Genomic DNA, 143582 nt, shown 5'->3' on the forward strand with positions numbered 1-143582 from the left:
GTTTTTAAAAGAAGTGGAAAATTGTCTCTCGATGATTACCGTTCCGGAAACGATGAAATCAAAAATGATTTTTACTGAAGATTCGGAAATCGGGAGGGAAAATTTAATTTTGTTTGCCACCCGCCAGTTAAAAAAGGCTGGGCTCAAAAGAAAGCGTAATCAAAACAAGACCCATTCTAATTTTCATGTCAGGGATTTAGTCTTGTTAAGGACACCTAAGGTGTCTGATACCCAGCTTGGGTTGTTTCATAAGTTTTTTCATTTGCTCTCGGGTCTATTTAGAATCTCAAGTTTAGTTTTAGTTTGTTGCTCGTTCATCTGGCTTATTCTTTCCGCGATATGCATGGATTCATCTCTTTCGTTTGGACACATCTTTTTCATTCACCCCTTAGGAAAGAGATTCATCCATGCAGGGGGGCGATGTGACGAAAAGCCTCGTCACGGCGCATTCTGCGTCCAGCTCTTCTCCCCGATTCATATTGGCGCGCGGCAACAGCGAGTGATGAGCGACCTTCTTTTCTTTTTCCCGTGTTGTCTGCTAGAATTTAGCATGTCTTTTGTTTTGTAATGGGTATATAAGGCCCGGTATTGTGGGATGTGGGGTCGGATTCCTGAGAAAGCGGCAGTTGATCCGCTAGAGAAGACGGAGGTCAGCTGTGACAGTGCCAAGGTGGGGCGACAAGACGGGGCTGCGGCAGACGAGGGCTACGGCAATTTCGGAGGTCGGGCAACGCGACCAGGGGAAGGGCGTGCGGAGAGAGAAGCGTGGAGTACAGCGAGACACGAGAAAAGTGTCCTTGCTTTTTCGTCAGGACATCACGACATCGTCCAAGGATTTGCGGGAGGTGGTTCCCCGCGATCGACGCATCGTGACCCGGCGGCCAGGATTCGGACCCGCCGTCTTTGACACTTAAGTACTCTAAACCCTCTCCCGGGACGGGGAAATAATCCCGATCCCTCCCCCGCTCCAGCCAGCCCACGCGCCCTGTACGAAGAAAGTCCCCCAGTGTGCACGTGTGTCATCCTAATACTCATGTGGCTTCTGACACAAACTCACGTCTCTCTTTCTCGGTCTGAAGACCATTTTTAATTGTATCACGATTCTCCCGTTCTCGTCATCCCTTCTGGTTGACGTCAGACTCATTTTTGATTGAACAGAACGTGGAGCATGTAACATTTGAAAGTAGAACGACGAACATTACTCATAATTGCCTTTGAAGTGCAGCAAGATTTCGAGTGCCCGTGTCATAGCAATCTCTGAGAGTATACAGTGTTATTTTTGTCCATTTTTGTTCATTTACCCCAACAATCCTCTCATCCCTCATTTATTAGATATAAGATTTCTTTTTTCTTTTGTGTATGGCATATTTGCTTCATTTTTATTTTTGCAAGTGTATCATTGATGTCTCGCCCAATTCATCATCACTATTCCATCCCTCATTAGCGTTTAAGGACAGAAGTGTTCGTTTATTTTTCTCTAATAAATTTTTGTATGACAGTTATTCGCTGTGTACGAGGTCATTCATCCCCTTGCTGTGCCATTGCGTTTAATGCCGCGAGTTCCCATCTTGACCGCGAGCCCCAGAACCTACGAAAAATTAAGAACTCGGATAATAATCTCAGTTCGACGGTGCATGGCTCACGGGAGCGTTCCGTCACAATATACATTAAAAAAGGTGATAAAATTGGGGCGCTCAGCAATGGGACGACCCCGAAAAGGTTACAGGAGGAGTTGCTGATGAGGCTAATAGGGAGGGAGTACATGAGATGCCACTCTGCTAAGGGCCAGAGAGTATCCAAAGGAGGAAATCCTGGGAACACGGATGTTCGATATTTGCTTTTGCAAGGTGTTTGTCATTAAAAATACTTGGGTTGACAGGGCATACACCGGTTGAACTAAACGTAGAAATAATATTATTACATTTAAATTCTTTTTTATATGCTGTAACCATTAACTCTGCCATGTTGCAATTAGTAATTCTCTCTACTGAGTTGTTTATAGGCCATACGCAGTCATTTTTACATTTTTTTAAAGGGCCGGACACACCGTTATCTAATGGCTGTGGCTTGTGACTACAGTGAGGTGGCAAAGTAAACATTACCACTCCATTCATTTTTACTAACTCAATATCATGAACAGAAATACGCGATTCATGGTTGTGTAAAATTAGCAATGGATTATTATCTTGAGAACACTTTGCATGATCAATGGAATGCTTTAAAACCAGTGAAATTAACTTGATAGTCATCCATCCAGATAGGTATGCTGTACGTACTGATCTCATAAGTTAAACAGTATTTTTGGGAGGAATTTCACTCCAGATAACACAAAAAATGGAGGAATTGTATTAACCTGAGAATTTATAATATAGCACAATGTCATAGAGCCCCTTTCAAAGGAGGTAACTTTACTTGTTTTTCTCCTTTGTGGGCTATCACTTTTCCTTGGAGTTGAACGATAGTGGAACCACTTTCATCATGATTGTATACACTTCCAGCAGAAAATACGTGTTTCACATAAAGACCTTACAGATCGGAAAAAAATGCACACATGACCCTCCTGTAGAGGACCATGGCTTTTGCCAGTGAAGTTTCCGGTGGCTAATCGAAGGATTCCGCTTCATAAAACCATAAAGCAAATCATCATCAGCGATTTATTTCTAATCGCAAAATGACGGGTATTTCTTTCCATTGTTCTGAGCAAACTCATATGCTAATTATTTCATGTGCAGCGGAAAATGTCTGTGGTGAATTAGTGCTGCAGTTGTCATCCACAGTTTCCTATGGTGGTTTTTAATTTTATAAGCTATGAATCTCAAAAATTCAGTTTACAAATAATTTCAATTAAATAGATCATAATACGTAACAGACATTCTTTCCTCAAAATTCTCTTTAAAAATAAATTGTAATTGCCAGTTATTCTTCCTTTCACGCAAATCACTGTAGAAAGGAGAAATGTAGCAGCAAGTAATATTTATGAGACTCTCTCCTCACTACCTAAAGCTCGGTTATGGCCAAGACTGAACTGTTCCGTATTAAGAACATTAGCTATATAACAGTTTTGGGATTCAACATTTTTAGAAAAATTGTCGCATACGATCGGGGTTCACACAAATTAATCACTTCGGCTTTAATTTTCTTACGCGCATTGCTGTTGCCATTCTTTACATTTGTCCTCACTTTTTTCGTATTGAAATGTACTGCTTCACATCCTAAAGCACCAATATGGAGCCAAAACACTATAAAGTCACCATGCCATGAAAGTAGAGTGATTTTAGGTTGCGGAGATTGATGGTTCGAAGCACTTGGGCTGTATGTCGGCGTCCAACTGTGACCCAATCCGAGTTGTCCCACTGTGCCCCAATTCAAGTTGTCCCAATGTGCCCCAATTTGAGGTGTCCCACTGTGCCCCGCATGTCCTGAAGTCTTATATTTGTCAGCAAAAATTTTAAACATGTTAATTACGGAAAATATGTTCTTTAAAATATTATACTGTCTCCAAATTATGTATTTGTCATTTTTTATGAAGCTTGTTACAATTAGGAAAATTGCATAAATATTCACAACATAAAAGTTACGAAAATAATACCAAAAAACACATTTTATTACATTTATGCGAAGCTACATAACATAATGAAATAAGATTTTTGTGCATTATTTCCCGTGACATGACTTCCTTTATTTTATTACATTCGCTCTTTGACCGAGTAAATTGTTTAAATAAATCAATTGTCCCACTGTGCCCCGTGTCCCACTGTGCCCCAGTCTCCCCTACATAACTTGACTCAGCACAATTTACCATGGAGCATAGCAAGATTATACTAATTCGGAATTTTGATATTTCGTTACAGCTTATGTGAAGACGAAACTGAAAGGGGAGGTGGTGCCCAGGCTGTCAAAGACATTTAACAATTTGGCAAAAAATCTGAGGGTGAGCAGTGGTTACCAGGCAGGAAAATACCGATACATCTCACAGAAAAGGTAAAGTTTGTATCAATTATTTGATATGTATTACTGAAAGTATAAATGTACTAAAATAAATTTTCATTCAGTAAACTCTTCCATTAAGAAGTGTTTATCAGTTTGTATCCCCTTCAATGGAACATGACATATTATTTGTGTCAATTGAATTTCCAATGCACTGCTGACTAACTATATCTCGTGTCTGTCATTTTAGGAAGCCTGTATTGGAAGGGTGTGATGAGAGCCACAGTGGAGGCACAAGGCGGGCGAACCGTTGACGGCAGTTTGGCAAAGTGGTAGGGGAGGGTGCCACTTTACGGAAAACCTCCGCGAAATGTAACACCATGAATTTATGTTAAATGAAACACCATGTAAAATTCACCAAGTATTATTGAATTTCATTGTAAGATATTACATTTTATAATAAATGATTTTATATCTGAATTGGCTTTCATGTCATTTGTATCCAATATCAAAACAGGGTTTAGATCATTCCCTTTTCCTGCTAGTTTTTTGGGTCTTCTTCAGAGTTAATCCATGGCTTTGGATGAAATTTAGTCGGACTTCCAGTCAGCTTCTTTGGGTTCATTAAAGTGTCAAAGAGGATTCGGTTGGACATAAATATCAGTCTGGCCAAATCTGCATCGCTGCTTCAGTGGATCTGATGAAGCCAGCTGGAATGTTGGTGATTTTTCATAGAGCCATGGATAAAACGGAAGAAGACCCAAAGAAATCACTTAGACTGTACCGTGGTGACTGCACTCTGACTGTGCTGAGGCGACTGCACTCTGACTGTGCTGTGGTAACTGTATTTTACTGTACTATGGCAACTGTGCTGTATTGTTTCAATTAAGTGCAGTCTTAAGTGCATTCCCAGTCCAGATATTAAGTGCAGTTAGAGTATAGGTTTAGCTTATTTAGAGTACAGATTTTTTTGCCTGAGTTAATCATAATTTTTTTTTCAATGAAGTTCTTATCCTACTAATTTAATGTCTGCAATTTTGAGATTTTATAAATAACTTGACAACAAAAAAAAATCATAATTAATACTTTTTCTGATTCTCATTTTATGTCTGATGTAGAATATAAGAGATATTTAAAGCTGAGGTCAGATTATCATTTATATCTAATATCATTTTACCGTTATAATTCAATGAGGGGTTAGTTTTTTGATCATGTATAATATAAAAAAATCAAGTCTTCTTGAAATATGTATGATGTTCACAGCTTGGTCTATTTACTTCTTACATTCAAGCAAAAGGGAAGTTGGACGATGACAAAATTGATGAAGTACTTTAGGCAACATCAAATATGTATAAGATAAAATAATTGTAACTCAAATTGAACATAAAAATTTTCCCTAACCTAAATCACTTTGGATTTGCGTTTCCATACAATTCGAATAAACTAAGTGATTCCAATGTAGTCCTGAGAATGCCATTCTTAGAAATAGAATATCCTATCCTGCTCGGTTATTGAGCAGTTCACTGCAATACTGAATTTTAAGGAAAAAAGTATTTCTATCAGATATCAAAGTATATAAAAATTTACTCTCAATCTACTTAGGTAAACTATAAAGAATTTTTCCTTGCAATGACGGAAGAAGAATATCCCGTGATTCATAGCACACAAAGCCAATGGTTAGTTGGAGTGAATCAGAGCTGGACGAGAGATATTGGTCACATTTCACTATATAGTCAACTGCCCAAATGACTATGCGAGGTGGGAGTTGAATTTCAACAAATAAATAAGCACATTAAGAATTAAAACAATCATGGGCCATTCTCTAGATTTCCCGTTCCATTCTGTGAAGTATTACCGATCAGAAAACTGCCCATATAGTGTGTGCAGCAACAAGTTACCCGTCACTGAGACTTGATCCGAAGACCTGGTCTTCTTCTGCTGAATGATACTTTATCCACTACTCCACCGAAAAGATTGGCCTATTGCATTTTAATTGCCAATATTTCTGCTGTGTCACACCGGATGAGAAGAAACTCCAACTGAGGTGAGACTTCCCAGGAAAGAAAAACTGATTTCCAGCAGTTTTGAACCTCATTTGAATCTGATCTGAATCCTTAAAATCTCATTTGACTCTGTCTTGACACTGATTTCCACTGGTTTCCAGCGGACAGGAAATGGAAGGAAGTGATTTGAATCTCATTTCCATTGTAACTGGTTTCCAGCCGTCTTCCACATGGACTGTATTGACACTGAATTGAATGTCATTTGAAACTCTTTTCCTTATTTATTGGCTTGAAAGTGTTTTCCACAAGTGCTTTCCAACAGAGTTGAATAGTAGAATGAATTTGAAATTCTCTTGAAATGAGGGTCTTATAAAAACCTATCTCACACAGGCTTTATGACTGCGTTGATTGGAAAGTCACTTCTTCTGAGGTGTCAATGAGTATATTTAGTTCAAAATCATGGTCAGAAATAATGACGTAAATGAAATATGTACTTTGCCGTCTTGCAAAAATTCACGGGTGATGAAAAAAATTTACTGTACATCATCCACATTTTGCATTGTGCATCATTTCACCTGCTGGAACTCACCGGGCATGCAATTTAAGTGGCTAATACGGCTTAAGCACAAGATCACCTCACTTTGCGACTTCGCTTTTAAAAAAAATATAGCGGGCATAGTGCTGCCACCTAACTACAAAAGATAGCAACCCAAAGTAGCAACGCCGATTCCGTTGTAATGTTTACTTGCTTGTGGTTCTGTATTGTGCCAAAGTAATAGGGCGTGGAGGAAAAATAATCATATCAGTATTATTTAACCAGTGCTAAATTCCCGCAGCGTTGAATTAAGCCATTCGTGCATCTCTTCAGTCTTCAAGCGACAGTGTAAGTCTGATGTGATTTCGATTTTTGTGTTTTCATTGAATAATTTATCTTGTGTCACCAGATTTTGAGCGGTTACTAATATTTTTGTATGCAATATGTATAATATGTACTTGCGTTACGTCGCCGAATAGAACCTACCAGGATTTTCAGAGTATTGTGTATCTTGCTGGTTTGTTTGTGCTAAGTGAAACGACCGTGTTCGTGTATTTAAACATTAATGGCAAGTTTCTGTAGTGTAACATACAGATATCGTTGGCTTAATGCTGAACCAAAATTATTTTCATAAGTCACGTAAAGAAGTCTTTCTTTCATAAAGGCATCTGAAATATTTTCTAGTGTTGTGATTTTTCTGTTAATCAGGGAAAAATTTGTGCTCTTCGATAATTCAAGATTGTGGAATCTGATGTAAGTTGTTGTTGTTCTGGTGCAGTGACTGTTTCGATGACTTTTCAAGAACTGATAAACAATTACAAAAAGCACAACTAGTTTGTCTAACTCTCCTTCAAATGAGATTTCATCTGTATATTCTGTGTTTCCCTAAATTATTTCTAACGCATGAAATTGAGATTTTAAGTGTATTCTGCCTCAGAAGTTTACCAAATTGGATGACTATGTATTTTCAATTGAATATGTACTTCCAATAGGATTTGTGCATACTTAATAAATACGTTAATAGAGCCTTTGTTATTTTGTTTTGGTGGGAGACTTACATGAAGTTCATTTTGTTAGGCTGTATTATGTAAACTTTTTTCAGCTGAGTCTACATCCAGATTGATGATAGAGATGAAGTATGTGAAGTTAGAAACGTTGGTTGAGTGCAGCTCTGCGAAACTTGGAATTGGCGGAAATAATTATTTCCGCCTCGGGTATCAGCAGTTAACTCATGTATCCGAAGTTAACTTATGCATCAGCAGGTCATAGGAGGTGAGAATCGAGTCGCAAACAAGATTCAGATAGGTATGAAGGTGGAAAACAGATTCGAAAAAGCTTAAACGGGGAAACCGGATTCAAATCTGTTGAACAGGGTAAACCAGAGTCAAACCACATTCATGGAAATGAGTAGGAAAACAGCCGCCATGTTGGACCTTCACAACTGATTTCCCATTGTCTTCCGACTGATTTCCAGCTGTTTCAATTTTCAAAACAGATTCAAAGGAGAAGGAAATCAGTACGTCAAACCTGTTGGAAATCAGTGTCAAATCTGATGGAAATCAGTTTTTCCTTGCTGGGTTGGGCGGAGTATACTTCAAATATGAGGAAGAAATCACAGCTTGGTGTTTTACGCGTTTTTAAACTGCGACAGATGTGATTGATTTCCTCAGAACGATGGCCCTGTTCATTTCTGTACAAAATAATTATTTTCTCGTTGTCTGTTCTGTAGGCTGTTGGTCCTTGTTCCTTGTCCGGGTGACCGCAGTCCGGCAGCTGTTGGTAGGTTGTAAATTGGAACACTTTGTCTGTTTCATGAATGTGAAAAGAACCTGTCTCTTCTCTCCCTGTTGTGGGAAGCGGCATTCTCATTTCTTTCCTTACTGGACAACAGAAAGGGAACAGGTTGGGGACTGTTCACTGTCAGTTTGCTACCTGTTTATTAGGCTTTAAGTCCCTTGTTGGGTTGGAGACACCCGCAGTGCTGCGAACTGGGTGGAAATTTTGGAAGCACCGTGCTCCATCCTGCATCCACATCAGCATGGCTCTGCCTGGTTATATCCGTAAGTGGAACCCGCGACATGGGGGACACAAATTTATGCTCCCAAGCCATGTCTTCATGGTAGTGGGGCAGCGAGGAGGGGGTTTTGGGGGATAAACCCCCCCAAGATCTCAGCGAAATTTTTAGGATTAACCTATTTCACTTAATATTGGATTTTTGGATTAATATAACTTATAGAATGAATAGTGTAAATATTGCTTAAATATCCATCAGAAGGCCGTAAAACTCAACATTTTGAACAATTTATCTGACAAGGGTCTAACTGAGTGCTACAAAAGTGGGTCTTAGATTTCAATCAAACTTTGTGGTGTTGTAGTCCATCGGGAGATTTCCACTAATAACCCACTTAATGGGTTATATAGCCAATAGTTTAAACAGAAAACGCTGTTAATCATTTGCAGGTGAAATGTATTCCTTTGAGATCGCGCGTCCCTTTTCGCCTGGCGTAATCTAGTGACTACGGTACAGGATTACCACGCCGGAGGTCCTAGGATCGAGTCTCCGTATCGGCTGATTTTTTTCAGTTATAAATTTTTTATTTTTCTTTAACAAAAGTCTGCAATTGAACATTATTTTATCGATTTTCCCCGTAAATTTTAATTTTATGCAAAGAATTTTTTATCCACATGTATTATACCTTAAATCACCCTCATATGGATTTACAAAATTAGTTACGTCGTTGGATTCTCGGCGCCGCAGCGGCGCCGCGTCATTTTTTGCTATTATCTTTCAAAGTTAGCCTGAATTTACAAGTTTTTTGATTGATAATGGTAAATACATCTATTATCTTTATTTCTTACCGTGTTTTGCTAGATTTAAACCCTTATTGTTGAAGTAATAACAAAAAAAATTGAACGCTGCATTCTTTTCCATTTCTTGCCGTAATGCTCTTTATTTCAGTTCCCTTTGTATGTTATTTTTGAGTGAAAGTTTTAATTTCGTGATTGTTGTTTGAAATATTTTTCTGATATACAGAGCTCGGCAAACTCCGCTTTTTAATGTTTATATTGTTTATAATTTTATGTATCTAAATGCTAAAAATGTTGACCAAATAAAATTCGTTTATGCCCATATGACATAATTTTGCTTCAATGCGTCCACCCATATGTTATATCTTTGCAGTGTATATAGAAGGATAAGTTATTAAACGTTAATAATGGAATAGATGTAGGTTAAGTGTGAAGAGACGAGTGTAACTTTCGTGATTTTTACAAGATTCTGGCGATCAAGACAAATCTTACGAATATTCTGGGAGCTTATGTCCTGAAATTAAAAAAATCAAGTCTTATGGCTTTTAAAATATAAATAATATGGGATGATAAGCGGCGTGTCAAAGAACTCAACGCTTCTTTGGAGATGGAGCTAGAAGAGTCGGTACTCTCTTCCTACCACGGAGCCCCATTCCCCCACTGGGGACGTGTAGCCCAAGCGAAAGGTTTCCTTAGATATGGGCGTGTAAATGTTTTGCGTGGGAGTGCATAAGATTAGGTTTTACTCCTGGATTGGTGGGAAGTCCAAAAAAAATAAATTCTTAGAAGTATGTGTTATTGGTGGTAGAGGAGAATAAGCAGCTGCCTTTTTTTCGTCCAAATCTGCGTGAGAAACTGATGATAATATGCTCTGGGGTGACAAAAATACCCTCACTTTGGAAGGACTTCCCTCACATTTTCTTTCCGTTTCCTTTCTTAGCGTTTCACTGACCCAAACATTGAGACTCTCCATACTTTCCCACTAAGCTCCCTTATTCGTCATTCACCACCTTCTTACCCCCTCCCACAAAACTTGATTGAACTTCTCACCACCCTAATGACCCACCGAGCTGGACCTTCTTGGAATGAAGGGAGGGCCACCGCGGGGCGTTTTGACAAGGCTTTTGTTCCCTGTCCTTCATGCAGCGTTAGAAGGATGAAGAAAAAGCAGGCTTTTGTATCTAATTGCCTCCTTGCACTCCCAACCTTTTTTGCGATAAGGATTTTCTACTCCTACCTGTCCTAACGATCTGGGTATTCCCCGATCCTTGGCAGTCTACACACTACCGCCCCTTCACCTCAAAACAACCTCCTGGCATTCCTTCTCCTTTCTCCTTCTCACTCATCCCTTTACGTTAGTAACACCCCCAATGCATAAAACATCTGCACATTTCAGTGCACATAGAAACGAGATATATGTTTACAAATTTTCACCTCATGGTAAATTGTCTTTTCATCTATTCATAATGAAACGATTTTTACCATGTAAAGTCTAAACTCATCGTCAGGAAAGAGAAATTATTTTCTATCACGAAATTAGTTGGGTAGTTATCTTGATTTCACCTCAATGGTAAACTGTCACGTCATCAGTAGCTATATAAACGCCAGCAATTTTGTATAGACTATCGTAGCCGCAAAGGGCTTTTTTTCGAATGAAAAGTACAAGACATATAACAATAACTGTGCGATGTGTTCTTCACGGTAGTCGGTGAAACTTCTGAATCTCTTGGTAAGTTACAGTTACTCATTCAGCGAGAAATATTCACACAACGGTGAGGAAGCATTATTCTACGAATTCGGATAATGCATTGTGTTAAATTTTTCTTAGAATTGCTGCTTGGAGTAATTCTAAACAGAGTCACTCTAGTATTTACCCAAAGCTGACTATCACCACGGCAGTAACGTGGACGCGGAGCGGAGAAGGTGCCCAAGCAAAACTAAGTCGGAAGCCATGGAAAAACAACTTTGAATAGCCATGAGTTTCTATGAATAATTCTCACAAAAAGATGAAGTTTTGCCAATGAACATTATAACGAAGCAAACGTAATGATTCTTAGCTAAAAGGGAAAGCACAATTGGTATTGTAATATTTTCCTTTAGTTAAACAATTTCACTTGGTTTATAAGTTAAAAATTAAATAATAGGATTAAAATAGATTATAGAATTTCATATGAAACATTATTGCTTTGACATTAGCGTTGAAAGTGCAGACCCTGACGTAACGATGAGGAAATTCTCGGTCCAAGCAAAACTAAGTCGGCGGCCCATGAGAAAACAACTTTGACTAGCCATAAGTTTTTATGAATAATTTTGTAAAAAGATGAAGTTTTGTCAATGAACATCATATTAAGGAAAATATTTTGATTTTTAGCTGTAATAGGAAGCAAAATAGGTATGGTAAAATTTTCCTTTTGTTAAACAATTTCATTTTGTTTATAATGTTTAAAAATATAAATAATATGATAATAAATATATTATAGCATTTCATACGAAACATAAATGATTTGACATTAGCATTGGGAGTGCAGTCAATGACGTAGCGACGAGGAAATACTGAGCGCCGCAGCGGCGCCGAAAATCCAACGACGTAACTTTTTCCATTAGAGGCCAATAAAATGTAAACTATCGACACTATGCTAACAAAATTTTATACGTAGACGAAGAAGGCAGAAAAAATAGACTACTGAAAATTTCAGAATGATCCATTAAAATGGAAAATTTTTAAACCACTTTTAAAACCACGAGCGCCGCTAAGGCGCAGAGAATCCATATGAGGGTTAAATCAAGTTATTTCGGTGTCCCAACACAAAGCATTTTTTTACGATACACATTCACTTGGTTTCCTTTTATGTTGAAATATCATATGAAGGACTCATATTTTAAAATTGTCAAGTTTATTTCTAGAATCCGATTGCTTTTATTAGCTGAAATTTCAGCACAGCGGGGTGGGATATTAATAATTTAGCCGGGGAGCTAGGCGTATGTGATATCCATAAGAATCGATCATTCTCTTGCCGTGATAGTAAAAGAAAAAATTAACCAACGGTATAATATTCGGAAGCCCCTTGTCACAGATGGCTTGTATGCAGTAGAGAATAAGAATATTATATACTAAGAATGGTATTTCACATCAAAACAGATTGCTTCATCAAATTTGAAAGTGATTTATAAGGACAGGCACATACAGCGGAACCACCGTATCCCCCTACTGGATTTCAATGCATAATGGACAACTTATACAGTGGATTCGGGGGGTCCCAGGGCGGGCCCCGCGAGGATACAACTCGAGGACCGGGAACCAAGCCAGTGACTTATACGCCCGTGCCTCTCGAGAGGGGGAGGACAGAGAAAGGAATGGAGGCATTGCCGCGATGAGAGCCCGACGACACCTCCAGGGGAAGGATAGGAAAGGAAGGAAGGGGAGGAGGAGCCCCGCACCATCACAAAGGCGGGCGGGTCCTACTAACAGAGTAACCGAGCTTACGCAATTAATATGCTACCGATCCTAGTAGATTTTCATATGAGGAAGAATAATCCAACGATCAAATCGTTAGATGGACAACTTATACAAAAAAATTCTTTAATTTTGTACTTAAAAATATCCATTCTGAGGAAATGAATGTAATTTGATCGGGCTATCAGGATTTTTTTGGGCTCCGTATCCACAAGCATGACAACCTTGAGACAAAGACATGCTTAGATTCAAACAATTCCAAATGGTTTGTTGTCGTCTGCCAGTAACTGCCGATTGGCTGTTATCCTGATGTAACGCAATTGCCTCGCCACAGTGGTCAGGGTAAAAGCTAAACCCCTTCACCGTGAATTTCTCCCCCTCAATCCACTCGCCGCGTCTTGGGGTTCAGAAAAAAACCTCATGGCTCTGTTACGGCAAACACATCAAAAAACAAAAGTAAAACGGAGCACACACTGTGGTAAATTAAGGTTACCGAACATAGGTTAAAAAATATATAATGATGAAATTCTGTTTTAGGCCAGCGAGTTTACGAAGTTGGTCTTAAAAATCACTGCCTCTTCAACCGTACTATCTTTAAGATGTCAAGAAGGGTCAGCTTATTGCGAACGAAATACAATACATCTCTTATTAGTTCACTGCGTTCTGTATTTATCTTGTGCCATCACCTTGGGCCCAATGTGTGTTTGGTCCACTTCGTTAGTCCTAGGCTTACAGTCCGGCCGCCGAGAGTTGTCCGTTGACAGCTAGAAGGGGTAGGGGGCAAGGTTGCCAGGTAAGAGAGGGAAACGTCCTCATCACATTTAAACAAAAGGGTTCCGTGAAGAAAGCAGCCAGAAGGGACGACGAGCGTGAAGGTTGCAATGGAAGAATCCTTTGTTTTGGCGATTCGCAGAAAGGGCTTGTTTTGGTGGTTCAGGCTTGTTTCAGTGCTTCATATGCATGTGCCAACATTGTATGACTAGGCAAGGATGTGAGGTGCATTTGGAGGGCAGGGATTGGTTGCAAACCGTGCTGGCGAAGGGTTCTCCGCCCCTCCTTCTGAACTGTCATCGGACAACTCTCGCCGGCTGGACTGTAGTGTTACAATTCACCTTGGGTGTGGGATTCTACACCTTGAAGGAATTCATTTCCAATACGTAAAATTTTAATTCATACTATTTTACTTCTGTTTTCAGTCATTTTATAAATAATTACCAAAATACATAGAAACAAAAGTTGTCAAGCTTGCCAATCAATTAAGTACAACAAACATGCATAACAATAATTTTCTGAAATCACCTGAGTAGGTTTGTCACAAGGCTACATTCATTAACATAGTTTCTCTTAGTTGGATTATCATTATTTAGGCTAAATTATGCAATCCCTAACAAAAATACTGCAGATACCTATATTATAACTTCACATCAGCACTGGACCCTCAACGTCACAGATGTGTCAAAACATATATGCATCATCCTAACAGAAAAGACAACCAAATGGTAAAAAATGAAAAGCACTTGGAAAAAATCTGTAAGATAAATATCTCATTCCTGTGTGTATGCAAGTGTATGACTCCTTGATCACAAAGATCATATTAATCATGAACATGGTTTCTCTTGTGTGTGTGTGCGTATGTGTTTCGTGAGGTTGCTCTTCCTAGAGAAAGATTTATCACAAATATTACAAGAATGGGGTTTCTCTCCTGTGTGTATACGCTTGTGTCTGCTGAGGGCAGAACTTTGATTGAAAGATTTATCACAAATATTACAAGAAAAAGGTTTCTCTCCCGTGTGCAAACGGATGTGTCTACTGAGGGCAGAACTTACAAGGAAAGACTTTGTGCAATAATTACACGAAAAAGGTGTCTCTCCCGTGTGTGTACGTAAATGTATCGTGAGGTAGCTTTTACTAGAGAAAGACTTCGTGCACCCATTGCACGAAAAAGGTTTCTCTCCCGTGTGTTTGCGCAAGTGTACCATGAGATGGCTCTTTCGAGAGAAACACTTGGTGCAGTCGTTACATGAATAGGGTTTCTCTCCTGTGTGGGTACGAAAGTGCCTCATGAGTTTGCTTTTAGTAGAGAAAGACTTTGTGCAATCATTACATGAAAAACATTTCTCTCTTGAGTGTGTACACAGGTGTCGAGTGAGGTAAGAAGTATTAATGAAAGACTTGCTGCATATTGTACATGGATACTGTTTTCTTCCTATGTGTGTATCCATGTGATTGTTAAGACTGCTTCTCAGAGTGAAAGAGTTACTGCACAAACTGCAATTGAAAGGCCCTCCTTTCGTGCCTCCTAGCGGGTGATTTTGGAGGTTTCTAGCACAAGAGGTGGAATTTGAGGACATATTCTTTGGGTGTGGTTTCCCATCTCCATCAATACTTCTCTCTCGTCCCAGAGATTTCTCCAACCCTATTCCACCACCGATTTCTATAACAGGCATATTTACTTTTTGCATCGGCCTGTGTCTTTTCCTTTTGAATCCCTCTAATGTCTTTAAGGAGTATGACTCACAAGAATTATTTTTTTCTTCACTCGATTCGGGGATTGTGAATGACTCGTTTTTTTTCATTGATGATTCTGCATCAAGATTCAAATTGCTGATATGACAATGATTTTCCACGTGCTTGTTAAGATCATTTTTGGTGTTGAATCCATATCTGCAGTTGAAGCAATAATGTAGCTTTTCATTTATTGCGTAACTGTTCCCAGGATTTTTGATTAAGTAATTCTCTTCTACCTCTCCTCTGCCTCTCATGACTGTCTCATCTTCAATTCTGTGGTTCTCCCCTATGACTGTAAAGGTGTCCGTGATATTTGGTTCATCAAAGTCACCTCTATCCCCAAAACAAGACATTGTGGCTCCATCTCCACTGTTTTTAGACGCTGGAATATTCTTCGTATAACTTTGTCCATTGTCAGGAATTGAGTGGGATGTTACATTATCAACATGAAGAGCACTGCCTTCTTCCAATTCTTCATCTATCACATTCCTTCCTTCCCCTGCATGGGATGCTACAGTCTTGGATTGACTGCCTGTCACTGAGGCTGATGAATCAATACAGTCATAGCTCAGACCAATCCTTACATGTCTTTCCTTCAGCATACATGAAGTTGATGTTGTTTCCATCAGCACTTTGTCAGGATTTGACGGTCCTAGAAAAGAAATTCCAATCACAACTTATATAGTCATACAGGAAACATAGGACCCATTGACCTTATTTAAAAAAAACATTAGATAGATAGACCTAGCCCCTTCAATAAATAGTTTTTCTGGTTGCTATACAAGAAGAAAAGGTGTCAGTTTTTTTGTCATATCAGTATTGTTACAATTTTGTCTGAAATGGAAAAGCAGGCATCAATTACTATCACATATTTGGCTTAAAATTGCTGAAGAAAGACGAAATCAGGGATCTTTAAAAATTTGCTCATTAAAAAGACAAAAATGTTTGCTTAGTGACTTTATGTTATACATATTGTTGTATTCCTGAAGTTGATTTTTAACAATGGCAAATATTTTTTCATTTTCAGAATGCTTTAAGGTAAACCAATGTTTTTTTTAAACTTTGAGTGTTTTCTTTATCCACATATGAAACAGAACAACATATATTTAAATACTTAAGTAATACTATGATTTAATTGCTCCAGATTTTTCATATGAGTATGCCTTCAGCAGCTACTTCTTATGACTCCAGTAAGTAAATATTTTTCATTAATTACTTTGCAATCAATACAGCATATTTCACAAAAGAGTCCACAGTTCCTGCATTTTTCTTTCATAATTCAAAGGACTTTTTGGTGAAAAAAAGGATTACATCCACCATGAATCACTCAATTAGTAAGCTTTTCAATTCAATGTATAAAGAAATTAAGTTGTGAATTGACTACTGGTATACAGGCAAAGAGCAAAGGGTTTAATAATAAAGCAAAATGTAAAAAGCAACTAGAATATTCTAATGAAAACTAAAAACCATACAGTCATAAGATATTCTATAAACCAATTTATTCACACTTATAATTTCTGCACCCAATTTGGGTTGAGTGACAAAATGCTTACATTCAATGAAAAAGATAATGGCAAGGTTTTACCGCTCATGAATCGGTGGGTAAAACTATTGGCCTGAAACCTTCGATAACTAGAGAAAAACTAACGTGGACTACATACCTACTATCATAATTCTTCAGAAATATAACAGGAAACTGTCAGGGTTCCCACTCTACCTGAATAATGAAATTCACGGCTTTTTCCAGGTTTTCACTGTTATTTTTCACGTGCTCACGGTTTTTTTCAGGTTTTCACGGTCATAATTTCGCTAAATTCACGGTCCGTTAATAAGCCAACAATAAGAAAATCACTGGCCGTATATCAACAGAAAATTAACGCACGCGGCAAACGCCGTGAATGCTAACGCCGCAGTGAAAAGTGATATCAGTTATGACGTGATCTATCGTTCGCAAAATTCAGGGCCGACTAAAGGACCAGCCCAACCGCGCTCTTGCCTGTACGCCGAATACCCTTCGGACCTTCTTCCGTCCGGACACCCGAGGTCCTTTTTTAATTCCTCGCCGAGAGACTGTTTTTTGCGCACGTTGTTATTACTGCACAGTAACCGAATTACCCCCACCCCAATCTTTCTTATTTAATGGAAAATATTTTATTTAATTGTTTACAGAATATAATAAATTGATTCTCTCTTGTTTAACGGGAAATATTTTATGAAAATTGTTTATAGAACATAATAAATCGAAAAACAATTTCATACAACGTATTAGCACAAATCTAAGACAAACACGATTCTAAGTCTACCATCCTTTTTTAGAACTCCACTAGGAGATAAATATTTTTCCTAATAACGATGTGATTATAAAATGAATGCGGAAAAACGATCAATGCTTTATTTTTTGCTAGATTTCCTGTGTCCCAGGAAACTTAGGATTTTGGCGAGTAATTAAGATATTCATAAAAGGTTTCACACAACATTTTAGATAATAACAGAAGTAGTAGTACTTTATCAAGACACACATGTCATATTGTTGATTTGACCCACATCTCTTTCAAAATTCTGAAGAAAAACGCCACCTCACTAAAAAAATGTTTGCTCTTCACTTGGCGTTTACACTGCTAATATGGATTTCAGTCTGATGTAAAAATTCTTATCCATCAAACACCATTTCCAGTACACGTATTCTCGAGAGCAATGTGCATGTTGTGCCTAAAACAACCTCATTCGCCGGCACAGTGACTGGTTGTGAGATGGATGACGAACGCCAAAAATAGTCTATTACTTGAATTGTTCCTTTCCAATGAATATATTTTTAATATAATTGAGGTGGTGTGTAAAGCGTGAACAATGTTGCGTTAATCGTCAGTGGCACGCCCATCTGGATCTTCGCCTTCATATCTCTACTTGTTTTCTCCAGGTAGCTCACACTACCCCCACCCCCACCGTCATGTGCTAGCGGACAACCCCAGGCGCTCTGCAATATTCACGCGCATCTATAATAGCCCTGATTCTTTTCTTCATGTTCAATTATTTTCAGTCCATCTCTTAAAGTTCTCAATAGTTTCTTCGAAGGGGCCATGGTCCGAAGACGAATAAAACTAAACTAGTGAAAATGAAACCTGACTTTATTAAACCCACATGGAAAACACTCACTGGTTCGAAGTACAGCCACCCAGGAAAGTAGGGAACCACTCGTCCGAGGTGAAGTTCGAAACTGTTGCTATCGCGCACGGGGGTACGCAGAGCATACTGCAGAGGGCGAAGCGTGACCATATGACTGCGTCATGAAATTTTTTACCCTTAAGATACCCATTCTTTTCTAACTATCGTAGTGCAAGATGAGCTGATGAATTCGAATTGTTAGTAGGGAGAAACAAAAATCCTGAGAAGATATCCCTTCGTCAGTAACTCTGACAAGTGAGACTTATAGTATAGCTCGTAAATTGGTAACTGATAACAACCTGATATCATGTTTTGGAACAAAATGCCGAATTAACTGCCGAGTAGCTCAGTTACGAGGACATCGAATTTCGCCAGAAATCACCATTGTATTTTTTCAACTATTTCCTTTCTTAAAATGCTTAAATAGCGTTAGAAATACGTCGTGTTTGGTCTCATTCTTTTTTTAATTACGTGAAAATTACTAACATTTCAATCTAATAGAAGCATAAGAGCAATTGCTGAATATCATTTTTAGATACCTTTTGGGCTAACAGGTGACTCATGCAGCAGTTGACCTCCAGGAACTGGGAACTTTGAAGGAGTTAGGCTGAAAATGGTCAGTGGGTGAGAAGAGGGTGGAGCGCGAAACACGTTTCTATTGTTCTCGTGTAACTCGATATTTTTTTCGAAGCTAAGGTCTTCGTAATACAATCCCTGCGGGAGCTGGGACTTTTTTTTATTTTGTAGTAGAGGAAAGCGTCAGAAGGGGGGAGGCGAATGCTGAATGGAGGGGGATAACGGATCCTGGGAAATGCGCTAATGTTACTTTCCCACGGCACTGAGCTTCTCCCAATGGTAGTTCCATCCCTTGGGAAGATTCTAACCATGTGCTTGCCGTTATTAGCCATAAATGACACATTGTATTTATATCGTCTCATTTTCGTCAAACGATGGATGCGGGAAAATTATGCGTCGGAACCGCAATCTTCAAACGATCAATGCGAGAAACAATACTTAGGGGAACGATAGATGCGGGAAAAAATTACATTGTCTATATGGAACTTTATTTGGGACCAGAAACGGCGAACGATAAATGCGGGAACGATAGATCGAGGTTAAACCGCATAACTTTTCTTTTGAAAGCGGCAGTGTAATGACTTGTTTTTTCTGCTATCGTAATACTCTGAAACCAAAACTGAATCGATTTCTCTAATCAGAGGTAAATCATGTTCCCTTCATACTTTTGCTCTGGAAAATAAATGGAACGACTTTTGTAGCAGTTTATATCGCGACGGCATTGAGGCTATAACGTTACAATCCTAGGCGGATCTAGGGAGGGGCACGGGGGCACCTACCCCCAGACACTTAAAAAATATGCAAGATTTTGAATACCGTCACATTATCATTGCGCTCGTTTTGTATCATGGGGTATCCTTGTGCCCCCCCAGAAAAAAATCCTGGATACGGCTTTGCTTGTGCTCCCCACTCCCCAGAAAGAAATCCTGGATCCGCCTCTGGTTAAAATTTAGGTAAATTGTAATCAATCACACAAAAATTTTGTAAGTTCATCAAGCTCTAACTTGAATGGAGCCGAACCCAGGGTAAAGCAGGCGATCTCGCGGACACGGCAGAAGTGCAACCGGCGATTGATTGACATGCACGCTTCACCTGCTGCCTAAAATAGCAATAGTTTTTCACTTAAACACAAAATTAAATGAGCTAAATTACTGTTCAGGTATTTTTGACGTTGATTTTTCGTTGTAGAGCTATATATATTAGGTGACAAACTCTGGAGTAGTGTAAAAATGGGGATACTGGGACAGTCGCCATCTTGGATTTGTCCGCCATCTTGAATTTTTCTTCGAAGGTGCTGCCATCTGGTTAAACAAATGAATATTGAAAACAAAAAAAAAAAACGTCTCGTGGATGAACTGAGGACAGTGGGACAGCCACCATCCTGGAGAAGATGGTCTGAGGGTGTAGAGGTCAAGTGATAAATTAAAAGAATGGCTAACAATAATTATTTATTTTCAGATTATCAATAAAATTCACAAGTCTGCGTTGCGAAATCTCTGACGTCCTTAAAAATTTTATTTCCCCCTAAAACTTCCTGCTGCGTTGGCCATGCTGGCACATTTGGAACACTTAATTTATGCACCACTCGCGACTTCTTAGAGGATGAGAAACTGTAGTGGCATTCGTTATGAGGGTATTTGCATTCTCCGGTCTGGGAATAATTGTTCATGGAAAAAGTATATATAAAATACTTTTTCCACAGGTACACGTAATAGGAGACTTGAAGCGGTAGACAACAGAATTGAACACATATCTGTGGTGAACCTTCTTGAGTAAACAGTTCAATGAAATTATGGGAAATCTGCTCATTAATAAAACGGGATGGGATAGGGAGGGATCGACAAAGGTTTCTCAGTGATGAGTCGTCTACTGGGTGAACTTCATAAATGGAATGTACAAGAGACTTAATCGATAGCATTTTCAAACTCAGTGGGGTAAACTTCACTTTAGCCGGCATGCACCTTGTGAGCATCTCGCTCACAAATGGGTTGAGTTTCTGGAATAAGTGAGGAAAGAGAGGAAAATAAGTAGGAATATGGAGAAATAAAAGTTTGAAAAACAATTTAATTCATTATATATTTCCCATTTTCAAATAAAACAAAGTAAAAATTTAATTGAATTCAAGTCCAAAAAAAAGAATGCCTCAAGTATCAAAATAAAAATATATACATATAAAACTAAACTAAAAATGCAAAAAAAAATGAAAAATAAGAAATGAAATTACATATAACAGAAATCCCATGAAAAAATTAAAATTTTTAATATAAGTATGAAAAAATATTGACATTGTTCATTCAAATAGAAATATAAAAAAAATGAAATAGCTGAAAGTCCACACAAAAACACAACACCACGCAAAAATATATACAAAAACAAACAAATAATCACTTTCTAAATATTCTTTCCCCTACGTACCTTCTTTCTTACACACACCACATCATCATCATCACACACGGGTCCTCGTTTTGGGCACGTAATAACAGATGGAGTAGGTGACGGTGTAGCGGACTCGAATCGCGCCCAAATACTGGAATATTGACGCACTTGCGAGCCCGCACATGGTACCGATGGCCACTGAGTCTCCTCCTCCGTCGACCATTGTGAATCGAGGACCACGATGGATGGAGATCTCGGTTCCGGGGATGGTGAACAGCGTTCTTCGAATGGTGGCGACATCGGTGAATCTACCGCTGGTGATGATTCAGGTGGTGGTGGTGGTGTCATAGGCTGCGTCTCCGGCGGTAGGCTGTAGGGTGACACGCGTGATGGTGATGAGGAGGGCTGCGCTCCTGGTCGGGATGGTGATGTAGCTGGCGATGCCGATGAATGTGAACGAGATGCGGGCTGAGGTCGTGGTGGCGTTGTTGCCGACCGAGGGCGTGGTGATGTTGTTGCTGGCTGAAGTCGTGGTGGCGTTGTTGCTGGCTGAGGTCGTGGTGGTGAAGTTGCTGGCTTAGGTCGTGGTGGTGCCGTTGCTGGCTGAGAGGCCCGAGACCGGTCCATCTCTGAAATTGGGATGAGCGGAGGCGGAGGTGAGATGGAATCACCTGACGACAAGTCAACAGCAGCCTCCTCCTCAAACATTGTCATGAGCTCATCCATGAATGTATGACCCCGAGCAATGTCTTGAGTTAAGCCCCAGTAAGATGGGGCTTGGGACAAGCTGCTCTCCGTTCTGGCCCCGCATGCAGCTACTTGTGCGATCGGTCGGCACATGGAGCACTCATGTGCTGGCCGATCCACAGTTATGAGGGGCCCGCAGCAGATCCCACAGACAAGCCGCGGTATGACCTCTCGCGATGCGTACGTCGTGTGCCGTACCTCCACGCCAACAAGCACAACATCTTGGTTTCTTAATCGGCACCACCTGCACATAGGCACAGGGGATCGGGGCTCCGTCCGCTGCACAGCGTGATAGATAGTGACCTGAATACAAGTAAAGGACTCCATGGTGACTGAATAACGTGCTTTCCTGCACAGTCTATATAAGAGGTAGTATCACGTGGTATTATTTGATCGCGAAGGCTCGGGCTATTGGAGGAACGTCCCATCCAATGAGCTCTTATTTACGTAAGCAAACAAGTCCGGACGGAGAGTTATTTACGAGCGCACGTGTGGATGTTTGGCGTCGGCAAGGCGGACGATGAAGGTGAACGAGTGACCCTCGTACCAAGGCCAGACGGAGAGATATTTACGAGCGCACGTGTGGATGTTTGGCGTCTGCTAGGCGGAAGATGAAGGCGAGCGAGTGCCAAGGCCAGACGGAGAGTTATTTACGAGCGCACGTGTGGCTGTTTGACGTCGACAAGGCGGACGATGAAGGTGAACGAGTGCCAAGGTTAGACGGAGAGTTTGTTAGGAGCGCACGTGTGGCTGTTTGACGTCGACAAGGCGGACGATGAAGGTGAACGAGTGACCCTCGTACCAAGGCCAGACGGAGAGTTTGTTAGGAGCGCACGTGTGGATGGTTGGCGTCGGCTAGGCGGAAGATGAAGGCGAGCGAGTGACCCTCATGCCAAGGCCAGACGGAGAGTTATTTACGAGCGCACGTGTGGATGTTTGGCGTCTGCTAGGCGGAAGATGAAGGCGAGCGAGAGTCAAGGCCAGACGGAGAGTTATTTACGAGCGCACGTGTGGCTGTTTGACGTCGGCAAGGCGGACGATGAAGGTGAACGAGTGCCAAGGCCAGACGGAGAGTTTGTTAGGAGCGCACGTGTGGCTGTTTGACGTCGACAAGGCGGACGATGAAGGTGAACGAGTGACCCTCGTACCAAGGCCAGACGGAGAGTTTGTAAGGAGCGCACGTGTGGATGTTTGGCGTCTGCTAGGCGGAAGATGAAGGCGAGCGAGTGCCAAGGCCAGACGGAGAGTTATTTACGAGCGCACGTGTGGCTGTTTGACGTCGACAAGGCGGACGATGAAGGTGAACGAGTGCCAAGGCCAGACGGAGAGTTTGTTAGGAGCGCACGTGTGGCTGTTTGACGTCGACAAGGCGGACGATGAAGGTGAACGAGTGACCCTCGTACCAAGGCCAGACGGAGAGTTTGTAAGGAGCGCACGTGTGGATGTTTGGCGTTTGCTAGGCGGAAGATGAAGGCGAGCGAGTGCCAAGGCCAGACGGAGAGTTATTTACGAGCGCACGTGTGGCTGTTTGACGTCGACAAGGCGGACGATGAAGGTGAACGAGTGCCAAGGCCAGACGGAGAGTTTGTTAGGAGCGCACGTGTGGCTGTTTGACGTCGACAAGGCGGACGATGAAGGTGAACGAGTGACCCTCGTACCAAGGCCAGACGGAGAGTTTGTAAGGAGCGCACGTGTGGATGTTTGGCGTCTGCTAGGCGGAAGATGAAGGCGAGCGAGTGCCAAGGCCAGACGGAGAGTTATTTACGAGCGCACATGTGGATGTTTGGCGTCGGCAAGGCGGACGATGAAGGTGAACGAGTGACCCTCGTACCAAGGCCAGACGGAGAGTTATTTACGAGCGCACGTGTGGATTATTGGTGCCGGCTAGGCGGAAGATGAAGGCGAGCGAGTGACCCTCATGCCAAGGCCAGACGGAGAGTTATTTACGAGCGCACGTGTGGATGTTTGACGTCAGCAAGAGGGTGGGCGAATGTGTTGGGGGATGAGGAAAATTTAGTATATAATGGCGCTGCAGGACCCCCATAGCCACACTCACAGCAGCAGCCGCAGCAGTAGCAGCATATCGCCTGAACGAGAGAGGAAGCAGTATATGGAGGATTAGTCCCGAGAGAGAGAAGCACCACACTCACAGAAGCATACACAGCAGTAGCAGCATCTCGCCTGAACGAGAGAGGAAGCAGTATCTGGAGCATTAGCCCCGAGAGAGAAAGCAGCATTTCGACACTTCATTAGCCGTTTCTCAGCTGAAAAGCAGCCCTAATTATATCATCTATTCTCGATGTGAGTATAATCAAAAAAATAACTGTTAAAATATGTTTTTAAGTACATGTCCCTTAAGGACATAGCTGGAAACCTTAGTTAAAATGTTCGATTATTATGTCTCCTTCAGATGGACGCAATCAAGGCCAAGCTTCTTCTCCAGCAAGAGGAGGTGAAGTACCTAAAGAAGGAGGAGCTCAAGGAGGGACAAACTTACGAGGTGGAGAAGCTATTGCCATGTACAACAAAATACGGGAGCAGTATATTATGTGAAATTAATTTTGATGGATGTAAAAGAAAAGTATTCCTCCCCAAGCACTTCATGTTAACGCCCGAAGAAATCGAGGCGTTCAACGTCAACGCTTGGAATATAGGAATGAAATTGTCCAGAAAAGACAACTCGATTGTCATTTTGTGAAAAAAATACATCTTTTGTAATTTAAAAAGTTACTCTTACTAAAAAAATTGTTGTAACTGAAAAATAAAGAGGAACTAAGTTTGCTTCACTTTTGAAACAAAGAAATATTTCTTTAAATTTTGTTTTATTTATAAAAGTCTAAAATAAATTCAGGTATCATCTCCATAAAGGCTAATTCTTATATCAAATATTTCATTTCAAATGCAAATGCCAACCAGACACAAATGGAAGAGATGGTGTTGTGTCCGGTATGCTACGTGTATTACCACCCAAGGCACATAGCCGGTCATGAGATGTCTGAAGTCCATCGTCGTCACGCAATCAGACAAGTTGGAGGAGGTGCTTCTTCTTCTCCAATGGTGGAGATTGAATCAGCGGTAAAAGGACGACTTAAAACCTATTGGGTGAGTGGAAAAGGAGAGCATACAGACCTTGTGATGTTTTTGAACAGCAATAAGAATTTGCTTTTTGAGAAAGTTAAAAGTTGCCTCAAAAAAACGGCATTGAAAATAAACATACTGGTGAAAGCTAAATTTCACAATGATAAGAATGAAGAAAAAGTAGAGACACAGGATAGGTGGTTTAAGACAAAGAACATCAGAGTTTTTGAAGCAGATGATGTGAATGGAATTATAGAAACGCTCTTTGCGAAGTTACTGAAAGAGAAGTCTGAATGCTCAGCTAAAGGGTCAGGCTGGTCACTGAGTGAAATAATAGGTCTAGAATTGCGGATTAACAGATACAAACCGCTCAGAGGGTCATCTTTCATCGATCTTCCTGCCAAAATTAAACTCACTCACTCAGTCATCAATGTAAAGAATGAGGATTACTTTTGTTTCAAGTATGCTATATGGGGGATGAAGTTAAAAACGCATGCTGAACGTCTCTCAAAATATAATAATGATGAGTTTTTCCAAGGTTACAATTGGGATTGCATTGAATACCCGGTAGAATTATCAAAAATTTCAAAATTTGAGAGTGAAAATTCCATTTCAATAAATGTTTTTGGTCTTGATGAAAAAAATAATGTATACCCAATTAAAGTTGTTGATCAGGAATTAGAAGATCACAGGGATCTTCTCTACTTAGTCGAGAGGGGCAAGACGCATTTCTGTTGGATTAAAAGTTTTAGCAGGTTGATCCGCTCTCAAATGTCTAAGCACAAAAGTGCCTTACACGTATGTAAGCGTTGTTTTAAACCTTGCTATTCGAGTGAAGCTCTTAAAGAACATAATGTCGATTGCAGCAGAAATTCCCCAACAAAAATAATACTTCCAAACGGTGATGATAATATCTTAAAATTCAAAAACTTCTCGCGTTCCTCCAGAATTCCGTATGTTGTATACGCTGACTTTGAATGCATTCTAAAGAAACATTCCAGTTGCTGTCCCAATGATGAGCATTCATATACTAATAAGCAGCATCAACATGATGTGATGTCCTTTTGCATGCTTGCTGTCTCACATACTGGAGAGGTATTTGAACCAATTCTATACAGAGGCAAAGATTCGGTGGAAGTTTTTCTTGCAAAGCTTAAAGAAATTGCCCTTTTCGCTCGAAATATTTACAAAAAAACTATACCAATTGACGCGTTGACGGAGACTGAGAATATTGCTTTCACTTCAGCACAAATTTGTCATATATGTGGAAATGAGCTCGGAACGGATAGAGTGAAAGATCATGATCATTTAACAGGAGAATTTCGTGGGGCAGCCCATAATACTTGTAACGTGAATTTCCAGGTTCCTGACTTTCTGCCTGTTTTTATTCACAATCTCTCCAACTATGACGCTCATTTGATCGTACCTCATCTCGGCTTTGATGAGATGAAAATAACATGCATCCCTAACAATGAAGAGAAATATATTTCGTTCGCAAAATATGTAGATGAGTCATTTTCCTATCGTTTCATCGATAGCTTTAGGTTCTTAGGAACCTCCCTTTCTAAATTGGCTAGCTCCATTCCAAGGGATAAATTTACAAGAGTAACCAAGGCTTTTGGTGATAAAAGCGATCTTATGATGCGCAAAGGTATCTTTCCCTATGAATACGTAGACTCATGGGAAAAGCTCGATGAAGTTAGTTTACCTGATATAAAAGATTTTTACAGTACTTTAACGGAAGAAACTATAAGTACTGATGACTATGAATTCGCTCAGACGGTTTGGGATAAATTTAAATGCAAAACCCTGGGGGAATATTCCGATCTTTACTTGCTAACGGACGTTTTGTTGTTAGCAGATGTATTTGAAAATTTTAGAGACGTATGTTTATCAACGTATGATTTAGATCCCGGATGGTATTTTACAGCACCAGGACTGTCTTTTGATGCGATGCTCAAGCATACAGGGGTGGTACTTCATCTTTTAACAGATTATGATATGATTCTTATGATGGAGAGGGGGATACGTGGTGGTATTAGCCAATGTGTTAAAAGGTACTCTGAAGCTAATAATAAGCACATGACGGAATTTGACCCTAGTTTAGAGTCGAAATATATTGCATACTTAGACGCAAACAATTTATATGGTTGGGCGTTGTCGGAACCTCTCCCTAAATCTAACTTTCAATGGATTGACCACGTAGATGTCATGAATGTTCCGGATAATTCAAATAAGGGGTACATTTTGGAGGTGGATTTGGAATATCCTCTCGAACTACACGACTCACACTCTGATTTACCTTTCTGTCCTGAGAAAAAAACTCCGCCAAATGGGAAACATCAAAAGTTAATGACTACGCTTGACCATAAAGAGCGATATGTAATTCATTATAGAGCACTCAAGCAAGCGCTATCTTCAGGTTTGAAGCTAAAAAAGGTGCATCGGATCATTGAATTTGATCAATCTCCTTGGATGAAAACATACATTGACATTAATTCACAAAAACGCAAATTGGCTAGCAATGATTTTGATAGAGATTTTTACAAGTTAATGAACAACGCCGTTTTTGGAAAAACGATGGAAAATGTAAGAAAAAGAATTGACCTTGAACTTGTTTGTAATCCTAAAAGACTTGATAAAGTGATATCTAGTTCTCTCTTCATAGATCGCACAATCTTTTCTGAAAATTTGGTCGCGATTCATAAAAGAAAAAATTTTGTAAAGATGTATAAGCCATTGTATATAGGACAGGCAGTTTTGGATCTCTCAAAAACACTGATGTATCAATTCTATTACGAAAATCTGAAACCAAAATATGGGAATAACTTGCATCTAATGTACATGGATACGGATAGTTACATCATCGAAGTGGTAGCTGAGGATTTTTATGCTGATTTGTCAAAAAATTTATCTTATTACGATACTTCTAATTTTGCTAGAGATCATCCATGTTATTCAATGAGCAACGCTAAAGTGATTGGCAAGATGAAGGATGAATGTGGTGGGAAGATAATGACACATTTTGCGGGATTGAGAAGTAAACTATATTCCTATCGTGTTGAAGGTGGTGTGCAAGGAAAGCGTGCCAAAGGTATTAAGAAAAATGTGGTCGATAAATCCTTGACATTTGATGACTATGTCACATGCTTGAAAGACAAAATTCAATCATATAGGAAAATGACATTGATAAGATCAAAAAAACATCAATTACACACCGTAGAAATAAATAAAACAGCTCTGTGCGCAAAAGACGATAAGAGATACATTTGTGATGATGGGATAAATACCCTACCTTGGGGACATTATAAAATAAACCGCAAAAGATCGTACATAGAGGCCTTTTCCGATTCTTGATAGCCATCAAGAAATGTTCTACTTTTATCAACTGTAGTTCACCAACGCGTACTTTCGAGACTTTTTCAAGTTAGAAAAAAGAATGTATGACGCAATAAAGTTGGTATAAATACCTCACTTTCCGCAGTGGAATGCTCATTCGCAGTCATGAACGTCGACCGCGCAGATGGAGTTGGAAGCTCACGCTCTGAGGAGAAGTTGGCTGAGAAAGCGGATTACATCATCGATAGATTCTTCAGGGGTTGTATCAGCACAAACCATGCAAGTATCCCACCATTGTTTGCGGAGAAAAAAATGTCCAACGACATTTTACGATTAATGAAGAAACGATATATAAGAAAGGAGGGGAATTGTGAATGCCACCAAAAACAACAATTGGATATGCCTTGTACAACGTGCTGTTTGAGTTACCAATTTGAAAAAGTGAATTCCGTTATCAGGAAATTTCTTAACCATCCTCATATTTCATTATTACTGGATGCGGATATTATTTATCTTCCTCCATCGTTGGTGTCAAAAATATTCCCTTATCAACTGTCGCGATTTAATGAAAGAATAAGTGAGATTACAAAAAAATCGTTTGCATGCTTTGAAGTTAAGGAAAATGCTGCAACTTTTCCTTTGAAAAGTTCATTTGCTCCCATGAAATCGAATGAGGTAAAAAAACCTTCAACTGAGGAGATTATTAGCAAAGTTGATTCCACTATTAAGAAATTTTTGAAACATCCTTGTATTTCAAACCTAACTGACTCAGAAGTTGCCCATCTTCCTCCATCATTGGTGTTGGAAATAGTCCCAAGTGAAATGACGCGATTAATGGAAAGACGCGGTATAAGGGATTGGAAATACGAAAAGTGTACGGAACATTATAACAAGGGAAGAACGCAAATAGATGGTCCACCACCTTTGCGAATGGATTGCTTAACTTGTCGGTTGAAATATCTATAGAAGATTCGTAGGCGTCTTTGTATTTTTGCTTACCTTCTTTCATAATTTAAAAAAAACGCATTACAAATTGAAATGATCACTCGTTAGAAAGCTCATTTCTTCAAAAGACTCCGAAATGTGCAGAATGATGAAATTGCTCATTTTCTTAAATTTATTTTTCTTCACACTAGGGAAAAATCTCACACTTAATAATACAGCATGCGTAGTGAGTTACCTTAGCGAATATGGTTATCTTAACTTGAATACAACAGAAATAAGTCAAGTAAGGCTCGAATCAGTTAGGGATGCTATAAAAAATTTTCAAGAGTATAACAACCTCAGCATAGATGGGGAGCTTAATGAGGAAACAATGAACTTGATAAACAAACCGCGCTGTGGTGTACCAGATGATATAAGTTACTCACTCTTTTACTATAAGTGGAATAAATCTGTATTAAAATGGCGTTACGCTTTCGCAAATGCCAAACTTCATGAGCTGGCAAGGGCAGCTTTCGATGCTTGGAGTCGAAACACAAATCTAATCTTCATGCATGATTTAGACAATCCAGACATAGTAATTATGAATACTCGTCTTACACATAAAAATTTTAAAAAGGGAGGATTATGTCCTGCCTCTTTTAACGGGAGAGGAGGCGCTATTGCTCATGCAGATTATCCTAAAAGTGATGGTCGAACCGTTGAAATTCACATCGATATGGATGAAAATTTCTATTATGAATTAAATAATAGAACTGGTTACGATGAAATTAATTTGTACAAAGTTTTGGTGCATGAAATCGGTCATGCTTTAGGCATTTCTCATTCTCTTAATCAGAATGCTATCATGTATGCACAATACATGAATGGAGATAAGTTAGATCTCGATGAGGATGATGTGTTAGCTATTCAAAGTTTATACGGAGTTCGAAAACAAAATGAAGAAATTGAGGAGGATGAAAGCGTAGAAAATGTGGATAAAATCACACCGACAGAAGCTGTACAGCCAGCTATAAAAAAACCGTCACTATGCGACGTTGAAATGGATCTTAATACTTTTCTAATAGCAAACCGAATGATGTACATTTTTTACGAGAAATGGGTTTGGTTACTAGATTTGGAAGACCCAAATCGAGGTCTTCAAGGTCCCATTTCCATCACAGACTGGTTGACGTTTCTTCCGAACAGTTTTAGTAAAATAGACGCTATATATCAGAGACCTTCTGGTGAGATAGTTATATTCGTAGACGGTGTTGTATATATGATAAGATTTCCCAGCATTGAATTAGTGGATGGATATCCTAAACGAATAATAGATATAGGATACCCTCAACATACTGTGATTCAAGCCGTTGTTAACACTTACTCTGGACGAACTTATGTCTTTTTTAGTGAAAATTTTGTGATTGAGTTAAATGAATGTGAATTCAGACCAATGAGCATTTCTGGATTGTCCAGGGTGTTCCCACAATTACCTCCAGGTCTTACTTCAGCTTTTCGGTACACAAATGGACTCTTATATTTCTTCCGAGGTCGGAACTATTTTGAATTCAACGAGTTCAACAATACTTTAACTAAAGCTGGTATGAATACTATATCATTATTTGGAATCCACTGTCGCAAGAAGTCAGTCTTCCCAGAATTAATATCAAATTTGAAAAGTATTATACACAAATTAGAGGGGAATAACTCAATGGAGAGCTTCTGAAATAATATTATTAAAAGTAAAGAGAAATTTGTAGATGGGGTGTGAAAATTACTTAAAACAGATTGTTTCTACTGCTTTCCATTCTAAACCAAAGAGATGTTGAAGTGGAAACATCCTTTCACTTGCATTTTAGCCGGACCCTCCGGTTCTGGGAAAACGAGTTTCGTGTTAAAATTAGTCAATGCAAAATTAATTGATGTTGGGATAAAAAAAATAATTTGGTGTTGTAATCGTTACAGCAGACCTAAAGCTAAAGAAATAAACATGCTCAAGAATACCACTGTAATGTTTCGAAATGATATCCCAAAATTTGAGATAGGAAGCAAGAATAAGGAACCCACACTGTATGTAATAGATGATTTAATGTATGACTGTTACAATAAAAGAATTTCCGAAGTATTCACGCGAGGTTCTCATCATTTAGGTATTTCAGTCATTCTTATAACGCAGAATGTTTTCTACCAGAGCCCGCAAGCACGTACTATTTCACTTAACGTGAAGTATTTAGTGGTATTTAAGAACCCTCGTGATCAATCACAATTCTCACACCTTGCTAGACAAGTTTATCCTAAAAAACCGGATGAGCTCTTAAGAATATTTAATGAAGTGACATGCAGACCATTCACTTACTTGCTCCTCGACCTTCATCAGAAAACGAACGATCTACTTCGATTTAGAACGGAAATTTTCGACGAATGCAAAGCGATAGTATTTGTACCCGCAGATACTGCGGAATATGAAGAGGTTGAAACGTAACAAGCATTTTTTCGTACTCTTAAAGACTGCTGAACCTAAGTTACGAAAGGAAATAATTAGTAAGCTGAGCGACGATCAAATAAAAGCCTTGGGAGATTGTTGTAGCCTAATTTTAAGTGGAAAATATAGGATTAAAAAGTCGCTAGAACAGAAATTGGGAAAGCACAAGAACTTACTCAGAAAGTTGAGTTGTAAAAAAATCACCGTTAGCAAGAAACGAAACTTAATAAAACAGAAAGGTGGTTTCTTATCCTTACTAGTAAGTTCCGTGCTAGGTGGTCTAATAAGTAAGTTAGTCGGTTTAGTATAATGAGCCTAAAAAAGATGATTCTCATTGAACCGTCCTCGTTAAAGAAAGAGCGATTAACAGCTAACATCACAAATCTTGATGATCGTATGCGTAAGATTTTAACAAGTGACATGGATGACACTAAAAAGTGGCATCATTATCGTCGGGAATTAGATTCTTATTTAAACTCAGTGAGTGAACGAGGTGGGCCCATTTCATATTCTTTCTTAGAAGATTCAGCTGCTAATGAGAACGATGAAAAACTATCGAGAACAAGAAGTAGGAGTTTAAAAAGGAAAAAAATTACCTCCAAGAGCGGTAGAAAAATTTTGCGAGCTAATCGCAAAATCGGTAAACAATGGGAAAAAACGTTGGAAAGAGCGGGAAATATGGAGGACTTGTTGGAAAATCTAGAGAGAAAGATAAGCTCCGCGGAGGTGAAGTCAGAAGACTCATCTCCCGAAAGAGATATAAAAGATCTGTTCCAATCACCTCGAAGAAAACGAGCAAAAAAACCGAAAATAATATTCTCTCCGTCTTAAGTTTAACTCCACAAAGCAAAAGTCGTTCGAGGAAAAAAAAAGTTAACAAAAATTATGATGAGAATTTGAGTAAAACTGATATCAATAACCTCTTGAGTTCAACCTATTTCGATCCTGGAAATCCCGCCAGTTATTCAACGGTTGGTAGACTTTGGGAGGGTATAGGAAAAAAAATCCCGCGAAGCTATGTGAAAAAGTGGTTGGAGGCTCAGGATTCATATACATTACATAGACCTGCGCGAAAGAAATTTCCAAGGAATAAATACACAGTGTCTTATATTGACGATACCTGGCAATGCGATCTGAATGATGTTCAAAATTTGAAAAAACATAACTCAGGATATAAATATCTCCTCACTGTGGTGGATGTATTCTCGAAGTATGCCTGGGTGGAGCCCATCAAAAGTAAGTCGGCCGATGATGTTATTCGAGCTTTTAGAAATATCTTAAAAGATGGTCGAAAGCCTTTGAAAGTTCAGAGCGATAAGGGTAAAGAATTCAATAACGAAAAATTTAAAAACTTCCTTACTTCTCTGGGAATTACATTCTACACCACCAACAATCCTGATGTAAAGGCTGCCATAGTTGAAAGATTCAACCGAACGCTAAAAAGTCATATGTATGGTTACTTCACAAAATCTAACTCTCGTTCCTATCTGAATGTATTACCGAAACTCGTAAATGCTTACAATAATCGATATCACTCAAGTATCGGTATAGCTCCTTCAAAAGTGAGCGATAAAAACGCATTCCAAGTAGCGCTTCGTTTAACGGCACATGATAAAAGAAGGAAACCTCGTTTCTCTGTTGGGGACTTTGTTCGTATATCTAAAGAAAGATCACCTTTCACAAAGGCTTACACACAGAATTTCTCCAAGGAAATTTTCACAGTAGTTAAAATAAATGAAAATTCAATCGTTCCTACATATCAATTAAATGATTTAAATGGCAAACGTATAAAAGGTGAATTCTACGGTCAGGAGTTGACAAAGACGGAGGTTAGCGAGAATAAAGAATATGAAATTGAAAAGATTTTAAAGAGTAGGGGCACTGGGAAGAAGCTTGAGTACTTGGTTAAATGGGTGGGGTATGGTGATGATTTCAACAGTTGGATCGCAGCATCTCAAGTAAACAAGTTAAAATAATGGAGCAAGGAGATTTCTACGTTACCCTCATGAGCGATAGCTCGGGTTCAAATTTGAACACGATAGCCAAATTTCGATCAAAACTACAAAAGCGAGTAGAAGTTGCCGGCAAATGGGTAGTTGGACTTGTGGAAGTTATTCTACCGGACTTTGAATCACCATCGAGCAGTTACCCCGATGATGGGGAATATATTGAGATAGAGATAGTGAAGGGGGTAACTTATAAGTTGTTCGATCATCATACATACATTCTTGATAAACTGTTAATTGATATGAGAAAATCTTTAAGCAATGACTTACATCGCACTGAATTTGATATAATTTTGGATAGATTCTTTAATTCGTTGAATGCGGATAAAAAAGCATCCCTCAGCAAGGCAGATATCACATCCAGTAAAGGTTGTGAACATATAGCAATAATTGTTACGGCTACTAACCACATTGTACGGTTGGCTTGTGCTCGTTACACGCTGATTGAATTATTGAATGCGCTCTATGAAAACACCCCAAAGAAGTTTCAGAGAGGTTTTCATAATCTCTTAACAAATGCAATGCATATTAATAAACAGATAAGACGGAAAAGATCTGCGGTAAATGAAAATGATGAACTTCAGCAAGTTTTTGTTTACACGGACTTGGTAGACCCTCAAATTGTCGGAGACAAGTTAATTTCATGCATAAGGATAGTAAATATTGGTTCGGGAAACCATCAACTATTCAATCCACCATACTACATCCCACTCTCCAAGAGAGAATTTGATACCGTGAATATTGAACTAAGAGATAAGATGGGTGAGCTTTTCCCATTCACATCCAGCGTGAATCCTGCAACCTTAGTACTACACTTTGTGAGGCATTCATAAATATATACAAAAAGACAATACACGCTTCATTCATAGACGTGATGTCGAGGGATGTGGATCGATATATGAGATATTTTTCTCAGACTGGTGGTGATTTAGGCCCAGTGTATCGCGCGAGTATATATAGACAGAGAGGTAGGGGATTGGGAAGTTTTTTCAGCGGTCTTTGGAAATTTGTTAGACCTTTAGTTTTTAGCGGTGCCAGAGCTGTTGGAAAAGAGGCTAAGGAGGCTGGGTTAAAAGCTCTGTCGGATATTAACAGCGGCAAATCACTCAAAGAAATCTTACAAACACGTTCTGGAGAAGCTGTTCGTAACTTAAAAACTAAATTAGAGAGTAAAATTGGGGAAATGAGCGGATCAGGTTTGAAACGTGCGAAAATTCGTAAAGTTGCGATTAAAAAGAAAAATAGCCACACTGGCTCTAGAAAACGAAGTCAGAAGAAGTCCAAGCAGATCGGAGGGGGTCTACGAAAACACAAAACTCCGCGAAAAAAAAGGCAATCGCGTAGGAGGCGCGATATATTTGGATAAATACTTGTATAATTTATTAGGATGGCTTATTAGACGATCTGTCGTCAAAGAGTTATCATCATGTCAGAGTACATTCCATCATGTTTGCAAATTTTCCAACGTCCACCCATACAGACTAGCATTATTGGTAATAGAATTATAGAGTACAAGCCCGTTTCCTCTCTAGATGGTGCTAAGGAATTGAGATTTTCGATCAAGGACAACGGTGATCTATACAAGGATCTAAGTGGAATTGTCTTAAATGTCAGAGTGAAGTTATGTAAATCAGATGGTTCAGATTATAAGTCAAGCGATACGGACCAACCCGGTGTTGTCAATAATCTCCTCCACTCCATGTTTTCTCAATGTAACGTATTCTTCAACGGGGATAGAATGACATCTTCTGAAAATTACAATTATGCCGCATACTTTGAAAATTTGCTGAATTATGGTAACGATGCCGCACGTACACACCTTGAGTGTGACGGCTGGAGTTTAGATACCGGTGATAATTTGAATGAGCAAGGAGAGCTTAATAAGGGATTCTTAGCTAGAAAGAAATGGTTTGCAAACAGTAATGAAAGAGAATTAGAAGGAAAGCTGCACGTTGATCTATTCAATCTCCCACACTACCTCGTAAATGGTGTCTCAATTGACATAGTGCTCAAGTTGACCGAACCTGAGTTCTACATTAAAGAAGCTGAAACCGGATCATCAATTCTAAAGATAACCCAAGCAACTCTCAAAGTACCCCATTTTGATATTAGTCCTTCAATTCTTCTATCACATAATCGACTTATGCAGAAGGGTGAGGTTGCTTTCTATCCATACAAGAATGTAGAGGTTAAAACGTTCTCTGTCTCCGCAGGGAAGTCAGAAATAACTTGCGATAATCTCATACTAGGTAAACTCCCAATCACATTAATGGTAGCATTAGTAGATGACGAAGCGTTTCATGGTAGAAGGTCTAAAAACCCGTTCAGCTTGAATCATTACAGCATGTCCAAATGTGGTCTGTACGTCAATGGTACTCCTCACGAAGTTGAAATGTCTTACGATGGCTCAAGCAATCATGCCGTGCAACCCTTTAGACAACTCTATTCCGCTTTAGGTGTACATCATAACGACTGGGGAAATCAAGTAACTTTACACATGTTCACACACGGGAGCTCTCTATTTGTTTGGAATTTAACTCCAGACAAAAGTGGAAACGATGATCATATATCCAAACCGGAAACGGGCAATATAAGATTAGTGATGACATTCAAGGATGCTTTACCCAATGCTGTCACAGCAATTGTGTATGCCGAATATGAAGCGGCTCTCACCATAGATTTTAATAGGGTTGCTATGGTACAGAAAGTCTAAGTAATGAATGAGCATGCAAACAGAAGACATCGAGCGTTCTCTTTCAAAAGATTCTCGCACGAGAGCGTCTTTTCGCGGAGTTTTTCCTTCAGATAAACTTCCCAGTACTCCTAATCATGGAATTTATGTGATAAATTTTGATCCCTCCGGTGACCCAGGAACTCACTGGGTGGCAGTTAGTATCCCTAAGGCAAAGAAGAAGGCAGAGTATTTTGACTCTTATGGATTCCCTCCTTTCGTTCAAGATATAATTACCTTTCTTCAACCTTTCACTGTGAAATTTAACCGTACCCGTTTACAAAATTATGAATCAGATCTTTGTGGTGAATACTGCTGTCTGTATGCTCTCTTTAAATCCACCAAAGGGCCCCTATCCCAGTTCACCTCCCTTTTCCCGAATCCTGAATTAAACGACTGTGAAGTTGTTCGCCTCTTCTCTGAAGAGTTTGGATCAGTTAGGAGACGACGTAAGTGTCATCCGCGCTCTCAAAAGTGTTGTGCTCTGCTAGAAAAAAAATCCATGTGCAAGCGCACCATTCACGCTCGCAAAAGTGCAAAAAAAAAAATCCACATTTAAGTGACATACTTCCTTAGACGTGATCAGTTACGATGCAGGAGTCGTACGGGAAACGTCGGAGACCATCATCGGAATCTGGGGGAGAAGACGTGGAAGTTGATACATCAATTCTTGACAGACCCATCGCCATCGGCAAAAGCAAATCAGTTGAAATTGGTTGGCTCATAGACTCTTCACTCTTTCTCTCCGGACCTTGTGTGGTGATTTCATCGTTGGGGAAGACTGTGAAATTAAAGGCGCATGAGTGGACAGAACTAGAAAGCGAACAACCTGCAATAACAGACTACTTCAACGGTGCAGTGAAACCTGCGTATGTGAAATCATTCATCCGATTTCCAAAATTCTTTGGTAAACCTCACATTACTTTGGGGGAAGAACGTGTACCATTAAACGCCTCTGATTGGAAGACGTTTACACACTCATTTGAAAAGATTAGTGCGATCTTAAATTACGTTGAAAATCAAAGAGGTAGAGTGCTTCACAATCTGAGTAGGATCTGTCAAGCCTTGGAAGATTTCAACCTCGGTGAGGTGTGTATCACCTTTGGTGAGAATCCATTCAGCAAGTTAAGAATAGCATTCCCAAAGAATGTATAACGCTGAACAGTACCCCAGTAGAGGCAAGGAAATAAAGGCGGCGGTCTTGGATTTCCAAGCGCTCGTTGATGGGGGAAACAATTTTATCGTTCGCGAACTTGCTATCGAGGATCTCGAATATGACCGACGAAAGTCGTGGGTATTCCAGATGCCTTCCGATAAGCAGTTGGATGACAACAATATGAGAAATGAATGGCTGGTGAGATCTTACCATGGAATTCCCATTGATGCGGGAACCGCATCATACGAGGAATTTCCCAGAATTCTGAAGGAAGAAATCAGGTCGTACGACTTCTTATTCGGAAAGGGTGTGGAAAAATGTCAATTCCTTTCATACGCGTGCGATCGTACGGTGTTTGAATTGCAAAAATATTTTAACGTACCCTCTCTAAAGAAACTTGATTCATCGGGAGTTGAGTGCTCTTTACTGACTCATAGGAAGGATGATTTCGCATGTGCTGTGAAAAACTGCTCCAAGTTGAAAAAGTGGCTTCTTTCGAATGTGTCAAAGAACAAAATATTGGCGGTGATGGAGACTGTGACAATGAAGTGAAATAATACACATTTATCAGTGATGTGATTTTCTTTACCTCAAAGAAATGGTGATGGACCTACTATGTGGAAAAAAAATAAGATTTTTTTCATTGATATGATTTCTGTCTTATTTATCATTATAATAATGTTTTATGGGGGATTAATTACTTATGTGAATCTGGTGTTTTTATTGATGATGTACAATGTAATGATAAAAAAATATAATTATTTTCTTTCGTCATATGTGTTTCTTTTAAAAAAATAACTTCCCCACCTCATCCTCACGCATGCGCAATCCACCACACCTTCAAACATCCAATCACTATGCTCGTAGCAAAAAAAAAAGCGGGGAAATCCCAGCATCCCCAATCAACTTCCCCTCCCTATTGTCTCACTAATAAGTGTATATATACGTGGTCCCCGAGAATATTAGCTCATTCAACGTTGACATTAGCTCAAGAACTGTTGCTAAGATGCTAGCCGCTCACTCACTCGAAGCTAACATGACCTCCAGAAATGTTGCTGAGCTGCGAGGTTTACCTGTAGCCACCCTTGGGAATACCAACCTCCGGGTGGAGAGGCAGTCAGATCCTGATACTTACATTATACACATCCCTCATCCAGGTAAAGATTTTGTGCTCACGTTGTATTTTGAGGAAGAGCACATCTGCGTATTCCGATACGAGAAGAGGAAATTTACTAATATCGGAGAGATTGCGGTATTCTCAGGTTTCAAGAATGAGAGTGGTGTAGTGGAGAGATTTAATATAACTCATCAGGATGCTATCACCGATCCGGAAAAGCGGCGCCTTGCGGAAAAGCAGCACCCAATCATCTGGTGTGATGTGTACGAAAGCATCCGGCCTCGATGCTACGCTAAAGGACTTAAATGTGTTTCCACTGACGGTCCTAAACCTGTGTGTTATACTGACCATCAACGATCAAAAGTGAATTATATTACCAGAGAGGTTAATAAAGGTAGCCGTCTGCGTTGTATTAAGTTCATCCTTCAACTTGAGAACGATATGGATGTATATTGAATAAAGAAAACTTACTCGTGAAAAATTGTTGTTCTGATTTCTCCTTGAAAAAATGAACAGGGTAATGTTTCTTCATTCGTTTAATCACCTCAACCACCACGAAGTTCCACTATAGGTCATGTGAGCACAAACAACCAATCAAAACGCTGGGATATCCATACATTTCAAAAAGTGCGCGAAAAAAGACCTCCTAAACCGAGCGCACCCTCGTATTCATTTGTTTCATCACCTCAACCACCACGAGGCGCCACTATAGGTCACGTGACCACAAACAACCAATCAAAACGCTTGGATTTCGATGAATCGATATATCGAATCGAAACATTCAAGATGGCGGACAAATCCAAGATGGCGACTGTCCCAGTATCCCCATTTTTACCCTACTCTCTGGTATCAATAATTTTTTCTGACGAAAATTATGCAACCCGATTGAAGTCGAGAATTTTGCATTCGATTGTAAGAGGAACCCTCTTTTCTGCAGGAGTTAGGAGGGAAAAAAACCTTGTCTTAGATAGGTGCAATATTTTCACTTTCACTTTATTTTATCACTCGTCAAATATTTCCACACAAACTTTCCGGTTACTCCGCAACTCAATTCAGGAGGATATTGCATATGAATCTTTCACAGCAATAAATGCTCTATGTCACTAAATCAAAAATGAAATTTTACAAGCCAATGGCCGAACTAGTTAAATACTTGATAAACTTCAGCAAAACTAAATATTCTTTATTAAAAGAACGTATACTTTATATTAATGTTAAAATAAATTATAAGAATTAAGTAGAATACATTAAATTTTACGTTATTAGGAATCAGTTACTACCCAAAGTAAAGAAATATATTCTCTTATATTTAAAGACATGTTAACTGAAGTAAACAAAAATTACGCATGTATGACTAACTTATTTTTTTCATCCTTCAAAGAAGTTGCAACAATCTCTCCATGAATATCTGAAATTGCAAATTGCCTTTGAGTGCACTCACCCGGAGCCTTGGTCGTGGAGTCCTTGGTGATTTTCAAATTATCAATCGGTTTTTCATCCTCACTACACATAGGCTGAAAGTAAGAATCAACTTATTAACCATGAATGAACACAGGAATCAGCATCATTTTAGGAAATTATCAACTTAAACTGAATTTAAAACCATATTAAATCAAATTTGAAATTTTCACAGACATATTTCTTTTTACAAAATACAACTTTCTTCCACACATTCACAGTAATCAACACTTCCTCATTTCCTCTAACAAAGAAACAGCCTTTGAATTACGTTCATTCTGGATTGAGCAATAACTCTGCCATTGTTGTAACCCTTTTTACCATTTGTTATCATTGAATAGATACTCTAATGATTCATTCGCAATTTAGAAATATTATAATCTAAGATAGTAATTCCATTCCTTATATATATGCGCTTCTGCTAAATAATGTTAGCAATGTTCCACGGAGGATAGATTTGTATCACAGTACAACTGCGCTAAACAAGGCACAAGTGCACTCACCAAGTCATCAATTGCCAGAGGGTCTGAAGCCTCACTTGAAATTCCAGATATGTTGTGCGAGTTAAATAAAGGATAATTCTCTTCACTGAGAAGCTCTTCATTCTCCTCCTTCACATTACGCTAAAAGAAAATGTTGAGTGTCACTCAATGAAAGCAATATAAGAATTATAACCTTTATGAATGATAATCTGTAGTAATAAAACCTTGTCCTTGAGTGAAGACCACTCAAGCTGGTTGAAAGTGTGTATGCCTGAGATTCTTATGACTGACTTTAATACACTTTCTGATTTGACGGGCGTTTTTCCGTCCAGCTTGGAGTGAAATCACTCTATATTTGCTAGACTCAGTGGCAGCTAGCAAACATCCTCGCGTGGCAACCCAGGGGTAGTAGATTTTGTTCTTCCAGTTTCACCAATGTCTCAAAATTTTCAATGTCTGTGAAAGATGCAGGAGGTCTTGATGCCAATTATCTTTTTGCTCTTACATTAATTTCCACTCTTTCATGGACATTATCATGCATTTCCTGAAAATGGCAACATTGAGACAATGCACATGCCTCCTGAAAAAATATGGAGCCAACGTTTAAAGTTTAAAGACCTCTGGCGACTATCACATGCCTCTTGAGTGAAGAGACATATAAATTGATCAAAATTGGAAGAACTATTGACACCAAGGTATTAGAGCATCAGTGTTGCTTAAGATTTAGATATAGGTACTAAGAGATCTACCGTAGTGAATCACTGCATCATATGCAATCATGCCATTCAGTTTAACAAAGCCATATTTGTCTGCATATTTAATATTGCCTTAGCTAAACGTTAATACATATGTGAAATATTTCTAAACCTGCGCAGTGGCCCGGAAAGCCAAAGGTCCGTGGTTCGATTCCCGGTCCAGGGGAATTTTTTCTCATGGCAATTCTTGTATGTTAATACATATATTCACACTTATTTAAGCCCATTTTTTTATCGAATTCGATCTTTGATAATAGCTTTCTTTACCAATTCCTGAATAATTCCTCTCATCTCTGAAGCTCCTATGCTGTAGCATGCATTTACTTATATTATCCCATATTGTGTCCAAATCATATTCTGCAAGTTATTTAATGTCCATAATTTTACTCATTTACTTTTTCTTTGATTACATAAACTGCTTCACCAGTCCATCTTTAATGCATTTAGATTATGTAGCAATCACAGGGTTACTCTCATATTAGAAATAAAAAAGTAAATATTCTGTTGCACATAAGACTGATAATTTAGTAAACATTTGGCATCCCACTGGCAATATTTTTTGCTATGATAATCGCAAGATTCGAACAAACATGCAATAGGAAATATAAAAACTCAACTGTAAATCTTCATTGATTAGAGAATATTAGAAACTCACAGCACTCTGCGCAACTCATTTTTATTTCCTTCATTTTGGTTTTTAAATAAGTCTTTTGAACTTGTAATGACAAAAAATCTGTATCAATTTAGTGGATTTTACAAATTAGTATGAAAATAACTGTCTTAAAATCGCATATCTAATGCAATATCCCCTTGCATAATTCATCTCTATACCTAAACAAATATTGAGTGTTTATAGCCATCACAAGCTGAAATTAGGGAGAAAATAAACAGTAGAAAACGTCAACAGCAATATGACTTCTATATAAATTAGTTCCATGATAATGATGGAATATTTTTTAGAAATGTATGCACAATGCAGATTTTGTTAGAAAATTAAAGGGCAAGCCTCTTTAGGGCTCTTTTAGCTCAATCATTAGCTCAATGTTTCACATACGTGAAATATATACGAAAACGTCCAACTTATCCTGATAGAGAACTGATAAGGTGGCTTGATATTTTGCTTTGAATCAGCTCTGTGATACTTCCGAGGAATGTTCCCTTGAGCGGGGGAAGAAGTACAGACCGCAACTCATCCCACTTAAAGCTAATGTTTAGGGTCTTGAAGTGAGGCTGGACGAACTGGAAAAGGTAGTCAAACTTCACTCCACAGTCAGCTGCCAAAAGGGTTATGAAGATTAGGAGTTCAATTTCAACAAATAAATATGGGCACAGGAATTCAATAGCTATTGCAACATTCTCTTAATTTTTAATATTTCCTGCAGTCTAAAGGCTATCCATTAACCATAGATTTTACATCAAACGGATGCAGAATGCATCTAGAATGCATTTTTGCAATGTAATGTAAACAAAAGCATGCCCCAAAGGCATGGAATAGTTGCATTGATAATGAAGTCCAAAGCCTTGGTTTTGTTCAGTCAAAGCATGATAAATGTCTGCATATCTACATTAAGGAGGCTATTGTGATTTATATTATACTTCATGTTGACAACTTTCTTATGGCCTGCAACAGTAATGCAGAATTAAGTCATGTGAAAAGATAACTAACGGAACGTTTAAGATAACTGATATGGGAAAGGGCCATTCCATGTCAAATCAACCATTATTTTGACCAAATGCAAACCACCGCCTCCTATTTTCATGAAACTTGCCAAGGTCATACATTCTGGTATGATTAGGGATTGCATACAATTTTAGCCTCCAAAAGTCAATTGTTAATGATATATGAGCAACTGAAATTTGGGCGTGACCCCTAAAGTGCTCTAATGTGCAACGCACGGTGACTTTTATTTTTATCCATAACTCCATTCTTGTGGGATGAAAAGGCAAGTTTTTTTCTCTAAAGCTAAGTAGTCCATAATGATCCCACGATCATCATTAAATATTCACTGCATGAAGTAATTCAGCTGGAAAAAATAAAGTTTACAAAAAAATCTTGCTTGTACTATTTTTCATTGTCAGTATCCACAGGGTAAGGCCATGCGAATACAGACTCATGATTCAGTTGAAAGATATCATTAATGTATGAGCAAATATCTTGATGAAAAAAATCGTGAATCCGACGTTCCTTTTAGTAAAAATTATACTCATTCTTGGTCATGGAAAAAATTCGCTCTTATTCAAGGCACATAGATATCACACAATTTAGAGGAGATAAAAAGCTTATGCTCATGATTAAACGATATAGGAGCATGCATTATCTCTCTATAGCATAAGCTACTGGCTTTTAGAGTAGGAAGCACGTAAGCAATTATGTGAATGTACTCCCCCACATACTGCTTATTTCGTGCCATCTGGACTATTCCTACTTAGTTATCTCTTCCATGGGTAATGGGTAACTGAATAGTATGGTATAACACGTAAAGGCAGAAGAGTGCAATCAGAAAGTTTTCTTCAAATTCAGTCTACGTGAAGTTAATTAATTTCTCATTCATATGGTGCTGCCTTAGTGATATCCTGGTTGAATTTCAGACTAAGTAACTCATGTTAGTGTGACTGATGGTGGATCATGCTTGATGAACTCTTCCTAAGAAAATCTAATAAGTGATGTAGATGAGAGTGACAATCAAGTCATCAAACAATAGACAGCCAACATGAATGACATGGTGACTAACATTAAGAATAAATTGCCAAAAATTAGCGGACAGGGTAAAATTCAAATGCAGACCATAACCCCTTTATCTTGGTCTAGGAAAAGGGTTATGAGTAAATTTCATGTTTCAGACTACACAGCGAGACAGGCAGAAAAAAGGTACTTGATGAGAAGGGAATGCTTCCTTTGTCATCACCATTTGTTGGGAAACCAGTTCCAAACTCCGCAGTAGAGCTGTTGAAAAATTTTTAAGAGCTTGATGGGAATTCTATACAGATTCCTGGAGCCATAGAAAAAGTCAGTATGAGTAAGAATAAGTATATGCAGAAGAAGTTAATTTTATATAACCCCACGGAACTTTATGTGCTCTTCAAAGAGCAGTATCCACAGGAAAAAAATTGGGTTCTCCAAATTTTGTTCACTTCGACCAAAATGGTGTGAGATGGTTGGCACCTCTGGGAATCCTTCAGTTTGTGTTTGTTTCATACATCAAAATGTGAAACTGCTAATTAGTGCCTTGCAATTGAAGGAAATATGTAAGGAGTTGATGGATATCATAATATGAGACAAAAACAATACAGACTGTATGCTCAGAAAATGTTCATACTGTCCAGATCCTTCCAGGCTAAAGGATATCATCATTTCTAAGTTTTGTGAATGCTTATGACCCTTCTGATACAGTGAAATATAGGCAGTGGATTTCCAGGGATAGAACAGAACTTCAGTTGTTTCCATCATCCTTTGAGGAACTCTTGGATATTCTATGCCTCAAAATGAATAAACTCATACCACATTATTACATCACTAAAGAACAATTGTGATTTCTCAAAATAAGCTGAGAAACCCTCAGTCATGAAAAGGCAGTTATCGTAATGGCTTTTACTGAAAACTTTTCATATTTATTCTTAACCATGATGTGGCCTTTGTTATGGAAGTGCAAAGCCACCTGATAGAATATTTAAAGAGAGCTTCGCCTATGAACCAAGAGGTTCAGTACTTCACAGATGAATGTGCTGGGCGATATAAAAACTACAAGTCTTTCATAAATTTGTGTCATCATTATAATGACTATGGAATAAATGCAACCCGGTCTTTCTTTCCACAAGCCATGGAAAGTCCTCTTGTGATGGTATAGGTGGTACCATTAAACGAATGGCACAGCAAGTAACTAACAGCAGCAGGATGTGTGAATTTTGCAGAAATAATAAGTAAAACATTAACATCCATTACACGAAGTCTAGTGATGTGGCTTGGTCACGTAGTAAACTTATTGAAAGGTGCACCAAGGCAAAAACAATTTCAGGCACAAGAAACTTCCATCATTTTGTGCCTCTATCGGATAGAAAAGTCACTGCAAAGTTCACTGACTTGGATGACGAGTACAGCATTATATTTGATTGTTGTTCTGGAACAGCGGATTTCCCAGATAATTTGGCTGTTGTTTCATGTGCAGCTAGTATTTACAGCAAGCAATGTGATACATTGGACAAGTGAAAGCACTCAACCATGAAGAAGGTGATATTTCAGTTAAATTCATGACACTTAAAGGGCCCTCACCTTCATTCTCTTGGCCAGAGAGATATTATGTTTGCTGTGTGCTTCTAGGACACATATTGTGGGTGCTTCATTCTCCTACAACCATATCCTCTGGGAGGTCATACTACTTCTTGTGGGAGGAAGTGGTCAGCATTAAAAAAAAAATATTTAGACTTTGTGAAAAACAATAAGACATCTTAGAATGTGGTCTGCCAGTTAAAAATAGGATGCTCACTTTCAAATCAATTGGTAAGGTTGTAAATTTTATTTTACAGTTTTTACCTAAATTTCCAATGATATAAAATGACTAAATGAAACATTGAAAGGGTGAAGTACCAGAGGAATTTCTCAATTCAAATGATTTGATGACGGTTCCTTTTGACATTTGATAACGTACATTCTTGTGATGTCAATACATCTGGATATTATATGTATCTGGTCTTTGGACGCAGATTAAAATGTATGCAGAATGTAATAGTGTACCAGGGATCATGCAGTTTTTTAAATTAAAACTCTCTCTGCTTGAATAGTTCTGATAGCACGAAACTAGCAGTACGTGGGGGAGTACATTCACATGATTGCTTACGTGCTTCCTACTCTAAGAGCCAGTAGCATATGCTATAGAGAGATAATGCATGCTCCAATATCGTTTAATCATGAGCACATGCTTTTATCTCCTCTAAATTGTGTGACATCTATGAGCCCTGAATAAGAGCCAATTTTTTCCCATGACCAAGAATGAGTATATTTTTTACTAAAAGGAACGTCGGATTCACGATTTTTTTCATCAAGATATTTGCTCATACATTAATGATAACTTTCAACTGAATCATGAGTCTGTATTCGCATGGCCTTACCCTGTGGATACTGACAATGAAAAATAGTACAAGCAAGATTTTTTGTAAACTTTATTTTTTGCAGCCCAGTTACTTCATGCAGTGAATATTTAATGATAATCGTGAGATCATTATAGACCACTTAACGTTAGAAAAAAAATCATGCCTTTTCATCTCACAGGCATATGTTATGGGTGAAAAGAAAAATCACAATGTGTTGCAGGTTGCGGCACCTAAGGGGTCACACCCAAATTTCAATTACTCATATTTCATGAACAATTGACTTTTGGAAGCTAAAATTGCACACAATTTGTAATCATGCCAGAATGTATGCCCATGGCAAGTTTCATGAAAATACGAGATGGTAGGTGTCATGGACTGGTTGATTTGAAATGGAATGACCCAACACCAAAATTTGAAAAACATAATACAATTTTAACTAATAGGTTTTAAAAGAAACTTTATATTTACTCAAAAAAAACAGAAAAAACTTGTAATACCTGAAGTGACATAGATTGATCCAGGAAATGTGGGGTATTCAAATTAATGAAAATGTATGCAAAAATAAAAATATTAACATAATGTTGTAACAAAATAACGAACAAACTTACTATACAGATTGATACATAAAAAGTATTTCACCACAATTTTCTTATTACTCTTTTAAATTTTACAACTAATTGTTAAAATGCTTTTGAGACACTTTTTGCAACTAGGTGCTTTATAGCTAATCACGTAATTTTAAATACTAGGTTACTCTGGCATTCATTGTAACTCTCATCTTTTAATGCATAAAAAGACTTGAAAATGGACAGTAAGTTTCATAACCGTCAGCAGGCATGTATTTCATAAATACTGTAAACCACAAGAATTCATATTAAAATATTAAGAAGCGGTCAATTAAAACAATATTTTGTCATGCATTTGAGCTATGGTTGGCCACCGATAAATGAAGTAATCTACAGCTCTATCAAAGTTTTTAATGTTCCCTAATATTATTAATAAACCAAAACATACATTTACTCTATTCGTGCTCTTTTAGGTAGTGTGGGATTTACCAACTTCAGGCAGCCATACAATAATTTATTTCTCGAGTTGTGACATCAAGTGATTAAGCAATTACAATTTTGAGTTAATCCCCACAAATTATACTCATAAAAAGTTAAGATCGCAAATAATAATCTTCCAGTATTTCTCACTGCTGTCGACACAAACCAAAGACTGTCACTTTACATTATTCGAGACATGCCATGGAAAATGTCTTCAAATGAGAAAAAATGAATGTACTCACCCTAAGGTAATTACTCCCGGAAAACTTTCTCAGATTTGTATCCGATTCTAAACAAGTCTTTTTGAAAATACTGAAGTCCGTGACCTTATTCAAACATAATGGACACAGGGGTGGTAGGCAGGCCATCTCCCACAGCAACCTCATATGTATAGCAATCAACACGCTTTACATTGAAAGAGTGCAAAATTATTCTCATAACACCGAATCAAGAAAGCAATATGAAATAGAAAATCAATAAGATGTAAGAATAGCGAGCCCTTGGGGCACGGGTTCCGTTATTTTAAAGTAACCAAATTTTAACATGTGAATATAAACCTCATTTGGATCATTTTGAGATTAGGAAAACATAACTTTTCTCAATTATGAAAAATAAGGGCCGGCCTACTAGGCATCCATGTGAAAAAATGGGATAAAATCTGATGCTGCTATATTGCAGAAAGAGATTTCCACACAGAAAACTAAATGTATCATTGAAAATCATGGAGTTAATGATGAACAGCTGACATTTGTAAAATGAAAAGTAGAAACAAATTTCCAAAAGTGCTGCATGCAAATGTCAAACCTAGGACCTCTAGGTAGTAGCCAAACACCATTAACACCGGGCTACCCATCCTACTTAAAGGGAGACCAATTCAATGCAGATATATTAGATATGTAAATGTTGAACTGCATTCCTTTTTGAAAACCATTGGCTATGTAACCCCTATAGAGGGGGGGGTGATTTGTGGACAGCTACAGATGGACTACAACACTACAATGTTTGATTGAAATCTGAGACCTGATTTTCTTAATGAGCTATGAATTATCAGTCGTAGGATTTCATACCGTAAAATAAGCACCTTCATGATGCATGACTTATTGGTCCCAGGATATTTTATAGCAAAACAAATATCGTATTGAGATATGCTTTGTCACTACCAAGATTTTAATATAGAAAAATATAAGGTAAGAAAACTACAACACCTTAATACAAGATAAAGAAGAAAAAAATGGCTTATTTTGATATAAGAATATGTACCTGTTTCAGTTATAAGTAACATTGAATCGAATGGGTTACACAGCCAGTAAATACTCATGTGTCAGCCTAACTAAGATGGAAGGAATTTGAAGAAGGGTCACTATAATTCCAATAAGTCACTGGGAATCCACGCTCCTACATTTCAGACTCTTTGTTACACACCACTGGGAAAAAAGTTGACCTTTGTCACTTGTAAAGCAAGAGCTTTAGGTCATTTGCACCTAACCTCCTTCCCTTGCAACCGGTGGCAATAAAGTATGCCTCTTGCCAAGGCACAAATAAAAGTAGCATAAACGTGCAAAACACTGTTTGCTCATGGCCCGTACATGCCCACTGCCTTTCATATGCCAATTCACGCAAACCATGTGCCAGTTACTAACATGCAACTATGTAAGGCTTTTGAGTACTTGAGCCTCTTTTGAGCCACTGAAATTCACAGGTATTTTATGTCATCACATGAATAACAGCACACACACAAAACATTATGGGCCACGTGCCCACTGAAGACCGTTTTAGGTTTATTTTATCAGTCGCAGGATATCATACAGTAAAATACAAAGCTAGAAAACTACATCACAAATGTACAACATTAAAAGGAAAAAACAGCATATAATGAGATAAGGAAACTTGTTCGAGTTCCATATAAGTAACTCTGAATCGAATGCATTGCCATCAATGCTGTGGAGTAAGCAAGATATCATATCAATAACAATGATAATTTTTTAGATATTTACCCACTATCTCCTTCAACAATTAATTAAATTCTATAACAGTAACTCCACACATACCTGGGCATTCTCCTCTGGAGATGGTTCCTCCTTTGCCCCGACCAGCGTCCAGTCCAGGTCTGCCACCATGGCTCCCCTGCCCTGAGCTTCCACCTTTTCGCCTTGGAAAGCAGTTAAGGTATTGGGCTGCAACATAAACCCCAATAATCATCTTTGAGATACAGAAAAATGGAAAAACTTTTGAGAAATCCTCACACGAATAAAATTAAAGGTAGTTTCAAATTGATATAGCCTTCATACTACCCTGCACGCTGCCTCAAGGTAATAAATGTTAGGAATGTATAATTACGTTGTTAAATTTACCACTTCACTATGCTCCTATTACTTCTTAATTTCATTGCAAAATCCTCGCAAAAGCTACGTGCAGATCCTCAATGCAATGGTTTCTGGAGTTGTAAAACTCCAGATATAATCTTATTCGAAAAAGAAACTTATTTTAAGGGAGAAATTTGCATGAGAATCCAGGGCTCAGACGTAATGACATACATTGATGGAAAATAAATAGGGTCAACAACGGAGGATAACTTATGTGTATTTTGGCTTGTAATTCAGTTTAGAGACCAATATAATAGTATTAAAATTTTGACAAATGAAAATAACTAACTCAGGCAAGATATGAAGGTTCATTTACTCTGCATGGACAATTAATAAGTAGGGATAGGAAAATTTCGCCGTTTCAAATTTAGTAGATTTGGCAAAAAAGTGTCCTTATAGAGGAAGTTACAAAATACCACAAAGTGACTGGGGAAATGGCTTTTAAACTCAAAAAATGTCGCGAATTATGTCCAAAAACTTAAATTTTTATTTTTTTGGGGAAAATGGTTGAAACTATCATTTCAAAAACAAGAAAACGCAATACATTGCACGGAATGTTTTCAATTCGATTAAAATGAACACAAGTGCAAGTATTCCTTAGGTACATGGAAGACAGCAGTTCCTACAAGCATGAATAATGTTAGGATACGATTTCGGGATGATGGCTTTGTGTGTTTTTAATTTGCAGCCACACAATGCAATAGACATCCGATCTCCCATCCTTACTCTGAAGGAATAACTGTCTATTTGCTCTCCAAGTCAAACAATGGAAGAGCAGCATGCACATTTTTTTCTCATCACATCACGAATGGGAATCTGAAGCATGCTGCTAAGAGTATTGTCACTCCATGCGCATTAAAATCAGATTTCAGCGGTATATCTGGAGTAGCCCAGTGCTAGCCTGATGAATGCACCCATGGACTGCACATGCAAGAATACAGGCTGTTTGCATCTCTGCCTTTTAGCCATATCTGTCAAATAACTATTTTCCAGTGTAATTTCTTAAGTAGCCTTGTTTTGTTGCTGGTGTCTCGGAGGTTCAAGTTATTTTGACGAATTAATTATTGCAACGCCGAATACAAAATTGAGCACAAGTGACAGGGCTTTTCAGTATCAAAAGTATAGATTTTATTGTATCGATAAAAGTATGGTAATGTGCGAATTCTGCAATTTTCAGGTAGCTTGGTAAAGGTAAGACTCGATTTAAAACATTTGAAACCTTCGAAGCATCTAATTGCTGTCAAATTTGGTAAGGATGAAAATTCTTTTAAGTTACAATCATCAGTCTCTTCCTGGATCAACTGCTGCCAAGAAGAAGCAAATGGCTCATCATTTTGGGATGTGGATAGTAGAAAATTTTATTAAAGCTGACACTGCTTTCTACAAATTCGAGATTGAGCACATGAAGTCATTTATGAATAGTAAGTACACGAGTACAGTAGCTTTTTGTAAGTTAAGTATAAGCTTTCCATTCCTTTCCAGAGTGATAGGAAAACTAACATTTTACTTATCACTGTGAATAATTTTACCTTGCTACAGTTGCTGGTGACATTCCCTGCATTTGCCAACTGAGGGACATATATATTCCTCATATAAAACTTGAAAGAGAGGCCAACATGAAGACTTGACTATAGCACAGGCAGGTAATAGTTTTCTTGATGAAACAACGGACAAGAGAGAAGAAATTGTTTTTGTGATCTAGCTAAAAATTGTCCAACTTCCTGATAGTTCCTTTGACATTGTAGTTGGTGATGTATATTCTTTGGAAACTGCTTATTCCAAAACATGCTCAAGAGCAATTTTAGGCACACTGGAGAAGTATGAAATACCACTTGATAATGTAACAGCAATAGTGTCCAACTCTGCTCGCTACATGACAACATGTTTTCATAAAATGGAGGATTCGTTGCCAGACGATGTTCTGATCATTCAGTCCTAGGCCCATGAACTTAGTTTAGTACAGTATACTCCAGGGTAACATCAGCATATCTTGCAGTAAGCAGCACCCGAAGTGAAGCTGGTATTCATAAACACGCGAAAAAGGAAGAGCCTTCATAGAAAATATATTTGGATACAACCTACCCCTAATCAGCAAGTGCCATTATTTCCTCAGCCATTTTTAACCAGGTGGAGCTCCTGGTATGAATCAGTGGCATATCTTGCAACACAAGCAAAGGATATTGTAGGGTTTATGCACAGTGAGGACATGACAAGTGACAATGCTGGGTTGATTTTCTCCATAGTATTTCAGAAGAAGACTAGGAAGCAATCCAAATACAGGCTATGTTCATCACAGAATATGGTAAACACATTGTGGAAATGATCATATTTCTGGAAGGACAATCGCAGTCACCTGTAAATATTCTAGATGGGCAACTTAGTCGAATTCAGCAAGCACTTGAACTCGTTGCATGAGGGAGTTACGGAAGCAATGTTATTAAACTGCTAGAGGATTGTGAAAGGAGAGTCAGTAGGGGCGAGATGAGTGCAGTCCTGTCCAGTGCAGCTTCCCATGCTGTAACCAAGCTACTGGAGACACGCATTAATGATCCCACTTCACAGTTTTGTAAGTATATCAATCTATTTGACCCAGCTGATATAGTACTAATGATTATCACTGAAGAACTTGAGCAGAAAATTAACGGATTAAGTTTGTGTTCCAAAGTGGATGATATTGATGTAATGCGATGCTACAAAGAACTGAAATCTTTTGAGAAGAATCTTGCAACTGGAAAGCTAAAGGTAGATGTTAAAGCAGTATTGATAGGGATGTCACTAACATTTCTAACATTTAGTGAAGCTGTGTTTGGAACGATTTGGATTTCTTGAGTAAATGTCGACTGTGAACGGTTCTTTTCTACATACACAAGAGTGGTGGGTGATAAGCGTTATTATTTAGCTCCAGAGAATCTAGAACTTTTTATTGAAGTATACTTTGAAGGTTGAAACAAACAAAATCTAGTACATTATATAGTGTAAGTATGCAAAATGTTTAGTGGCATTGACTCTCAGTTATCATGGTGGCTTGATTTGACTCTACAGTGCTACCTATGTTATTCTAGATCAAGTGGGATTTGTAAAAGAATTTAGATTGGAATTTACATATTAGAAATAATAAAAACTTACTAACCACACTAAACAGCATGCAATTTTTACACATGTCACATTCCCCATTTCACTACCGACAGGTATTACGGCTTACTTTTCAACTTAGATCGACTTTCCCGGTACCACCACTGAGGTGATTGTCTGCAGTCATGACATGGCTACAAGGGGAGCATCACATAACCGAGACATATGTGGTTAAATTATAGTACTGACCCTTTTCTAGGTTTTGAAATAAAAACTAATGTAAGTATATATTTAAACTTGTAGTTTATGAGAAAACACCGAAATGTCTATTTGAAAGAACCACATTTCCAATTACAAAGCACAGCTTTTCTCCCTCTCAAACCACCGAAAAATTCCTATCCCTACTCATAAGTGGTGTTTTCTTGAGGTATTTTACATCCAGGGGCTAAATAAAAATTTGCATTGCAATTCAAGTAGAACATCATTAGCTTTCCCGGAAATAACTGAATCATTTACAACTTATTTGCTCAAAAGGTATAAGACAGTGCTTTCAAACATGTGAAGTTGTTTCAGGTGGAAAAGGAATATATCCATGATAAAATATAAAAAACAAATGATAACGTCACCACTTTAAAGTACCTATTAATCCACTACCTACATTGACTTCAATAATATTTGATTTTCATGTTTCATAACCTTACAAACTCATATCCTAAACTACACAAACCAGAGTAACTAGTTCATTGATAAGCTACAGAAAGTCAAGCTACCATTGATGGAGGAAGCAAGAAAGAAATACACCTTGGAATAGTAAAGGCACAGGGAGCATTCTACAAAAAAGAATGATCTACTCACAGCTGAGAATACAAATACTGAGGTAAGGACACAATGCATCATATACTAAGTATGGAACACATTTATAAATGGTGGCTTCAAAATTTACAGCTCCAGAACAGTAAAGAGATAATCGTGAGTTTAAACTTCCATGCAATATTGCTTTGATGATCTCTATTTTCAAAGCATTTGACCTCTTTCAATTTCTCTTCTAAGTTAATGCTTCATTATAACTTCTTGATTTTTCTACCCGCATTCCTATTTTTGGCCATTGTTCTCTTGGTTTTCCCTCTGTATGGCTCTATCAAAATCACCTACTGCAGCACTGTATTCCTGTGACACAGAGGGCCCACCACTGCTGGGAGGGAATGATGCCATTGTGTTTGAGACTAAAGCAGATCCTTTATGTGTTGATGCTATTCATACGCAACTCGGCCACCACTCCATTTCTCACGCATGAATACCAATGACCTCGAAGGCTTTAGCATAGACCCTCTACCTGGAAGTCAATCGCCTGATAATCTATGATAGCAAAAATTACCTCTCAGACCGTACTGCTAAAAAAAAACCATTTCCACTAGCTTAACGCATAACTATTGATCTAAATTAACTATTGTCATTCTGTTAGGGAGAGAAGATAAAATACTTCGGTAGGCCCACTATTTAGACCCAATGCCAAGTAATGCTTTTGGACATTGCACAGCAATGGATTTTGATTAATATGTAAACAAAGAAGATTTGAGGAAAGCAATACAATTAATATGATTGAAATTTTTGACTTTCGTGTGCACTTAGCACAAGTTCACGTTTTAACATGTGAGTGATTAAGTTTTTTTGATTAAACTACACTGCATTATGATGTTTCCTCAAGGAACAAATCTGCACTATATCAAAATTGCGCTATACAAGGCATGAGTGTATGGCCATCTTAACCTAAAATTTCCTATGGCAGTGGCAAAATACCAATGGCAATGCCAGTAGAACATCAAAAATTCATTTTCCTCGTATTTTTTTGGACACATCGCGCAGGAAAAAAATTATAGAAAACAGGGGCGTAGGGAAAAAGCTGACCTTGTGCAACCTGCAACAATTTTCTATCCTGCTGTGCAGTTGACGGGAAGGAAAAAACACATAAGCCTCACAGGGGGATGATTTTGAGTTTTACATGTTCAACGTTGAAAGTGTTAACATAACCAACAATTGATATCTTTTGGCAATCTACTTGCATCGCTGATGCCCAAAACTAAATTCAAAAATGGTAAAGAAGGTCTAACATATCAATCATGCCCAAAGTAAATGCCTCTTCACTTTCATCACAAAATCCAAATCTGCAACATTTTGATTCCTATGAACATCGATCTCTCATAAGGAATGCAAGTTATGTAGTTGAATCTAGCTAGCAGCTACATCATGATGTCATGGTCAATCTGTTTCACCGTACCTAAATCAATAGTACTTAGTTTAACTCTCAATTCCTAACATCCCCCTTCCACTCCACGGTAAACGGAAGTGAAACTGTGTTTCTAAGATCACATAACAAATGACTGCACAGTGCCGAGATGACAGAGAGCTTACTTGCTCAGTGAGCAAAGTTGAGTGGTCAGTTTGGCAAAATACACCAAATCTGTTCATTACATTTAATTCTAATGATTCAAACATGAAAGCTCTTCCGTAGTAGTTCATGACTGAACAGGCGAGGCAAAATGCAGTACATTTCTGCTGAGAGGTCTTAGGAATAATGCGTGAAGGAATGACATTGTGCCGTAGAAAAATTAAACTATACAAGTCAAAAGTACACTCACCAGGTCATCAGTGGCCAATGGGTCTGATGCATCCCTTAAAATTCCAGCTGGATCTAGTGTGTAGAGCACTGGATAGTTCTCCTCACTCAGATGATGCACGTTCTCCTCTTTCACATGAAACTAGAAGAGAATATTGGGCATCACTCAATAAAAGCAAAACATTAATTCCCTCATTCGATAATGAAAATTCCTGTTTAAATTGAGACCACTCCAGCTGGCCAAAATACTCATGAGATTCTTGCGACTCACAGATCAAACTCCAGCATATAAATGCTCAACTAGGGAGGGGAGAGCTACACCACCAACATCACATGGTTAGAATGAGAGTATTAGAGTAGAGGCCACTTACAGTAAGGGCCCAACAGTGGGAACGATACATGGAGGTTCCACTGTACATTAAAATGTTTTCATCATTTCTTCACCGAGGCTTATGAAAAGGATCCACAATAGTTTATACTGATTCCTCAGTTAAAATAATGGAGGATGAGGGCTTGAACAAATTGAGGGCAATCATGAGAGACAGCCTTGTTATAGCCACCACTAATGGCTTGAACAGAGATCTGACAAGGGTATCCCAAATTACACTCCACGGGATAAGAGACATTTCTGTCAACAGTTTATCAATGCTGTACAACTGCTATTTACCTGCATCAAAAATATTTGTGTGGTTCCACTTCCTGCCTCATGTGTCACTACTAGAAAGAACAACATCTGAAGGTTGCATTATGCCAAAGACTTCCCACAAAAATACTTAAATTTATAACAGACACACCCCCATTCCTCATACAACCAAGAAATTTGTAAAACTGAAGGTGATTAGACTCAGTTTTCACTGTGAATGAGAATATAACTTACCAACTTATCGTCCCTGGGCAATAAGCAGTCTGGCACAGGAATGTACACTTCAGTCATTTGGGCTGAGAATGTGAACTCTGAAGTGTTTTCAATGACATCTTGAATGCAGTCCTTAGTCTCCACACAAGGCTCCGACTCCTCATCATCTGCCCCTCCTCCTTCAAAACTCTGTAGAAAAAGTAACAGGGATAAACCTTTATCTCTTTAAACACACATATATGGGATACTCAAAGCATTTAGAAGAAGAATGTTACACATATTGCCTCTGTTATCATATAAAAATAGTCTGGTCTCTGCATGCCTATTAATCAAATACTGAAAAGCTACAGCGCAAACTGAAAAAAAAATTAACAGGAAGATTTCTGATATTCCAAGTACACCCAGTGTCTTTTCTAAATATCTAAGGGGCCATGGAAGCTGCCCCTTCACAGCAAAATACACGACAGAGAATGGAGATTATTCAGATGTATCATTTTCCCGTTTTTTCAAATCATGAGAAATCAAAATAGAGATTGAAGATTCAATTTTTTGCAGTTACGAAAACGAATAATCAAGTTTCTTATTCTTGCACTCAATTTGCTTCTGCATTTATCACTTTAGTAGTAGTAGCTGTTAAAAGGCCAAAATCACTATTTATCCTTCTCTCAACAGTTGAATCATGGGAAAAAAAGCATGTGGAGCATGTTTTCAATGTATTTGTTATGTTCTCTTACCTCTTGTTAATATTCAAATATAAACTCCAGAAGAGAATACATGGTCTAATATTTATGCAGAAAGAAAACAGGCCTCAATATAATCTTCTCTTCCAAAAGTATTTCATGAAACATTTTTTTAAATTACCCTGTCATCATTATCCTTAAAACATACAAAACCAATTACACAGCAATTATGTATTACGCTCGAAACAAAGTTCCAACTGCCTGTCAATAGATGGCTAAAGCACTGATTGCTAGTCAATTTTGAACTACCAGAATAATCATAACTCAAGCTTTGACATTAGGTAAACAAACTGCTCAACAACCATGATGAATATGTCACGGCATTAGATACTTAGTGTTGAGAGAAGAGCACCATAAAGTTAACCGAGATACTGCTATAACAGAAACACTGTTACACGATTGGTATCATTGCTTCAAAGACAATCATTTCAATGATGACAACTGTTTAGGCGTAGAAAGGCCAAAACCTCAGATAAAATCAATTGGAGACATTGCTCAATGAAGATCAATGCAATACTCAAGAAGAGACTGCTTTGTGTTTGGTGTTGCCCACCAAGCCATTTCCAAGGTATTTCATGCATTGGGAATTTAGTGTCAAGCAAGGAAGTTGTGTTCCCAATGATTCAACAGTAATTCTACAGCATGAAATGCTCAACCTCACATTACAAAGCCAAGAACTTGAAACATTAAAACCTCACTGGAAACACTCAAATGAATGTGCCGAACACACACACCAGATTCCCCAGACATTGAATCATCTGATTATTATTTGTTGCATTCAATATTACATGGTCTGGCAGATCAGCAGTTGCACTCATGAATACATTGAAAAATGGCTTCATTAAGGCATAACCTCAAAAGATGAACACTTAAACCATTCCAGTATTCAAGCTCTGCCACAATGATGGGGAAAACCTGCAGCTAGCAATGGGCAACGTCCTTTCTTTTACGCCACACCCACAAGATATTCTAATAGCTATATTTCTATCATAGGGTGGGCAGAGCCTTATTAATTAACCACCATTGTAAATTATTAACCACATCAACCATTAAAATAAAAAATAAATACACATCACAAACTAAATCTTTAACTCTACAGTTAGGTGAAACAGTTTATCACCACAGTTACCTGCATGAACTCAAATGTATTCTAAAAAATCAGCAAAAAACATTTATCATTCCTTATGCACTGAGACAATATTTCTGTCAACACACTCCAAACTCATTGCGCAAAATTGATTCACAAATTAAAACAGAACCGTATTCCAAATATCATGCAATTAGTATACAAAATGTTACTAAAACAAATAAAAAGAAGTTTCAAAAGAATAGATCTCAAAATAGATTGTAAGAATTAAGCTACTCTGAGCATGAATTTATAGCCCTTATTTACGGCGATAGCCCCAAAAAAGTAAGAATGCAATAATCTTGCCCTAGGCATGCATATCATAAAAACAATTATCACAGGTTTTCCCTGCGTATAGAAGATCGTTATAAGTAACATGGGAATTCCACTGGGTCAGGTTCTCCAACTCTATATTACAATCAGCCGAAGTTTCTATGCACGAGTTGTCCATCTTCATCAGGACACCAGGGGCGGAATTATGTACACGGATACCGACGTTCGTCGGTGTCGGTAGCTACCGACGATCATCGGTAGCACCGATAGAAATGTGATTCACAAAACGCCGCTACCGACAGATTGTCGGTGCAACCGACAAATTCGTGACGTAATGCTTTTGTCGGTACGAAAGTGGCACCCGCACGCGAGGCTAGGCGCCTCGACCAATCGTATTTCTCCTCTGTTTGCATTAAACAAATGAGGCTCCGAAAACGCCATCTGTTATTCGTCAGCCCGCGGAGAAGTTAAAAAGAGTTGATCACTGCTTTGGGAGATATTTACGATGTTTAATCACTCTGCGAACACAATTTCTTACTCCCGTTAGTGCGATGTGACTTGTATTCCGAGATTTTTCTGTATTTACCATCGGATTTTTTCTAGCCTAAGTAAAAAAGCCTTTATATTCAAGGATTAAACGGTCGTTGATAGAAGAACACCGGCAACATTTGGTGCTCAATGTATTGGAATTTTTAAGTGTAATTTTCTTGAAGAGGACTTTGTCTGCTACATAATTGTTCACCTACGCTTATTATGATTGTATTCTTGGGATTAGCAGTTACGAAATTATTTTTATTAGTATTGTAACAATGTACCTTCATCTTGAGCCACGGCTTGTTTACATCGTTTGCCTCATTGTTCGACGTAAGTCCGATACTTCCACAAGGGTAATTATTTAATTAGAAAACATTTTTGTCGCTTGAATTCACATTTTGGGCCATTTAAAATACATTCGTTGAGAAAAACACCGAGATTCCGCGGATGTCACAGAAGGTATCATCAGTATCATCGCGTCAAGTGTTGTGATTGTGAACTTGTGTGACATACTTTACGCTATCTATTTGGAAGTGTTAACTTTTGCATTTTGATACCATTTGTGTGTTATTTCAAACTTTGCGTTGATATGACTTCGGCTAAATATGCTTGATCAGTGTTAATTTGTGATATACCGTTGGAAGTATGAAGGTTTTCTCGTGTTGAAATTAAATTTTTGTAGTTTTATGATGAATAATTCATTAAATGTTTCCTTGTTTCGTGCAATCATTCTTTTTATTTGCCCCTTTCTACCGATGGAATACACGGTACGTACCCACTCAGTGCTCTTATAGTAATAATGAAAATCTATCTTGAAGCCCCGTATGGTGTTTGGTTAGTAGGGTGAAGTAAATTCAGCTTTAATATTACGGGAAGTTTTGTGCACCGGTAACGACGTCAAAGAGTGAGAGGAGTTAAGTGATGCCATTTATATTCTTCTAAAATATAGTAGCAAATGCTTTTTCTATTTTGTCGTTGCTGTCTGATGCTGTCAAGAGTACTTACGAAGGTAGGAGAGTTATTTTCATTATAAACCCCATTCTCAGACGCTCACATAGAGTATTGAAGTTAATATGAAAGTGAACGAAATGTCCACGTATATATTTCATTGAAAAAGCATCAATAGGCATTCGTTTTTTATTGAAAATATAAATTAATTTCGGATCCAAACTTTACGAATCAACAATAGATACCTATCGTGTCTTGTTGTGAGTAATTTAAAAGCAAAGCAATACGTTACATACTTGAAATTGCGGAATATTTATAATGTAAAATACCTTACGCTATTGGAACGCATAATGTAATATACGTGTCACATTGGTAAAGTTAAATACGGCTGCTACTATGTAAATTTTACGTTTCAAGAGTTTAATCAATCATTGATATTATAAATAACGTACAATTAGAGCGCTTCCACGGATCTAGCGTCGTAGATTATGATTTAAAATCGTCAGCTTAGGCCGAAAAGTGTAAACAAAAGTCCGCCATGTTGCTAAAAATTTGTCGGTAGGTCCCAAGGTGATAGAAAGTAAGGTGGTCTCACTTCGCTGTTTACGTTTCGGCGGTGACATCACGGCCGACACCTCGCTCAGCCGCCTGGCAGGATTAACATGCTATGCCCGGGTTTTCCTGTCATACTTATTCACATTCTCGCCTTTGGGCTAGATATGTCGATGAAACGGCTGTGGGGTGGTGGAATTTATATGTATGACATTTGAATGCGTTCAATAGAATAGCTTGTCATGAACGAAAGGTATTTTTTAAAGTGAATAAATAAAGGACGACGTCGAACGGCTGCTATTTTTGAATTTACGAACAGAATTGCCTTGGCCGAACTAAAAAAGCGGAATTTCCGAAGAACAACTGAAAATGCCATTTTGAAAAGTAATCCTAGAAACTCGTGAAGATAAAATTTCGTAGCTACTAAGAGTTGTTTCTAAAAACTAGCATTTGTTGAGTCCAACTCTTCCCCTCTCGCCTACCAGAGTGAATTCTTATATACTGTCTTCAATTTTCTGCACCATTGTCGTTAACTATAACCATCTAGCCATAATACCATGTAGAACTTTAACGCAATTAACATTGTAAAGAGTAAATTTGTGTTTATTATTAATATGCATTTGTGCAAACGGTGATTATTTCTTTTAGGAGTCATTTGAATCACCAATAGTAGTTCCTTCCTAAGGAAAAGGTAATGAAGGGAAAACTATAAGCGTGCTTCAGTCAAGTTTTTACAGGACGTTTTTCCGTACATATTTGAATAGTTAACAGAGTAAATCTTTTCTAGAAGTACTAGTATTACCTTCATGGCTCTGAAGTAGCAATGCTTAATATGGAATAATTTGAACTTGGTAAAGTATTAGCTGAGGAACAAGATCGAAGGGTTTCCACACACAATTTTCAGGGAAACTTCCATTAAGATAGTACAATAAACATAATTCGAGGAATTTTGATACAAATGTGGTCAATTTGAAGGGTTAACCATTACTATATCATTACCCAAAATAAGACAGAAACAGGTATGCAAACAACAAGCTAATATGCAGTATAAGTGCTTTTCAAGAGATTTGGAGCATGGATAAAAGCTGCATCAAATAAAATCACAGATGGAGGAATTAAAAAAGAAAACAATACACATATTTCAAACTTATATAATATACATAAAACAGCAAATTTTACATTTCCAGAATTCAGATTTAAGAATGCTATTGAAACTATTATTTATACAACCAATGCAAAGTATGCAAATTAAAAATAAATCTCAAGTGTAATTGATGGAACATATCTATTGATATAGTTTCAAATTAGTAAAAGAATCATGAATACGTGATGAAAGCCACCACAAATCTTCCATTGTTACTGGAATAGCTGAACCTGTAATTAAAAATGTGTATAAATCGGTGAGCTTTACTAGAGGAACTAAAAAATGAACTATTCAACAATTTCAATGAATAGCACCAGAGTACACTAAATTTTCAGTCTCATCAAACGTTATAAAACCTCTTGATTTGTATCAAACATGCTATTACTCGAGTGTCTATTTCATCATTCACAGTCTGTGCTACAGGAAAACTAAGGTTGGGCAATATCAATTTGCAGAAAACATTCTGCCAGTCTAATCTAATGCGAAGATGGTGATCTTTCTGCCAACAGAGTCTTTCCCTGGACTCTTCCCTTCTTCAGCTTAAGAGCTGAAAAGCATTTATGCAAGAAATCCACGAAGAAGACATAGTGCATCAGGCATAGAAGAGCATCCAGCACAACTATTCAAGATAATTAGATTAATAATAGGAATAATGCCTCAAATAATATACCTAATCACAACAACGCAACGATTTACATACCTATGGAAGGATATTTGAAGTCCGCTCTTCTTAGCTTTGTTAGAGCTATTACCACAAGTAGCCACCGTACAACGCATTCTTTATGATGCTTTTACCACGCAAAAAGAGAAGTAAATCGGCAGTATTAGTCAGGGAGCGCAATATTCGTTGCTGAAGAAACTGAATTCCCATGCGGTTCATCCGTCGAAAATGGCCGGTGTCTGCCGTGACGTCACAGGACTTCGGCAAGGGAACTGAGACCACCTCTCCTTTACCACCTTGGGTAGGTCCTACCGAGAGTTTTGAAATCGTCGGTATGTACCGACGGGTTTACCGACAACTGTCGGTGGGATAACGACAATCGTCGGTAAAACGTGTCTCCTGAATCGCTCGTACCGAGACTTATCGGTGGGACCGGCTTACCGACACCGACAATCGTCGGTACGGTGTACAGAATTCCGCCCCAGGACAACTCGTTGAAATAGAAATGTCAGCCATGATGGAGTAGGAGAATCTGAGAATTCTTGAGCATGCCATATTCTTTGCAAAGATTTTGAAGACTGTTATGAAGGATAAGCATCTGAGTAAATCAAAATGTATTTCCTAACACAGACAACCTTTGACCATATTTATGTTAAGGTCATATTTAAACTTGCTAACCATAAAATTAGGAGAAAACTTTCAAGTTTTATAATGTATTTTTAGAAACAAAATAGTGTATCTAAAAGATTGTGTAAAAAACTGTTTTTAGAGGCACAAATTCGAATAATTTTAATAAAGCCACTAACAGAAATGGTTTTAGCCAAATATGCTGTGATTTAAAAAATCAAAGTTGATGCAAATATGAAAATTACATTCCAATATTGGAAAATAGTAAATAAAAACTAACTTAAAAAATACAGAAAAGATACACAACATCAAATTTCCAAATTTTCTTTCTAATTCTCTTTACATTTCTAATTTTACATTTTTGATGAAAATGTTTTCTGTGTTAATTTTTCCGGGCTTTCACTATTTTTAGTTATACATAACCATAGCGTCATGAGATCATAGTTAAAGGTAAGGAAGATGCTCCGACCAAAAGAAAGATATTATGTTTACGTGCACATGTGACTTTATATGACAACGCATTGACAAACTAATTTCTGGGTCTATGACACTTCAGCAAATCGTCAGGGATTTTTTTGTTCACTTTAACATGCTCCGAGTACCCAATCAAATACTTAAAAAGGTAGCGTGGTATAGCCTAGTGGGTAGATTGCCTTTCTGAGTTGATAAGTAGTGAATTTGAATGCCATAGTTTCCTGGATATCGTAGTTTAGCACACACTTAATTTTTGTAGAGGACAAAATATCTTCAATCGTCGCCACTGTGACACCAACTGCAACATTAATAGGACCTTGCCAAGGATTGACGGATAGGGAAAAACAATTAACGGGTAGTTGGACTTGTTACACTTTTCCATAAACCGTTTCGCAAAAAGTGTCTATCTTGATTCATACTGTTGTAGACATAAATCAGAGTTTCACCTTTAACTGTGCAATACTTGTACTACACCAGTAAGAAAAAACGAAAAGTACTCACCCTGAAGTAACTTTTTCTAAGAACTGCGTCCGATTTTAAACAAATCTTTTTGAAAACACTGAATTCCGTAAGTTTCTTCAAACACAGTGTACACATGGTAGTGGGCAGGCCATCTCCGACAGTAATCTGAGATTTCAATAAACAAGTTACACATCAATAGAGTTTGGAATCAAAACATGAAATGAAGTAAGCACCATTTTAAATAAAATTGATAACATTTAATGTGCCACTTACTTGTAAGCCAACTAAATCATGTAGGGCATCCTTCACAGTTATATTGTACGCTACATTCGAAGTAAATATGCTGTAAAAACGATCATGCTTCTCCCTACAAAGTCTGCAAAGGTCTATTTCTGGATTCCTATCTGAAGATTCCGTGAAAATCCCGATGGTGCGACTCATGTTTTCGATTCAAAATATTATTTACTATTTAAAAGAGGTTTATCGTCAAAGAAATCATCTACTCAGCATTGACCAAGATCAAAAATTCCAACAAGGAAACTACATTGACTAAGATGATGAGTGATAATAAATTACTTTAGAATGCTGAACGAAAGGAACACAAAAGCCAAGAAGTGATGAATCAACGGAAAGATATATCACGACTCAATAGCTTGGATTGAGAAAATTTTCAACAATTTATGATACAATTGTAAATTCTTTGGACAAGCATCCACGACAAGATTAATCCACAACGTTCACTTGTTATTATATGACTATACCATAGAGCATATACCATAGATGCTCTATGGACTATACAATCAGCCTCTGTATAGAAACGATGTTTTCTAGTTGCCATTTTATCCGCCAATAGCACACCTATAGAGCAGGCCAAACATTCGTCTTTGAAGAGTGTTTTCTTTCCATTTAAAAAAAAAGGACCATTTCATGTAAAATTCATCACATTCAATTAACTTTAGTGTAAAAATGTCTGGTTAAAGGTTATTCTATCACCTGGCCGGATAAAAAAATTAAGCCCAACTTCGGCGTTCGCCAGGTCAGATTACATCTACAGTCTTTAAATATGAATAAGAGTTAAAAAATCTTAACTGTAGAATTAAAAAAGGTTAAAAATATTTTTACTTTTCAAATAATGTAATAAACTAGCATAATATGTGACTTATTGTTGGAAATATTTCATTTTTCGATTTAAGCCTGTTGCATACGCAATCCTCTAGCGGTGAAAAATGCAAACGAAGTATGGTATGTAAATTAAACCTTAATACCTTGGTCAGTTAAGAGTCAGGGCAAATTGGAGTTGGTGTAAAATATTTGCTGTCTTTTCTGTCGAAATGCGATTGATTTTTTAGGTCCAATGTAAATGTGAGCTTTTCATGCACCTTTCCTTTATTATTCTGAAGTGTTTGCTTTGGCGTGAGTCATAGAATTTACCGTAACGTATTAGAAATTTGTAAATAACTGAGTGGTGTGTGCATGGTTTGTTTGAGGAGTGAACTGGTTTTACAGATAGAATGAGTTATTGCTGTAAAAATTGAGTATTACCACTAGGAATTTATCTGAGTCTTCAGAAAGGAATTCTAAGGGTACTCCGTGCGGACTTTGCATGAAGAAAAATTATTATTGTTACAACATATTCTTTTCAATTGCAGGAAGCCAGATAACTGGAAAGGATGCCTTAGACGATTTTGTTGACTTACAAGTAAGTGAGGATTTACATTTTATTGATTTCCTTAGTTATTGTTTTATTCCATTGTATGGGCATGTTTTCCACAGCAAGTCTGAATTCTCTTGCATACGTTTTCATTCCTTTCGTAGGTTGCTGTTGGAGATGGCCTGCCTGCCACTGTATGCCCACTGTGCTTTAAAAAGCTCATCGAAGTCAATGATTTCCGAAATATTTGTCATGAATCGGACGCAGAACTGACAAAATTTTCGTGTAGAAATAACCTCAGGGTGAGTGCATCTTATTTTTTTCATTGGAAGCCTCGTGTAACTTTCAAATATAGTGAAATCATTCTCGTAACCAAATACATATTAAATTGTTCGTGTTAACATAACGTGTTGCCCGGCCTTAATAGTTTAAAGTTCATATAGACTGAAATGAAATTTTTAATAAATGTTTGTACTTGTGGTTTCAACAGATGATAGCAATAACTTGAAAATGTAATTAATTGTGTATACGATAACAAAGTATACGACGGGCAATGTATTTGTTTGACCGGCACATTAACACGTACGGGTTAATGTTTAAATGTATGAACACGAGAATGAACGCTAAAATACACCGTGTAACCATCCAACTTGTGCGAATGCATGCACAGAAAATAGAACTTGTTCTAATTTGGTTCATGCATTCGTACATGTACCGTTCTGGTCCACAAAAATCATTCACAAAAACGCACATTAACTCATACCTGTTAATGCATCGTGGAAACAGGCCTAAATGCTTAGTGACTGCATCAATGTAATACATGAAAAAATAACTGAAAAGCACTTCTTATTAGAGAACAAAACTTAATGTAGCATTACATTTGTTAGTTAACAATATTGAATGTTATGAAATGACCTCGCCAATGATCGACGGAGCAGCGAAAAAAGTCCAATTTCCCGCATAGTGTTTCCGAATCCTGACGAGGCATTAATTAACTCGCAGTTTGTACCTCAATGGTCCGGACCGAAGTCGCTTTTTATTTTGGTTTAACTAAGTGTTTACAATTCACTCAGTCATGAAAGTGATATATTTGAATTTACCAATGACCAACTCATAACACATATCAGTGAACGTGAAGAATTTTGTGGAATATGTTTTTGATATATTTCTTTTGCTTCTTACCTCCTCTTTGGTTTTACAACAGAATAATTCAGCTGCAAAGAATATCCAATGAGGCATTTCAACAAATCGATTTGAATATTTTAAAACAAGTTTAGAGAAGTGATTCGACATATCTGGCTTTTTAGTGTATGTTTCTATAGGTGTGTGATTTCTATGAGATATTTTTGCTGTGAAATGCTATTTTTTATGTATTTAGATGTTTTTTTTCCATGCAGGAGTCCTCATAATTTTGGCTGGGGATATTGAACTCTGCAGTGCTTTTTAAATCGGTAGAGGTCGTTGCTTAACCGTTCTTGCTTAAAGGCCTGTTTACTCCATGCATTTACCTGTACTAGTTATGATCTAAATATATGAACCCATGAATGTGAACAAAAATGCACCGTGTAACGACACAACTTGTTTGAATGCATGAATAGAAAATAGAACCTGTTTTGATATAGTCAATGCATATGTACTATGGGGGAAAAAAGTATCCCAACAGAGTTTGTGCCACCACCATCGCTTCACAGGAGAATGGATTCCCTTTTTGACGGTATATAATCCTACTCATTCATGCATTCACTCAATAACTTGAGTATGTAAGTGTGTGGTGCAAACAGGTGTTAAAAATAAGTGATGATTTTGATTCTCATGATATATTGTATTGTCTTCTTTATTGGAAACGCTTATTTATATTAATATTTATATTAACGCAAGTACATGGAAAATTGTTTGTTTTTAAATGTGTTACACTCAAAGTTTAGGGTATTTTCAGAATCATATTTCGCCCATTTTTGAGGTTTATTTGCTGATGGGATGTGTTTTTTTTTTCACAGATCAATTTTGTTTATTTAATTTGGAGTGCATGAAAAAATAATTGTCTGTGTAAAGATTGCAATGAACTACTTGAATGGGAAAGTCTACTTTTCTAGTATATTTTGCGATATTTTGCAATTTTATTTTAATGACTGTCTTTGTGGGCAGTTCTAAGTATTAGTGGTGAATGACTTTGTTGAAGGAACAAGTTGTGTTAGTTCATGTAGCAAACATTGTGTCTCAGAGATACTATATGGCTTCCACTTGGTCACATTTCATCTATGGTCTTTAAATATGAAAAAGAGTAAAAAATTTCATTAATGTGGAATGAAAAAAGTTCATGTTAAATATCCATGTTTAAAATAACGCAATGCACCTCAATAATATATCACTCATCATTGGAAATACCTCATTTTTCGATTGTAAGCCTGTTGCACACTTAAAACTCTAGTGGTGCAAATAGAGTCTGGTATCTAAACTAAACCATGCTAGCCTGGTCAGCTATGAGCTAGGGCACCAATGAGCACAGAGTTCGTGTAAATTATTTGCTGCCTTTTCTGTTGAAATGTGATTTTTTTTTAGGTCATATGTTAATGTGATCTTTTTATGCCCGTTTCCTTAATTATTCTTAATTTTTTGCGTTGGCGTACGTCATAGAAATGAACGTAATGTATTAGAAATTTGTTAATCACTGAGTGCTTTGAGATTTGATAGTGAAGTGAACTGGTTTACAGGTTAAATGAGTTATTGCAGTGAAAAACACAATTATTACCATTGGGAATTTCTCCTAGTCTTTACAAAGGAATGCAGTGCTCTCCTAAAATTAAAAAGCTAATTTTTTCCAAGATTAGATAATGAAGTTTAAGATATTAGCGTATCCAAGGTAAAATTTTTGCTGATAAAATATGTATGCAATATAAATAATTCATGATTCTCAATATTCTTGCTGCTGGAGAGCTTCAAAGTTTGCAACATTTACCAAATTCTTTCATGCTACAAAAATGCCCTGTGACATCAGCGAGTAAGCAGACTTGCTCCATGGCAATAACAAAACAGTAATGACGATAGCAAACATCTATGACAATACTGATTCATATTGTGAAGGGTGTATGAAAACATATGGGTCATTCCATGTCAGTTCATCCAGGCATGACACCCACCGACTCGGATTTTGATGACACTTGCCAATTTTCATCCTTCCATGCAGGAATGAAACAGTGTAAAATATTTCTTGGCTATCTCTTATAGTTTTTTTTCACGACCATTTGAAGTTTGGGTGAAACTGCAGTTTTTCAATGAATGCGGTCTCCAGAGGCACTTGTACCTCCAGAGGGAAATAATTTGTCTCAGCCGTAGTTTTCATCCGATTCTTATGAAAATTTGCAGGTTTACTATAGAAGTCATGAGGATTCCAAAACTAATTGAAAAATATCCTAAGGAATATTAGAAATTCTCTAAACTCGTATGTTTCATAGAAAATTAGAAAATTTTCGGTCAAAAACATGGTTCTATAAAACATCAAATTTTGACCTGAGGCAATATCTGAATCAAGCTAAATTATTTTTTCTAATATTCCTTAAGGTATGACCAACCACCTGTAAAAATAAAATTCATGGCTTTTTGCTTGCTTTGTTGTTAAAAAAAATTTTATGCAAAAAATCCCTTTTCACGACTCTGGTAGTCAGTGTTGGGTCCTCCTTCAAGTGTGATGAAATGCTTGTGTTAACTATTTTCTATATCTAAGAAAATATTTACAACATGAATGTAGTGCATGATATGTTCAAAAATTAAAACATTTTTTATGTGCAGGTTGTTTTTCTCCCGATAAGAAAAATATATTTTTGAAATAGAATATTTTAAGGAATTCATAGCACTTACCCATCATTGCTGGGGAAAACTTGATTGTTGCTATATAAAACACATCAAAATACAGGATGCATGTCAATACAAGTTAACTTTCTCCATTTTGTATTGGCATAAAACTTCACGAATGTTTTTTACCTCATTAATGTTGCACAACTTCTAAAAGAACAATCACAATATATAGTCACTTTTGTCTGTGCATCAGTTTGTAGTTAAATAGGATAGTATCCAAGGTCTTCACTGAGGCCTATCTCTGAGAAAGCTTATATTTCAGTTACACTAGAGTAACATTTTTTTCCCAATTCCAAGTTTTCCTTTTAAATTCAACAGCCGTCGGTTCACACGTTCAATGTCTTTCTCCTAGAAGTAATACATTTGTCCTGAGCCTCTTGTGGTAGGAGTTTCCACATAACAAATGACATTATTTACAGGAACATTGCAAATATCTTCTTTCTCTTTTGGCCAGTAAAATGATAAAGAATTTCACTTTTATATCACATGGATCAACATCCTTTGACATAAGTAGCCTAAAAAACCAGTGATTGTCTTACAAGCAGGCCACAAAAGAATTGGTATAAGTTTTTGTCAAAATTTCTTCCCAACTTGGCTTTATCAATAAATTGTGGATAGAACTGTATGCGGTATCAAAGCTTATTTTTTTTGTCGCAATAATGTATAGAAGAATGGTAGCTATGAGTGCCTGGGATTGTTTTTACAAGGTTCCAGCGAGTTTCTAATTGTTGCCGAATCATTGATAATTGTTCTTTTTTTAAAATGTAAAATGAAATTTTATACACTTTGTACTTGCAGAACTCAAACACCTTTTCAATGGAAGTCATTGTGTTACCCAGATCCCGCTGAAGGCTTTTTCTTGTAAATATGCGCTTAACTGTTCCACCTATCCCATCACATGGAGATTTCCCATGACTAGTTGAAAAAAAGACCAAGAAGCATGCAAGTCAAAGTCCAGGTGATGATGGCACAGGTTTATAAAGTTTTTGCAGTTCTTATATTGGCCAGCACAACCATCACTAAAATACAGTGCAACCTCGATAAAACGACACCACACGGTGCACCAATAAACACTCGTTATAGCGAATTGTCGCTTTACCGGAGGTGGAGCAAATAATAGCCAATATGTATACCTGTTGCGAACAGTTATTCAGGAACAGAGTGGTGCGGTGACGGATAAATTTTTATCTGATAAACGTAAACATAAATCCAGATGAAAGGTGATGTTTATTTGCATCACTAAATTTCCTTACTCTAACAACGACTGATTGTTTGGTGTTTTCTTGGCCATGGCGTCTGCCATCAAATGCTTTCTATTCATGCAACTCATGGACGTGCGGGTATGCTGATGACTGCTTTATGCCGCCTGTGGAACAATAGAAGACCAAGCATTCGCTGATGCTAATGCCACAATATTTTCGCCAAAATTAACTACTTATTTATCAAACGACAGTTTACCACATAAATTTCAGACTAAGCACTCCATTAACTTCATTTCTAACAGATTGCTAGCAATCACAGAGATTAAGTAGCCTTGATGTAAGTTTTTCCGGCGATGAAACCCTCGCTATGGCGAGAGCCAACTCCAAAAGGGCCACGTAAAAACGAATTTTTTAACACGCTATTATAGGGTCAATTGACGGTGCATCGGCTATCTCTCGTAATAACGGGGGTCTCGCTATAGCCCATACTCGCTTTAACGAGGTTCCACTGTATTGCACTTTCATTACTTCAAGGAACTTTTCTTTTAAAACTGAGTGACTATTTTTTGCGTTTCAAATACGAAAGCTACATCATGTTCTAGATCGTCACAAAATACACACAAACTTGACACACAGAGATCTTTCTTCAGCTGTCCACGAGTATAAATTACCTCTGGATGTAGGGAACAACCATCCTGATTTCAGTGATGACCCTGAACCTCATCTTGTATTACATAATAGTAGTTTTCACTGAAATCCAGCAAAACGATGGCTTCATCTGGCTGTAGGTTGTTTTTTAGTTCTTTTAGGTATCTTGCCTGGGATTTGTTTATGAAGGAATGTTGGAGAAGTTTTTCCAGATTGCTCACCAGACAATTGATGTATTCATCCAGAGTCACTGTTTACCTAATTTGTTGGGTTCGATCTGTTGTCACCCATTGTATGTCACTTCATCTTCAGGGTCCCATTCCTCAAATTTACTTTTCAGATGTTCCTTCAGTCGTTTGTCAGACATACATTCTGAACAATGCCGTAACATGCAATCCCTGTTATCTTTGGATAATACCAAGTAGTCAAATAGGTGATTGTAGGTCTCCTCTATGGAGCATGCGTGGAGAAGAAATGATGCATTCTGATGGATAGCACAGACATACACAGAATGGGTTTCAGAGGAGCCTGCCAACATGCACCATTTAGGTCGCAACAGACAGAATTTTGAAAACCCTATTTTTACGTGTGGGAATTCAAATTAAAAAGCTGCATACAGCTCATTTAGGTTACTTTGAAGTAACCTCTTTTGCTTGTGGACATTTTTGGACACACTCACTTTATCTTTCATTCCTGGCATAAGGCGTGAATATTCGTAATTTTGGTAGAATGACTGAACTAAGTCCACTGCAGTTTGTTCTATGTTTGTGCCCCTCCTTGGATCTGGTATGGCTATGATGCCTTTCATTCTTAGAATTCCCTAGCATGCTGAATTGTATATTCACTAACGTTAATTTTGGTGGCTACTTTTTTCCTACTCCACGAAGTTGGAGCTAGTGTTAGTAGCTGAATTATCTCTCGCTGACTGCCTGCTGTCACCAGTTTTTCTTTTAGTAACCCAACTAGCTTATCCATATCACTCGCTTAATCAAGAACTTCTGAATCATGCTCTGGAAGGAAATCTTTATCCAGTACTTTGCAAACCTTTTTGTTCAAAGTAGAACAACATTAATGTGGTAAAAAACATTCGTGAAGTTTTTTGCCAATACAAAATGGAGAAAGTTTTTTGATGTGTTTTATATAGCAACAATCAAGTTTTCCCCAGCAATGATGGGTAAGTGCTATGAATTCCTTAAGATATTCTATTTCAAAAATATATTTTTCTTATCGGGAGAAAAACAACCTGCACATAAAAAATGTTTTAATTTTTGAACATATCATGTTGTAAATATTTTCTTAGATATAGAAAATAGTTAACACAAGCATTTCATCTCACTTGAAGGAGGACCCAACACTGACTACCAGAGTCGTGAAAAGGGATTTTTTTTTGCATAAATTTTTTTTTAACAACAAAGCAAGCAAAAAGCCATGAATTTTATTTTTACAGGTGGTTGGTCATACCTTAAGGAATATTAGAAAAAATAATTTAGCTTGATTCAGATATTGCCTCAGGTCAAAATTTGATGTTTTATAGAACCATGTTTTTGACCGAAAATTTTCTAATTTTCTATGAAACATACGAGTTTAGAGAATTTCTAATATTCCTTAGGATATTTTTCAATTAGTTTTTGGAATCCTCATGACTTCTATAGTAAACCTGCAAATTTTCATAAGAATCGGATGAAAACTACGGCTGAGACAAATTATTTCCCTCTGGAGGTACAAGTGCCTCTGGAGACCGCATTCATTGAAAAACTGCAGTTTCACCCAAACTTCAAATGGTCGTGAAAAAAAAACTATTAGAGATAGCCAAGAAATATTTTACACTGTTTCATTCCTGCATGGAAGGATGAAAATTGGCAAGTGTCATCAAAATCCGAGTCGGTGGGTGTCATGCCTGGATGAACTGACATGGAATGACCCATATGTGAATTGTTTAAAAATGTGAACGTATGCAGTGTTGAGGTTAAGGTAACACCAGAACGTTATGTGAGAACAATAAGCTTATGCTGCAGAAATCGCCGTGGATGAGGAGGATGAGAAAGTAATAAGTGCTATTTGTCAAGATGGTGCTGCATCTTCCAGTTTGAATACATTCTTTAAACCTGTCAATTATTCGGGATAAATCTTTCACATGACTAATGATGGAATTAAGGTATTAAAAAATAAATTGTATAGAAAGATGCATAGGTTTTACTAAAACTGGGACAAATAATCTACTGGGACCATATAAACCTATTGTTTACTGGCCTCTGAAGTTACACTCAGCCAACATTGCAATGGGTCGTTTTGAGCGCAATATTAATGTATAATTTTTAAAGTGAAGTTTTACGAATAATACACAGCTTAGAGAAGAACTGCTTTCATTTAAATTTACAGCACGAAGGATATTATTTTATCACATAATCATTCAGTTTCAGTAGAATTCCCCATTGCAAAGGGTACCCCTGTGCAGACTGCGTGAAGAAAAACTATATTCACTTCAAATGTGGCAGGCCAGATATCTGTAGAGGATGCCTTATATTATTATGTCTGCATAGAAGTAAGTGTGGGGTTACATTTTATTGATTTCCTTAGTTATTGTTTTATTCCATTCTATGGGCATACTTTCCACGACAAGTCTGAAACCTCTTGAATATGTTTTCATTCCTTTTGTAGGTTGCCTTTGGAAGTGGCCAACCTGCCACTTTATGTCCACTGTGCTTGACAAAACTCATCAAATTCAATGATTTCAGATATATTTGTCATATTTTGAGGGCAGAATATTATCTTAAAAATTTTGCAAAATTTTGTGTGGAAATTGATTCTAATTTTTTTTTCATTGAAAGCCCTTTGTAACTTTCTAATAATGTGATATCATTCGCGCAAGCAGATATTAACTTGTCCGTGTGGATGAACCGTGTAGCTCAGCCATAATAGTTTCAAGTGTATATCAACGGGAATGATAAATTTAGCAGAATTTTTGTATTTGTGGGCTCAACAGACTAAAGCAATGGATCTACAACTAAATCTTGTGTATTTGATGAATAACTTGCCATTGCGGGCAAAGTATAATGCTTAGTGACTGCATCAAAGTATTACGTGCGAAATTTACGAAAAAGCAATTCAATTAGACATCAAAACTAAATGGAGCATTAAAGTTGTTAATTAATAATATTAAATGTTATGAAAGGACCTTGACAATGATCGACAGAGCAGTGAAAAATGTTCAGCGTTCAATGAAATACATGAATTGATTAATTTTTACAAATACATATAACCCATAAATTTGATGTTTGAATAGAGTGAAACATGTCTTGAATTCTATATTCCTCGAGTTATCACGGACAGTTCCATCTGGTTTTAGTTTTAGCTCATTATAACCTTAATAACCCAGCGTTACTCACGCAAGATTCCCCTACAAGGTTACTCAAGTGGGGTGCTACTGGCACCACATAGAACATTTAAAAAGATGGGTTAGACAACATTTTATTTGAAAAAATTGCTAAGATTAATGTATTTTTAAGTATAGCATCATTGAATCTACAATGGGTCATGGCATTAAAAAAAAAAATAATCATGGTTATTATCAGTGCCCAAATGCAATACAGTAAAGGTGAACAAATGGAATTAGATTTTATAGTGAAGGAAGCTAATACAAGGGAAAAAATTTAAGCTTGAGTTATTCATTTAATCATCTCAAAGTACTTATTATGATTTAAATCAATTTTTACTTGCAGTTTTAACTTGAAGGTAGAGTGTCATCCTCACCGCAGACGTGACTCACATTTCCCCAGAAAAACGATGCTGGATTATAGTGTTGACATGTCTGAAACAATGACCACTGTGACCTGGTGTTCCATCTGAGAAATTTTGTTCACACTTACCTTCACCTCACCAATATGTACCTGGTGATACTTGGATTATCCTGAGATTATACTTGGGGGTGGTGTTCCCCCCAAATTTTATAACCTAATCCTCATCTGTCTCCTACAAAATTTACTTACTTCCTCAGAATCTTCAATATGCACTGTGAATAATGTTATCGTGGCATTAGCACGGTACTCCTTTTTTGCCGCGTGCTGACTCATATTTCCGTAACTTATGAAAGTTTCGTAGTCTAGGTTCTTAATGAACATAAACATGTATGGATATTTTTACACTTTATTTCCCTCATCAGTGATCCTTAGAATTTTTCTTACAATCCTTGAAAATAAAAATCATATGGCTCACGCACATCCAATTATTGCACGAGCAACAGAACAATTTTGTTTTAATGTCTTTATTCTGCCGACATACTATACATCTACCACTTCTTTCTTTTCTTTGCTTTGTAGCACTTTCACGTGTTGATAAATCATTGAAATAATCTCTTTCTTTTTCAGCTCATTTGAGATCATTTTATTTCTTGTCTTCTCCTTATCAATGACTACCAACTCCCTCAACATTTTTTCCAGGAATTTTGATCTATACATCTTTCTTCCTAGATTTATGTTATTGTACAGACTGTCCCTAGTTGAGTGCAAGCAAAATTTTAGAATTTTTATTTTTTGACCGTACAATGTGGGCCCAAACATAAAATTTTCAATGTTAAAAAAATCGAGATGGAAAAAAGTCTGAATTTCATTGATCAGGATGTCCATTCTTAGGTTTTCGGACATGAGGAGACCGAAAATAACACTTTAGTTCACGAAAATTCAACTATTGACCCAGTAAGGTCACAGTCAAGGACATAAGGGTGGCCAAAAGAAAAGCATACAATCAAAGGTGTCAATTCTTTGGTTTTAAAGGGTGCCCAAGTCATTGGTATTGTCCAAATACTCGTCTTATCCAGTTTTTGACCTCCAAGGCTAATGCTGAGGTCGAAGGTCATAGGGGTAAATTTCGGGCCATCATGACAACCAACGTCAAACCACAGGTTTTAAAGGGTTCTTAACTCATTTTTGCAGTTCATTTACCAATATTGTTGATATTTTGACCTTAGGAGTTTACAATGGGGGTCAAGGGTCTTAGAGGTAAACGTCGGGCCATGGTAACAACCAGCGTGTCAAACCATGGGTTTTTAAGGGTGTTTACGACAGTTTTGCAGTTCATTTATCAGTATTGTTGATTTTTTGACCTCCATAGGTTATAATGTGAGTCAAAGCTCACAAAGGCATGCTTTGATATATCAAGGAAACTAATGTCCCCAACCAAAGGGTGACCAAGTGAGTGAATAGTGCCCATTTTGTTGAGTCGTTACCCTCCTGAGGTCATAAGGTGGCCAACATTCGCTGAGGTTTGCACAAAAATATCCAGGAAATAAACCTGCTAGTCGGAAGGTTTTCAAGTGTGCCCCAAGACAATGGAGCGGTAAACACCATGCTAAACTAAAGGTTTAAAATGTGTTCGAAAGGGTGGTGCCATTCCCATTCCAATGTTACTAAATGAGTGATTAAGAAGGGGGTTGCTTTGAGCCAATTTCAAACTTAACTGTGCATTGAAATGAAATTAAAATTTTGGTTTAAATTAATGAGAAAGTCTAAGTCATATTTATAAATGATAATAAAATTAAATATTAAGTACCCATTATTCAATGTGCCCTCCCTCCAGTGACGCATAATTGAATTCACTTGACAAATAATCCACTAAAAATGTCCTCAAGCAAATCAGGGTAATAAACTCTGCACATCTTATTATCTCTCTTTTCTGTTCTTCAACATTATTAAATGTTTTTTTATACCCTAGCTGCTTTAAAAACCCCCATAAAAAGAAATCGCACGGAATGACGTTGGGGTTTATTGGTGGGCACTCAACTTCTGTCCCCATGGACATCAGCTGATTTCCAAACTTCTCTTTTAGCACATTGATGTCTGCCTTAGACCTGTGTGCAGGAGCTCCATCCTGCTGCAATCACTTTTCCTCTGCATTTCCAAAGTTTTCACTCTCCATATCCCGGGCAAGGCTTTCCTCCAGCATAGCCTGTTAGGTGTCTCTCCTCACTTTCTTTTCGAAAAAGTATAGCCCAAAAAAATGGCTAGCTGTAATGGCCAGGAACACCATTACACCATTTCAGTTTAATGACCGCTCATGCCGTGCCTGGGGATTACTTGTTACCCAAAATCGCGTGTGGGTTGATGACACAGCACCATTTGAAAAAAATATTGCTTCGTCCGAAAGCATAAGCTGGAACATAAAAGCAGTGGATGATTTTCATTTTTAATTTAGATACATCATACAAGTTGATATAATATTATCAAAAGACATTAAGAGCAAAGAAAAATAACATAAAACAACAGAATGAATGAGATACTAACCTGAAATGCGAACATAGGGTTTTCATTAAGCTTGTCACTCATCCAGTTGCTGAAATGCTTTCAATAGCCATGATCTCCTTCACGAAGCTCCTGCACCATTCTCACTTTATAAGGCTTCAAGTTTAGAATTTTTAAAGTGTGTTGTAACACAGATCTGGAAATGTGCAATGAAAGTGTGCGACGGTTGATGGATCTTGATGGAGATGCAAAGACTGAAGCCACAACTGCGTTTCTGTGCTTTGTTAAGATTGTTGTGTGTCCTTTGCAATTCCTCTTCTTAAGATGTTCCACGGTTAAACTATTTCCCTTCCTAAATTTGTTGTATAACCTGTGGTCCACTGTTAAGATAGATAAGCTTGCTGTCTGCGGGTTTAAAGGCCTCTTATTGAGCCACAGGATGAGCATATCTCTTTCAAGTTGCATGTGAGGAACTGATGTGCCATCTTGTGGCTCAAATTCTATTATCTTACAATTATTTGTCGGTCGTTTTGGATTAAGATTTCTGTAAGTTTAAAAACGGCATTGAAAGAAGAGGTTTTCTTCATGAGAGTGAAATAATTTTCTCACGTCAGTAACAGAAGTATTTCATTTTACGTTTCAGGATTGACTTCTCTGTGTAGCAAATAGGAGAGCCAAGGAAGGAGCAAATACTAATTTCAACTAGATTGCGGTTTTTATTCGGTGAGTTTATCCCAATTTTAGCATGTGGTCTGTGGGACCGATGCATTTTTTAATTGCTAATACGTTCAAAATTACTATTTTAAATGTTAATAATTATTACTATCATCTCCTTTTGGAGTAATTAGGACAAAAAATTGTTAAAAATTAATTTTTTGTAAATTACATATTGACTAGAGGACCTGGTAAACCTCACATCACCTTCATTTATTAAGCTATGCATAGAAAAATCTATTCTTCATTCGCCTTGCAAAAATCTGCTGGCTAAAGCGACCTTCTTCTCCCAACCATGGCACGGATTATATTATCATTATGTTATAAATTATTATATCAACAAATAGGCACTTACCTTTAATCTATTTTATTAAGTGCTGTTTATGGGCTATCTCTGTTGAATGTGATTTTTTAATAATACTTGCTTACAATTGGATTTTAAATTCTTCTGTTGAAGAAGCATTTGCAGTCCTTGAACAGTAATTTGCTTCACTGTTGGCTTGTGTGCACAACGCCTACAAGCTTTCGTATCTGGATTGCCCATGGGGGTAGAGGCTAGCCAGTGTGTTCAGCTTAGAATCTATTGCCTTCATCTTCATTTGGTTATCCTATGTCTCAATAATCACACCGAAAATCACAACCAATCCAAAGAAAAATAGTAAAAAGTTATATCTGTCCTTATCCATTATGTTCAGATGAGAGTATCTCAATTATTTTAGCCAGAGTGATGACTGGCATTATTGTAAATTGGCAATCCCTGTACTTCCATTTTTTATAAGGCACTAATGATTAGACAAGCCCGTTCTCTGTGCGTGTAAAGGCCTTTTTTTAAGCCACGGGACGGGCTGACATCGTTCGAGTTGCATCTGACAAATTGGTCTATCATTTTTACTTTAACTCCTGCTATTTGAGAAGTGTTATTACATCACTTTGAATTGAGATTTCTGTGAGTTAATAAAGTCATTACTTAAAAGTTTGCTTCAAGCGAGTATAATAATTTTCCCATGTCAGTGACAAACTTATTTTACGTTTCAGGATTGCCTTCTCTGTATTGGGAATAGGAGAGCCAAGGAAGGAGCGAATACTGATTCCAACCAGATTGCCTAATCTCATGGGTAAGTTGATTTGAATACATTTATTCTATGCTTTTCTTTGAATTATCCATTACTGCATGATTGCCTTACTTTAAATGAGCATGCCTTTCAACTGAAACATTTTATCTTATACAGTAGACCAACAGAGTTTAAACGCCATGAATGTTAAGGATGGAGAGCAAGTATTTCTTTTGTTGTATCCAGAAAAGGTTTTTCACCACAGTGAACTTTTACTTATTCCACAGTTGCAGAACATTGATCCAAAAATTTATTTCAAATGTAATCCACCAATTTCTATTCCACGAGACATAGTGCTATCACAAAATGATATCTACGAAATAACTTTTTAACTGCCGCAATCAGAGTTTACCATTAGTCAGTTCTTATGATCTGATTATTTTTGGCTTTTGGATATTATGCTGTTAAAATCTATCATATACTCTCATCTTACTATCGAGAATATCTACCATATCATTTTTAAAACAATGTTTGTTAATTTAAATGTTTAAGAAAGGCCATATGTTACTGTAAAAATGGAGAAAATGTTGGACCGGTGGCCTCGCTAATAATTAATGCATAAAATGTGTTTAATTATTCTGCAAATATTACCAGAAAAAACTGTTAGAAAAATAAAATAAAGATAACGTATGTCCTGAAATGGCATAATTCCCAATATTACTATTTCATTTCTTCAGAGAAGCAGAAAAACATAATTTTCCTAGCAACCAAAATGAAACAGTACAAACTGAAATAATTAAATCTCAAAAATGGATTAGCATCAATTTCAAAGTATGGCTGAACATGGAAAAGTCTTGCAAGTGTGACACCTGAAGTTCTATTTCATTATATGCAATTATCACAATCCTAAATAACCCAGTTGAATTTTCGTGAACAAAATTACGCTCAGTTTGAAAGTTAAAGATTCGATCTTCAGTGAGCTACTTTTCATGGTGAGGTGATAGATAATAATTCTGAAAGATAAGACTATTCAGGCATCTCCATTACCATTGGGAATAGTTCAAAGAACGCTACACTGCACTCTCGACGGAAGTACTTTGGAGCACTGGTCCATAGGCAATATGTTCGCTACGAGAATTTCTTTTCTGAGTGGTCAAGAGCAAAGTCAAAATGGCGAAATGAACAAGGGCTGGCTGTATTATGAGATTGAGGAGATGGTTCGTTGAATATTAATGGTTATGGTGGAATATAATTCAAATAAACTTCATTTCGAATGTCGTGGTTCCACAAAGTAAAACAAGAAACTTGGACTACATTTCTCACACCTACCCACGCAAACCTCTTCTTAAATAAACTCAATATCTTAGTAAAGTAAAAAGTGGGTACTCTACGGTTTACACACTTGCAATATATTTACTAATTATGGCTAACGGCTATTATAAAACATGTATCCATTTAAATTATTTTTCTATCCCGCTTTCCTTCAGATTTTAAATTGTGGCACGAGATGATGTACCTAACAGGGTCCCCACTCAACCGTGAAAACCTTAAAACCCTGAATAAGCTCTGAATTTCGTCTACCATGAAAAAACCTGGAAATAGCCATGAAACCTTAGAAATCTCTCAAACTTGATTGTAGCACTAGGATTGGCAGATTAAAGGAAAAATATCTCTTTCGATCATGTTTCAAAGCCGAGTCATGTGCAGTTACTGTCCACACCTTTTTCTGCGCATGTGTATTCCAAGCACAATTATTAATTGGTCCATGCGCCATGACAGCACATTGATCTTAAGCCTGCGATTGGAAGACATTTACCCTGGCAAAAAATCAGGCACTTCTTCTCTCCTTCCTGCCACCATGCTCACTCCATTCTCCCGCGCACACCCTTTAGCCAAAGTTGAATTTTACTAGCTATAGGAGACGTCATAAGAGATTGCACTTTCATTGCTGCATTTGCATGGAAGGCATCTTCTGCATTTGTTAAATTTTACGTTAACATATGGCCGATGATTGTTACATGATCAACATTTCTGCCTAAAATGCCTGATCTACAAACCGTGAATTTGATGACAGTTAGACTGTGAAAACCTGGAAAAAACCGTGAATTTTATAATGTAGTTTGAGTGGAAACCCTGGTCTAAATATGTTTTTACAATCGTTTCTACAACTACATATCCCTTTAAATAATTATTGTGGCTTTCTGTGATTAAAGGATGCTTCCAGAGGTGTTTGAGTTTATTTCGTAGGAGAAAGGAGAATGTCTATGGAGAGATAGTCCTAGTTATATATTCATTTAAATCACAGTTATATTAATATCTTACCTGTGAACACCAGTGTCTTCTCATATTTGGGATTAGGAGCAACATACAGAATTAGAGTACAAAATATTCTATTTATTTCAATAGGAATGCTATTAATATGACATTTTATGATTGAAACTTAAACCAAAACAAACAAATGATAACCATATTATAAATCTTGTCTACTTTTAAAGAATCAGGTGGAAACGTGCACCTGTACTCCTCCCTAAAATCTGGATATGTACTCTTGTCGTCTGAGCATTGTGCAACTTAGGAAATTTTACTCTTTAATAGGAAACAGAATTGTTTTTTCCATCCAATTTTCTTGTAAAAATATTCAACGTGTAATGAGTGAAAGATAGTAAATTTTTGCTCCAGTATAATTCATACAATATGAGGCCACCTCTAACATCTGTAAAGACTTCTATTTTACTGAAACAACTGGGCAAGATCGTGCATGTTATTAGGGCCACAAGTGTGAATAATTTAAATTGTAATTTATGCCATAAAAATCAGATAAGTGAAATATCCAACTGCGTTATCCATATGATCCATTTTTGTTTCAATTCATGTACACCAAGACACTGGCGATGAGAAATTTCCAATACAGATTAATAGGATATCAGGGGGAGATAAGAAGTGGAGTATGTAAGGAAGATAAGCAGGGGTGGTTTGGGGTGATTGGGGCCCTTGGCTGGGGCTCAAGATCTTATCTTCTTAGCTGGGGGGGCCCTGCCTTCTAATATTTTTTAAAATCCATGGTGCAGAAATGGATTTTGAATCCATTCTGCATTTAAAAATGTAGATTAACACTTAGTGTGCCATGGACGTAATATTACGTCCTTTTGATCTTTCTGAAAATTGCCATGGACGTAATATTATGTCTTTCTATTTAATTGGCTTTGTACGCGTGAAGCCATAATATTTCGCCCATGGTACTTTTCCACCATACTGCTTAGTGATTCTGTTATTTCAAAAATCAAATCCTCGATGTAAAAAGAGTTCTTTTAATGTCTTGAGGATTAAAAGTCCTTTGCAGCTACTGGCATCCTTATCTTAGGCCACTTGGTGTGAAAATTCTTTTGCGGAAAGAACTGTTCGTTGAGGGTTCAGTGACCCTTTTTGTCATCCAGGATTCATAACGCTTTGCTTGGAACAATGGTTTTTTATAATTTCCATGCTTTAGATAATTCGAATTGAGTGTAATTAAAAATTGTTATGAATGTTATGGCGGTATATCATATGTTGCAACTCAATTATATTTAAAAAACAGTAGGTTTTCATTGTTAAGTTATGTATTTAAAAATTAGCAATAAATGTTATTCAACTCATTTATAGAGAAGAGAAAAGTCATGTTTTTACTAAAGTATACATCGATATAAATATTTTTTAATGCTACTGTTTAATGTACAAATTTGGTAAAAATGGCTGGATTTTTCAGTAGGGCTTTAAATTAAGCACCCAGAACTCAAAGTGTTAAAATTACAATCTTGTAAAAAAAGTACTGTAAATAGTGAGAATTGCACAGCTTATAAAATTCCATTATGTACATGGGCTGTTATTCTCAACCTCCTATGGGTTATGATCAGAAGATGAAGTGATTGAATAAAATTATTCCATCCTAAACATTGAGCACACTTGTGGTGTCCTTTCGACATAATTGCCTCGGCGATTGAGGGATTGGTCATGCCAGTAGACACGACTTAATAAATCTTTATAGGATGTTGCCACCAATGATTCCCAACAAATTTTACCTTCGTCCATAAGCTCGTTGCCCGTTTTGAAACACTTCCATCCTAGCCACGCAATTCTATATGTCAGATGGAATCTTTTAAAAGGAAGACGAAGTGATTAATTATAAATTATTCCATTACTAAAGACTGAGCACACTTGTGGTGTTCTATAGACATGATTGCCTCGATGAATAAGGAATTGGTCATGCCAGTATACACATTTTATTATGCCTTCTTCATAGGATGTTTCCGGTAATGACTTCCATTAACTTTGCCTTTGTCCTGAAGCTCATTGCCCATTTAAAAATGCTTCCATCCTAGCCACGTATTTACTTCAGCGTAAAAAAGGAATAATGGATGGATGGAGATAAGAGGATCACCAATTGTGATCACCAACTCAGATGGAATCTTTTAAAATGAGATATTGTCCATTTCCAACATATTTTAAGGTTATGCAGTCGATTTGGTAGTCCCATGGTTAATTAAAGTTACATAATATAAGTGATGGTGTGTAAGGGGAAGATAAATGAGAACTTAGGTACATAATTAGCATTTCTTAGAAGAGAAAAGGAAGTGAGGAGGAAAACCAGGCGCAATCATGCTTTCAATGAATGGCACCAAAAGGAATAAGACTGCATATCATTTGACGAAAGAAATATTACACTTGAATTGCCGTCCAGATAGTAACCAAGCAAATATTGATAATTTTATGATGTATTTCCACCCATGCTGGCGTCCCCATTAAGAAGTTAATCAGGAACATTTTTTTTCTAATGGTATACAAGTGAGAAGACACACATAATTATTTACGATCTTAATTTAGGAAGGAATACTTTTTTCCACAACATTTCAATGTGAATGATGCATTTCAGCTCACAGAGTCATCATCTGGTACAAGAATTGTACATCAAATATTGAGGATAAGTGTTACCGTCTTCAATTTAAATATTTCAAACCTACACCATGTAGCACCTGCATCTGATAAACTTCTTCTATTGTTCTAATTTCTTTCTTTCTGTTTTGCTTTTTTTCAGCAGCCTCTTTTCCCATCTTATCATGTCACATCATAGATTTTCGTGCATATCATCTCTATTTTCATTCTAACCTCACTTCCCTCATTATTATAGGTTCTGTTATAAATGATCGGTACTTCTGCTTGGTAGAAAACTGTCCCGACATTTTTAGCATAGTTACATCTGTTTTGGTCTCCAACGGAATTATTTCCTCATAAAAACGATGGTTGTGAGTGATTGAATTTCAAAAATGCCATTCCAGATCATTTCATTTTTAATCTGCATTGCATAGTTAGCGAGATATTTTTTCTCGGGTCACGCTAATGCTAGTTGTTATGTTCCCACACTGCTATTGACAAATTTTAAGATAGTAATTTGATGTTTCTTCTTTTTCTTTGCAGTCAACATTTATTCTTTTCAAACCAACGCTGAGATCGTGTGTTACTCCTTCGTGACCATTGCCACCACGCCTGCTTTATACAGCCAACCTCTGCTGAATCCACTTCTGCTCAAATAAATTATTTCTTTTTTCCCCAATCATGGTAAGCAACATTTCTAACAGCAATGCTGAGCAATTTGTTGAGGAGAGGCTTCTTGCTGGATTGGTGACTGGCTCATTCCTCCAGCATAAAGACCTACTGGACAAGTTGGAAGATGTGAATAGCAGAATGATAAAGGAGAAAACACTCTTGCATGTTGGAGTGGGATTTGGAAAAGCTGATTGGGTGCAGGAGCTATTGGCAAGAGGAGCTGACACAGACAGTACAAATGAAAGTCAACAGAATGCATTGTCTTCAGCTGAGGAGATGGTGCGGCAGTTCCCTGATGATGCAGAACGCTCAAAAGTTCTGAATTTGGTTACGTTGGTTCACAGGAGGGACCAAGTTATTTTGCGTCGTCTGGAAGCATCTTCGAGTAGGAGCACTGATCATGTGACACCTGTGGCTAGCCCAGAATGTGATATTGCATCTCTCAAGTCCTCCGTGGACTCATTGAGGCGAGAGATGAAATCTCTTGTGCGACAGCTGACCTCATCGTTGGAGGAACTGAAAGCGCAAGTGTGTGGATGCGATGTACTGTTGCATTGTCTGGAAGGGGCCGTTACATCAACAGCGGAGGACGTGACATCTATCAAGTGTGGTCTGGGAAGTGGGGTGTATTTAAGTCAACCTACATCCGATCCGGCCAGAGCAAGGCAGGAGTGCGTGGACGCCATGATGCGAAAGACACGGATAGTGTATGGAAACGGAGTTGATGAAATGCGTAGATTGTATGAGAGACTGTATGATGGAGATGGATGCACTGCTTGTGTTATTAAGTTTTTAAGTGGGGATGGTCGGGTGAAGGTGATGGTGGACAATGATTCTTATAGCATTGGAAGGATGAAGGAGAAGGTTGTGGGTTTTGATGGGACTCAGGGGAATGGGAGTGCATTGATATCATTTTGTGATTTTGAGAGTGAGACGGTGTATTTCGGTGCAAAGGATTCTTGTGGTGTTTGGGAGAGTGTCCAATGTGCTAGGTTAGCGTGGGCCCTCTCACAATTATCCCTAAAATTAGTTTTTGATAATGAGGGGAGTCCTTATAGCAAGGGAGATGTGGAACGAGAGCGTGAGTGGATGAGGGCTCTAGAGGAGTTGGGAGGAGAGGAGGAAGAGGGGAGGGGGATTAGATGGGTGTATCAAATTAGCATTGGATGGGAAGACACCAAAGGCAAAGTTATGTTGGCTTGCGGCAGCTGTCCCTCGTCTTATCGCTTATAATGGATGCACACAAGGAACAGCTATTCTGCAGCAGCAAGCCCCTCTCCTCTTCTCTCTCTATTCTAACAATGTGATTGGAAAACTTCTAGCCAGGGCAAAGGTGGGTCCTACGTCTATTTCTTAGGGTTTTTTCTTTACATCATGGTCTTCATTTAACCATTGAAATCATTATTTGAAGCTGTTTTAGTATATAAATTGGTAGTTAATAAATGTAAATGTATAAAAAGTTTTGAATAGTTGAAAGATTTGTTTGTAATTTAATTTTCCATGATTTCCCAAAAGTGGGCCTCTCATTGGTTTGGCATTTAGAGGTGAAATGAAACTTCTGGTACATTGGCTCCTCAATCCTTAGCTGTTCCTCCTATGTGTTCTATAAGTAGTTTGATTTAATGAGAGTGGGGTTTTGTAATATTAAAATATTTAAATACAATTTATTTTAGTCAAACATTCTACTTCTTGATATTCCAAGATGCAGATTTCTTTTTAAAAGATAACATGTATTAAAGATCGTATATGTCATAAGTTTAACCCTGCAGGACTCGCGCCCCTTTTTGGAACGCAAGTACTCGCGCTGAGCCTGTCAGGCTCAATTTTCTTTTTCAAGTCCTCACCTATTAAAGTCGATTATTTTTCCTCTTCTTGTGTTTAAATCTTACTAATAATGCTGAAATGGTCCATTTCATGAAAATCAAGTCCATTTACGTCTGATAAAATATGTAATTATTTCTTCATATTGAGTGGATTATAAAATAGATAACGATTACTTGCTATTGATTTATTGACTAGTAAAACCACTACACAGTGTTAATATTAGGACAGAAAGAATATTATAAGGCAAAATTAGCTATGATCATTATTCTGCAAGCATGCACCATACAATAAATGTGTTTGCTCGAGACAGATACACTTCCCACTATTTTCGCAGACGTACCCCGTAAATATATTTTTCATGTATCCACAGTCTTTATACATTTTTCAAATTTCAGTGAACCTTGGATTCTCTGTTTTTTTAGTTGCCTTTGGTTAATCTATTCTATTAGTCTTGATAGGCTCGTCTAATAGTTAGCCCTAACTCTTTGGGGAACGATTTTATGGTTCCCCTTCTTTACCCGTGTTCATCTACGAGCCCAGCTGACAACTGCCTAAATAACGCTCTCCGAGATTTCACTTCTAAGTTTTTGTTTCCGAGGTAAAAAAATGTAGGAATTTACCACAGCAATATTTAGCATAACGTAAATACTTGGCATAGGACAAGGCCGTGCATTACTTGATACATTGTATGCCATGCATAACTGATGTAGTGTATCTACTCCCGATTTTGTCATGTCATAAAAAGGTATCATTTCTGGCTTTCTTCCATCTCCACTACATTCATCATGTTTTTGTTATAGTTCATAGTTGATATCATAAACACAAATTTATTCTTTCTTGGAGTGTATGACGCAAAAAAACAGATCTTGGAGAAATTAAATGAGCTGGATTTCTTATTTTTTGTTTCAACGAAAAAAAGTAGGCAATTCCCGCTTATTTTTCAGAATTGTTCTAATCGCGGCAAGTCGGAATTTCAAGAGTTCATTTCCTACACAAAAACTGGCAAATAAATTGTCAATCGAAATATTTCTACCAGTACTGCTTATGGGGAGCATAACCTTTTCACGATATCAGAAGGGCTGTTGTTGACCGAAAACGATCCATCAGGTGGTTTACCAGCATACACTTCAAAGTTCTATATATAAAATATTATAGCAACTACCTAGCAAAGCAAAATTTTTTATCGCGTATTTGTTGAGCACACTTGGTATTTATTGCTGGAATTGGAAAAGACCTCGAAAATTCACAATTTTCTCATAAATGGTTGTGTATTCACCAATAATGTATGAACTTTTACGATTGTCAAATTTTTCAAATATCTCATGAAAACAGCTATCCTATCATTTTTTGTCTTCTTCGCTGTTATTCTTCGTATTTTCTATAATTTTCGCAATCAAAAAATCACTGTCCGTATGCTAAAAAAGAATACGGTTTTGTGGCGGAAACTGGCGCAGTTGAAACTTCAGCGAGAAGAACACCTCCGATTTCTGTACACTCTCCAGTCAGAATGACCGTGTCCTCCGAATTTTATGGCCACCGAGTGGCGATGTGAATACACTTTTATAGGTGTAATTATAACGAGCCGTAACTTATAACATTGTGTGAAATCAATGCAAGTAGCTTACTTTGTGTCAACTATAGCGTGCTTGTAAATACAGTAGGACGAGCAACAATGGCTTCTCAGACATATTCCCATGTAAATAGTTTTGACTTTCAAAATATCAAGCCGATTTGGCAGAAAAAGAACCTTTACTAGGAGTGTAGTGTTAGAGGTTATCCATAACAGCCTACATTGTGTCTATTCTGGCAATCAGAGTAAAAGAATAGGCTAAGGGTGAGAATCAAAAATGTAACGCGAGCACTCGCGTAGAGCCTGAGGGGCTCACACCGCGTGCATACGAAGCAAAAGTATCATATTCAAACCTTATGATAGGTTGATCGGGATATTCTGCGCAAGTAAAACGTAGTTAAAAGAGTAAGGAAAAGGTAGAGAAAATCCAAGCGCATTATTGAGAATTTGTAAAGAACTATTAAGAAAATATCAACAATGTGAGCCTGTCAGGCTCAGCGCGAGTTCCGGAGGGTTAGAAAGGATGTACATTTAGGAAAAGTCACAGCTTCAAATTCAATTTCAAGCATTTTTGACATGATTATAAACTTTCAAAACTACCAACCGGGTCCATTGGACCCAGTCCGTCGTTCTAGGGTTAAGAAAGTGACTTCAAAACTAACTAACTCTAATGGATAAATAATGAAGTTAAAGAAAAAATATAAGAAAATTGAAGAGTGTCTATATTCAAATCCATGATATATCAATCCAGTGATAAATCTGTAAATTCCAAACAATAGGGAAAGTCTTCCAATGTTTTTCACTCATAAAATAAATGAATCTTGTAGAGCATGGGCTTCTCGGAAGATATTTAATAATTATTACCTATAATTTCTGCCATTGCATTTTTGTGAATGGAGGTAATATTTTATCTCACTATGAATATTGACCTAATTTTGACATTGAATTTTGTTTGTGATTGCACTACTTTTCATTCCATTAATTTATATTTTCTGTTTAAGAGATGAATTTGGTGCTGAAGAGGAACATCCCGTTTGCTATCATTTATTTTCTTTAAGCCTCTCAGTTTTAATTGGGTTAACTTAATTACTCATGTGTTTAGTGTAATCATTACAAATATCTTATGATTATACTCAGACATTTGTTGATTTCATGTTTGCTAAATGGCACTTTTTCATTGGGTAGGACATTACATTTTGAGATGCATGTTGTATTAATCTTGTGGGCACACAATTTTAGTCAGTCTTTTCCTAGTCATGCCGCTGAGATATTTGTATTTTTGATTATATATCACTTTGCATCTCATTTACGCTATAAGTAAATGGAATGAATGTACCAATTTGGCTAACCAATGTAATCCTACAGTTTATCTGAAAGTCATCGTGCCCATATATCTATTTGCAACATATGCCGCTCTTTCCTATTTGTTAGAATTATGTTATGCTGGATGTTCTCATGTTTGTGTAGCCCTTTAGTGAACATTGGTTTGTTTTGCTTCATTTGTCTGGCCTTGTTTGACCCATTTACTTGACAGACATTTTCCTATAGTTTGCAACTATAATGATGTAGGGATAATATTGTGAAGTGCAATGTATTCGTTAAAGATTATTAATTTCAGATATATGGTGTACAATTTCAATGTGATGTAGAATTTTATTTTGCAATCTTCAGTCATACTTTAACAAAGGCTTAGATGTGATTTTTTTCAATTAGCAGTTGTAAATTTATGCATATTTTTGGTATAATTGAATTATTTTCTTTCGTGGTATTATAACATATGTATTCTGTTACAATACCATTCTAGGCACACTCAGAGAAATAACATTTCATTGAATGTGATGTGATTAAACTAGAGTTTTTTAATTTTTGCTGCAAACTGTTGTGAAGTTTTATTTAACCCTCTGGTTACCGACCCTCATTTTATTACGTTGGTTACCGCTGGGGTCCTTTAGGGACCCCAACGTATTTGTTTATGAATGAGGGAAATGAATACAAATTTTAACATGAATGCATTGATGTTATTGAAAAACATTATAGTAGGCCATAATATTACTAAAAATTAAACAATTTTCGCATGAAAATATTTATAAATAAACAAAAAAATTGTTCACAAAAAATATGAAAATTCAGCTACCTACTTAACTCAATTATTGATTTTATAATTAAAGGTCAGAACACACCATAATAATACAGAAAATTATACAATGTTTTCATAAAAATATTATTGAGTGAACAAAATTTGTTTGTTAAAAAGAGGAAAATTCTATTACGCCCTTCATTATTACATACCATTGTGACAGTCTCAGTCAGATGTTCTGAAAAACAAAGGTTTTACACTCAGAGCATCTTACATTTACCTTAAAGTCAGTATTTCGTGGACAAATATGGCATCTGCCCCTCTTGGATTTGCCGTAACTGGGTTCAGATTCGGCCATTTCTGAATTTGCTTTTTTACTCATCATGCCAGATGAGCAGAAGCAACAAGTGTACTATTAGCTTTTCTGCGCGTTTTTTCATGCTTCGTAGAAAAAGTTCATGCCCTAAGCACTTAAGAAATATTCTCCTTCTAAACGAGGTCTTGTTATTCCATTCTGGATTTTTGTTCATAAATATGATAAATGCATACTAGCTGCTATATCTATTATATTCATGAACAGCCTATAAGTTATTTTCTGGCACATATGTATTCTCTTATGAGTTATTCTGCCTTTTCTACAGCTCCTTTTGTTTTATTATATTCTGATATCATTAGGGGTTTTTTACATTCACTGTCAGATATTTTGTTATGCAAGTATAGCGATGTTAGTAAGTACACCATTTTATTTTTCTTTGGCATGTACGAGACCATGGCCTTCTTTATGTAAGAAAGCAAACTTAGAAGAAAAAATTCACAATCTTTTGTGCTATTCAAGTCATAATGAGTTTCCAGCTTATTCATTCACTTTGTTCCTAGAAGAGTTGCGTTTTTCGATGCAAAAAAGGGTGCCAACTCCACGAAAGTAAAACACTTTTCCGTTGTGACACTGCGGCCAGTGTTTTATAGAGACTCAATGAGATCTTTGACCACTCTAGTCCCTTGGTTCTTCTCAGCTTACTGCCCAGGTAATTTCCCTGTGTAAACTTGCAAATTGAAGAGATACGAAGTTTTGACATCAGCTGCAGCCCAGATTTTTATCGCATATCTCTCGGGTTTGGATTTAATATATTGCCTAAAAGGGCACTTTCCCCTGAAGGATACCAGTTGCTTATCAACAGTCACGCAATTACATGGATCAAACATATTTTGGCAATTCCAACGAAAATATCCCAGACATTACGGACAGCAGCTAATTTGTCAATTTGTTTTCTTTGGGCCCTAGTATCTTTGTCATCAAATCGCATGAATATCGTGATTCGTTGAAATCTTGTGCAGGACATAGATGCTGTGACAAAAACTCTACGAATGCTGATATCAGTTGACCACAACTCCTTTACATTCTCTTTTGCACAACGAAGAACACCTGCAGTCAATAGTATTCCAACAGACAATGGCCTTCTTTCATCCAGTTCATCCAGCATCCAGTTCATCAATACTCAAAATTGTCAAGTTATTTTCTTTATAGTGCTTTACTAACAACTCATTGAACACTTTTTGGGCGTTCAAATTATTGCATTCCTTTATTTCACTATAAGTAACATCTTTGATATCGTCGTTCATAAAAAAATATTGGACTGTTGAATATGCTCATTTCACGTTCGTAAACATAAAAATTCTAATACATTCCGGTGGGAGAGGGAATGGGCATCGGGCATTGAAGGGTGGTTTTGAAAGCAGAAAGAGGGGTTGTGGTAGGAAGAAGGGTTGGGAAGGCATGGGGCTGAGTTAGGCCAGTTGGGGTTTTCCTACGTTTAGGGTATTTGGGCAGTGGAGGTGTAGTTGAGAAGTGGAATGGGAAGGTTTTGCGCGGAACACATCAATTCGGTGTACTTTATTAGAATTTCTATGCAAAATAGGGAATGGTTATAGGCGAGTCCAAACCATTGATGGAAATGCTGTTGATTTGGAGGGAAGATTGACGAAGGGAGTGGAATGGCACTTGCACTGTCATCGGGATAACTATTTCTTGGAATCTACTAATGTAACTAAGCTAACTTATGGTTCAGTCACAGGTAATCTTTGTGAAAAGGTGGTCAGAAAAAAGAGGCTCTGGAGATGTTATCATTTGTGTAACAGTTCACCGAGTAGAACGGAAAATACGGGGACATGAGACCCAAGCCCAAGCAAGTGAGGAAACAACGTGTCCCCTCGCATTCCATCCCATTGGGTTGATATTGGTGCTCATCCGGGGGCTTACTAATAGCTTGGACTTGCTGATCACTATTGCCTACTGTGCATATGAATTCCAAGAAAATACACCGCATTGATTCGTTCCTTGCTAATGCTTCCCTTTTCTCTTCTCAACTGTTGCACCCCCCGCTGCCCGAAGGCCTTCAATGCAGGAAAACCCAGGCCAGCCCTTTATCTTCCCCAACCTTTTCTCCCTCCCACACCCCTTCAGCCTCCTATACTCAGCACTACCCTTCGATACCCAGTGTCCAATCCCTTTCTTACCGGTATGCAACGCAATTTGTATACATGCTGATGCGAAATGATGCAAAACCTGGGTAGTAAATATATAACTTTGTTAGTGGTCCATCACAATTTATGATTGCTATTTTTACTACGGTAAGAAGTCAAACTGGACGTTATGATCGATGAAAAAAGTTGAAATTTCGATGCGTAAATGGTATTACAACACTAAGTTAGATCGAAGATAGCAGATATTTACCAGCAAGCAAACTTGTTGAAACGTAAAATGAAGTCAAAACATTTCGAATGCGAATTACCTCTGTAAAAGTAGATATATGTATAACTGAAAGGAGCAGATGCGACGAAACAGTATTTCACAGGGAAAATGTATGGATTATGCTTACGGACGACATGTGCTAAAGATCACCAGTGAAGGAACGTAAAACAGGACAGAGGACCAAAACATAGATAGAGAAGTGGGGATAACCTATCAAGAGGCTCTTTCCGTGCGATAATTGAAATATTACTCTAAGAACACTCGTGCAGTTTGAGACGACTGACAGTAGGCTAAGTAAATACAATCCCATGTTAAAAATTTTCTTGATCAGATATTATTTATGAAAATCGCCAAAATCCAAATCTTGATGACAGAGAATAAAAATAATAATACTTAATAATACCAATTGTTTATAATTAAATTAGTTGTGTGAATAGAAGAAACATATATTAATAATTATTAATAAGGAATCAGTTGTACACGCACACATTTGCAAAAAAGTCAAATTTTCAGTTTGGAACGTTGGTTACCAAGTGGGGTCCTTCTGGGACCCCATCCGTATTTTTAATGATACAGCTTCCAAATAAATGAAATTTTGATCCTACTTTGGCCAATAATTCGGATTTAAAAAATTGTTCACATACCTGGAGACACATGAACGTGAAATTGTTTTTCCCCTATTTATTAACAATTTTTCAAGTGTGGGGTCCCTAAAGGACCCCGCTCGGTAACCAGAGGGTTAATATTGCATATCATGCTCCATAGAGATAAAATAAATTTAGTATGGCTTAAAGTTCCTGTGATTTATTTTGCTTTGAAATGAGTATATCCCATATGGTGCATAAGATTCAATCACGACAATTTTTCTAACAAGGTGCAGGAGGACCATCTGATGTACACCTCCTATTTGCCATGATGCTTTTTAGTGCTGTGCTCCATAACGCACCTTATCCTTAAAATTTTTTAATCTTATCGCTGATCAAAGGTATTATTATATTTTTCAATTTTGTTATGCACATGATATGAATCCATTTTAAGAGTAACAATGATAATTATCAGATTCAACAGACAATTATTTGAATTGAATGGTATTACCTTCCAATCATGAGTTTATAAACTAGGACCTCCTTTCCCCCCAAATTCTAGTGTGGAAATTTTTATTTGCAACATAACGTATGTTCAGACCCTTCATGTACTTAATACACTCCCCAATATCTCAAGGCAGTGGAATAGTATTTTTTTCTGCTGAAACGTTTCCCTGTGCCCAATGGAAGCACAGAACATGTATTGCTGTCTACAGTGACACAGTTATCATTCCATCAAACAATACTGACCTACAGCTTCATTGAATGCTTGTTTTCCTGATCCTCTCGGTTTGATGCCGATGGTTTTGCTATATTCTTTCAGACACGCCCTTGTTCTATTTTCACGCAGGGTTCTGGTGTCAAAAAATCCTTTTTCTTTCAACACAATAGATAGTGTGCATGGTGTAAAGAAGTCATTGAAAAACATACGATTATTAGAGGGTTTAGGGATAACCTAGAAAATATGCAGAATAACACTTGCTTCCAGGTCTAACTTTCAATCGAAGTCGTTTCCCATCGCCTGGTTGAATCCTAAAGCCGTCTGAAGACCATAATCACCGAAGTATAAAGCGAAATGAAAGGCTTGTCTTTAAATAATATTTTTGAATTGTGGCGACCAAATTCAGGTATCATTTGCTCAATAATTGACAAGTGATGCGCACGTATTCCAAATTGTAGAAATAATCTATTCAAGTCGTCAAATTAGATGCCATAATGTACACATCTGTGATTTCCGTCCCGACAGAAATTATTTGAAAAGTGTACTTTTTATTAATCTAAATATGTTTCGGCTCAATGATTTCCTAACGAAGTCCAAGTCCAGTCCAGAACGTAACCAGTTCACAACTGTTCCGTTTAATACGCATGACTCTAATTTGTATAACAGTTCATTGTGAGGTAGAGTGTCGAAAGCTTTCGTAATATCTTGAAATAATGCGTCAACTTGTCTTTTCGATTAACCGGGTTTTATAACACCGTGAAGGAAGAGCGCGAGCTGTGTTTCGCATGATCTACCTTATAAATCTTAAATATAGTGTGTGCCTAGAAGACTCGACAAATCCACCTCCCCCCACCCCTTCCCCCTTTCAGTGTTAAAACATCCCGCTGTATGTATTACCATCGTACTATAGTAGACGTGATCATGAGAATAAAATAAAAGAAATAGACAGCAAAACATAGAGATTAAAAATGTCATTCTTCCCTCGTATTGTTGAGGATAGCAACGTTTTCTCAATTGATAGTATTAGTGGCGTCGCTTGCTAGGATCACTCATTGCATGTTTTTTCATAGTTCTAACCTTGCTAATGCTTAGTAATTCCAAGAGCAAATTCATGCAAGTTTTTTTTTATATGAATAAGCATGTATATTTTACTAGTATGCGAAATATTTCTATGACCGTGTGGTGTGCATGTGGCGGTCCTCTTGCATGCTGCATGTTGGTGATTTGTCATCCCCTGCCAAACTCCCTAGAGGTGGCTCGCAGGGTATTATGTAGATTATTGTACGACATACCGTGAACCCAACAGCCCAGCCACCCCCCTGCGCCCTCAGAAGAACCTTTAGGTTCTTAGGATGACCGCTAATCCGACCGGCTGCCTGCCTCCTCCAACGGCACCGCAACCATTCATGCATGCACTCCCTCCCGAAACAACACCCCCCAATTCCACTGGAAAGGAAGACCGCCGCCACGTGGATGTTTGAATGTTTCTGAGAAAAATTTGTTGGCCCCAAAAAACGCTGCATTTCCCACGTCTCCTCCCTAACCAACTCCCACCACAACTTTCTCTGGTTTTTTCCCAATCATCATCTTACCCCGCTCTCTATTCCGTTCTCATTCCTCTTCAAGTGTCTCCATCTCCTCTCTCCCCTTAGCGACGTTGCCACGGCTCAGCCAAGGGGGTCGGATCACCTCATCTGGGACCCCCAGCTTAAGTAAAACGCTGCGCTGTTGTCATCACCTCTCTCTCACATGGCGCGTGTATTTGGTTGCTTTCGGATTTCTTCTGAGTGTGGTTCTTCTCACTGAGCTCATAAATGACAAAGTTAGCGGCGCGTGCTCGAAATGGGATTGCGGATGAGACCAACGTCCTTACTTGAATATTATAATACGTTCCCAGTGAACAAAAAATTTGAAAGCCTTTACCGTCGTCGCCTTCTCGTCAGCGTTCTTGTCATCTTCTCGCGGTCACCTTCATAGCCATTCCATTGATGATCCAAAACATTCCTAATATTTAATAAACGGAGTCATAATATACCAAATATACATTTATGACTTTTTTCGCTGCAAAAACTTCAAAATTCTCTAATTAACTGGTAACAAAACCTGAGGAAGTATTATCGCCCAGGCCTACGAAAAATCATCTCAATTATTCTAAATTCATCTCCTTCCGTAGAAGTACCACAGATAATAACTCGGGAATACACTGATCTGCCAAAATAAATCCGTTAATTATCTGCTTTGTTAGAAATTTTTCCATGAAATACTTCAGCCTCCTGCTGGTAGCACTTGGCTCGCCGATTCTCAAGTGTTCTTAGACTTTCAGTCATTCCCATCAGATGGCTAGGGGTCGACTTAAGCCTCTCGTTAAGAATGGGTTCGCGCTGAGCGATTAGGTTGAGCTAAGCCGGATGAGCTGATCCGAGCGTGTAGAACAGGCATTACTTCCCCAACACAAATAAAACAATAGGGTAGTTTCCTTCATCAAAGAAAACAAAAGGCAATAATTGCGATTCGTTACCCACCATTAGTGTATTCATAATATACTAAATATTTCGTTTTATAAATGCCGGTTTAGACGAATGGCAATGGTCCATTTTTATCCTCATTTGAAAAGGGCCAGATTGGCGCCCATGCGATGCCACTCCACGTGACGTCACAGGGACCTAGTTTCTATACGAGAAGATAGGAGTTATACATCGTCTGAGGTTACCAATGCATGCATCAGACGCAGAGCTCAGGGAAACATGTCTTAATAATCACTTATTAAAACTGGCTAAGGTCGGAAAGTTTTCCTCGTTTGATAAGGTATTAATAATTCTTATTTAAGCCAAGCGCTACCAGCCAGCAGGGTACTAGGCTACCCGCTGGCAGCCTGCGACGTATCAGCGCTAAGCGTCGCCTCAAGGTCACCTCACCGGGCGGAGGGGGAACCAGAAATACGACGTACGGAGAGATTTCTACTTACGCGTCCATCATTCCTACTTACGCGTCGTGTTTTCGCGCGCTTGAAATTTTTCACTTTTCATTTATTCGTGAAAAATAGATATCGTCATTTAAAAATCTAAAAGCGTGAAATACGTACTCCAGGAGTAATAATCTTTCGATTAAGGCAATAAAAAAATAATAGGAAACCACCCTATTGTGTCAATTAAATGCACCACGCACCAATTGTACCGCAAAGATTGAAACCGAGGTCGACATAAATTCTTTTATTATCGTGAAACATTGCAAGTGTTAATTTCAATATTTAAACTAAGTTCAACAGGTTCAGGCCTCAAAATTGTGGTTTCCTATTACTTTTTATTGCCTTAATCAAATGATCATTACTCCTGGAGTACGCATTTCACGATTTTAGATTTTTTAAATGACGATATCTATTTTTCGCCAATTAATGAAAAGTGAACATTTTCAAGCGCTCGAAAACGTGACGGCTAAGTATGAACGCTGGGAAAAGTCCGTGTGACGTCGTTCTCGTTCCCGCTGCCGCAAGTGAGGTGACCTTGGGGCAAGGCTTTGAGCGCTGATACGACGCAGGATGCTCGCAGGTAGCAGAGTACCCTGCCTGCTGGTAGCACTTTGCTTAAATGAGGATTGTTAATACCTAATCAACCGATGGAATCTTTCCGACCTTAGGCAAGTTTAATAGATGATTATTAAGAGATGTTTCCGTGAGCTATGTACCTCATACATGCATTGGTAACGTCAGAATATGTAAAACTCCAATCTACTCGTGTAGAAACTAGGTCCTTGTGACGTCACGCGGAGTAGTATCGCATGGGCGCCAATCTGGGCTTTTTCAAATGAGGATAAAATTGACCATTGCCATTCGACTAAACCGGTATTTCTGAAACAAAATAATTTGTGTAGTATGAATACACTAATGGTGGGCAACGAATCGCAATCAATGACTTTCGTTTTCTTTGATGAAGTAAACTATCCTATTGGTGGAAGTTGCGCTCCTAATGTATGTAATCTATTTGCCTTTGCTGGTGACTAGTAGTTTCCTCTGTTGAGATGATACGAAAATGTGTGAGTATAAACTTGCATCTGCTGGGGGGCAATTTTTTATTAGATTTGAATGGATTAAAAATTTTTACCATAGGACTACATTGAAGTTTGGAAATTGAAATATATTTCCTTCACCCGCGGCGACGTTTCTTTTGTTGTTTTTATATATCAATAATATCGAAGCGTATTGACACACTGGAACACTTCGGTGTTGTCTTAAGCCGTGGGATATCGTTTCTGAACTACTTTCATGGCAATCATCTCCGACTTGTAAACCCTACTTAAGACCGAATTGAAGTCTGACTGCAAGATGAAGTGCCAGATGCTTGTTAAGTAAACAGAATTATCTCAACCACAGAACCAATCAATTCGCCCCACATTTTTCGAACTTCGCGCGTTATTTATTTCTTTCATTTTCACTCAGAGGAGTTATTACGAAGCGACGATATATTTCGTGTTAGGTAAATTGTCAAGGGCATAAAACAGATGTCTTGCTGGTTCATCTCAAAATATTTTCGACCATAACTGCAATTCTTCGCCCACTTGCGATGGAGTGATGCATTTTATCATTGCGCTACTTTCAATGTAAAAAATTTCAAAAATAGCGGAATAACTCCTTGATATTTGGGTTAAATATGTATTCTCGTTTAGCACCTAGGGTGCCGGCTGCTTAAGTTAAAGCCCTAATTAAAAAATCCACCCATTTTTTACTATATTCGTACATTTTGTAAAACATTATCATCAAAAATATATTTATATCTATGTTCATTTCAATAAAAATGGACTTTGCTCTTATTTATTAATGAGTTGAATAACATTTATTGTTAATTTTTAAATATATTATTTAGCATTGAAAACCTACTGCTTTTGAAAAATAAAAAAGATGCAACACATGATGTACCGCCATAACATGAATAATAATTTTTTTATACAATCAATTTGAACTATTTAAAGCATGGAGATAAAAAGCATTGTTCCAAGCAAAGCATTATTAATCCTGAATGATAAAAAGGGTCAATGCACCCTCAACGAACGATTCGATTGGCCCAAATAATTTTCACATTAAGTGGCCAAAGATGAGGATGCCGGTAGCTACAGAGGGCTTTTCGTCCTCAAGACATAAAGTGAACTCTTTTTCTATAGAGCAGTTGAATTAAAAAAAACAGAACTACTAAGCAGTAAACTGGAAAAGTACCACGGGCGAAATATTATGGCTTCACCCATACAAAGCCAATTAAATGGAAAGAAGTAATCTTACGTCCATAGCAATCCTCAGAAGGATTAGCAGGACGTAATATTACGTCCATGGCACGCAAAGTGTTAAATTGCACTATTTAACTTTTAATTTCACTTGAAAGTTTCGATTTTTTCATATGAAAGTGTATCGACTCCACACATTTTTCTATTCTAAACTTCAATAAAAAGTTTAAAAAGCCATGAAACCCATAACTAGACCAAAGAAAAGAAACTTAACATAAGCACGTAAAATATTAAAAATAAAACCTAAGAAGTATGAAAAATATTAAACAACAGCGTTACTTCTGGTATTATCTTTAAAGAAGTTTTGTGAATTGCGTGCTATTATCCATTAACAGACGCCATTAACAATCCTTGTGGGATAAAACTCATGTCTGTAATGTATTAATATATTTTGTGTGTTTTTGCAAGAGAAAAAGTACAGAGAAAGTACTTAGTGTTACAATTTCTTCTCTCTGTGAAACCCAACTATACCGTTTCCTTAAAATACTAATTCCTTGATTCATACCTTAATAGTGCGACATTTTCGCTTGGATTAAGGAGTATTTTTCATTTTCCTTCAATGCGATTTGGCCGGCTTGCACCAAACAAAAGGGGTCGCTGCTCTGACTTATTATTCTCCTGTGCGTCAGACTGCGCGGCGATACAATAGTGTATTTGTGTGTTGCATATACGGCAGGATGCAAATACATAATATTAATACTCGAGCTATGCAGCTTGTAGGCGAATAAATTCGCCAGTCTTCGAAAAGCAAGGATTTCAACATTGTACTGATATTCTGTTCTAAATTGGCCTCGTGTACTCCTATATTATACTTTAACTGTCTACAGTGTGATTTTTAAAAGCTCGAAGTATTGTAGCAGGTAGCAGGGAAAGTACTTTATGTTAATATTTATTCTCTCTTTGAAACCCAACTATACCGTTTCCCTAAAGTACTATGTCCTTGATTGATAGCTTGAAAGTGCGAAATTTTCGCTCGGATTAGCGATTATTATTTGTTTTCCCTCAATGCGATTTGGCCGGCCATCACCAAACAAAACGGGTCGCTGCTTTGACTTTTCATTTTCCTGTGCGCCAGACTGCGCGGCGATACAACAGTGAATTTGTGTGTTGCATATACGGCAGGATGCAAATACATATTATTAACACTCGAGCTATGTAGCTTTTTGGCGAATACCACACGTAAAATAACGGTAAGGCAGTTTTAAGAAACTAAAAATGAGGTCGACAGAATGAAAGAAGAAAAAGGTGAGTGCAACATATTCACTGATAGTAGAATTTCTGGTGAGGTTTTCATGGGTTTTCCATCTGGTGAGATGATTGTATGTCGACGTTTCGATGGCAGAGGTAGCCATTCAAGCATCGGCCTACAATGAACTCACCTGGTGGGAAACCCGATAAGACTTAACCAGCATAATGTGCAGGGAATGAGTCGCCATTTTGAGAGGCGGCAGAGTTCGACTTACCATCAATTTTGTGCTCCCATCCAAACGAAGAAATGACTTTAGAGACTGAAGGTGAAAGAAGGATTTGATGCTTTCCCGGCGAATGGTGTGAGTAAACTTCTCTCGGGTTTCCCACAGGGTTAAAGGCTTCATAATGGCCGACGTTTCGAGCTCCGGCTCGACGCTCATCATCAGCGCTACTGGATGCTGTGGTGCGGGAATAGGTCTGCTTAGATGCTGCCCTTCTCCGGTCAGGTTCCTCGGGGTTGGCTGGTAGTTTCCCGCCTGGTGGGGTTGACTCCGGATTGGTCTGTTCGTCGTATCGTATCGAGTACGGTGAGGCAATACATTGGAGAAGCTGGCCGCACCATCGAAGCAAGGCTTAAAGAACATAAGTGGCATCTGAGGCTTGGTCAGCTAGAAAAATCTGCCATTGCTGAGCATAGTGTCGAACACGCCCATAAATTTCAATTTAAAAAAAAGATATTTTGTCATGACAAAAGTTTAAGAGAGGCCATCCAAATTAAACTGGAGAGGAAGAACTTTAATCGCGATTCAGGGTATTCCCTTAGCAGCACTTGGAAACCCGTTCTGAAAAAACTGACGGAATGCAGGGAAAGGACGATACGACCGTCAGACCAATCCGGAATCAACCCCACCAGGCGGGAAACTACCAGCCAATTCCCGAGGAACCTGACCGGAGAAGGCAGCATATAAGCAGGCCCATTCCCGCATCACAGCATCCAGTAGCCCTGATGATGAGCGTCGAGCCGGAGCTCGAAACGTCGGCACTTTTGAAGCCTTTCACCCGGTGGGAAACCCGAGAGAAGTTTACTCACTGAAGGTGAAATTTTGCGTAGCGAACTATTGCGGCCCTGTGTGAAAGCCACCAAGGCCGCCAAAATTCGACTTCTGACTGTCCTGAACTCCTCTTTCTGTTGAATTTCAGAATATTGACTCGCTCCACCCACTTGCTCTCCCTACTCCACCTTCTTATTCCCAGAATGCAATCCTGGACCAAGCGCTCGCCTCCATATCACCTCTCCTCCCATCTGAATTATTTCCATCCTTACATCGATCCTTTTTACCTGTCGTGCAAGAAATTCACCTCACAAGTACCGTAAATTGGCGTCATGGCTGTATGTCAAAAAACACCTAAGTAATAAATAAAAAGAACAAGGTCATAACGTGGAGGATTTCGGGGTTACTACCGCGTAGTTTCATCTTTGCGGACGACAGTTCTTCCGGCATTGTAGCAGGCTTCTTCAGGTCAATGAAGTGGAGATTCGTGGTATTGCTGTCTCTTATGCACCCCGTCGGAGGCCGGTGTCTTCTCATTGGCTGGTTCATGAGGCCCAGGTGGCTTCTCATTGGTCCCCACCTCCCGGCTCTGTCCCGTCTCTCCGGGTTTACTCTTGAGGACTCTTCTCCATGTTTTAGGGAGCTGGTATCCATTCTCCCCATTGAGGTTGTTCGGTGTCTTCATTATCTCCATAGCTTCTCTAATGATCTGAGGGAAGTATCTCTTTCCATTGGCAATGACGTTCGCATTCTCATAGTCGGGATTGTGATTCGGTCCATCTATATGTGCTCAGCTATGGCCGAGAGGCGCAGTTGTTGATTCCTTGTGGCTCTTTCATGTTCTTGGAGCCGCACCTTGACTGGGTCTGCAAGTTTGTCCGATATATGCTCTGCCACAGGTGCAATTGACTCGCTACACCCCACAATCGTTTCCTGCGGGGACTTTACCTTTGGCTCTGCTCTCCAGATGTTTGACCTGAAGAAACCTGCTACAATGCCAGCGAAACTGTCGTCCGCAGAGATGAAACTACGCGGTAGCAACCCCGAAAACCTCCACATTGTGATATCCTCCTCTTTATTCATTTATTTAAGGAACTTTTCACATACAGACACGATGCCAATTTACAGCAAATTTTTTTAACTATTACATGAATAAAACACAACACAATAACAATATAAAAGCTAACAAAGCATTAGAAAGAAAGAAAGCATACAGAAAGGAAAACATTCAATTGGCGGACGGATGGGAAGGAACATGTGAGGTGAATTTTTTTGTATGGCAGGTAAAAAGGATCGATGTATGGATGGAGAGAAGTCAGATGGGAGGAGAGGTGATATAAAGTTGAGCGCTTGGTCTAGGATTGCATTCTGGGAGTGAGGTGTAGTAGGGAGAGCAATCGGTTGGAATTTGCCAGTTTTCTAAAATTCAGCGGTGTCAGGGTGTCGCTTGCCGTCTCGTGTCAGCTCGGTTTCGCTCTAGGGGTAACGGAAGAATCGCAGAGTCACGTTCGAGTGATGGGTCCAGTATCTGAAACTCATAACACGTTGCAACCTCTCGCGTGGGATCCATCCTCGTGCATGACTTTGACACCGTACTCCGATTAATAACTTGCTCTCGCCTGGGAATTGGTCTCCGCGTATTCCTCCGACACTTTTTGCCGTAACACGTTGCAGTATCTTGGCTTGGTAAGGCGTATGAAATGCATTATCTTGCGGCCTTTCCCGGCCAATAGGAAGACGCCGAGAGGGTCACGGGACGGACGCGACACGGGAGGAAGCCCCTTGGAGGGAATAGACACGAGGAGTCTTACGCTGTAGCTCGGAGGGGGATTTTGTACCTGTGCTCTGACAATTAAACGTGTGGAACCAGACTTGTCATCTCATTCTGCCTTCTACGAACCTAGCCCTTCCTAAAAGCTTAGTGCCTACAAAAGGTAAGTATTTTATTTTATAAAATCTCCTATATTCAAACAAATGAATTACTTGCGCAATTAGGTAAATGTAAAGTAATTGCCGGAAATGAACTTTAAGTCATTATCTTTTTTGGAACCCTGCCTCAAGCATTAGCTGCACAAAAAATGCATTCTTCCTGTTTTTCATGAATGCTCTGAATGGTCACATTAAATGCTGCAATAGTTACAATACTACGGGGGATGCAAATTTATCTCTTCGGCACATGCCTCACCCAGTGCACGTTATGGCTGAAAACAATACTCTGCCCCTTTTATGCTAATTGTACAATCACTAAACTTGAAAACGGAATACTGTTAAAAGATAAACTGTTTTCATCATGATAACGAAAGTTTTTTAACCATCTGCATCAATATCCTACCTGTTTCTGCGTTCACTAGGTCCTGTCTCCGGCAAGCGTCGATCCAATGTCTCCATCTCTCCAAATCTTTGGGAAAACGAAAAAACTTCACACTTCCTTTGCATTTGCGATAGCTATTGCCGCAGCAAGAAACCGAGCAATAACACATCGCAGTTCCTTGGGTTAAATATCCTATAAGAAAAAGTTGTTCGCCACAAGATCCAGTAGTCTTCTCAAGATGCACGTTGGAAATGAAATCCGGTTGACGTCACGCGACCGTCTGCATGCGCAATGGCTTCCCTATTTTAGTACTACCATGCAGAATACGTACTCATACGGAAGTAGGGGGAAAGTTGATTCGGTTGTCAAGACAGTTCACATCGAAAGCCTCTCTCCGGTCTTCCTTGGTTGGCGTGGATCATTCAGTGTTCATTTCTGAGTGAAATGCCTCCATTTTTGGATATTGATTTCTTGAGAACCGTCATTTTAAATTCCCTAAAATCCGATGCAGAATACAAGAAAATTCCTTTCGGGGTATCTGAAATTGTCTCAATACCGCGACATTGAACAGATTTTCGGAGGAGGGATTCAATTTTTGCGTAAATGAAGTCCTGAAATACGGCACAAAAGATGGGCATAAACCATTGCCCGGGGATAGGGAATACATTACGTTGACCGGTCTTCTACCGACGGTCAAAATACTACTTAATCGAAAATATTAAAGATTATTGACAAATATTTTCAAAAAGTACCGTAAAATTCAACATTTGAGTGCGAAATATTCTTCGAAAGCATTAATGTTTTTACAATAATAAATTCAACTTGGAAACGCCAAAAAACACAACTGTTAACGATATTTGCAAAGAAGTTGCTGTTGAATACCTTAATCTACGCAACCAAGATTCTGAGTACGTGGTGAAGATAACCTTGTCGCATTTCAAAACTGCCCCAAAATTACGATTTAAGCTGCAAGGAAAATAGAATAATTATTATTTAACCTCATTCTTGTGAATATTTGAGAGTTCTGTTTCTATTAACTGACTTACTGTTTCTTTAACCGCTTATGCATTTCTATTGCATATATTAAAGAATTTTCTCTTTCTTGACCAAACAAATCAGACTGAACCTGCCCATGTTGTGTTGGCGCGTAGAAGGCAGTTGAACAACAAATAAGGACGTCCATAAATCACATGGAGTCATTAAAGAAAAGTTGCAAACCTATGGAAAGCAGTTACACATGAATCTTCTCAGTACACAGCAGTTACAATACGAATGATGACGTCTGGAAATCCTGACGAATCGTTAAAAAGGAGTTCCAAACGTGTAGAAAGCGGTGCCTAACAAATACTCTTTGCAAAAAGGAGTTAAAAAGGTGATTACAAATGAGTTGAAAACGTCTTCATATTGTCAACTTTTGGTATAAATGAGTGGAAATTGAGTTCTACAGCATTTCAATGAGGGATTTTGGCGTTTAAAAAGGGTTCCAAAGCAGTTAGAAAGCAAAAATATTTCCCTGAGAAACCATGGCTGGCAATATATTGTTTTCAAGAATACGCATTTTATTGTCATTTGTACAAATAATTGCCTGGTGATTATGGTGCACGCATTGTAACTAAAACTCAAACTGAATCTTTGGCCTTTCCTTCAAACAACGAATAAAAGTTTATGAAACAGTAATTGCTGCTACAAATGTAAAAGAAAATGATAAGTAAACAGATAAGCTATTTTATACGTGAAATTTCAAACCCCTTCCCCGGATTTGATGACTTCTAACATCAAGCAATATTATGTTTTTTCGAAATACATTATCTGTAATTTTATCATCAAATTCGTATAAAAAATATTTTGCGACTGATTCAGTGCTTTTATGGGTTATCTCGGATAATGAAACTCTTCCAACGGTTTATAATGTAAATCTACTTACCTGTAAAAGTGAGTTTTAAAACGTGAGACTTTATTTCTGAGAACTAGGGAGTAAACTCGGAAATTTTTAGGAAAGCCAGAAATTATTCTTTTAAAAAGAATTCAATGCGACCGATTTCTTGCGAACCATTCTCCTCTGTTTTCCACATTCTTTCTCAATGAAATATAGATCTTCCCTTTTCGTAGCTACACAAACATGGACTCCACCTCCTCAACACCTGATACTTTTTCCTGGAAACTAACCCTTCCCTATACCAACCTCGTAATAAAAACGGCGCAAAGTGGTCCGAATAGCGAAAAAGTAGGACAAAAATCAGATTTTTGTCGGATTGTTTTGAAAATTGCACCACTAATGTTTTTTTTCGCATACTCACTCCATTTCTGCAGTTATTTTTGCAATAACAACAGTATTTTAGAAAATCATGAGAAATTATAATTCATAATTATAATCCTCCTTAGCATACCTGGAATTAGGGTGGTGACAGTTTCCAATGGCGTATATGCACCTCATTGATTGTTTTGAAAATTGCACCACATATGTTTTTTAACGTACTTGCTCCATTTCTGCAGCTATTTTTAAGATTAAAAATTATTTTAGAAAATATTGTGGTATTGCAAATGAAAAACTGTCTCATATTAACGCTGGCATCATAAACAACCTTAAGTTATTAATAAACATGATTATGAAATGGAATTCTTTAAAATGTATGATTTAACCCTTTCACGCCGGACCTTGGATCAGGGAAATTCTTCCTCAATACGAGTCCCTTAAAAGTTTTCTTCACTCCCCAATACGAAACGTTTTCGCGTCAACTGAAGGCAGTGGTTCCCTCCCAAACCATTTTTGGACCCAACTCAGAGGGCGCCGATCCCTTTCCTCGGCCTCTGTCCCAGACCCTAGAAGGATGAAAAGCCCCTTCCTAGCACGAGTTCGCGGTCATCTGATTAAAATGTTTATGCAAAATACATGCAAATACTTGTTGTTCGCATCGATTTTTTACATTCAAAATGAATATTGTGATTTTTTACTGAGCGTGTAGAAATTTTAAACGAAGCTCTAACGTTGATATAGACGGATTTAGTATATTTACTAGTTGGTCTATAGCTCCGTTGATATTAACGTTAGAATTTTGTTTGAAATTTCCATGTGGTCAGCAAAAAAGATGAATTTATTTCTAGCATTGAATTTCAAAAGTAAGCAACAAATATTTTTTTTGAAAACACACTGCAAATAACAGTAGTTGACCGCGTGGATAGGATAGGAAAGGGTCGATCTTAGCGGCCGAAGATGGGACTGGGCTCGCGCTAAGGCGGATCGTGAGGGGCGACCGCGTCCGTGGGTCTATTGTGTCCGCCACGGTCACTTTTTTCGACCTGTGCCGCACAGGCGCGGCATTCATTGGTTAGGGTAAGAACATTCAGGACGCACTGGTAGGCATTCGTTGTTTATGGAAGAAAATCATCGCCGCACAGGTGAGGCATTCGGCGTGTAAGGGTTAATGACAACTAAAATTACTAAATAGCCAAAAACGGCAAAAATGTTTGGGTGTATAATGACTTACGTTGAAGAGAGATCTTCAGACTTCTTGAGATACTGCTATTTGGACCAAAACGAAATATATAAGGTTATGATTAGTTATGTAAACGTAATATATAAAATTTGGAAACGTAATATATAAGAATTTTAATAAGATTTTGAACAGTGTTGGATTGAAAGTTAACTCCTACATTTTCATTAGAGCGTGTTTAGAAATGCTACTTGAGTTTTGAAACACACCATGGATTACTTTTTAACTATGCAAGTGAAACGCATTTTATTTTACAGAAATAGTTTCTGATGTTATTGATATTTTTGGCAACGTAAACACTAAATCTGACCAAGAAACTAATCAGAACATGAAACATTTTTCAGAACACTTCTATCCTCGTTACGTTGAACTATGAAGGGAAAGCGAATTTCTGAGAGCGCAAGGAAAGGGCGAACGGTCAATGACCGCTGGCGGACATTATAGGTATGCGGCTTGCCTCGGTCATTCTTGTGTAAACACGTGTGTTTTACTTGCAGCCAAACTGCCTCTAGTGTAGCAATCGAGTCAAGTTGGGTGGTGCACCAAAGCGAAATAGCAGAATGTCCCAACTGAGGACCGCTTCCCACTTCCCTTGGGTGCAGCAGGTGTTCGAGTAACATAACCAAAACGCGATTAAAGTCCTGCATGCATGCGACAAAAGACAATATTTTTCTCCTTTCCCTGCATCAAAAATGCGCTTAACATCGAACAACAAAATTGTTTTATTGTTACATTAGTAAGTTTGGATAGTGATAAAATAGATAATAATAATTAAATGATTAACTTCTTTTTATAAGTAATTGAACGATAAACGGCTGCTGAACAGTTGAAAGAGAAAATAATTCCCCACGGAAGTACTCCTTGGTGGGCAAACAGGGTTAGGAAGTAGGTTTGTCTACCTTCTTGTCACCATCTTAGGTTTCCCCGCAAATCCGCGACACTCCTTTGTAACTCAACATTAACGCGATTTTTAAAGATATTCCTCTTCATCTTTATCCTGCAGCAATCATCACCATCCCTAAAAGGTTGATATCTAGAATTTATGATAGTATATGGTCTATATTCATAAAGTACAAAGTTCTTTTGTCCAAAATTATTGGCGCAGCAAAGTTAAAAACATTATCCAAAATACGTCATTTTTTAAAACCGAAATGCACGTTTCCGTTAGAAAAAGCGCAACAAGGACGCATAATATCTACGTTACAATTTTTTTCATGAAAAGTAAGGTTGAAGTGAGGTGAACCATATTTGAAAATAACTCTGACGGTAAAAGATGATTTTCAAAAAGTCCAAAAACTTATTTGTCTTCATTTTTCCGGATCCGCACCACTACGCGGAGTTCTCTCGCACTATTTGGATTTCCTGTTGTGTTTTGCATTCCTCTCCCTTCTACTCCCTGTTGAGGCCCACTTACCGCGTCGTTACCCTGAGTAACTTCCCGACCCTTCCTTTACCACCGACACTCGCAAATCCCTCAATGGGACACCGGCAGTCAGTAAACTATTACTGCTCCCTCCCATTTTTTCTTTTCCAAATTCATTAGGTTTTTGCCTGCCCTTTCTCAACCTCGCCCTCTTTTATGAGCTCTCCGCCCTCCCCTATTCAGGAATATTAACCCTTTCACTGCTGTGGACGTACCTAGTACGTCCGCACGACAGACGGCGGTGGACGTACTTTTTCTTCCTCCCTGCCATACGGTCAGCACTTCCACGAAGCACTTCGAAGGGACCCACTAATCCAGGACCCTTTCCTCGACGAACTCACCCACGCTAGACCGTCTCATCGGCCCTACCAGCTGGGGCCCTACCTCCGGAAAAGTGACCGCTCTGACTGCAATTTGAAAATCAATCAATCAATCCGATCATCACAATATGATTGTTTTCATCGCACTCCTGCCAATCAAGCAATAAAGTACGTCTTTGAACCGTGTTTCTGCGATGAAAAATAATGATTTTGTTAACTTTGATATAATGGCCATTTTCCGGTGGTCCGCAGCCACGTTTTATTGCAAAGTTAACAAAATCGTTATTTTTTATCGCAGAGACACGGTTCAAAGACGTACTTGATTGCTTGATTGGCAGGAGTGCGATGAAAACTATCATATTTCGATGATCGGATTGATTGATTGATTTTCAAATTGCAGTCAGAGCGGTCACTTTTCCGGAGGTAGGGCCCCGCTGCTAGGGCCGATGAGACGGTCCTGCGAGGGTGAGTTCGTCGAGGATAGGGTCGGGGATTAGTGACCCTTCGGAGGGTGTACCACACCCATCCTGGAAGTACCTGCTCCATGGGCCCAGGAGACGCATTTTAACATTTTCGCCGCATGTGAGGAGAAGGTTTCCGGAGATTGAACAGCAGTGAAAGGGTTAATATTTTGTCCAGAGACCTGTACACTAGGCCGGATTGCAAAAATTGATTTTTTTATAAATCCATCTGGCCATATGAAAAAAAGTTTTGGGACCGATCAAAAATAAGGCCTGAAAATTTTGAGACCTCTACGTGAACCCCTGACCTTTGCTCGATTGCAACTTAAGGGGGGAGGGTCAAAATTCGATAATTATAATATTTTACGGTCATTTCCTATAGATTTTTCTGAGTTACTGCCCTATCCGGGCAAATTTTTCGAGCATTTTGACGTATCTGCCATCATTTAGCAAAAAATGCCTAATTTGAGTCCGCGCCGGCGAAGAAAATATTCCAACACCCACGTAGCGTCGCGGATACAAGAGCAGCAAGCCGATCCCGTTCCCTCCCCGCTCACTTCTCCCCCTCCAACGCCTCGAATGCAGCAAAAGTTATCCCGCGTGTGATGCTAGGAGGGCGTTCATCTTTGATAATATGAATCAGAAGATGGTAGAAGGTAAAAATCGATGCGTAGTGAGACTTGTCCCTTATTTGGCGCCTCGTCGGCGTTAAACAAATCGAAGTTTACAACTTTTAGAGAAGTGATGAAATATTTTTAGATCCGAGAACGTAGGAAAGGAGCCTGTGGTCTGTGAAGAGGCCTCTCGAGTGGCTATGAGGGTGTGCGAGCTATGGTGACAACCTTCTCTTCAATAATGAATGTGACTAAATGGATTTAGCGGTGCCACAGGAAGTACTATAAGTTAGGGAAAATTAGAATCGGCCAAAAGTAGGGTTTTATCGAAGTATAAAACTGAAACAATTTTAAAGGAACATTTTAAATTATGCGATATTTTTGCGTGCAAGTGCAAGGAGGGGCGCACAGTGGTCCCAAATCAAAAAAAGCTGGCCAAAATTAATTACGCTATTGTTATTATGTATACATTTGACCTAAAGGTCTATTCTTATTGTTTTTGACCCGCTTATTCTGCATTTAAAATTATTTTTTATGTATTTTCAGTAATTTTATTGTTATTTCACATTTTGTTTAAACAATTAATGTTTTTAACATTGGAATTTGAGATTATAATGGCGATAGTAAATAAAAATTGTGCATATCACAAAACAGAATTAGTAATTTATAACATACATAAATACGTATAAAATGACTGCATTGTTTATTTTTGGACAAATTTTGAACAACTGATTTTGAATGAACCAAGAGAACATTTTCTACTTTATCATATGTTTGATCGTATTTGATGCGAAACATAAGTTAATATTAATTGGAAATTTATATTATAAGTAAATTATTAGTATTATTGTACTACATTTTTACAGTTCCTTGTCACGTGCCAATGGATTTGGAAGCAATTTTAAACGGGGTTCCTTATTTCACAAGTTTCAACGGAGGCATTATTACAATCATTGAACTGTTATAAACAATATTTCATTATTCCTATAACTCAAGTTAAACGCCAAATTTATTGATACGCTTGCAATGAGCTCTCTACGCAGTAAGGCATCAATTTAACGAGCACATGATTTGGTACGAATAATTAAATGAGATTTTCCATTAATTTGGGCTTTTTTAATTATCAAATAAATAAGTTAACATTTCTCTCTATCTTTCTCAGTCATTGTTACGAAAAAAATTTAAATACATTCATAATCACTATCCGACAAATCCTCATCACAGTCGTCATCCACTCAATTCTTTCAGGATTAATTAACTCTTTACCTCGACTGGTAATTGAAGTAATTTCCTTCTTTGAGCCTTAGAAATACTTGATATCATTGCATCTGAAGTTAGGAGTAATCTTTTAAACAGGTCTTCAGTCGTTGCTATCCAGGAAAATGTCCTTGCATGGTGCTCCCTGAATCTTCTTATGTCCTTATTCCTCACCTCCATGGCCTCCTCGGACAAGTGGAATATAGGAAGGGCAGCTTCTTTAGATGTCCGTTGGAGGAGCAAGTACTGATGTTTCGTGAAATTACCAGAAACGATCATGGAAAGGGCTTTTTCGTGGAAAAATTTACTTTGCCTCACATCCTTGGCTCTCCATTTTGATAACACTCGCCGCGCTCTTGAGTGGTTGTTGTCATCTCATTTATTATTTTCGCCACGAACTCATCACCTTTGCTTCGATAACTCATGGATGCTCTACTGGCGATGTGCTAGCTCTAAGATCCTCCGTTTTCCTTCTCTAGGCCCTTTCACTGGACTTCTCAAATTTTTTTTTGGTCGACCAATTTCAATAAACCTGATGAACCTTCAAAAGTAGCAATTTTGACGAGCATATTGAATTAAGTGCAATGAATATCACTCTAAATTCATCACAAATTCCACACTATATACTAACTGGATGTAATGGACTGACGTTTAAATAAAGGCGGAGGAAATTTCAACTTCTCATTTCGGCAATCAGCGAACTTTCTTCTACAAAACCTGTCAATTCTTTTTCTTTCCTTCTACCGGTGAAGATAATTTGAGAGAAAAAACACTTCTCCGCAATTTTTTTAGGATAACTTTGAATTAACGTCGTCATCTAACTCTAACATGTTACTGCAGCAATCCAATAAGTATTGGTTTTTAAATGATACGGACCCTTTTCCACTTTCAAGAAATTTTTCATGCATCTCAAGACGCGTGAAAATTTTCAGAGTTATCGAACTAAAACACTATGGGAACTCTTCTTCAACCCCACAAGTCTTCTTTAATAAGTTCGAGGATATTTGACTTTTTCAAGACTCGATCTTCACGCTTGAGGAAACTAACTTTCACGTCTTTCGTTTGGCAAAATCTGACTAAAACTGAGTTTTGGCGGGAAAATTTCGGGCAAGCGATGTCTAGAAGTAATTTGGGGGTTCCACAGTGTGAGGTTTGCGATGATTATCTCCATTTTCTAGGAAATATCACATTTGAAGGGTGAAAAGGCTTACTCCGTTCATCCCCGGTGGCCAAAGTGCAATTCATAACAAGTGTACAGAGAGCGGTGGTTGTGTTTTCCCGATGGGCGCAATAAATAGCCTAGGCCTTTTCGGCAGTCGTTTGCCCTGCATGCGGTTGAGGAGGCCGCTAAGGAGGCGACAGAGGGACAATGTGCCGCGTGAGGGAAAAAACTAATCCGTCTAACGGAAGGAAAAGGTGGAGTAGCATTTGAGGGATTCTTTTTTGTTTTGAATGCATTCAAGTTTTTGAGGATTACTATAAGCATAGCTGCGAACTTTCGTTCCATAAATATATCCTTCCGCTCGAGTCCTTAAGCAATTTTTATGAGAGCATGGGCACGCGTAAATAAAAGGTAAGGTCAAGTGGAAACTATTAATGATAAAATGTTCTACGCATGGCAAGAGATGTTTATTCACAGGGTAAATATTTTTAGTAGAAATAAAATATCCAACAATGTTGAATAACACCCATAAATACTGGATTTCCTCGAGCCCTACCACGTGCCAGCCTGGCCGCCGCCCGCGCCAGCGCATTGCATCATTATAGTTAAATCAATGCTGAGGTCGGAGTAGCAACTAGTAGCAAAAATTTTCTTCACTACTGCGTTGCATATACTTTTCCCTTAGTATTGGTGCAAAAGACACCGTGCATTCACGTGCCTCTCTAAACGATATTGTACATTTTTTTTAAATTTGGGTAAAAAACACTAAAAGTTACAAAATATATATAAAATAGTAAACATAGTAAAATCCGAATAAAATTTATGTCCCACCATGTAATAATGATTATATTTGTAGTTGAAAATGTTTTTTTGGCCAAATATATCGCGTAAAGATTGTCCTGCATGACGCTGAACTCCATCAAAATCGACCGATTTCACGCAACTGTGATTTTTACGGTGAATGCTCCATGTTTGACGGATCACTGCAGCCGCTCTGATGAACAAAAATACTAACTTAGTAGTGTAATTGGTAGACCATATCCTGTAGAGTCCGAATATAAGGTCCAAAAATTCCTTGAAAATTTTCTAAAAAACGACTTTTGGCCAGCTTTTTTCGATTTGGGACCACTGTGGGGCGTAAGTTTCCCCGAATGAAGAAATATTTTGAGAGACAAGCTGACGAAAAGAAAGATGATGATGGCTGATGGATTGAATCCCAAAGCAACTCGACAACTGAGCGAAAAAAGGGAATCATCGGAGAGCGATGAGTCAATTACGTCCATTATTGTACGGGAAAATAGTATCAAAAAATTTCTTCATCGATTCATCCGAAGGAAATTAAACTGGCGAGAAATTAGCCGATTTGTATATCTACTTTCCTCATAAAATAAACATTGAGACTATAAACTCATATTGGAACTTCTTCACGGAAAATACGCAAGCACCAAGCACCATACGTATATGCAAGAACCAAGCACCAGCAATGATCGTTCCCGAAACTTAAGCTGACGCAAAAGTCATAACTTCGTAAGATATATTAAAGCTAGTGTACCTGAATCACTTACGTAGACAGAAAAAGATGCAAATTACTGTGAATAAGAAAAGAGAGGTGTCATCAAAGGGCTCCATTTTATTCGAATGAAAGACTATACTCTTGTCTGATGAAAAAAGGGAAGCGGACTTATCAATACAAGTTTAGAGGGGAATATGTGGTGTTAGTTGAAGAAACAGAGTTCCACTTTTGGTGGTTTCCCTCCCCATCGGAGGATTAGAAAAAGTTATAAAATCTGCGATTATCGATTCCTTTCCGAGTGAAAAGCAGCTGCAAAAATTTAAAAGGTATTTGATTATAATAGTACCAAGCGAATACCGCCCAAAAAAGAGGTATCATCCCTTTTCTATAAGCATGATTCCAACTTCCCTTTGTAGCGTGGGTAAATTCTTCTCGGGATTCCCACCGGGTTATTTTTTCCATGATGGCCAACATTTCAAGCTCCGACTCGGGGCTCAACCTAAGGGATAAATTTTGTTGAGCCCCGAAAAGAGTTTACCCACATCAATGTATTCTTCGCGGGCGCGAACTCAAATTAAGAATTTTGTGGCTAAAAGGTGGAAGATACGTCGAAATGCACGAACGTTTTGTCCTAAAAGGGCAGTGAATGGAAATTCTCTCGGAATGACCATAAAATATTATATTTTTCGAATTTTTACCCACCCCCAAAATTGCATTTGAGCGAGGGTCAGGGGTTCAACTAGAGGTCTCAAATTTTTCAGGCCTTATTTCCCAAAACTTGTTTTCATAGGGCCCGATGAATTTGAAAAAATCGATTTTTGCGATCCGCCCTATTGTGTATAGATATTATTTCATTGCCTCATTTAATGGTGCCCATAAGTTTCATATTGTAGCTCAGTATCAAGTCTTCCGAGAAAGTACCATTGGCGATATTAAATTTCAATTTTGCCTATGTTACAGTACCGCTCTGCGAAAGGCTGCAGTTCTTCGGCAAAGGAATCATTGTTTCGCATAGTGTTACCATGCTGTATATAAAAACCACTCCAACCTCCATTCGATATTCGAGCATATCTCCCATCGCAATTTTGTCATAATCCGTGGTGGTCGAGTACATATTTTCGTGACGCTATTAACTTGATAGCCTATTCGTTTTGTTTATCAATATACATATTTATATCGCCCAAGGCCCCCTGAAAATTCCCTCCCTCTTCTGCCTGGCGTTCAGGCTTCGATCTTCGAAGTACATTAGAATGTTTCAATACTTGTTCACAGCTGCATGCTGTAAAACTGTTTAAGTGATAATGGGGAAAGCTAAGCAGAAGAGAAGATCGATGGATTCGTGGAGGACGCAGCTCGCCAAGCGTGTAAGAACCCCTCTTACAGGACCCTGACACAACGTCCCAATTCCGCATGCTTGTAGGAGAGAGACTATTAAGCTATTCTCTCGGTCCGAGACGAAGATCGCCTTCTCTCAGCCGAAGGCGATGAAGACGGAGTAAGAGTTAGGAAGTGGGAAGGAAGAGAAAGAAGAGAGGGAATTAGAACAATCTTGAACGATCTCAACGGAACTCTCGCCTCTTGCTCGCAACTCCGGAGCAATATATCAGCTTCTTAAAAATTAAAATAGTAAATACGATTCCCTCCTATGCCGTGAGCCTTCTAGAATATACTTTCTCTATAGTTTAGAACTATCTTAATCAGTCGTAAATTATCAACTTGATATTTTCATAAATATTACATGGAAGCACTACATGAACCAACATCGATCAGACAAACTATTATTAATTAACCATGCAGTTAGAATTTATACCACTTAGAATTTATTATTCTTGAGACTAAATGCCTTAACCTTTTATCAAAAGTGTTGAGACGCTTGGATACCATTTAAAGTCGAACACTTTTCTACCATTCACTCCATCTACCAGTAAAAATAGCAGTTTAAGATAAAAGAATAATTTATTCGATCCTTGAAAATATAGTACAATTACTAAACATTGAGAAATTAGGTCACAGACCTAAATGAATATTATTGTATTATTTTCACATCATGAGGCAATTCTTTCATTTCAAGCATGCAGTTATCGCAGTAATAACAATTATTAACCTTATTAGCCAATGAACACTGATGAATTAGAATCCTTAGACTGTTTTTTAAATTACAGAAAACGTGAATTTATTGAGACGTCTTTTCACAATCAATGCAAGAATAAGGCTTCTTTCCTATGTACACACATGTGTAAGACAAGGTTTCGTTTGGTAGTATAAGACTTTTCACATTCACAGCAGGAATACGATTTCTTCATCGTATGAGTCCAAATGTGATAGTTTAGGTGACTCTTTACAGAGAAAGACTTTTCACATTCGTTACATGAATAAGGTTTCTTCTTTGTATGAGTCCGAATGTGATTGACTAGGTTACCCTTTACAGAGAAGGACTTTTCACATTCACCGCAAGAATAAGGTTTCTCCTTTGTATGAATCCTCATGTGACAGACAAGGCTGCTCCTATTAGAGAAAGACTTTTCACATTCACTGCAGGAATAAGGTTTCTCCTTCGTATGAGTCCGAATGTGACGGACAAGGCTACTATTTTGAGAGAAAGTCTTTTCACATTCACTGCAGGAATAAGATTTCTCCTTCGTATGTGTCCGAATGTGACGGACAAGGCTACTATTTTGAGAGAAAGACTTTTCACATTCACTGCAGGAATAAGGTTTCTCATTCGTATGAGTGCGAATGTGTTGGACAAGGTGACTCTTTTGTGAGAAAGATTTTTCACATTCACCACAGGAATAAGGTTTGTTTGTTGAACGTGGACTTTCTGTGTATGAATTCTCATCTGAAATGGAGCTTCTCCTCACTTCCCTCACATTTTTCTTCTCCATTGTTCCACCAAAGTTTTCCTTAATAACCTCTTTTCCTTTTTGTATCACCCCTTGCCTTTTAAATAGCGGCTTTTTTAAACTCTTGGAGGAGGTGGGCTGATAAAAACTATCAGTTTCTCCTCTTGAGACAAGGGTTTTCAGAGCCAATTGTTTTCCGATGGACAAATTTGCAACTACATCCAAGCTGCCAGAACCAAAATGAATCTTGAAGTGCTCGCTGAGATCATATTTGGAATTGAATGCATCTCCACAGTTGAAGCAATGATAAGAATTGTCCTTTGATTTGGCAAGCTTCCCAGGATTTTTGATCATGCTAGTACTTATCTCTTTGTTTTCTCGCACGACAGCCTTGGGGCCACTCTTTCCACTGTCAGTGACCCTGGAAACCTTTGTGCTTTCTGGATTATCACAATCACCTATTTCCCCTGCAACAGTCGCTGTTGCTCTATCTCCTCTGATGTTAAGCACACGCCTAGATTTCGAATGTAACTGTCCATCACCAGGAATTGAGCTCAAAGTTATTTTATCAGCAAGCAGGGAACCACATACTTCAATGTCTTTATCCATCACCTTCCATGCTTTGCATAAATTTGACGCTTTAATTTTTGGTTCAAGGAGAGCAAAAAAAGCTGAGGCTCTTTCAGGAGCACGGAGATCTAGAAAAGAATTCCAAATTTTAATTAGGTAAAGTAGGACATGTAATCTTTGATTTTTTGCCTATTTTATGATAGCCATTACGCAGATATCAAAGTAGCCACTTCAACCAATGTTAAAGTTACATGATATGCCCATAACAAATTTGTGAGTAAATTTTATATGGTGGTTTACATACATTGTTTTCACAAGTTGAGTGGCGCTGCTGCTGAGAGAAATTCAGCAAGTTATTATATAGTTACCTCAAATACATACTTCAGAAAACACCCCAGTGCACCATATTATGCATTAAAGCAACAATTAAGACAATTTACGAATGGCATAACAAACACATAATGTTAAATTGAAACAATTACCATTATTATTAAACAAAAATATGTTCTTCCCAGCAGTACAAGACGTAAAATATACAGAATAAAAACGGACAGGAACTGCAGGTACCAAAAGGTAATTAAAGCCCACAAACAAATGACTGCCAGCTTAATAAATAATTGAGGGGAAGATAGATGGGCAAAAAAACTGTATATTATACGATTTTACCTTCAAGGATAACACAAATTCAAAAAACGAAATATTTCAGGTGCATAACCAAGGAAACAATGGCAACAAGTGAAGATCAATTTCTCTTCAGGGCAGTCCCTTCAATTTCTAAAGAAACTTAAGTAACCACTGTACCTTGCAATATTGATACAATTCTTTCAAGTGTAAAGGGCTAGGGTATTATTGACATCATACCTAGGTAAAAATTAACCATGGGCAGATGGGATGCCTTATATCCAAATATCCATTGATATTGCCATTCATCAGATACATCAGATCCGAATTTGCAGATGGCATCGGATCTGGATTTAAAGTTTCAAATTATAGCTTCAGTGAATGCACACCCCATTAGAGTAGAGTGAAAAGAGTTCCGATTCCCTCTTTGAATGTGCCATCACAGTGCCGCCCCTATCTCTTTCTGCAAGTCTTAGTTTGAAAGCATGGATGAGTCAGGATGGATTGGTTTCCGTCAGAACAGACCAGTTATGCATAATCTTAAAATGACAAAAAGCTTGTCATGTTTGAACAATGATTCCACCATTTTGATAAAAGGCTTTGCATGCAAACAGGAATTTAATCGGCAAACTGTACAATTCGTAACGCATTCAAACCACATTACTTCCCAGCTCCATCCTAGGGCGACCTAAAATCGTTCGTTTTCATTGGCAGGGTTGAATTCACCAATAATTAGGTATAGCCAGCAATCACCCTAAATGCCGGATTCATGAGTTAGTCTGTAGGAATATGTTTTGCATTTCCTCACTGTCGATTTATAGACTTAATTTGTAAAAGATAAAAACATCAATGATTCCTGATTACCCGGTGCTCGACAAGTATCAAATTTTTAATCCCTAACTCTTCCCTTACAGTAAATCAATTAGTTGCAGAAAGGACCACAATTCAAGATATTACTTTAATTTTGAATATGACCTGAATCAATTTTCATTAAAGCCAAGGTATTTAATATGTAAAGCAATGTACAAAATGGAGGTATAGTATTCTAATGAAAAAATATACCTAGCAGTCATAATTTAATTACATCCGAATTATTCAAACTTCTCATATCCACCGTCAATGAGGGTGATGCCTTGTACTTCATTGTATCACATTAAAATTTGGATAAAACTATAGCCTTGAAATCTTGGCTACGAAGAATAAGCAAGCATGGGCTGGTTGTTTACAGTCATTACTCTGCGGAACAATAACTTCTGCACAAGGCATTAAAATTGAGTTTAGCTCATTTTTAGCCAAATCAGTTTTTTCCATGCTCACTTCTTCCATGAATAGTTGTTTGGCCTAATAAAGCACAGTTGCCATGAGCACAAAATGGTGAATTGGATGGGGTGTGTATCAAAGCCGAATTTTCCCATTATTTCCAAACTGAAACAAACTATTTGTGCTCATTTCAACAAGTTCCACGTCAACTTTGTCTATGGACGACACAATTGACATGGGAGCCGGAATCTCATGCTTAGCATGCTTCACAAGTGATTTCTTAGTACTAATTTCCTATTGACCAATATTAAAGGCAAAATTATTTAATAAAGTTTCAGGGCTATTCCCATATGAATGGGCATGATTGCAAATATTGCTTTCTATCACTGAAACATGAAGAAAGTTCTAATAGACAATTGCCGACCTGGTTAAATTAACCAGATGAACTATTAACATAAACTAAAGAAAGTATAGATGGATGACAAATTCAGATGCTACATCCTTCACAAGTGGAGTGTCTGAAAACCTAGTCGCGGAATACAACCAAATTTTGTTGTTATAGTCCATTGCGAGTTGTCCTCAAATCAGTCCCCATATGGGGTTACATGTATAACCAATATTTCAAACTACAAATCCAGTTAAACATTTGCTGGTCAAATGTATTAACTAGAGATGGGTCGAATAGCAGATTTCTCGAATTCGAATATCGAATTCGAATATTAAATCATTGCTCGAATATTCGAATACCTCTAATTTCGAATACCTCGAATACTAAATGATGAAATCTGGTATGTTTGACTCGGTTGCCTATGCAGCAGGCAACAAAAGATTTTGGGGAGTAATTTTGATTTCCTTTAAATGATTCGAACAGGAATTAAGCTGATTAATGAATATTTTAATTTTATGGAAACAATTGGGCATATTATTTATTCAACTAACATCGCTTTACCCCCACTCTTGCTGCCAAGTGCTAGCTGACAATCTGTGGCATTTTGCAAAATACAAGCTCTTTTCCACCGGATTTTCTTCAAGTATTTTCAGTCCATCTTTGGGAGTTCTCATGAGATAAGAAGATGAGTTGGAATTGCTATCAGGGAGATACCAAATATTCTGAGAAAATATCCCTTTGTCTGGGACTGTAACAATAAACATTTATACCACCACTCATAAATTGTAACTTGATATATATTTTCGGAAAAAAATACGGCATCAACTTCCGAGAAGCTCTGCTGCTCATATCGAATTTCGCCAGAATGACTCAGTCGTATTTTGACATTTATTTCTTTGCGTAAAATGCTTAAATAAACTCAGAAATACGTCGTGTTTGGTCTTATTCTTATCGAAATTACGCGAACATTACTAATATTTCAATTCAATAAAGGTGTAACATCAATTGACGAAAGTCATTCTTAGACACCTTTTGTGCTAATAGATGACTCATGCAGCGGTTGACCTCCACAGAAATGGGGAACTTCGAAGCTGGTAGGAAAAAAAGGTCAGTGGGGGAGAAAAGGGAGGGCCGGAAACACGTTTATATTGTTCTCGTGTGACTTGGTATTTTTTCGAAGCTAAGGTCTTCGTAATATGATCCCTGCGCGAGCTGTGACCTTTTTTTATTTCGAAGAAGAGAAAAGCCTCAGAAAGGGGACTAGTGTTGAATGGAGAGGGATACCGGGTCTTGGGAAATGCGCTAATGTAAGTATCCCACGGTACTCACACAGCTGTTGACCTCCAGAAATGGGGAACTTCAAAGCAGGTAGCCAGAAAAACGTCAGTGGGTGAGAAAAGGGGGGAGGGCGTGAAACACGTTTTTATTGTTCTCGTAACTCGATATTTTTTTCGAAGCAGGTGTCTTCGTAATGCGATCCCTGCGAGAGCTGGGACCTTTTGTTTGATTTCGGAGAAGAGGAAAGCGTCAGAGTGGTTGAGGCAAGTGCTGAATGGAGGGGGATAGCGGATCGTGGGAAATGCCCTAAGGTTGCTATCCCACAGCACTGAGGTTCTCCTGGTGGGGGGAATCGGGGATTTTTGATTTTTTTACCCGACCATTTTCGGTTCCCCTCGTCGAACTCTTTTCACCGCTAAAATCCACGAATTTGATGTAATTCGTCAACTTGCGTAAAACGGCGCTGCGAGCACTAAATGACTACAGTTCTCTACATTTTTCCGAGTCAACTACCAACGACGTGCGTGCGACAGTGTATGACGCGAAATTCAAAGTATTCGAGGTATTCAAGGCGGCACTTTTCGCATAACTGTTCGAAACCTCGAATATCGAATACTTTCTAATATTCGAGGTATTCGAGTATTCGCGGATACTATTCGCACATCTCTAGTATTAACGTATAAGACCCACTCTGCAAAGGGTGAGCATTAGTCTAGTGCTTAAGCTGTCCAGTTGACAAGAGGACCCCGTGTCAAGCCACGCATAAAAATAAAATTTTCAGCAAAATTTATAGAAATATTGACGAATAACATGCTTCTGAGGAATAGAACGTAGAATGAAAGCACGAAAACTTTCATGCCAGGATCGAAAATTTGATTGAATTCTGAAATCCAGTTTTGGGACATTTACCTAATCAGAATTAGTTACAAGTCTTCCCTGTGAAGAGTCATTTTCAAGCACTTAAGAGCACTTACCCAATGCCTCCGTCATAGACTCCATGGCCATTGTCTCTTCCTGAATTAGTTCTCCATTCTCCATAGAAGTAGGCTGAAAGTAAGCAACAAAATATGAATGGACAGGGAATTGGAACTATCTTAGCAGGTGATTATATACCACTAATTCTTAAGCCACATAAACTCACAGATTAGCATATATTTTCCATATGACCAAGAAGTAAATGAATAATATTTATGATAAAATATGAATTCTCTATGGATGACAGCAAATTTCACTAAATCCGATTTTCCAGTCTTTCAAAACGATAAAAAAATCATAAACAGCAGTGGATATGTAATCCAATTGGCTCTGTGGTCTACACCCATTACATTCCATTGTATGCCTTCTGTCTCGACTTCCATACTAAAAATTGTATTTATTCATGCATTAGTGTATTTATCCTTTGAATTGAGAACTCACAGAAATCGCATTAGCAGTAATGACATACCTTGTGACTCTCAAAACCCATTTTTTGCATATCGATATCATTTATGCTTTTTTTAGGAGGACATATAATAGGGAACTGAAGTTTTTCAAAATTATCCATACAAATTTCAGGTATGACAGGGACGAAGGTGACCCCATAGCTACGCTATCTAATTATTTGTAATGCCTGCCAATGAAGAAAAAACTGTTTCGATTTGTGCTCAATTTCAGGAGGTCACAAAGTTCACTTGTCACTGGATATGGTGTATCTGACTCGATGAGGGTGATTTCATCTAAATGCACTACTTCCTTTCTTGGGATACTCGGCAATAAATTCACTATGTCAAATGAAACTAACAGGTAACTATGTTGTAACAGTTGTTGTGAGAGCCGGCTTGCAAGTTCATCGTCACAATAAATCACTAAAAAGAAAGACAAGTTTTTATTTCTTCAACTCCTACAATAAAGGATTTCCACATAGTTCCAGCGCTATTACCAATTATATTAAAATTACACTTGATTTAATTCAATACTATTACAGATGTCATTTATAGGTCCAACTATTTCACTTAGTAAAATATAAGTCAATTATAATGCATGCATGCAACTATAACAAGAAACAATCAACTTGTCTTGTGATGTGAAAGAACCTCCAACAACTCATTTAGGCAAAGTAACTTACATCACACAAAGAAGTTTCATTTTATACTTGAACTAACGTCTCAGAGAAGTGTAAATGATGCTCTGAGGCGAAAGATTCTTTACTTTGGTGGCCACATGAAAGGGTCTCTTGCTGTACACTGCTGTGAAATTGCAGACAATGAATACATCCTCACCATGTTGAGTCAGTTTCCCATGAACTTGGGTAATGGAGATGAGCTTTTACAAAAAGTATTCTTTGAGTATAAGCAGAAGAATAAGATATATGAAAAGAGATACAAAGCATAAGAAGTTTAATAGTATAGATAGGACAATGTTGGCAAGTTTGAATCGATTAAGCTTCTTAAAAACCTGTGTTGGAAGTATGTATGTATCTAGTTCAATGATTAACAATACTGAAATTCAGGATGTCTCCCAAACATCAAAATCATCAATAAATTCAATTGAATAATGTAAATTTCATCCATATCTCAGCAGCATTATTCTCCTCCCAGTATCCTGTTATGTACAGAGCATACAAAGTTTAATAGTATGCTTAGGACAATGTTGGCAAGTTTGAATCGATATGGTTACTTCAAAACCGGTGTAGAAAATATATAACAAGTTCAGTCATTTAGACACGGGCTACTTGAGTCCTGTGAGCTAACATGAGCCAAAAACTGAAAAATGATGTTTGGTTCTCTGCGAGCTCTCAACTCCAGCAAAGAGATGTAGTTCAGTGCCTTGCTGGCAGGTATAGGCAGAAGGTGGACAGTAGATCATGTCTAGGAGGTTTGGAAAGTCACCATCAAGAGCAGTACTGGTTAATTAACTGACACACACCTTTCTTTTTTCTACCACTTGGTAAACTTTCATCAGTAAAAACATCAGGAAGAGCATAAAACTGGATATGATTGCATATATTTCATATGAGGTCTATTGCCGGAGGAAAGTGAGGCCTTTTTGCGACCTAAGTAACTCATTTTTTGTACTGTATGTTGTTAAGTACAACTTGTACACATTGTCCAAAAATTAGGTGACTTGAGCACGTGGGCACATAGTAGGGATGTATCTACTCTGAGCCGTGGCCTCCAGTAATCTATTACCTCTTTTAATGTTCTTTAGTGTACGAGGGGTTTCCACTCAAGTTCCCCACACAAATTTTGTCACATTTAAAATTTTTAAGGACTGGGACACCAATTACCCACTCATAATTCTTAAGAAACAATATGGGAAGAAGGTGGTCATTGGAGATAATCTTACTTCACACCTCATTATCAATGTAATTCAACCCTGTGATAAACCCTTTGTTTTTCTTCCCCCTTATTTATCCCAATTCACGTAGCACTGAATGTGGTGTACTTTTGGTACTCAAATGGAGCAGAAGGGCATTATTCACCGTTGGAAATATTTACTTCTGGTAAAATGATCGGTTCTCCCATAGAATGAGTCCTCAATGCTGTTGCGAGCAGTTTTAGACGAAATTGGAAAGCAACCTATGGGCAGGCTGAAAGAGCCCATGGAGCCCATGATCTATGTTTGGAGGTGGACCAAAGTCAATGATATCTTGCCATAAGTGCCCCCAGATATTTTGAAAATTTGCAGGCTCGGATTCTTGTAATTTCAACAAATGCTTTTAATACTAACCTGCTCAATGATTTTCCCCAAGCCTTTGAGCATATTCGAAAGGATTATATACCAATTATCACCGATTCTGTCATATTCATGCAGTAATTCAAAAATTAAAGCTAAACAGCATTACCATGAACAATGATTCACATTTATCTTAATGTGATAGGCAATGTTAATTTTTATTCTTAATCAATAATATTAGAAACTGATCAAAAATAGTTGCTCTCAACAATCAAATCAAATATACTCCTGAAATACATGGATGCAAATGGCGCGAAGCAGTTATGTGTGTTTGACCGTGTTCCACCAATTTTAAAAATCTGGAAAAAAATTCGAAATATATTTTACAGTTTGGGTAACAACATATATTTTCGGCATGTCTATTTTTTCCTTAATTTTTAAATTTAATTTTGAAAATTTCAAACTTACACAAAAGTTTAGTTTTAGGACAAAAAATTTGAAAAAAAATCAGAATGGCAGAACATAATTGTATTTACATTTTAAAATCAAGACAATGATTTAAAAAAAATAAAAACTAGAGATATGGTTAAAAAAACCAAAAATAGTGTTTCCATTTTTTTGGGGTTATTATCCATTTTTAAGGCCTGAAACTTTGGGGAAACATAATTTTGGATTCATTGTAAATGCATATTTTTTATTTTTCGAAATATCAGGGTGCGGTTTTCACCATCTTAACCGCCTAGACCCTTTGAGGAAATAGTAGCAGGGCCCCTTTGCAAATAAAAAGAAGCATATTTTCTTTTGCTGGAATCTAATAATTGCCACACACAAATCTAATTGTGTTTGAATAATATGTTTATAGGCTTGCTGGAAGTAATGTTTCAAGTGCTTTATAAAAATTGAAATTTATAAAATTATGTTTTTTATAATAATTTATTTATGATATTTATGTTTTGAATCCTGCAGGATGATTAGAAATTATTCACTACAATAACAGTCACCCTACTTGAACCCAAACTCCCCTCAAATGGTAGTTATTAAGGGTATTACAGTTTGGGGTCGAGTAATTCAATATTAAGGTTACCTCAAGCCCAATTTAAGAAAAACATACAAGTATTTACATTGTAAAAAAATTATATGTTTAAGCATTGATTCATTTTAAACCATAATTGAAATATATAAATGAGTATTTCAAAGACAGCAATGCCACAACACCACGAATCACATGAGGATGTGACGTGGGGGGAAGAAAGGAAAGTGGGAGGATTCGTTTGGAGGGATGTGGTCCTGTACCGTGGGTTGGGGAAGAGGGGGAGGGGAAGTAAGGGGGGTAAGGGGAGGGTCCCATTGTGGGAGGGCTCTTTGCTGATGGGTTGCTGGCGTGCACGAAAGAACGAGAGCTTACTATAAACATAGGTTATAAATACAACAAAAAATTTAATGCATTAAAAAAATCAACAAGGAAAAATACACAAAAAACATGAAATTATTGCCCAATTATCTTTCTTTAGGCACACTACTAGCAAGTGAAAAGAAATCAAAATCAATCAAATTTACCCAAAACAAATGACATGTAAAAATAATTTAAAGATGAAACAAGAATCTTCACTTCTAATGAATCTCTGGTGTGAATACAAAAACAAATGAGGTGACCAAAGCAACATCAATCCAAAAACTATCCAATAATACATTCTATCCAAGATACTAAAATATACTCAGTCACGGGGACAAAAAGAGGGCCAAAAGAATAAAAAAATACAAAGGAAAATATTTGTAGGGCAACAGGAACTCTTCACCGTTAGTTCATCTATTCTTGATTGGGGAATATAGGGGAATTCTTCGAGAATCTTTTTACCTGGGAGGGCGTAATGCGGGATAACTTTACGTTTTACTTATTGACTCTCGGTCATGGATGCGTATGACATCCATGGCTGGTTCCTGTCAGGGTTGCTGCATCTTCATTCACCATGGGATGAGAGAAATGTAAGTATGGGCATTGTGGGTTGACTTTATTCCTCTTGGTGCAGGAAATCTATCCTTGTATTCTCCTGTTTCCTCTTCTTCACCACACTTCTTGATCTATCTTCCATCATTCTCTTCTCTCTCTACCTCACCTCCACGTCATTGGCAAGACACCCAGCATAGCCTTTGGCCGCAATACGAAGCTGAAGCAATGTGTCTTCTTGAGATTCACATCCTAGAGGTGGGTATTATTCTGGGGTTGGAGCAGGTGGGGGAAACAGGAGGAAGTGTGTTTTCTTATAATCCTCACCAAAGCATGTTCTCATTTTGTAGAGGGAAGGGGTGCAGATTCCGTCATTCTCCATTCCCTGTTCACAGGTGTTGTTTGGAGGGAGGGGATGGGGAAAAATGTGGACCTTTCACTGGTCACGTGCAAAACACCAAAGTCGGGAAGGCCCAGAATTGTAGGGGGAAGGGGGAAACACTTTACACTCCATTCAGGTTCGATTGCACACACATACACACACTCGCATGATATTGCATCAGCTCCCCTTCCCTCGTGCGCACCAATTTTAAATCACCAATGAACAGTGCCAAGTGGCATTGGCTAAAATACGTTCGGCCATTTTTGATAATAATAACACATGCTTCAATATCTGGACTCAAGAAGCCAATGTTCACAGTATTTAAAATTGAAGATTTCTCCCTAACATCACTTCCTTCCAATATTTTAATTGAATTTTAATTTCATACATACCTCAGTGGCATCAGTCTCCTTGGGAGATTCTTTCTCAGCCAAAACCGGCATAGAGTCCAGGTCTATCATAATGGCTCCTGTGCCTTCAGCATCCACCTCTTCACCTTGGGAAGATGTTGAGGCCTGTGCCTGCATATGATCACAATCAGCATCCTTAAACACAGAGATAAAGAAATATAGAAATAGCTTTGTGGGTTCACCAAAAAAATAATGATTCCTACTTATAGCATGGGTATGTAACTACACACCACCCTAAAACATTCACTTGTGTAATATTCACAGCTTGTGTGTCACATTTATACACACCTAATTGCAAAAAATGTCTATCATAGTGCTAGAATAAAAAAAACCACTCGCTTCATCAAGAAAATGTAGGGTTAGTATCAAGTAACAAATCAATAGTAAAGTGTGAATGAATATTTGTCCAATGCTTGAATGTGTGACTGAGACTTTGGTGTAATTTCAATTGCTTCAAGATATTGTTACCATTATTATTCTTAACTTTGTCTTATCTTCCTTGCATGCAAAAAGTTTTTGTCTCCTGCAGATTATATCCACTAGATGTTCTATTTATCAAAACTCTTATTAGTCTTTGAAAATATCGATAAAAACATTCAATTTTGGGAAAATCACTCAAAAGAGTACAGAAAAATTACTAAGCATGCTTTGCTGAGAGATGGATTAGATGTGATTACTCACATCGTAGGAGTGCATCATACCATCAGCTCATCCTACTGTAATGCCTGGACTTTTTACCAACCTTGGATTCCCATGATAGCCTTTTCAAAACCTCCTGGGTCATTCCATGTCAGTTCGTACAGGCATAACACCCACCAATTCTGATTTCGATGAAACTTGGCAATTTTCATCCTTCCATACACAAATAATACAAAGTAAAATATTTCTTGGCTATATATTATAGTTTTTTTCACAAACATTTGAAGTTTGGGTGAAACTGCAGTTTTTCAATGAATGCCATCTCCAGAGGCATAGTACCTCCAGAGGGAAATAATTTGTCTCAGCCATAGTTTTTATCCGATTCTTATGAAAATTTGCAGGTTTGCTAAAGAAGTCGTGAGGATTCCAAAAACTAATCTTAAACTAAAGACTACTAGAAAACTATCCTATGGGGAATTGGATATTCTCTTAACTCAGGCACCACACCACATAGTCACCTATTGCACCAGTTTCCCTGTTTGCAATTGCTGCGGGACTTGTATCCATGATCACAGAGCGTGGACACATGCTACGAGGCTTGGAAAACCAGAACACGGTACTCCCGTGAATGCAGCTAGCTTGTATTGCTTCTATTTTGAGAGGGATTCTAACAGAAATAATAAGCTTAGTGTATCCTAGCATTAATGAAGTTATTCCAATGATTTTGCATCCATTTTTTTTAAGGTCGCCAAAAATATTAATCAAGAGTGAAAATCATGCATGGATAATCCGTAACATGGATTAACTGCAGCCGGATAATTGGGAGTCTGCTGTATTTACAACCTCCTTGCACGCATTCCTTTTTCTGTCACTCCACATGTCCCATTTCTGTCACTTTAATCATCTAAAATACTGTCTTTCTGCCGAACAAAATGCTAACAGCAATTGTAATGCCATGCTTTTAATTAGCAGGGTTCCCACTCTAAATAAATACTAAAGTTCACGCTTTTTTCCGGTTTTCACGGTCTGAATGTCGTCAAATTCACGGCTTGTTGATATGCCATTTTGGGTGAAAATATTGCTCACATAACAATCATCAGCCGTACATTGACTACAAATTTAATAAACGCAACAGATGCAGTGAGTGCAAACACAGCAATAAATGTGCCATGTCTCATGACGTCACCTATCGTTAGGAAAATGCAGGGCCTGGTTGTGAGCGGAAAAATGGAAGTAGAAGGGTGGCAGGGAAGTGTACAAGTGTCTGATTTTCGCCAGGTTTAATGATCACTGTACTGGTTACCGGTTCTTCCAATCAAAGGCTAATGTGTCGTCATGGCACACAGACCAATAACTGCTCTGCCAATACACATGTGTAGATAAATGCGTGGACAGTGTCTGAACGTGAATTGCCCTTGAAACATGATTGAAATATCCATTTTTCTTTTCATCTATAAATCGTAGTTCTACAACAAATTTGGAGAGATTTTTAACGTTTTATGATGATATTCATGGCTATTTCCAGGTTAGGACCAAATTCACAGCTTACTCATGTTTTAAGGTTTTCACCGTAGATTGAGAACCTAATGAGTGAGTGAGTGAGAATGCCGGGAAATTGGCATACCCCAAGAATGCCAGGAGGGTGTCATTTTGACACCCATGTTCTTACAACCATGTTGTGTTGTAGATATTTTTTTTTCTTAGTTGCTATTGTTTAAGCGTCATCTTCATTGCAATACTTGTTTTCGGTTCCTTAATATTTTCAAAAAAATAATGTTTTTTAAGAGCTTTCCACAGAAGAAAAAAAAGCAAAAAATTCTGTTCTCTTAGACTGCAGCAACTCGTTGGACTTTGGACTTGTTTCACTATTTCTTCGACCACGCATGAAAGTCTTTTAATTCTGCTAATATTGTAGACTAAAAAAGTGTTATCAACTTATCTATCATCTATTTCATCATAAACTCACTTTCTAATCACCGTCAGTACAAGTGCTCTTTTTTACATGTTGAATTTACTATTTTATGCAGTCATTGCATGTGAGTGCTCACTAAATTTCTCCACTGAAATTCCACTAATTCTCACTAAATTTCACTAATTTTCTAAGAGAAATGTACTGAGCACTCGCATTATCACTAGAATGCCGGGAAATTGGCACACCCCAAGAGTGCCATGAGGGTGTCATTTTGACACCCATGTTCTTATAACTGTGTTGTGTTGTAGACATTTCTTTTTCTTAGTCGCTATTGTTTAAGCGTCATCTTCATTGCAATACTTGTTTTCGGTTCCTTAATATTTTCAAAAAAATAATGTTTTTTTTAAAGAGATTTCCACAGAAGAAAAAAAAGCAAAAAGTTCTGTTCTCTTGGACTGCAGTATCATTCTGTATATCTGGTTTTTGTCTTAGAATGTGGAAATTTGATTTTAAAGATGAAAATTTGAAAAAAAATAAATAAAATCAATTACAATTATTTAACTACAAAATTTGTGTAAAAGAAAAAAACAAATACTTTGTAAAAAAACAAAGAAAATCGAATATTTTTTACCGACTTCAAAAAAGCTTTATCTAAATAGCAGATAATCTTTACATTTTTGGCACTTTTGCACTGTTTTGGCCATACATAACTTTTTACCCTTCTTGCAAAAACCAAAATTTCTGTTTTCATTGCATTTTATATTTACTTGACAGTTTCTAGTCCGTTCTGGTTCAGTTTTGGGCAATCTCTTAGGGTTTTCACTAATGACAACATGAGGGTGAAGAGAGCTTATTACAAGAACCCATTTTGTTGGTTTGCCCTGATAAATGGTAAGTGTAACGTAACCGTTTTTATAAAACTTATTTGAATACAACTCTTCCTGAGAGGCTTTTATTCCAGCAGAGATATCTTTCTTTCTCTTCTTTATGGAACCCAAAAGGTTTGTACCCTTTCTTTCAAGCAAAACCAAGCAAAGTGATGTGAAATTGACCATTAGTGATACTTCTGCCTTTGGTCAAGTAGGGCTGCATAAGTTTCAATACAGCATGACCTGTAAAGCGAATCTCAGCTTGACGAGAGTCGTCCTTGCCAAGGTAATGAAATCCGTTTGTCAAATAATTACTATCCTTATCCACTACAAGTCAGTATTTTTGCCCATATTTATCAGCCTGTGATGCCATGAACTGCGTGAATGGGTATCTAGCTTTGTTTGGAAACAGCTGTTTGCCAAAGGCTATGTGTGGCCCAGGCAGTGGTTCCACAGAATGGCCATATCCTTCTCAGGTAGGATCCTGAATGAGAAGGTGTCGTCGCTTTGAAGCCTGGCCAGCACCCCTTCCACATCGGCGCACAACCTCAAGAATACGCATAAATTTCTTCTGTCCGATAGCCAGTGCTGACCCAGGTTCGTCTAAAACACAATGAGGAACGCATCGCTAATACCGTACGTAGCAGATACAAATACTCAATAGTGTGTACATGCTAAGATGTTTTTCCTTCGTAACTGAAGTACTACAATGCCCTTACCATAGCCTGGACCACACATAACCATTGACGAACAGCTGTTTCCAAACAAAGCTAGATGTCCATACATGCAATTCATGGCATTTAAGACAAGAATATCATTCAATACTGCAATAATTTTCTCTGGCATAATATGTCTATACAGTGCCATTATCAAGACCAAACTGCTGATGCAAGTCAAGAAGCACATCTTGACTGGTTGTGACATGCTAGCGAGCCAGTTTGTCAAATTCCGTGCCAGGCAGCCGGTCACAGAGGCTCGGAAGAAGTGAAGTGCATTGTTAGACCCGTCTCTACACTTATGTTTCATGGCAAATAAAGCGGAATATACTTGCCTTACGAGCCAATAAATTTTCAAAAAAATGATAACAGCTGTTATTTATTGAAATTATGTAAAACATAAACAATCGTGAAGGTAATATATTATTTTAAAATACTAATTTGGCAAGTAATAATCAAACTGCATCCCATGAAACACCTAAACCGAACGAAGAAATCATAAAATATACTCGGTGTCATAATGACACCCTCCGGCATTCAAGGTAAATTTGAATATTTAAGACCAAAAAAGGAGAGCAGGGTTTTCAGCAAAACGGCACTATATCATTACGTTAAATTTTCGAATTTTTAGGATATGCATTAATCAGTACTTATAGCGAAATTCGTTTATAATACCTTTGTATTCAAAGGTTGGCAAGAGGTTATTAAAAATAGCCGCTGTAATTTTGGCTCACGACAAAGAACTGAGAGAATAATATTTTATTACATTACGAGGGCTTTTTTTTCATAGAAGTTAAATCGGATATTCTATCGAATTTCATCCCAAATGAACACTTAGAATGTAGCTAACAGAGTAACGTATATTTTTAGATGTAAATCATTACAATATCGTCCCTTAACCCTGCGGCACTCGCGCGGGATACAGTTGTAGCCCAGACATTTTGTTTACTTTGTTTTTTCGCCATGTGTTGTCAGGGGTGGGGAGGAGTCTCAGTACCTTCGAGTTAGGCCCTCTCACACGCTCAGTGTGCATTAGCACGTCACGAAGTGCAGTATTCAGTGGGGTATTCGCGATCAAAGTTGCCTGGGCTACAAGTGTAGCCCGCGCGAGTGTTAGTGCTATGAGTGACCCAAAGCGTGTTCGTTTGTGCAATGAAGACATTGTAGCTGCTTTGAACAACATTGACAGTGATGATGAGCCAGACGATATATCAAATGACAGTGATGATGGGGAGAGTGATTTCAGTGAAGAAGAGATACATTTAGAGGATGAGGAGGCTTTGGAACCACTGACTAACCAAGAGGTAGACACTGAAGATGAAGATTATACGCCTCTAGGTAGCTTGTATTTTTCCAAAGATAAGGATAAAAATGTGATAAAGAGGAAAAAGACCCCCCATTCTGTCCCTAACGATCGTACAAGAGCTAGCAATATTGTTTTACGTTTACTTGGGCCCAAAGCCGCAGCTCGGAATGCCAAATCTGAGCGTGAATGCTTTGATATTTTTTTTGACGATCAAATAATTCGATTAATTGTTTGTAGCACAAATATTTAGATTTCTACTCTAACAGAAAATTTTGCACGTGAGCGAGACGCACGAGAAACTAATGAAACTGAAATTTGTGCTCTGATTGGGATTTTGCTTCTAACAGGTTGTTTAGGTGGTTCCAGAAAGAATTCTAAAGGAATATGGGATAACTTTCATGGTAGTGGGGTTGAGTCATGTTATTTGGCTATGAGTCGAAACCGATTTCATTTTTGATGAGGTGTTTAAGGTTTGATGACATACGCGACCGCAATGCAAGAGGAGAAATTGATCGCCTAGCTGCCATGAGAGAATTTTTTGAAATGGTCGTGAACAATTTCCAAAGGCATTACACGCCAAGTGAGTTTTGTACTGTGGATGAACAATTAGTAAAGTTTCGTGGCAGATGTCCTTTTAAAATGTACATTCCTAGCAAGCCTGGAAAATATGGGATAAAGGTATATTCACTAGTCTGTGCAAAAACGATGTACACGGTACATTAGGAAGTGTACGCGGGAAAACAACCTGAAGGTCCCTTCAAAGTTTCGCCATCAGCAGATGACGTTACAACTAGAATGTGTGAGCCAATTGCAGGAACCAACCGCAACGTAACTACTGATAATTGGTTCACCTCAATCGCTCTGGCAGACAAATTTTTCGCCGAAAAGAAGTTGACCCTAGTTGGAACATTGAGAGCTAACAGAGTAGGTATACCCAAGGAGTTAAGAGCGAGTAAGGTCCGTGAGGTGTACTCATCCCTGTTCGCACATCATAAAGAAAAGACTCTTGTGTCATACTGTCCAAAGAAAAACAAGGCTGTTAATTTACTAAGTACAATGCATTATGACCAGCAAATAGATCCAGCAACCGGTGCGTCTCGTAAACCAGAGATTGTTTCTTTTTATAAGAAAACAAAAGTTGGAGTCGATTCAGTTGATCAGATGTGTAGCAAATACGATATCTCAAGAAACACTAAACGCTGGCCAATGGTTCTCTTTTTTGATCATGTAAATATATCTGGGATAAATGCTTCACGTGTTTATGCGTTCAACAATCAAGATCAAATCACAAGGAGAAGAAAATTCCTTGAGAGCCTTGCATGGGATCTCATCCATCCCCAGATAAGAAAACGTCTAGAATCCCCAGTTCTTCCTAATGATATGAAAGCAAGAGCACGAAGAATCCTGGGGATAGAAGAACCTCGACCTCAACCAGTTCCAAAAGATGACAGAGTGGGCCGGTGCTACCTGTGCGGCCGGGCTCGTGACCGATCTACCCGGAAGTGCTGCGACTTGTGTGGCCACAAGGTGTGTCCAGAACATTCCAACATTGTATGCCGTCTTTGCCTAGACCGTCAGTAAAATAAGATAATACATAACACTTTTTAAATATTTTTTCTTCTCTAACAAACATCAATAATTCAAGTTTCATTTTCATGCAAATTGCGCAATGTTTTCATTTTTAATAGTTATTAGGTATAAATATGGAATTTATTGTTAACATATAATACTCTATGTATCCAGCAATAAATTTTGTTCATTGTAAATATGGTTTTTATGATTCATATCTTGGAAAAAAAATTAGTTTTACACAACCAAAGTTAGGTAAATTTTAAAAGCTGAAAATGTCTCAAAATCGTTCTATGATTCAATGTTTTTCAACATGTCAAATGGAAAAAATATAGTAATTATTAATTTTTCACCTTAAGTAATGTTACAATGAACGTAAAAAAATAACTTGAGATAAAAAATGTTGCATGTGAGGTAATTAAAAAGAAATTGCATTGGGCTACAGCTGTATCCCGCGCGTGTATTCGTGATTCAGCATACCGGGCTAGTGCTGCAGGGTTAAACTTGCTAGTAAGTTATAAAAATAACAATAAAACATCTAATCTTAGCGTCTCCAAAAATTGTTCTAGGTGATGATCAACTCCGTTACAATGGACGCTAGAATTCCATTTAAAATTTGGAACCAATCAGCAGAACATACAGAATGTAATTCCTCGCATTGATTTTCAATAAATGCAACATGAACGTTTTCAGTTATTTTAACTTATAAACAAATAAGTGACCACGAGTACCTTCCTTGAGTGGGACACTGAGAGGTAATCTCCACACGGACAATAGGAAAGGGTCAAACCTCTCGCACCGAGGGACCCTAATGGTGGTTGGGACCCACTTGGCATGCTTGACCGCCAAACCGTGAAAACATGGCTTTTTCCCTTTTGCTTCAAAAAATTCAAGCCGTGCAAATCCGGCCTTCCTTCCTTAGCATCAGAAAATTCAGGCCGTGAAATCGCGCCCTGCGAACGGAAGAGGTTAATTTCCACTCCCACTATAATGAGGACTCTTATATGGGACAAATTACTCAATATGTACATAGAAAATAGTACTTCACAACAAAAGAATCTATTAGAAATATCATACCTATAGGAATGTCCCACTTTCACCGTGAAATAAATAAAAACCATACTTCCATCTTTGTTAGCACCAAAATTATGTACACAAAATTACATTTACCAAAAAATTATCTGAATGAGCAGGTAATTTAAGTAAGCAAGCACTTAAATTTTTTATAAACAACTGACATAGATAACTTAAGCAATTAATATAGTGTAGCGGCGCCTGTGTGTGCAGTGGCATCGCTCGATAACGAGTTGTTTATGGACATGGATTGATTCCTGTGATGGAAGTAAATGGTTGTGATATTATATCGTGCTGTTTTAAAGTGTTTTAATTAAAGTTTGGCGTTATTTGCAAGTGTAACCAGCTTATTTAGTTGAAAACCCATAACAATTGGTGTCACAAGTGGGATATTTTTTTTTGATTAAATTGAAATGGCTGGAAAAATTACACTCAGTCAATTAAAAGTGGCCGACCTAAAACGCAAGTTGGAGGAACGCGATTTGGATACTTCGGGAAAGATGTCTGCGTTACAAGACCAACTTAGATAAGCCTTATTGGAGGAAGGAAAGGACCCTTTAAGTTTTCTGTTCGAGACAGCAGACATAAGCCAGTTGCTCACTTCCTTGAAAAATTGGCAGGAGAAAGTTCATGAAAGTATTTCAGCTCTCCAAGGGGATATGAATGTATTGCAAGACTCTTTGGACAAAAAAATTGCAGGACTTGGAGATGTTAAGAATGAAGAATTGAATAAAATCAAAGATGATTTGAAAGCAATTGGGGATCGACTAAGGCGGCTTGAGTGTGGGGCCGGAATTTCCACTAATCAAGGAAAGGTGACCAAATCCATTGGAGTTTCTCAATCGTCTGGGCAATCAGTGACAGGACATTTCCAAGTGCGAGCTATGGAAGCTGACGCCATTGGAGCTTGTAGTATTCAAGAGATATTGAAGATGTTGGAAATTTAAAAAAATAAGAAGAGGAAAATTCGATGCTGGGCTTGTGGTGAGGTTGGGCACAAAAGGAATAAGTGCACTGCGAAATCAGTTGATAAGGTGCATGTAAACTAAAGAGGGTTGATAGGGAGGGGCAGCTGTCTACCCGCGACAAGAAGACCCCGAAAACAATAAAAAAGTAGCATCCTTTTGCTCACATCATGACAACAAGGAAGGCACCTTGAGAAGAACTACTGTCGTTGCTGATCTTTGGGAAAGTGACACACTTCGGGAACACCAGGAGGAAGATCCTAACCTCAAATATCTCTGGAGATGGAAATTTTCTCGTGAAGGAAGACCAGCTTGGCAGGAAGTGGCTCCTCTCTCACCATGTGTTAAGACATACTGGGCTCAGCGGAACTCGATTGTGGAAGATGCTGGTGTGCTGAAAAGGGTGATTAAAATTTCAACTGGAGGCATAAAGAGGCATCAGGTTATTGTTCAACAAAACCCCATATCTGAGGTTTTGAGGAGTCTGCACGATGGTGCTTCTGGAGGACATCTTGGTCTACACAAGACACTAGAAAAAGTCTGGGAGAGATTCTACTGGCTTAATTTGAAGAAGGACGTCAGAGAATGGTGTAGGAAGTGTACAGTGTGTTCAGCGGCAAATGGTCCACTGAAAAAGAGAAGAGCACCAATGAGGACCTACAATGTAAGGGCACCTTTTGAGCATGTGGCTATTGATATAGCTGGACCTTTTCCTCTGACAAAGGATGGGAACAAATATATCCTTGTAGCCATGGACCCTTTCAGTAAGTGGGTTGAAGCATATGCCTTTCCAAATCAAGAGGCTACTACAGTGTCCGATGTGTTTGTGAAACAATTCTTCAGTCGCTTTGGGGTCCCATTAGAGCTTCACTCTGATCAGGGAAGAAATTTTGAGTTAGAAGTATTCACCCGAGTGTGTGAGTTGATGGGCATTAGGAAAACCAGGACAACACCACTTCAGCCACAGTCTGATTGCATGGTTGAGCGTATGAACCGAACCCTAGGTAGATACCTGACGAAAATGGTTCCAGACAATCAACATGATTGGGACCTGCATCTCCATTTCTTCCTTATGGCCTACCGAAGTTCTCTCAATGAGACAACCAAAGAGACACCCGCTTGCATCATTTTTGGGAGAGATCTGCGTTTGCCTTGTGATCTCCAATTTGGGTGTAGGCCTGGGGAGGATGTTGAGATAGAAGACTACATCACAAAGCTCAGGAAGAGTATGGATGAAACCCATCAAAGAGTGCATTCAAATCTTGAGGAAGCAAGTGGCAAAATGAAGGAGAGGTATGATATCAAGACTGACCAGGGTGGCTACCAGGATGAAGATTTGGTGTGGCCCTACAACCCAAAAAGGATTTGTGGGTACTGGATTAGCTGAATCAGGATCAGGATCTGGATTAGCTGAATCAGGATCAGAAACTGGACCAGGATCAATGATGTGGTGTACACGATCAAGAAACCTCCAAGAGGGAAGCCAAGAGTAGTCCATTTCAATTGCTTGGCCCCTTTTCATGGCTGTAATGGAATGGAGAAAATACAAGCAGCTGAGATGCAGTGCACATTGGCATCTGAGGGATTTAGGGGTGACATTGATCCTCAGTTTCCCCAGAAGTATTATGTGATTAATGGTACATGTCGCGACTAGGATAAAACCTTCAATGCTTGCCGCTCAGTTGAAGGAGATGTTGAGACTGATCATATGACTTCTGTTGAGGGACACCTTATAATGCATCGAATGGCGTATTTCAACCCACAGATGACTTCGTCACCAGAGTAAGAAGAAGAGCATGAGGAGAAGGATATGGGTGAGGAGAGCTGTTTGGAGGAAGCACAGCCTGAGTCTGCCTACATTGAGCCAAAGACTTATACTACCCTGGTGTGATCTGGTGGCCCTGAAAGTGGATGATTTGCTACATCCAGTGGGTCAATTCCTGGTATCTCCGCCACTCATGGCCCATGCTCACTTAATTATAAAAATTCCTTGTGATTTTCTAATAAAAATTGATGAAAATCAATGAAATAGTTTCAAACCTAAAAATAACAGTAAGATAAGCTACCAGTATAGTAAAATACACCTAATTACATATTTGTCGCAATGATTCATTTATTTTAAATGATTCGTTCATGAAAAACACAGCATTTCTGCTCCTGTTAGGTCAAGGGAGGAAAAATGTCTTGCCCTTCTGCTGAGTGGTGCTGGGGATGTTCCACCCGAGAATGGATTTGTGTCATCGCATAACTGAGCTAAACAATGCAAAAGTACACTCACCACGTCATCCGTTGCCAATGGATCCGTGACATCAGTCGAAATTCTGGCAACGTTTCGTACGTGCAGCATGGGATAACTCTCTTCCATAAGATGGTCTCTGTTCTCCTCTTTCACATGACACTATAAGAGAATGCTGAGTGTCACTAAATATGGGTCAAACAATAAAAATAACCTCTATAAAATTATAATAAAACCTCCTCTACTAGCTGAGACCACTTCAGCTAGCCAAAAGTATGTATGTACTCATAAGTTTTTTATGACTCCTTGCTTGCAGTTCAACTCCAGTAGTATTTAACTGCTATTTCCATTATTTATTATTTCTTACAGATAATTATCTCAACAGCTTGAGGGATGGAAATCCCATCTCTTTTTCCGTTGCTAGTATTTTCTTTCAGCCAATCACAATGCATAGCCTCTAACAGTGATTGTAACACCACAATTGGCTCTCAACTGAATGAAAGTTGTAAATAGGGTAGTTTCCTTCATCAAAGAAAACAAAAGGAAATAATTGCGATTTGTTACCCACCATTAGTGTATTCACAATATACAAATTATTTCGTTTTAGAAATGCCGGTTTAGACGAATGGCAATGGTTAATTTTTATTCTCATTTGAAAAGGACCAGATTGGCGTCCATGCGATGCCACTCCACGTGACTTCATAGGGACCTAGTTTCTATAGGAGAAGATAGGAGTTATACATCGTCTGAGGTTACCAATGCATGCATGAGGCACAGAGCTCAGGAAAACATAACTTAATAATCACTTATTAAAACTGGATAGGGTCGGAAAGTTTTCTTCGTTTGATGAGGCATTAATAATCCTTAATTGAGCAAAGCGCTACCTGCAAGAAGGGTACTCAGCTACCTGCTAGCATCCTGCGACGTATCAGCGCTAAGCCTCGCCTCAAGGTCACCTCAATGGGCGGGAGGGGGAACCAGAAATACGACGCACGGACAGAGTTCCCGGCATTCATACTTATGCGCTGCGTTTTCATGCACTTGAAAATTTTCACTTTTCATTTAATCGCGAAAAATAGATACTGTCATTTAAAAATCTAAAAGCGTGAAATACGTACTCCACGAGTAATAATCTTTCGATTTAGGCAATAAAATAATAATAGGAAACCACCCTATTGCGTGAAAAAATCCACAGAGGGAAAAAGTCATTCACCTACACCTGGATTCGAGCTCCAATCCCTCGATTTCCACCCGAGTGTTTTTAGCCAGTGAACATTCCAAGCCGTCCCCTCTGGATATTTGTGGACTATACTGCACAAGGTGATGCTGGATTGCTGAGCATATGATGCCAAAAGCACTCCAAGTCGTGCACATGGCACCACAGCCGGAGAGCAAAGTCTGAACTTTGAACACATAGAGGCGTTCGGTCTTGACTACTTTTAAGTACACCGGCATTAGCCACGGCAATAACTGTAGCAGGAGTCACCCACAAAGCACAAATTGTGCAAAAAATCCAAAGAGAAAACGTTCCTACAGTTTGTGCATTACGGTTTACTACATTAAAATTTATCACCTCTGATTAGCATTCAAGTCATGAACATCAGTCACCATGTCTCCTTGTAAGTATCACATACGCCTAAATTTCATTATATTAGACGAAATTCTTGCATACCTTGGCAGCATCTTTCTCCTCTAGGGATGGCTCTTCCTTAACTCCAACTAGCTTCCAGTCAAAGTCTGTCACGATGGCTCCAGTGCTTTCAGCCATGCATTCCAACCCTTCTCCTTGGAAAGGAGTAGAGGTCAAAGGCTGCACAAGAATCCACATATAATAAGTGCACAAATAATGAGAGAGTTAGAGAAATGAGGAAACACCTCGTTGAGTTAGTGACAGAAATAAAATTAGAGGTTGATTTTTATGTAAAGTGTTTGTCTTAATCTACAGTCTACTCTACAAACTGTCTCAAGGAAGTAATGGTAAGGAAATTTAACTGCTTAAAAATTGGTTTGCATGTTTTCCATTTGGTTATCTTTGCCATACTCATAACGCCTCTTTTTTGCACTTCAAAATTTATGAAAAGCCAAAAATGATCCTCAGAGCAATATTCTGGAGATGTCTACCTCCTCATACCATCTTATTTGTGATGATGACTTATCTGTAGGGAGTACCTGGCATATGATTTCAGTACCCATGCATTAACGCATATTTACAGAAAACATATACATTCAATATCAGAGAATTTAGCCAGAGATATAGTGCATTTCGGGTTATACTTTGTTTTATTAACATCAACTTTGGCAAATAAAAATAATACTCATTTTCATAATTCTATGTCATTATTTCACAATGGCCATTGAATAAAATTCTAAAAATAGCCTATTTCTTTGATCCCAGGGAAAAAAGTCAGTTTTCACTGGTTTATAATTTTTGCACTACCATGTTGGAAGTTTCTTGTAAGAGATCAATTTATTCTTAATTTCTGGAAATATTATCAAAGAAGCTGAAACTTCAATTGGTTGGGATATATATATGCTCCCATTGTTGGAAAACCAGAAAAAAGTGCCAACTTCAACATTTTTTAAAGCAATTAAATACTTTTTACTGTCCAGGGTAATGAGTTTCATCAACATTCATGGTATGTGAGGTAGGTGTGACAAATTCAGTCTTAAGTTTGTTGCTTTACTTTGTGGAACCAGGATATTGGAAAAATCTCATTTTAAGATATTCGACCATAATCATTAATATTCAATGATAATTATAGCCTCAATTTGCAATCAAAACCATCTCCTAATGTGTTAAGCCCCCCTCATTCATCCTACATTTTGACTTTGCTCTTGACCCATCTGAAAAGAAATTCTTGTCGCAAACATAGCCACTGCGTGCTGCTCCGCAACACTTCTGTCCAAAGTATCTTGGAGTGAATGTGGCATTCATTGGATCGCACCAGCAATGAGCAAAGTTGAATGGCAGAACACACCTATTCTTTTCATTACAATGCATAGTTCATTTTGAAGGGTGCAGTCACAAATGACACCTCTGTACTCTATGATTCAACTATCATCAACTCAGGGAAAATGTTGTTTTCCTGCTGAGTGGCATTGTGAATATTCAACCATGGAGTGAATTTGTATGATAGCGCAACTTCACTGACCCATGCAAGAGTACACTCACCAATTCATCAGTTGCCAATGGATCTGTGACATCCCTTGATATTTCCGGTGGATCTGGTGTGTACATCGCTGGATACTTTCCTTCACTGAGAGGGTCTTCGTTCTCCCCTTTCACATGAAACTAGAATAGAATGCTAGGTGTCACTAAATAAAGGCAAAATAATTGTACTAAGACCCTCTTTAACACATTCAATGCGAGCCTGATTTTCATTTAAGTCATCGAAATTGGCCGATATATTAAGGCAGAAAAATAGCAGGAGGTTTCTGCAACATAAATTCCATTCAAATACTGCTTTTTACAAACGGAGCACACGATTCGAAAGAGGGAAGCCTGTTGAAGGCCATACACACAATCGGAAGACTCAGAAGTGGATATTAGTTATGTATGGAGAAAGGGCTTCCAGCCCTCTAGCAGAGCAAGTCAATTGACGTCCTCTGCACTGAATGTGTTGAATGATAATAATAAAACTTCCCTTTTCACCTAAGACCACTCAAGCTGACCAAATGCATGTAATCATGAGATTCTTGTCTCTCCCACTTCAAAGTTAGGAACATTTAGTTCAACCTCTGCAATAATTTTACCATCCTTTCCATTATTTGTAATTTCATATAAATAATTATGCCCAATGTCATTTCTTTTTTTTGATCAAAATCATGAGACCATAAAAATTCAATGGATTAGAGAATGAGGTAATACTTTTGAAATTTTGATACACTTTTTTTATTTAGAGCATGACCTTTAGGAGGAGCTTAAGAATTGTTTCCAATTATTTTAAGAAGAGTTTTTTATTGGAATTCCATAACAAAGCAAAATATTCAATTCAGGCTCTAACCAGTGCATTTTTCGGTATTTAAGCGTAAAAAAAACACATACTGAATATTAATTACTGTTTGATCCAAGCTGCCAATAGATCTGTAAAATGAAGTTAAAATTTCTGATGGCATATTCCACCAAATGCTTAAGTTTTCTATGATATATCTTACGAGTCGATCCAATATGTACTTAGATCTGTAAAATGAGGTTTATATTCCGGCAGGCAAAATCCACCAAATTCT

At 37.9% G+C, this 143582-nt stretch overlaps 2 protein-coding genes across 3 annotated transcripts; one reads left to right on the top strand and one right to left on the bottom strand.

Annotated features, from left to right (window-relative positions):
* Nucleotides 1–13896: 13896 nt before the first annotated feature.
* On the bottom strand, nucleotides 13897–41042 carry LOC124172602 (zinc finger protein 436-like). The gene is made up of 3 exons (XM_046552045.1): nucleotides 40891–41042; nucleotides 40371–40443; nucleotides 13897–15887 (listed from the first exon to the last, which is right to left on the bottom strand). Exons 2-3 carry the CDS (start codon nucleotides 40438–40440, stop codon nucleotides 14326–14328), a joined length of 1632 nt encoding a protein of 543 aa, XP_046408001.1. The 5' UTR covers nucleotides 40441–40443; nucleotides 40891–41042; the 3' UTR covers nucleotides 13897–14325.
* A 24444-nt stretch (nucleotides 41043–65486) lies between these two features.
* On the top strand, nucleotides 65487–86853 carry LOC124172607. 2 transcript variants are annotated; one of them, XR_006868208.1, is made up of 6 exons: nucleotides 65487–65563; nucleotides 65851–65900; nucleotides 66017–66154; nucleotides 78431–78510; nucleotides 79537–79616; nucleotides 79731–80252. XR_006868208.1 is itself a non-coding variant. In XM_046552051.1 (6 exons), the coding sequence occupies exon 6, from the start codon at nucleotides 85140–85142 to the stop codon at nucleotides 86361–86363; it is 1224 nt and encodes a 407-aa protein (XP_046408007.1). In that variant the 5' UTR covers nucleotides 65487–65563; nucleotides 65851–65900; nucleotides 66017–66154; nucleotides 78431–78510; nucleotides 79537–79616; nucleotides 85002–85139; the 3' UTR covers nucleotides 86364–86853. The 2 variants fall into 2 exon arrangements, 1 of the variants encoding a protein (XP_046408007.1); XM_046552051.1 differs by lacking the exon at nucleotides 79731–80252 and adding an exon at nucleotides 85002–86853.
* The last annotated feature ends 56729 nt before the right edge of the window (nucleotides 86854–143582 follow it).

Source organism: Ischnura elegans (assembly GCF_921293095.1).
Source record: "Ischnura elegans chromosome 13 unlocalized genomic scaffold, ioIscEleg1.1 SUPER_13_unloc_1, whole genome shotgun sequence".
In the NCBI taxonomy this organism is placed as follows: Eukaryota; Metazoa; Arthropoda; class Insecta; order Odonata; family Coenagrionidae; genus Ischnura; species Ischnura elegans.

Coding starts and splice junctions, on each gene's coding strand:
- LOC124172602 (XM_046552045.1), bottom strand. CDS start 40,440: ATGTGTAGTGAGGATGAAAAACCGATTGATAATTTGAAAATCACCAAG. Junction 15,888..40,370: donor CTCCACGACCAAGGCTCCGG/GTGAGTGCACTC, acceptor TTTCTTTTCTAG/GACCGTCAAATCCTGACAAA.
- LOC124172607 (XM_046552051.1), top strand. CDS start 85,140: ATGGTAAGCAACATTTCTAACAGCAATGCTGAGCAATTTGTTGAGGAG.